At 39.3% G+C, this 141,979-nt stretch overlaps 1 protein-coding gene and 1 long non-coding RNA gene across 4 annotated transcripts; both read right to left on the bottom strand.

Annotated features, from left to right (window-relative positions):
• Positions 1-51,550: 51,550 nt before the first annotated feature.
• On the bottom strand, positions 51,551-103,790 carry PLPPR5 (phospholipid phosphatase related 5). Of its 3 annotated transcripts, XM_067538246.1 has the most exons (7): positions 103,627-103,790; positions 102,414-102,602; positions 78,934-79,066; positions 73,962-74,212; positions 62,816-62,992; positions 60,586-60,705; positions 51,551-52,229 (listed from the first exon to the last, which is right to left on the bottom strand). In XM_067538246.1, the coding sequence occupies exons 2-7, from the start codon at positions 102,600-102,602 to the stop codon at positions 52,197-52,199; spliced, it is 903 nt and encodes a 300-aa protein (XP_067394347.1). In that variant the 5' UTR covers positions 103,627-103,790; the 3' UTR covers positions 51,551-52,196. The 3 variants fall into 3 exon arrangements, with proteins under 3 accessions (XP_067394347.1, XP_067394349.1, XP_067394348.1); XM_067538248.1 differs by lacking the exon at positions 103,627-103,790 and having other exon boundaries at positions 102,414-102,901; XM_067538247.1 differs by lacking the exons at positions 102,414-102,602; positions 103,627-103,790 and adding an exon at positions 102,151-102,248.
• Positions 103,791-106,307: 2,517 nt separating this feature from the next.
• LOC137146756 (uncharacterized) lies at positions 106,308-136,844 on the bottom strand. Its single transcript, XR_010918035.1, has 3 exons — positions 136,755-136,844; positions 124,492-124,566; positions 106,308-106,556 (listed from the first exon to the last, which is right to left on the bottom strand). It is a non-coding gene; the product is annotated as an uncharacterized lncRNA (long non-coding RNA).
• Positions 136,845-141,979: the final 5,135 nt, after the last annotated feature.

Here is a 141,979-nt window from a genome sequence, read left to right as displayed (position 1 = left end):
GGTAATATCTTTCATTGATCCAGCTTCTGTTGGTAAGTCTCTGTCTCTCTCACCAGCAGAAGCTGGTCCAATAAAAGATTTTACCTTACCCACTTTTTCCATCTAGTATCCTAAGACCGACCTGGCTACAATTACACCGCATGAACAGAATATAGACAGATGCACTGTGGTATGCCCGAGTCAGTGGAGAACCTTAAATGACAGCTCCAGGGGAGTAAAGTTCTCATCTCAATGGGTTTTCAACTTTGAAACTTAGCAATTAAATAATTAATATTGATATAAAAATTCTCTGCTACCTCTTATCTCTTCCTGGTATCAATGCCCCAGCTGTCCTCTGCCTGGCTGCCACAATTATGAGCTTCCCCTGACATATGAGTATAGCCCCCATGACATTTCTGAGAACTATGTTAAAAACCTCCTATTTCGTAATTTCTCATCGTTGTGTCTTCTGTCATCTACCTAAACTGATAGTTTCGGAATAGATAAAAACTAATTGTTCCTATTCACTTTTGTCAGGATCATTTTGGCTTTTGTGATTTTTTTTTCCTCTGCTGGCAAATGGAACAGAGTGTAGTATGTGAAATGCAGGTCATCCATCCAAAATGTTCCTCTCAGCAGAGGAGTTGCTTTCATCAGAGCAGTACCTTTTCTGCCAACCTAAGAATGGTGTTACCTTTTGAGTGCCAGCCCACCCATTCGCTAATAAAAAGAGCCTATTAAGCCACTCTAAGTATATGCACAAACACTTCTTAAAAACATAAGTCCATATGACAGCAAAAGCCTCTGTTTCCCAGACTTCAGCTTTGGAAATCTGATCCATATTCAATCCCCTCAGACAATATTCTGATTGAATAGACGCACATTATATAATGCTTGGGAGTTCAACAGACTTGGTCTTTATTAGACCAACGGGAATACCAAAGCCAAGGATCCTTTGTCAAGAACGCCCTGCCTCCATTTCTTCATGGTTCATATCTAGGACCTATAAACAAAAGCATTTTCTGCTGCTCTCAGCTGTTCTGAAAGTACATAAGGAAACAAATTGGTTCTCAGGTAGCTAACACCGCCTCCCTTCCCCTTCCCCCCCCCCCAAAAAAAAATCATAGCCATGGCAGATTTTAGGGAACAGTTATCCTCTTGAAGGCAGATGTCAGAGCTCAATATCCAGGTTCCATAATCAGAGGACAGTCTCGGAATTAAGGGAGTCTAGGCATTTTAACAGCCCTACAGATGTTGAGTTGAGCACTCTACCACCACCTGCATTATTGTCTACAATGCTGCCCACAGTCACAGTGGGGAGAGGAAACAAGCCCAAGCAGGTGCATAGTTGCGTCACCACTGGACAAGCCAGCGAGTAGCCTGTTGAGCCTGGTCCAGGATGTGTGATCACGTGAACAAATGCAGGGGCTGCAATGGACTCCTGAATTTACTTAGTGTGTTAGACTCTCTTTCCTACCAATGCTGCCACTCTATGAGAACGTAGTTTTCAGGAAACAGATATAACATGCTCCCTATCTCAGGCACAACTAAGTATGTCGGTAGTATCTAGAGTTACCAATTGGTCTTTAACACTAGCTCAGGGCAGAATGTGTTGCAACAGTCCAACGTTAAAGGTGCCAAAGATATGGATGCTATGGTGAGATCCATGTCCATTGAAAAAGAAATAAAATGTTTATCAGATTTCTGACCAGTGCTGCTATCTGAGAATCCAGATGCAAATCTACATTAATAATCAGCACATCCATCTTGCCTTGGTTCGAAATGGGTTCTGACTCAGCAAGATAGTGGGATAAAATGTAGTCTAGAACTGGTGAAAGAAAATATGAAAGTCAGGTTCCCCCCCTTTTTATTTTTTAACTACCCGGAGCTTTATTGGAGAAGACAATTTATTATAAATTTTATTACCTGATCTCAGTGACAGAATTTCAGAAAGAATAGCACTAAGCATAAAAGTAACATTTAATCTTGCATGTTCTGGCCAGTGTATTACTAATTTTTATTGTTAATACCTCTCGCTTGTATTTAAAAATTACATATCACGAGTGGTAGGGAACAAGTAAGCTTGCTGAATTAAAAGTTAGAAAAAATAGCATTTTCAAACAGTTTAAGTGTAAAATATGTTTGAGTCCTAAGGTCAATTTTAATATTTGTAAAGCAATGCACGTTACTTTTGTAATTGGAAATAAATGACTTGATTACATCTCAATTTTTTTAGTCCTTGGAAGCATGTTTATTTAAATTGTACATTAAGATTTTTTTCAATAGTGAAATTAAAAACCTATAGCTGAGCAGGAGCTCCATATGCATAGTGTTACCATAGAGTTTGTTGCCCTTGCAAGGAAAATTGTATGTTCAGTTACTGTTCAACATTATTTGGAAGCTGGGTCAGAAGATTGAAACCCCACCAAATCCTGACAGGTGCTGAGCATCTGAATCTTTCACAAAAGCCCACAGAAGTTGTATGTGCCCAGCACAGCTCTAACTATGGCCCTTACAAAGGACATTTGTGAGAAACATGCCCAGAATTTTCCATTTTGAAAGCAAATTACATTCTTGACATTCACAGATACACATTTGTTTCAGCTCCTTTTATTTCTTGATTTTTCCAGTAATACAGTGTGCTTCAAACTCAGTCAGCTAAAAGGAGCCATTGCAGTAGAAATTATGTCTCTAAGGTTCAGTAAGTCTATTTTTCAAAGTCTTAAGAAAAGTGAAGGAGGAAATTTATAAATCAGACCTGAACAGATAATCCACTTAGAATAGTGGTCTCTTTCTTTGTGAGAAAAAGTATGCACCCAGACTCTCTAGATTGTGTCTCAGCTTCTCTGGAGGCAGCTCTGACATAAATTGTTCTGTTAAAGAAACGAATGAGAACAAATCTTAAATCAACATCAGAAATAACTGAACGCTTTATCTGATGTAAACAGGGAGCATATCCCTTTATCACAGTCTCTTTCTCTGGAAGTCCCTATAAAAAATGACAAGGGCAGACAATTTTTAGGAAGCCAAAGTAAAAGCAAATTGGAAACAGCTTGTTTAGAAGACTGCTCATTGCCTCTGAAAATCAGGCCCTTACTAGGTGTCTAAGGTTGGGCACCTAAAATTGGAGACTACTTTTGATTAATTTGGGCCGAAATCCTCCAATTCAGTTTTTCCATTTGCAAAATGAAACAATACAAATATCAGGGGTGAGCTGAAGCTTAATTAGTTCCTCTTTGAAGATGAAACGTTTTATATAAAACTTGCTGTGTTTAGCCACCTAGCCCTCTCCTAGTTTTGTCCACTGGTCATACTTTTTGCATGGGTGATAGCATTCTCATTTGCATAAAAGGAAAACCATTGTCCATATATTTAAAATAGATATTCTATTTGTGAGCAAAAGAGCAAAAACTGGGGCTGAAAGGAAATAGTTAATTGAGAATAGTGCTTATCAGACTATGGGTTAGGTTAGGCTCACTGACAGCCCAGTGGGAGAAAACTGAACTTTATAAGTCAAATTAATTGTGGCAGCTTGTCCTATTGAAGTAAGCTATTCAATATGTATTGGTGACTCCCTGAATGCTGGTTTATTGCCTTGAGCTGCAGATGTTTTGTTAACATCTCATGGAATAGAAGAATAAAAAAATCTTCAGACAACAAATATAACAGAGTAGCTACAGAAAGGCTCATGTTTACTAGATTAACATTGAAGCTTGAGGTTTTTTTTGGTTCACGTTCTGTTTACTGTTTCATTGTAGATTTTTCTTTGCTGCTGCTGTTGTCTACTGCCCTTTTGTGATGTTTTAAATTCACAGTATTCACCTTTGTCCCGTTTCTGCAGAGAATGAGATCTCCGCAGTTCTTGTAGGTGTGTGTTTTTCATGATTGTCAAAGGACCAAAAGGCTTTAACTGGAGGGATTTTACTTTACCACCTCCACTGCACAGGGACTTTTTTCAAACCCATATGTTCTGAATAGATTTGTTTAATATCATAATGCAGTACCTTTTCTAGACTATAGTGTGGTTTACTATAATTAAATTGTCAGTAAAATATCTCAATGGTTTTTATGTGAATTCCTATATATCTTTACTGCTGCCTTGGCCCTCCTGAAGCAGACTCATGATCTATGAGGAAGATGCATGGATCTCATTTCTGGAGCCATACTTTGTGCTAGGGAGATTTGTCTTGTAAAGATTATTTTTCTTTTTCCTTTCATCTTTCTATTTCACCTTCTCTTTTTCTCCTATCCTCCTCCTTGCCATGCTTTCTCTTCCTATTCTTCTCCTCCAACAATATTTGTTAGTATATTTGCTGATTTTCTAGGAAGAGGTCCTATTAATCTGGTCACCAAGAAAGCTCTTGTTCCTGCTCCCAAAGATATCTGAAATTGCTATACCATTGTACTCTATCTGGATGTTTTGCCATTGACTTCAATGAGAACAGGATAAAATCTTTAATGAGCATGTGGGCTGGTGATTTTTCAGCCCCGCAATAACCAGTCAGATAGCTGTTAATCAGTTGTGGTCCCTTTATTCCAGGGATACCTTTATAGGAACTTGTAAAGAATCCAAACAGAACAAAAACGGTAGTAGTAAACAAAGACAGCAACTGTAGTCAGTAACCACCATGATACAGATCTGTGGGCAGGTTGCCAGTTTACACCCAGCTGTTTCCCCTCCCACTGCCACTCAAACAGCCTTTTATGTTTCCCCTGCTGTCCCAGTAGATGAAGATAATTGGCCACTGCATTAACCCTTTAGGGTCTGGGCTAGGGAATGCTCTTTTTCCCTGTCAAAGGGCACTTCTTTGGTTCCCAAGAAGGGAGTTGTCATGGCTGTAGGCAGAGTGGTAGTCCCTGAGATGGTCTGGTTCCATCTGCCCAAGGGATTTTTGAACCAGTTAGAACTTCTTTGTGGCTTCTGGGATTATTTCTAGATACAGTGTGATGCAGTAGTTGAGCCTGGAGGTCAGTTTTTGTAGTATGTGCTAAATACGTGCTCCAGAGGATTCACCATTGTCATCTGGCCAGCCATAGAAGAAAAAAGCTTTTCTAAGAGTTGTTACTATTTGGGCTTCTGTTAGCTGCGAAGAGTCCAGCCTGCTCATGAGGATGTTTTTCTCTGCAGTCTGAGGGCAAATGCCATCAATTGATGCAATGGTGTTTACCGTTGCTTCCAGTGCATGTGGACTTTAGAGAGTACAGGTACATGGCTGATTCCTTCTTGAATGTGGAAGCTGTTATTGCGGAATGTGTATATGTGATGCTGTTGACATACTTTTAATTGCTTATTTCCTTTGCAGAAAGCATTCCTTGGTTAACAGTTCGCATATTAACATTGAATGAGAAGAGAACAAAGAAGCTTCTGAGGCACTTCTTGAGAAGAAAGGCAGAGTGCAGAAGGAAGTCAGAAAGATTAAATGAATAAAAATCGACAGGAATGTCTAAGATGTCTCTCATGCAGGTTGTAGTGAGCCACTTGGCGGGGTCCTCCTGGCCCTTGGTGTTCCCCTCTTGTGCAGAGGACTCACAGCCATCTGCCTTGCAGTCACCTGTGCTTATTTATTTATAGTGCACACAGTCAGTTCCCCAGTCCCTACTCTAGGGGCTCAGGGTCGGTTGGTCGGTCGGTCGGTCGGTCGGTCGGTCGGTCGGTCGGTCCGTCCGTCCGTCCGTCCCGTCCCGTCCCACCCCACCTACCCACGCCTCCCCCCCTTTTCCTGGTTTCCTGAGCTGGCCTATATATGCTCTCTGGCAAAGTAGCCAGCTGTTCCCTCTTTGCCTCATTAGTCAGGGCTCTGGCTTAGCCTAATCAGTGCAATCAGCTGTTGCCAGCTCCATTTTTAGTTCTTGGCTCTGTTGACCTGCATTGCCTCAGCCCAGCCCACTGGGATAGGGGCAACAGAGGCAGCTGAGGGGTTTACCCCCCTCCACTCTGTCACAAGGTATATAGAAAATTTTGTATTACCATAGTGTTTAATTTAAGGCTATTCATTGGCAATATGCTGGCTTGCCTATTTTTGTGTCTGTCTCCTTACAGTATATTTTTCTGATCTCCCTTCTCTTCTTCCCTTATAGAAAAAGTGGGCTTCCCTCTCCCGCACTCAAAAAAGTCACTGTAGGATCCAACCAGGGTATCAGTAACAATCAGAGAGTGGCATTATAAATTTGGTGTGGTTATGATGTTCCTTTTCAGCATTCTAGATTTTTAATAAGAATAGATAAAGCAACCAATGTACAATCTTATGTGTAGGTGGATACCGCAGTTGTTAGAAGATTTAAAAAATACAATACACAAACCTATTGCATCAGTAACTATGTGTTTTGGTACACAAGAGCACAATAAGATACTTATACCGAAGGACACCACTAAGGCCTTCTCTTCACTAGCGTTTTTCTCCACTATTGCACTACCATTGGGGCAGTAGCTGGTGTTTTAAACACCATGTTGTCTAACCCTGCCTCGACTAGCCGACTATGGATGACAAAAGAATGTGTTGGGTAGGCCTTAGATTACTACAAAAGGCACCCAACTTTAGTAATGACTTTAGGCCAGCAAGTTCTGGAGAGGTAGACACATGGCACTTTATTAGCAGAAGTTCCTAGCAGCTTTAGGAGAGTGCTCCACAGAAGTGCAGCTGCAGTCTGAGATGGGAGTTATGATCAAAAGTGTTACCACATTGTAAAAAGTGGTGGGTATAATCCGGAGATTAAATTGTTCAGCCATCCTACTGAATCTCTCCATTGTGGCAGTGCATATATCTTTGTGTGGGCTAAGGGGGTAAGGGATGTCTATAGTTCGATGCCGAGATGGAAATAGTATATTACCACACGAAAATCTATGAATATGGACAAAATATATCAGCATACATGGCTATAGGTATTATTAGATATCGGGGGGTATATGTAGCTCTCAAATCTACTTCTGAGAAGCGCAGTGAAGAATTAGTGAAATTGGGCTGGGTGAGAGGCACTGTCTAAATACAGCTGATATTTTGTGCTATTCTCTACCTTCACTAGTCAGTTAGGTCATTCCTAATTTCAGCAGCCCTTCAAGTGTTAATAGTCTAAGAATCAGGTCTGGAATAATTTTAGTTTTAGTGTTCTAAAACTGCATCATCCAGAATATGTCTGCTCACAGATCAGTACAAATTCAGATGGTGACCTCTGAAGAATTTTTTCTGGTATATAAGTTAATATTTAATGTTTTTATTTTTTTTGGATTTTTAAGACAATTTAAGTTTGAAAAAAACAACAGCTTTTAATCTCGTAGTTGTATTTATAATGTTTTAATTGTAATCGACTTTTTAAATTATTTTAAAGAAACAATTCCAATCTAGCTGATAAACAAGAGAACACACAATGTTATGAACATCATGGACTTGTTTTAGAAGTTGCACCACTCAGCAAAAGGCATGCCATAGTTTTTTGGCATTAACGGCATGTATATCATACAATTCAAAATGGAGAAACTGAACATTAACAGTGATTGGCGAATTGAATAACTTGACTAAATGGCATGAATAGAATCAATATTTGGGTAAAGAAATACTGCTGAATATGGATCCTCCAATCCTCAGCTACCAAATACTTGACTCCCACACTCATCATATTTTGGGGAGTATTCACATAAGTGACGATTTGCAGGGTTGGGTCTTATGTTAAGGTACAATTTGAGAAGAGATAAAATGCTGGGCAGGAGCAGAGAAGGACTAGGATTACAACAATAAGATCACACAGTTGCTTTGGTTAATAATACTTGCATTTCAAAGGCCTCAGTTCGGCAAAGCACTCAGTTTGTATCTGCTTAAGTTCCATTGAAGTCATGTGCTTAATGTTACGTATGCACTTAAAATGACTCAGGAACAAAGGCTCTGATTTTCTAGATACAGTTTCTTTGAATGGAAGGCTGAGGGTCAAAATGTAACCTTAGATGTATGTGTTCCCAATTAATCATTTAAAAATTAGGAATAGAACCAAACTAAATTCTTTAAAGTTCGAGCCTCTAAGGTAGTTACAGATCATATAATTTAGTGGAGGACTGTGAAAGACACAATAAGTGATAAAATTCAAGTCTTTGCTTAACTAACTATTTTATATTAAATAAACAGGCATTACAATATAACCATATACTGCACGGATACTCCACTCCTAAATGCATTATTTCATCTTAGAAGTTATCAATCCCTAAATGAGAAGAATGGGTATAATCTCTCGCTAATGGTACTTTGATGGTGGATGGGTGCACCTAATCTAAAATTAGCATGCTACCTTTTTTATAATCAATTATCATAACATCCCTTCATTAATTAACATTAAATCCACCTTTTACGATATCTATATTTCCACTACCATCATTAAACATTTTCTACTTTCTCATTGGCTATCTAACATTAAACATCATCTTAATTAGCATCTGCATAAATACCATACTAATAATCATCAATATAGATTGCATTTTCCAAAATATTAACATTTTATCTAAAACAACTGTAAAAAACAGTTTGGACCATTGTGACTGGGGGTTATCTCCAACTTGTGTCTGAGTTGTCTCACTTCCCTTTACTCATATTTTTCCAGGCCTCTTGATTATTGTCAAGCTTATTTTTAGGAAACAGATGTTAGGCTACTTACATTGCAACATATTTCAATGTAAACATAATCAAGCATCACCTCTATAGGCTATAAAAGGCCTTATAAAAGGAAGTATAGTAAATAGGGACTTTGTAGGCTTGTGGGCAAACTCACCAGCTGGAGAAAGTGGAATAAAGCTCCTAACAACAGTTTAATCCAAGACCCTTTCCTCATAAGCTAGCTTTATTTTCAAACAAGAGTAAATAAACTCAAATACCAGGTATTAACCACCCAAAGCTCTCCCACTCCTACCAGGAGGGATGGGAGAGGACACCCTCTGCCTGACTGTTGTGGAGAGACCCACATTAGAGCTTCTCTGACCCTGGATCTCTCCTGTCTGTTTTTCTTGTCTAAAAGAAAGGAAGTCTTATATCTGGCCTCTTGTAGATCACCCAAGGATTCCTAATTATATGTCCTGCGACCACAGTTTCAAGTTTTAAGGGTCATAACAGACACAGTGGAATACATTCATGCTTCCTGTACTACAGCCCTTTAGGAGGAGAAGATGAAGATGTGGTGCACAGAGAGTGGAGGGTTCCAGGCATAGGTTGGGTTACCAGAGCTAAGAGTGAGAAGGGAGAAGGAAACTCAGTGATAAGAGGTGCTGATCAAATGCTGTGAATGAGATAGTGCAGAGACCTATACAAGAGCAAAAGAAGCTGCCACTTTGTCACATTTTTGTCTAAATATTCAAAAGAGAACCCAAATAGCCACAGAGAAAGTACCTGCATCTTCAGGTGCTTCATTGCTTTTAAAATATTTTTTTCCTGAATATAGTAGCTCATTAAATAATATGAAACAAAAACATTCAGGGGAAAATGTTTTATATTTTTAATTAGAAAATTATTTGTTTCTAAGATTTAAATTACTTTCGCATAGCTATTAACCTTTAACTATGAGACTTCTTATTTCTAATATGTATGAATTTCTCCATGTGTTTGTATCTCAGAAGTTGCATTTGAGTCATATGATGTAAGGGTTGCTATGGGAATTCTTCTTTCCATTACTCAGAAAGCCATATTTTGCAAGTTGGCAAAGATGATCAAAATGATTGCTGTATACATTCATTTGCCCTTAGTAACCTTTATCTAGTACGCTGACTTTTTTGGAAAACAAGGGCATAGAAATCAGAAGAAATGTTTCCCTTCTTTTATATGTCAAGCCCTTGAAATACATATTTGCATTTTGATTTAGCAATAATATTTATTTGGAATGTGTACATTGCAAGATTGTGCATATTTTCCTTGGAAATGTCTCTGCAGCAATATAGACCCAAATAATATAAATACTTAGCACTGCACAGTTGTACTGTTTCAGTAAAAACTAGTGATAGCAAGCAGCTCCACTAGGAGAAGTATCAGGGACTCCCTCTCGCTAAACTATGAAGAGCTATGCTAGCTTGTTTTAGTGGGAAATCTTAGCCAGTGTATTTCATTTGCATTATCTCTATGTATAAACTCTGCCTATATTTCAAGGAGCAGTAAGTGTTTAATATTTGTACAGGCGTAAATACCTGCCCTTTCCTGGTTACTATGTGGCCAGTCCGCCGTCCAATCTAGTATTCAGTAGCTAAGATAATCTAAAATCAAAATCTAACCTATAAGTAATATTTATTATTCAATTAATTTTAAAATTAAATTAAATTACATGAAAGGACAGTTAAACATAGTCAACAGGTCAATAGTATGAAAACTAAAGCCCATTGATAAATTTAAAATATGGAGAATAAATATATCTATATCTAAAATCCACAGGATACACAAAATGAATGTTCGGGTTCACTGTTTATCGCTAAAAAGAGCCAACATATCCGTCGTAGCATACATAGCAAGTGTGCACACACTTTCTTTAAAACTTTTAAATTTATCAATACCTAAAATTTTAAAAATTTCATCATTTCTTTCACTCCATTTACCTCTCACCCCAACCACAAATCCAAAAAAGTGGATGATCTTCCCACCAGTGAGCTGCAGCACCTCCTCCTCCAACTCAGAGTAGTATGCCTCCTTCTCAATGTGGGCTGCCTCCACACTGTCAGCGTTGTCTTCCCATCTAACTGTGACATCCACAACGGCTACCACTCCTTCCTTTTCAATAATGAGGTCGGGTTTTCTCAACTTCCCTTCTTTATTATGAAGGTAAGGTTCAATCCAAATTTTACATCCTTTATTTCCTACTTTATCAATTAGTGCTTTAACTATTCTATTATGTCTTTTAATTCTTGCTTCTTTCATTTTTATGCACTGACCAGAGATATGAGGAATTGTCTCTTTGACCTTACCACACCATCTACATAACCCTTCCTCCATCTTCCGTCCTCTTGCTAGAGCTTCCCTGGTGGGAAAAACATTCGCTCTCGTTTGCAATGCCGCAATCAGAGAGGAGGACCTGGCCAAGCAAGGATATTTTAAAAACGAATTACTAATACAATCATTTTTAAAATATTTAATACCAATTCCCTGACATCTTAAATTACTCCATTTTAAAAACTCTTCATCTCTCCACGTTTTAGGATTAGCCGTTTTAGCACTATATATTAAAATTTTCTCCACTAAATTTTCCCCAGCATATAAAAATGAGAAATCTATCCAATCATCTTTGAAGACAATATGTCTCCTCCATTTACGAATTAACATGTTTGGAATTTGGGTACTAAATTTTGTAACTGCTAAACCCCCATCTCTAGTTCTAGCATAGAATAGCCCATCAGTTGTACACTGGGGAAGATGTAAAATCTTTTTAAGAGTGTTCCTAACTAAAACATCTAATTCATTTAACATATAAAGTGGCGGCTCGATTAAAAGTAATTCATAAAAAACTCTCGTTAAAATGTAAACTTTTAATATTATCAATTTCTGCGCAGGTTTTAACGGAGCCTTACATAAACTTTCACACCAATCAATTAATTTTTCCTTAGGGGAATTATTAGCCACTCCCACCCATGGATCTATTCTTGCACCTAGATATCTTTCAGACTCACCAGGTTGAATATAATCAATTAATTCATCGCCTAATCCCCATTTATCTTTTGGGTTGATAACATATGTTCCCATGCTTGGGAAAATATGAAAGCCCTTTGTCTTTTTAACATTTACTTTTAAACTTGAATTTTTACAAAACTGATTAAGAATTTTTAAATTCTTAACCATCCCCTTATAGGACCTACTTAATATAGCGATATCGTCGGCAAAGGCCAATGAAGTTATCTTTCTACCCTGCACTATAAAACCATCTCCTTCATCTTCCAATTTATATAAAAGAGGGTCCATGGCTATATTAAATAAAATAGGGGAGAGCAGGTCACCTTGCTTAACTCCACTCTTAATTAAAATAGGTTCTGTCTTATCCTCACCAACACTAATTTCAGTGTAGCAATCTGTATACAAATCCTTTACAATATCAATAAAACTCTCTGATATCCCAAATCTCTTTAACCCCTTTAAAATGTGACCATGGCCAACCGAATCAAATGCCTTAGCAAGATCAATAAAAACAACAGCTATTTCGTCTTTATTTTTCTTGGCCCCTTTAATTAACTTTTCTAAAATCGATATATTTTCCTCACAGCCAGAGGCTGCGATAAAACCTTTTTGTCTGGGGCATAATTTAACAGCACTTGATAATCTTTTAGCTAAAATTTTTGTATACAACCTAATCCAAATCGAACCAATAGTCAATGGCCTCCAAGATGATATTTTCTTCAACTCTTGTGGATCCTTGACTTTAGGAATTAGGATTGTACGATTGCCTTTAAAACACTCTGGAATCTGTCTATTTAAAAACCAAATATTAAAAATCCTTACTAAAATCCTACTGTCTAAATTATAAATATCCCATAAATCCTTAACCTTAATTCCATCTGGTCCAGGAGCACTACTATTATCAATCTCTCTTAAGGCTTCTCTAATTTCATCAATTGATAAAGGCCAATTTAAAATTTCATTATCTACCACTTCTTTTACTTTTGGCCATCCTCTGGTATTCCCATGTCCTTCTCTACCCAAAATTTCTTTATAATAGGTTTCAATCTCCTTAACTGCTATCTTACATGTCGCTTTATCAGGTTCTCCCATAATGATCCTAGCCAACCTTTTCTTATCTTTTTCAAAGAGGGTTTGATAGAATCTAAATTTAGCTTTTCTCCCAGCATATTTTCTATTTCTATTATATTTATCAGGAGGCTTACCCACTTTTCCTCCTTGTTTCCCATTATCATTCTGTATATTATTTTCTTTATTATTTTCCAAATTCTCTACATCTTCATGAGGAGAGTTCATCAACAATTTACATAATTCTTCAAATAATCCCCAACCTTCTGCTACAGTGGCAGAAGCATTTAATTGCTGTTCAATAAAATCCAATTTCTCTAAAATACGAGCCCCATTACACCTAACTCCTGTTAAAAACCTATCAATTAAAATTTTACCTTTTAAAGGTTTAATTTTCTCACGTGGAGGAATATCTTCTAAAATATCTCCCATCCCGCCCTCTTCCCATAAAACCATAGAATCTTCATCCTTTTTAACCTTATTCTTGGCCAGGTCCCTCCTCTTATCTGATATTTGCTTATTTGTTTTTGTTTTTAATTCACTTTCTATACACTTATTAATATTTCTAGTCCCTGCATATTTTATTTCAAGCTGAATCAATAATTCAATTTCCTCTTCTGTCCATACCCGAGAGCGACTTGTTTTCCCAACCACTCTAGTTTCCTTTCTTTCCTCATTCCTCACCGCAGGATGCCTATGTCTGATGTGTTGACTCCGCCCCGAGCGAGTGTAGAAGGCAGACCCACAGACCGTGCAGGCATACTTCTTCTCTGAGTTATCCACCTCCTTGGGCCTGCACTTGGGGTAGTGGCAAGCTATGTTATGGAACTGCGAATATTTACCACATTTTTTGCAAATAACTCTTATTGAAGTGCTTTTATGTACATTATTTATATGCTTCGCCCATTTACCGAAACTAGCTAAAATTTGTGAACATATAGGGCAATTAAAACAATCTACGGGATATTCTAAATAAAATATTCCCTCTTTAAATGAACTACTCTCTTTAAAACTAGCTGTATTCATAAAATTTGTATTAAAATTATCTCCTAAAATATTTCTTCTATTTTCCATAGAATCATGTTGTAAATTATTAAAATTGGTATTATTATTATTAAGATTATTAAATTCTATTAAATATGGATCATCAAAATAATCTAAATATTTGTCATAAAAGCTAGATTTAGAATCGATATTTCAAGGAGCAGTAAGTGTTTAATATTTAAATTAAGTTCTAGCTACCTCAGAGATTGACACTCTCCCTATGTGCTACTGTAGTAGTAGTTGAGATCAGCCAGAACATTTGTTCTAACCATCGCCTGGTTTAATGGGGAGATAAGATGTTTTCAAAGAAGGGTACTCAACTCTGGATCTTATTTTACCCTGTAGTTTGCCAGAGCCTGACTGCTGGTCATGTTACAAAGCTAGCTTTTCTCTCAAGTTATTTTTGAGAACGAGAGCTCAGCTGACTCCATGGGGTGATGGGAAAGTTCTAAAATAGGCTTGTTTGGGAGGCTATCATATTTTGTATGTTGGTATCAGTGTGTATATTGTATCATTTAATTGGTAGTACATGTTCCCAGGGCTTCAGATGAGTGCTTTTTTAAATAAATAATATAGTTTTGAGATGGGTGTGGAAAAGTTACCAAAAAAAGTACTCTCTCTCCTCTTGTGTTGTTAATGAAAAAATACAATGTGGTATAGAATAAAGGCTTTATAGATACTTCTCTGAGATGACTCATTCATGATTTTACCACTCATGACTAAGGCAGTTTTTCAGGTCACCACAAATGAGCATCAAAAAGTGTTTTAAAATCACTTTAATGTATTCTGAATATGGTATATATAGTACATAAACAATTTCAAAGCATTTTAAAAAATGTTTGAAACTAGGACTTCGATCCTTCCACCTGTAAGCAAGTGTACCTTCTCTATCAGAAGACCAAATTAGAGAATTTAGAAGTAGAGGGAAAATTATAACTAAACCACAGAAAAAACACTAACATTTATAGAGGGCTAGAAACAAATGTTGTGAGACCCACTGGAAAACTGGGATTTTCCTCTTTTCATTGGTCCCATTTCTACCAGCATGTATCTTGACAACAACTAGACTGATGGAGTGTTGAGACCACTGTCTATCAATAGTGTCTCATTGTTTCTTTCTATTACTCCCCCATCTGTCTGTATTCATCTATTGTCTCTTGTCTTATACTTAGATTGTAAACTCCTTGGGACAGGGACCATCTTTTTGTTCATATTTGTGCAGCACCTAGCACAATGCGTCCTGCTCCATGACTAGGGCTTGTAGGTCCCACATTAATACTAATACTAATAATAATAATTAATAATAGATAATTGAGATATCCACTCCTAAGCCTATTATTGGGCCAAGAGTCAATTGTGCCCCTCTGGGCAATTTTTTTCCAGGGAAATACCACATTTGTTGGGGGGAAAAGGAAACATTTATGGTTCACATTTATCTTAGATTTTTAAATTGTTATTTGAAACTGCTTAGGGGTTTGAAATGTTAGAATAAGTCCTGTGGAGATGAACTAGTGGTCAGAGTACAGTGAGATGGTCAAAGGTGTTTTATAAGTGCAGCTCACCACATGACTGCTATTTATCACATGGATTTCCAATATGTGTATGTGTAAAACTGGCACCAGAATATTTCATTTCTGTGTTCCCATTTATCTAACTCTTGACATTTGATACCCTCATCCATTATGAGCTGCTCAAAGCAAGAAACATTCCAGATGTGAACTTTGACCTTTCTATCGATGGTCACCTAAAAGTCAGTTTCTTATGGGATTTCAAGTTTTGAAATTTCTTTTTAATCTGGAATCTTGATATCCATTTTGACACCCATTCAGTTTGGGATACATGAAAATCCCTAAACTGAATTTTTAGCTTTCCATCAAAGGCCATCAACAGGTGGTTATAAAATATGTATTTCTTTGGATCTGGCTCTAAAAGTCCGTTGAAATCAACGGAAAGATCCATTGATTTCAGTTGGCTTTGTGTCATATCTACTAATAAGTGGTGTTTTAAGCAGGTCTTGCATTCTAATTAATAAGTTTTGGTAGGGAAAAGGGTGCATTAAAAGACTCAAGATTCAGGACAATTCAGTATTCGTCAGAATATTTCTGGGGTTAATTTCTAAAAGTTTGGGTAAGTGATTTCTGTGTAACATTTTCCATTGTTTTATCTAAAGTATCTCAGCTGTTTTCTCTCAGTAGCAACATGTGTTGAATAGGGAAGTAATGAAGTTTTAATTATAGGGCAGTTCAACAGCTACAAATGCTGCTCTGCTGCTAGATGTTCTCCAGAAGGATGTAATCAATTCACCCTGTTTTTGAATGATGTTTCAGATTGTGACCTTGTAAACAGATCTTTAAATATCTAGTTTATAAAGAAAGCTAAATTCCTATAATTAGGAGGGTTTTCTTTTTTTCCAAATTAACCCTAAAAAGGAAAAGGGGGAGGGTGAAGGTACAGCAGCTTTGATTCTGAACCCATAGTGAAAGAAGAGAATGTGAATAATTTGATTTTTTTTAAAGAAAAGAAGAATACAGTTATTAAAGAACAGCAACAACTAAATGCAATGTGTCAACAATGAAATGAAAATGATGTTTCTTTAATACTGAATCCCCCTGTAATTAGTTTGGATAGTGAGCACTGGCACTTATTGTTTGGGAATTCAATGAGGAAACAGGAAAATAAAGCCCATGAAGTTCATATTCAGCATTTGCAAAATTCGCTTTGGACAGCATGCTTCTGAAAAGTGTTGAATACCTATTCTATGGCCAGGGTACTGCTGCTGAGTCTACACTCTGTTAGACTTCTGTTAATATGCTGGTACATGGTTGCAGATGTCTGACATCTGCCATCTCTTCGAACGAACTCAGTCACTGGCTTTTGTTTTGCACTTGCCTGGGCTGAACATTTGACTGCATAGCAGCAGAACTGCAGAACACATAAGAAGAGGTGTAGCCCACGTCCTACAACTTGTTCAATAGCCACAGGGATCCATGTGGAATAGGCTGCAAAACTGGGGACTCGGATTGTTCTTTTCTTAGGTCTTTTAATGTTTTTTACAGCGGTTGTGTATTATGCTGCTATGACAGAGACTCTATAGTGGAGGTTGTGAAAGAATTCCCCTAGTAAATCTAGTTTTAGCTGCCCCTTCTTCACTTGCTAGTTTTCTTCTGGCTTTCCCTTTCAAAGTTGTTCCAAATTCCTGCCCCTTGCCTGTTAGTGGATAACACACAACCTTTGGGGAGAGGAATTCATCCAGGAATCACTCCAATGCACAGACGTATTCCAACACCTTTCACACAGAACTACGTCACCGACAGGAACAGTTAATGTGATCATAATGAAAATAAATCCCAGGGACTTAATGGGACTCTAACTCTATGGGGAATCCAATCTTACTCCTTTAGTCCAAGATTCTCTTCCCAGAGTACTTCCCTGTTGACAGTGATGGATTCTTATGTGCAGTGCGCTGCAGGATTATGATGTTCTTGCTCCCAGGCCACTACCTGGGCTTGTCTCCCAGCCTTTCTTTGCTGTATCCCCGCAGCAGCAGTAAATGCCCCATATTTGCAGCCCAATCAGTGCAGTCTTTTCTAAAGTGGCATTCCCGTCCTGCACTGGGAGGAGAGGTGGCGACAGGAAATTAGGGGTGAGATTTCCTTCCTGCTTTCTAGTGCTGGATGGGTTGAGATCCGAGATGATGATGTCTACACCTCTCTACTCAAGCCCTAATGGAGCAGGACTGGCCTTTGCAGCTCTGCTCCTGGCATGTGAAGTGGCAGCGCCACCACTTGAAATTTCTCAAGTTTATTCTTAGGTCAGAAGAGAAAGTATTGGACAGATGGAGGGAAATTGGGCCAGCCACTCTGAGTTGTAGGATTTTGAAATCCAGACTTCTTTCTCCTTTTGTAAAATAATAACTTTTAAATGACTGGGTCTAAATACTTAGAGTCAGTTCTTTTGTTCTGATAATACTTTTTTTGCATCACTTTAGCAACCTTAAAAGCCAGCTTAACTGAGCATACGTCTGGTGTAGGGAAATATCCAGGTAGTGTGTAATCAGAATAGCTAGCTACATGCCAGCCCCTTCCTGGTCCTGGTATATGGGCCTGGCCAGCAGGATGGATGCACACCAATGATAGCAGGCTGTAGAACAGCTCTTTGGGGGCCAGCAAACCAAGATGTAATTTAGAGCAGACCTGAGTCTGCTGTATGTTACATTAGGGGATAAACCAGCCTTCAGCAGCCCCAGATATTAGGCATTTACCCCATTCCCCTCCACACACATACACACAAGCTGTACTGCACACATTTCTAATACAGCTGATAAACTAACTCAGTACTTCTCGATGTTTTCTGCTCCTGAGCCCCTTTTTCTACATCAGGAGAATCCCCCTTCCTTTTAACCATTTTAGAAAGACAAGATGGTGGTACTTTCTGCCAAGTGCTCACAATCTTTCAGGGGGCTCACATCCCTTAGGATGAGGATCCATGCCCATACATCTCATACATAATTCCTCAGTGAAAATGAGTGTATTGAAGTGTTGTTGTGGTTTGGTGGAAAATGGTATAGTTATTATATACCAAAATCCACACTTCTGAAGATCCTAAGAAGGTCTCTGCACATGTTCTTAGCTCTCTGAGAGATCTTAAAGAAACTATAAGTTACAAAAGACTACATGCAGATTTTATGAGACAAATACCTTGATTTTTTTAAAAACCTGATTATTACTCAAATATTCTCCAAAAAATTCCTTTCGGCTTTAAACTGGCTATATTTGCTTCCTTGGCAGAGGAGAATTTTAGGAAAATGTCACGTTATCCAGACCAAAATGTATTTCTATTTTTTGTTTGTTTGACAGACTGAGTTGGCATAGGAATTGGAGGTGGGGGCAGGTGGGAGGGAGCGAGAGAGAGAGAGAGAGAATATTCAGCATGAGAAAGCAGGTTTGTGTGTTTGGGAAATGTTAAAAGTTCAATTCTTTAAGAGTTCAAGGAAATGTCTCTCAGTGTGTTGTACAGTGCAAAGCACATTTGTGCTTAATAAAAACTAACTAATAATAATTTTCTTTCACAAAAGCCCCTTTTCTAAATTACTGGAAAAGTATGTAATGAGGTCTCCAGATCTGGGGCAGATGGGAAGGCACACACTCCCACTGTTGTGTGACTCCTACAAAATAGGCAAGAGGGAAAAGGGACAAATTTCTTGGGCCTGCTGGTCTCTTCTGGTTCCTAAGATGTAGCATGTGCTTCCGTGACATATGGGTATAACTAATTGCTTTTCTGAGGGGAAGTGCAAAAGAATAATTTAACTGCCAACACTGGGAACCGTCCAATGAAGAGGAGATGGGCGAGCCTATGACAGTTTTTGTAAATGAGACATTTATTGAGCTAACAAATATAAAAAACTTATTTAACTGTGTTTAATCTATCCTTCTTCAGGTTAGAGGAACTATTTGAAAACATTATTAAATAGCCCGTTTAATAAATATTCCATTGCACCAAATTCAGAGGTAGTAGTTAGGGAAGTGGATGTTACAGTTTCTTCTGACTGGCCCTTTTGTCAATGACACTGACTTAGACTCATTCGTATGTAGAGCAAGTTGACAATGGGAAGAAATTTTGCAAAAGGAAGTTGAAGTAATTCTGTACTTAATCTTGCCTCAGTGTAGGCAGGATGGACTAGATAACTTCTTGAGGTCCCTTGCAGCTCTATATTTCTATGACTGCACAGTTTTGAAAAATATGTTGTTTGGTTTTTTGTTTTTCCATTTTTTTCTTGAAACTCTTTATAAAACACTTCCATTTTTTCATGTGTCCTCCCTTCCCTTTTTTCCTTCTATTTTGTTACTAAAAAAATTGTGGGGGGCGGGAAGAAAGAGAAACTGGAGCAGAGGGGCAGGAAGGAAAAAAGAGTTGAAGTTGACCAAATTTCTCTTTCTGCAGTTGTGAAGAGAGAAAGAAAGAAAATATTTTTTTTCACAAAAACTTCCAATTTTTTCAATTAAATTATTTTGTTTGTATTCAACCAACTACAATACCACCTTTGAATATGGACCATTGTCTATACGTTGCCCACCAGTAAGGACTAAATACAAAAATATATGCGAGTGCACTGGCATTTGGGCAACAGGGTTACCATATAGCTGAGCATAGATTTCAAATTGTGTGCACAGGCTTTCCCTGCCCCTTTAATGTTTTACCATATCAGTCAATTGATCGTTTTAACGAGAATCTGTATACATTATTGCTCAACAAGTAGCAGCATTCAAACTTTTATGGACAGTAGTACTTGGTTTATTGCATTATGTCAGAAGTGCTTAGATTGATCGTTCAAAAGATCTTAATGTTGCATCTGCTACTACTCTTAAAGTCACTGACTGAACACTTCTACACACAACAAAATATTGTTGACTGGATCTTTATAGGTTATTTAAAATATATATACACACACACACACCCATACTATATATCTACTTATGGCATGTCAGGCTGTTATTGCTCATCGGAAGTCATTTTTTCCAAGATTCCCTATAAAATAAAAACTCCACATTTTTATTATACTGTTTTAAAATGTCATTTTGATCTGTCTTGTGATGCAGCTTCAGTACTTTAGATCATGTGGGTATCTGTAGTAGGGTGAGGAAAGGTTTCAGTTTTGCGGAGCACATACCTAAGAGGAAGTTTTTGAGTCTATCCCATAGCATGGAGTCTACTGAGAACAGAGGGGAATAGTAGAAGTATTTGGTCTATCCTATCTTAATGATCTCCCAGGTTCTTGTTATCTTTTGCTAGTACTAACTATTTTTTAAAAATTAGGAGTCACTCCATTATCAATCACATATTTTAAAACACTTTTATTCACCTGCTCCAATTTGGAGGTTCTTTCCCTTCATTTCCCTTTTGACAATATGTAATATTTCTAACATCAGCACTAGAGCTGGGTGACTAATTCATATTGGGTAATATTTTGCCTCTTTTTCTACTCATGTATGGTCCATAATGATTTTCCTTAAATATTTATTATTTGAAACCAATTTCTGAATGTTTTTTGCAAATAATTCTTGGCCTATACATTGTTTGCAGCTAGAATTAAAAATCCAACCTCTGTTGATTTGACATTTATGTCATCTGGTATGTTTCTGTTCCATGACTGGATGTAGTAACTCTTGTAATCAAGTTTCCTGTGCTAATACTAACAATTACCATTTAGAAATTCACTTCCTGCAAATATTCTGCAAGAGTCACTTAAAATACACAATCTTGGAAAATCTTCCACCAAGTAAGATCATTTTGCTAGAGTATTTGTGGAAAGTGACCACATGAAATGCAGCAGTCAAAGCAAACCCATTTAATAACTAAAAAGAATAGACAGAAAAAATGTTGTTGTATTTATCCAGCTATAGTTGGCTGACTGACCAGAAGTCTGATGCCTTTATTCACTTTCTTTCACACCTTACTACTAAGTGGCAGATTAGCATGTATTATTGGTTATCCCAGGAACACGAAACCAAACTTAAAAATAAAATACTGTCTTTCTGTCATGACTAAGCATTCATCAAACTGTCAATAAGAGATTAGGATGTATTATAAGCAACTACTACAGTACTTCATGTTTATAATATATAATATAATGTTTGCAGCAATGATTTTTCATTTTTAAGGCTAAATGTTTCTTCCTCTTTGTAGCTATGTTTGTGCCCAAAAATAAACTGTATTCACAAATCTTAGTAGCAATATGTCTAACTGATTTGCCCGTACATTCAGGTAGACAGGCATGTAACAACTCAGATTACTTAGACTGGAAGCTTTTTGGGATAGGGAACTGTCTTTTTGATCTGTGTTTGTACAACCCCTAGCACTGTGAGTCCTGGTGCAAGCCTGGGGATCCTAGGTGCAAGTGCAATAAAAATAACGACAGGATTTGTCTCTGCAATGAATTGTACTTGCACAACAGAAATGCAAGTTCATTGTATCCAGGTGCACACTGTATTCACAAATGCTGGGCCACTGAAATTTTGGTCTATTAAATCTATATTGTTTTAAAACTGTTTGCAAAACACTGTCTGATTTAGACTGAGTTCTCAGTAACATTTCTCCCATACATCTGATGGTTGCTTTTAATTTAGTTGCCTATTTAAATCTCAATCATATAGTGCTTAGTGTACCTAGTTTAGTTATTATTGAATGTTAATTGGCATGAGAGCTGTTGAAACCCTTGACGGGTGGAAAAGGGTTGGGGGAGCCAATTTTCTAAATGAAAGTACAGGGTTGGCAGCATCCCGCAGTGATACCTTGCTTGTGCTGAGGCCAACTTTTCACCTTCTCTTTTTGTTACAGATGGTAAATTGAGCTTATTAGCCTTTAGATTTAGCTTTTCCTTAATAAAAATGAAAGTTAAATACAGTGCAGTTATATGTGAAGGCATCTGCATATTGACGACCATACCAATCCTGGTGAAAGCAATTGTGCAGCTGTTCCATAGATATCTCAGGCATTCTCTGATGGAGCAAAGCATTGAGAAGGAGGGACAGCATATAAACAGTGGTAAATACAAATTGTATTTTGAAGAGGAACACTATCACTCAAAGACTGAAAACAGACAAGCTAGAGGTAGTGGGACAATAGAGAAATCTCCCTTTTTCTTGTATTTTCATATGAATTTCTGTTATGTCAAATTAAATACAAGAAAAACTATGAGCTAGAAGATAAATACTGAGGGGTCTTGGTGGCAGCAAATAAACAGTAATTAAAAACTGTGATCTTTTGTTGTACCATTTTATTTTTTTTCCTAGTGGTTGGGGTAGCCTTTGAGACCTTTTCCACTCAGAAGTATGTTGGGATGGCTTCGGCGATCTTATCTACTCAGTTTCCAAAAATTCAGCTCGACTCCAAACTTGTTCCTGAAGTTTCTTTATTGGCATACAATCAAACTATGCTTGAGTTAATCAGAGTCAAGCATTAGGGGGTGGGTACAGAGCACACCACATATCCAAAGTTACACAGTAACCTCCCTTCATATACATTTACATATCACATTACATTTTTTATACATTGCATTGTGTTTTGGGATTGATTTGGTTACTTTGCAGGAACCAGTTTCTGTACTGCATGCTCTGTCCACATGCTGTCCATGTATGACTTTACTCTTTACCTCATCTTTATACTCCTGACTTCTCTTATCCCTTGTTATCTTGTGCTTAATAAATGTTCCTTAGGTGTTCGCTCTTATCTTAGCTACCTCAGACATTCTGTCTTTTAGCTTACTGACCCATTTACTTATCTTCGCACAAACATTCTGTTTTCAGGCTGCTGGACCACTTCCCTCCCTAATCCAGTCTTCCAAGAAATGAAGCCTCCCCCCATGTTTAATGACATGTCAAGCCAGGCCTACATTAGTAAACTCTGCTGTTGCCAGGCCTATTGATGACATTAGTATATATGTCTATAATTAACAGTTACCTGTTCTTTTTCTGTTTGACCTCTGGAAAAATATCAGATTTGTATTAACTGCAACTGTCAGAATCTGATTCTCCTTCAGCACTAATGACTATGGGAATGATCATTAGAATTCACTTAACAAATATAGATGATAAAATTAAATGTCATGTTTTATTACATACTTTTGTTCCATCTGCCTGCGCGATTTCAAATGCCAGGTTTAAAAGAGAAAGTGCCAGCAGGCCATGTCTTTCAGTGGAGCCTGCATACACCATATATTACTCTGGTCTTTTTTACTGGTTGCAGGTAATTCATTTGCTCTTTATAAAACAACGATGCTGCTGCCTGGGAACAACTTCAGGGAATCCTGGGAGAATGCTTTTTAGTGTTCCCACCCACTCAGACAGGCATGTGGTCTATTATGTGGTCTTGTGGGACCACTGATGACGTTAGTTTGAAAAAGTTGGGTTAGCTTCACAATGTCGGAGGATCAGTCTGGAACTTCAGTCCGTTCTACCGGGCTGCTGCTGTTACTGAAACTAGAGGTGCTTGAGATTGCTACATAGCACCACCTTTGTCTTCTGCTTAACTCTTCTCCTCCAATCAAACCATATACATATATATGTATATGTTATATATATATATATATATATATATATATATATACACCCTGTGATGAGGCTGGACCAGGTAAGCCTAGACTATCCCTGGTAAGTGTTTGTCCAACCTATTTTTTAAAACTTGCAATGATGGGGATTCCACAATGTCCCTTGGAAGCCTATTCTAGAGCTCAACTACCCTTATGATTAGAAATCTTTTCCTAATATCTAACCTAAATCTCCCTTGTTGACTTACTCCTGGTCCTATCTTCAGTGAACAATTGATCACTGTCCTCTTTATATGTCCTCTTTATGTGTGCCCTCAACACATTTGCAGACTCTTATCCGGTCTCCCTTTAGTCTTCTTTTTCTCAAGACTAAACATGGGCAATTGTTTTAATCTTTCTTCATAGATAAGGTGTTTTTAAACCTTTTACCATTTTTGTTGCTCTCTTCTAAAAACTACCATACTGGGTCAGGCCAATGGAACATATAGCTCAGTATGCCATCTCCAGCAGTGGACAATATCAGAGATTCTGGGGGAGTGAACAGAACAGGGCAATTTTGGAGAGATCCACCCCATCTTCCCCTCCCATCTTCTGGAAATCAGAGGTTTAGGGTTGCCCGTCACATGGAGTTACTTCCCTGACCATCTTGGCCAACAGGCATTGATGGATCTATCCTCCATGAACTTATTTAGTTATTTTTTTAACCCAGTTATATTTTGGCCATCACAACATCCCATGGCAATGATTTCCTCAGGTTAATTGTGCATTGTGTGAAAAAGTATTTTCTTTTTATGTATTCAACTTGCTGCCTATAAATTTCATTGGGTGACCCCCTGCTTTTGTATTGTGGGAAGAGTGAATAATGCTCCTCTAGTCATTTTTTCAACACCATTCATGTTTTTAGAGACTCATTTGTATCCTCCCTTCATCATCTCTTTTCCTAAGATGAACATCCCTAATCACTCCTTCTATGGAAGCCATTCCACACCCTTGATCATCTTTGTCACCCTTCTCTGAACCTTTTCCAGTTCCCTTACTTTTAGAGATGAGGCAACCAGAAAAGGTCCCAGTATTAAAGGTAAGGCTGCACCATGAATCTATATGGTGGCATTATGATGTTTTCTATCTTATTTTCTATCCCTTGTCTAATAGTTCCTAACGTTCTGTTGGCTTTTCTGACTGCTGCTGTTCATTGAGCTGAAGTTCTTAGAGAATTATCTAGAATCTCTTGAAAATAACTAATTAAAAACCCATAATTAGATATGTGTATTTGGGATTTTTTTTTTCAAATGTGCATTACTTTGCACTTATCAATGTTGAATTTCATCTGACATTTTGTCTCCCAGTCACCCAGTTTGTGTAACTCTCTACAGTTAGCTTTGGACTTACCTCTGTCGAATCCAGGTCATTAATGAATATGTTGAACATCACAGTCCCAGTACAAATCCTAGGGGGACCCCACTGTTTACATCTCTCCATTGTGAAAACTGACCATTTATTCCTACCCTTTGTTTCCTATCTTTTAATGACCTACTGATCCACGAGACGACCTTCCTTCTTATCCCATAAATACTTAGTGTCCTTAAGAGCCTTTGGGGAGGAACTTTGTCAAGATTGTCTGAAAATCCAAGTACACTTTGTCGACTGGGTCACCCTCATCCACAAGCTTCTTGACACCCTCAGTGAATTCTAATAGTGATGAGGCATGATTTCCCTTTACAAAGGCCATGTTGACTCTTCCCCAACAAATCATGTTCAGCTATGCATCTAATAATTCTGTTCTTTACTATAGTTTCTACCAATTTACCCAGTGTTGAAGCTAGACTCACTGATCTGTAATTGCCAGGACTGCCTCTGGAGCCCTTTTTAAAAATCAGTGTTACATTATTACCTTCCAGTCACCTTGTAAAGAGCCTGATTAAGTGATATAGGTTACATACTATAGTTAGTAGTCCTGAAATTTCATATTTGAGTTCTTTCAGAACTGCTGGGTAAATACCATCTGGTCTTGATGACTTATTACTGTTTAATGTATTAATTTGTTCTAAAACCAATTCTACTGACTCCAGACTCTTTCAAGTTTCTCTACTTCTTTCCCAGAACTGGACATAGCACTCCTGCTGTGGCCTCACCTGAACCCAGTAGAGCTGAACAATTACCTCTCGTGTCTTATGTATTACACTTCTGTTAAAACACCCCTGAATGATCTTAAAGACTTAACCTCTTTTGCATGTATCACATTGATGACTCATTTTCTATTTGTGTTCCACTATAATCTCCAGATCCTTTTCAGCAATACTACCACCCAGCCAGTTCTTCCCCTTTTTGTAGGTGGGTATTTGTATTTTCCTTCCTAATTCAGTACTTTGCACTTGTCTTTATTGAATATCATCTGGTTGATTTCAGACCAATTTCCCAATCAGTCAAGTTCATTTTGAATTCTAATCCTGTCCTCCAAAGTTCTTGTAATCCCCCACCCTCCAGTTTAGTGTCATCTGCATACTCTTCACACCAATATCCAAGTAATTAATGAAAATATTGAATAGTACCAGACTCAGGACTGACTCCTGCATGCCTCCACTATATATGCCTTTCCAGTTTCACGGTTGAACCATTGATTACTATAAATTGAATGCACAAATGGTTGAAAGACCATACCCAAAGAATGCTTATGTCATCTAGACTACATTCCTCCAGTTTGCTTATGAGACTGTCGAGTGGGACTGTGTCAAAAACCTGTGCACTGTGTAAAAAAAAAATTATTTAGTTTGTTTTAAACCTGCCTATTAATTTCATTGGGTGACCCCTGGTTCTTGTGTTATGTGAAGGGGTAAATAACACTTCCTTATTCACTTTCTCCACACCATTCATGATTTTGTATACCCCTGTTAGATTCCCCCTGTAGTTATCTCTTTTGTAAGGTGAACACTTCCAGTCTTTTTAATTTCTTCTCATATGGGAGCTGTTCCATACCCTTAATCACTTTTGTTGCCCTTCTCTGTACCTTTTCCAATTCTAATGTATCTTCTTTGAGATGGGGTGACCAGAACTTTGAAGGAAAATAATTGTCTGCTTGACTATAGTTACTCCATTTTTGCAGCTTCTTTGTTTATAAGGCAAGGCCGTTTCACTCTGTGCACAGATCATGGAAAGTTCTTAGGAATGCAGAAGGAGATAAGCCTCGGCTGAATTCAGCAAGCTCTGCAACCTTGATAGATAAGTTGTAGTTAGCTGCAAAACATCTGTAAAAGTATCTTATGAATAATAATATAGACCAATAGTTATGGAGAAAATAGGTTTGTGCCCTTGTAAGGGAGATATGTATGGTCTTGTCATGAATGTTTAAGTAGCAATAAGGTATAAAACTGTCTGTAATCCTTTGTTCAGGGTCTTTTTCCACTGTCCACTTGTGCGCTTGGGAATTGACCTTCTGCAGAATAGACTCTTTTGGAGACTGTCCATCCTGAAATCCTGTGTGGGTCTCTTATCGGTGCAAGGTAACGAACCACACTTGGAATCTTTTTCCAACAACTTCATGCAATAGTAGGGGTGTGGTCTTACCATGGATTTATATAGTGGCATTGAAAAAGGTAGCAGGAGTACTGTGAGATGACCAATTAGGTACAAACTGAAAGGGAAGTTATATGCTGTGAGTTTTTGTCCCTGGCTTCTCTATGGTTTGGAAACAGTGAGTCTTATAGAGATGGAAGAAAAAAAGATTTAGGTAGTAGAAAATTATATACTGAGGAGAATGGCAAGCAAGCAAAGGGTACACAGAGTGTGCATGGAAGAAATTAGGAGGAAGATGTACTTGGGACTCAGTGACAGATGGGCTGAGAGCACACCTTTGAGGTGGCTGGACATGTGATAAGAATGGGAGAAAGATGACGAGCAAAGAAATCATGGCAGAAGGAGGACAACAAGAAAGGACATGGAAGACCAAGGATACAATGGCAAGACATTATCAAGAGAAGTTTGAAGAGAAAAGGGCTAGAACTCCAAGACCTACAAACCCATATCATGGACCAGAAGGAGATGCAGAGAATTGTGGACACCTCCGACCCCAAGTCAATGGGAAAAGAGGTCAAGAAGTTAAATGGAATCAAGAAAAGACAAACATTGCAGTGGTTGGGAAATGCCTCCTTTTAAAAAAATGTCATGCCTTTACTACCTCTGTGAACTAGAAAGCAAGAAACTGAATCTCATAGACAGAAAAAAATCTACAGCACTTACTTGGTTAGTCCCAATATGCAGCCATTATACATGTTGTCCTATTGAGTCCAATGGGATTTAGCATGCTAGCAAGAGCTGCAAAAATCAGGCCCAAAATGCTTATTTGAACTACTACTGTAAATGATAGTTGTCATAGGACAAAACTGCAAGGTTAGGTTAGTGTCTGGCAGAATTTCACCAGTTAAACTAATCCTAAAGGCACAACAGGAAATATGCATGCCGTGGTCAAGTATGAAACATGTTTAAAGGCCTTGCAAACATAGTTTGATTGTGGTATAAGAAGCTGAAAATAATATATATTTGGATTAATGTTTTATTGAGAGCACCACAGGGTATTAAATATAAATATAAATATTTACTGTTCTTGACGGGATTGATGGACTTAATTCTCAGAATACCATACTGATAAATATATCCTTTTCTTGAAAGATTAGCTTGTACTTCTATTCCATTCCAGAGTCATTGACTGTAAGATTTATTGCCATATAAGCAAACCCAATAAAAGGACTTTTGTTATGCATTCCTGAATGCTGTCCACTATACATAGCCATTGTACATCACGTGTTCAAGAATATGCAGAATCTCTGAGCCTTATTATAATATTTCTTCCATTGACTTCAATCGAGTTACACTTGGTTTACACCAGTGAAAATGAGACCAGACTCAGACCCTTTATTCTTGAAATAAAACAGGATACAGGAGGAGGTTAATTGCATTTTCGTACTATACTAGTAGACATTTAAAGATGAAAACTTCTACTTATAGCCGGAGTGCAAAACTAATAGTAGCCTGGAGTTTCCAAAATATGGATTAGACTAACAGAACTACCCCCAACTGTGCTCTTGCTTCAGGGAGGATTTAGATCAGCCGTTAAGCTCACAATCTGGTGAGCAGTCACACTAGTAATTTGCATCCTTATAAAAGAATTAACGGAGCTTCTGCTTTGAAGTTCAATTATCCATGTGCATGTTTAAAACAGAATATCTTAAATGTATTGTTCTGTTCACACACAGCTGCTAAGGACTTTTGCTGTTTGTAGGTTTGCTATGGTACGTTGTGCACTCAGCTCATAAGAATACAGAGTTACCGTGCAGGTCACAGAAGGTCTGACATGAGCAGGCACTGAGGCACAAGGTTTGAAGATCTAAAGAAAGTTTATGGCTCCACCGTCATGTGTGGAGAGTGAGGATAAATACAGTAGCACATGTAAGAATTTATGTATTGTGGCAGTTCTGGCTGCAGCTACACAGTTAAGTTTGAGCTGAGCTTTGAACTTAAAGCAGGGAGTCACCTTTATTATTGATGAAGAATGCATTGTATTCACCCCAACTTTCAGTACTTGCTCTTGGATACATGATACATTTTCTGACAATTTACATGCAAAACAGTGAGAGTTAACATTTAATTTTAAAATCGGTCCTTTAAAAAATGCAGACATTTTTGTGCTGAAAGATCTTAACATAATACTACAGATTCGTCAAACTTTCCATTATAGTTCAAACTCATTGAAATCTCATGCCAAGGCTGTGTTTCAGGAAATTAGGTTATAATTAAGATAAAATAATTAATAATTGTTATGATTAATATCTCATTTATTCTTAAATGGGGCTATTATAACATCAGAGATACCTCAACCAATCCTCACCCATCTTCTACAGCTCATTTCCATGCTACAATTCTATTGGTTGTAGTGAGTCAGTGGTATGAAGGAAAATAGACATGTGCAGAATCGGAACCAGGGAATGGTCCTGGGTTTGGTTCTCTTCAATAACATCATCATTGATTTAGATAATGGCATAGAGAATACACTTATAAAGTTTGCAGATGCTACCAAACTGGGAGGGGTTGCAGGTGCTTTGGAGGATAGGATTAAAATTCAAAATGAGTTAGACAAACTGGAGAAAAGACCTGAAGTAATAGGATGAAATTCAGTAGGGATGAATGCAAAGTACTTCACTTAGGAAGAAAGAATCAACTGCACACACATATGACTGCCTAGGAAGGAGTACTGCAGAAAGGAATCTGGAGATCATAGGGGATAACAAGCTAAATATGAGTAAACAGTGTAAGTCTGTTGCAAAAAAAGCAAACATCATTCTGGAATGCATTAATAGGAATGTTTAAGCAAGACATGAGAAGTAATTCTTCCGCACTACTCTGTGCTGATAAGGTCTCAACTGGAGTATTGGGTCCAGTTCTGGGCACCACATTTCAGGAAAGATGTAGACAAACTGGAGAAAGTCCAGAGGAGAGCAACAAAAATTATTAACGGTCTAGAAAATATAACCTGTGAGGAAAGGGAAAAATGGGTTTGTTTAGTCTGGAGAAAAGACTGTGGGGGGACATAACATTTTCAGGTGTGTAAAAGGTTGTTACAAGGAGGAGAGAGAAAAAAAAATTATTGTTAACTTCTGAGGAGAGGACAAGAAGCAATGAGCTTAAGGGAGGTTTAGGTTGGACATTAGGAAAAAGCTTCCTAACTGTCAGGGTAGTGAAGCACTAGAATAAATTGTCTAGGGGGATTGTAGAATCTCCATCAGTGGAGGTTTTTAAGAGCAGGTTAGATAAACACCTGTGTGAGATGGCCTAGATAATACTTAGTCCTGCCTTGAGTGCAGGGGACTGGATTAGAAGACCTCTCAATGTCCCTTTCGGTCCTATACAGCTGTGATTCTAAGTGCCAACAGTTCTCCTGGTAACTTGCTTGTCCCCAGATGTTGATGTTCCTTAGGGGCTTGATAGTCTCATGCTAGCTTGTGCATTGGTGCTTGAAAGACTCCATCGCTGCCTCAGTTCCACAGTGTCCAGGGCAGCTGAGAAAGGAGCACAGAAGTCTTAAAGCACAGGAACATCTTTCACTTTTCACCAATTTTCCTAACACAACCACTGTCACCACACATAGCCCACATGCACGTCTGCTTTCCTCTCTCTACCCATAAGCCTCTGCACTGCCCACTTATTTCTCCCCACTAACATAAAGCAGTACATCATAGGGCAAATGGAGTAAGTGGGGGGTGGTCATCTCTGAGGAAAGCATGGGATGAGTGGTGTGTGAGGGTCCCAGGTGGAGATATAGTGGGAAGTAGAAGAAAGGATGGATCTACGTGGGTGTGGGGGAGAGAAAGGGCTGTGTTTGAGGAAGGGGGCTATGTTAGAGAGACCAACACTATGCAAAAGGGGGTGAGGCTGGTGCAATGAGGGGAGGCAAGAACCCTAGTCCCAATGTTTCTACATTAAATGCATCTACATTAAAAATAGTGCAGGCTGTTTGAAATGAGATAAATTAAACAGGTAGCCATAGGTGTGCAATGGGTAATGTTATAGATTCAGTGCACTGGAGTTTAAAAAAAAATTTCATTCTTACATAATTTGCATACTGGTTCATGGAAAACTGTTTCCTGCTTTCTGCCACTGGACCATATTTTGACTGCTGGTCATTGTTACACAGAACAGCAGGGATCAGAGCAAAAGAGCAAGGCAGGAAATATAATATTTATCTATAAGTGTGTGGGTGCATTTTTATGTGATATTTATCATTATTGCTACTGATTAATCAAAGTTTCAGCTCAACATCTAAGGCTCAGCATTTCTAATTTGCTGGCTGCCTAACTTTTAATCATGGCAACGTTGTAACAGCAATGATTTTGTAGCCCATGGCATTTGTTACACGGTACTTGGTAAAACATAAGAAAAATTGACAGATAAAATCTTAAGAAAACAAAAACTTTTCTAATTATATTAATGTGAACTAGCAGCCTTTGAAAACGTTGCATGGTTCATCTAGCAAAGACAGTTGAACAGTGGGATATAGGCAAAGAGCTGTGTTGTATGATAATGAAGTGTGCTTTTTACAGTTTCAGGCAGTGACGAATCTTGCCAAAGGGAAAACACTTTCTAACACTCACCACTGTACATAATGTAATTAACTGAGTAGAAAGTGTAACCTCTTGGTACTCAATAGCTTGGCTCCCCCATTTTATTTTATGGAAAACTAGTCTGGGATAATAAATTTAAGAAATTAGTGAGCAACCAGATCTGTCTAATTCATACCCAATTTACTCAAATTTCCAGGATTCCCCAAATAATCTCAAAAGACAAACTCTTGAAGATTAAATTGTTTTTAGTGAAGTAGTTTTAATCCCAGTAAAACAAATATTTGGGTTAACCAGACTGAATACACTTTTCTATTTTGTTCTGTTCTGATGTATTGCAAAAGCACCATCTTTACATGTGATCATAACACCAAAACAGACTGTACTTCACTAAAATGATTGCTCCAGTCCAGGAATCCTTCCTCAGAAAACACATATTTACTTGACTGGAAGTGAGTGTATTATACACATGGAGTCACACAATTACAAACAAAATCAGCGTTATCTGAATTCACTGGACAAACTATTCATTTCAAATTGTACACTCAACTTTATGATGTTATGATGCATTTACCATGCCAGTGAATATAAAATGCTGATACACACCTTTATATAATCTTTTCAATATGAAATGTTTATTGGTACTATTACGAAGCGGCATTGCTGTAGGGATTTCTGTGTTAGTACAATGTCACTGTTTATTTTTCTCAGTCATTTTTCCTTTTCTTTACAAAGATGTGTTTGATTTTCAGGAAGAAATACTCAGTTTCCTTTTACTCAAAGCAAAATGGAAATATCTTAATGAAAGTGATATTTTCCTATCATCTCACTTGGTGAGCAAGGCACATTCATTGAAAGACAAGGCAATATCACACTCATACAACAGTCATGAAACAGACCACAGCCTTGTTAAGTGTCTTTACCACTGAGGCTGACAAAGAACACTGAACGAAAAGGTGACTGAGGTAATACCTTTTATTGGACCAACTTCCGTTGAGTAAGAAGAGCTTCTCTGAAGAAGCGCTCTGTGTAAACTCAAAAGCTTGACTCTCTCACCAACAGAAGTTGGGCCAATAAAAAATATTACCTCACCCACTTGTCTTTTTAATATTCTGGGAACAACACCACCACCACCACACATCACATACAAAGAATTCTGTGGGTCTTGCCCATATGCTCAGGATCTAACTGATTGCCGTATTTGGGGTCAGGAAGGAATTTCCACCTGGTCCAGATTGGCAGAGACCCTGGGGGTTTTCGCCTTCCTCTGCAGCATGGGGCACGGACCACTTGCAGGTTTAAAGTAGTGTAAATGGTGGATTCTCTGTAACTTGAAGTCTTTAAATCATGATTTGAGGACTTTGATAACTCAGCCAGAGGTTATGAGTCTGTTACAGGAGTGAATGGGTGAAGTTCTGTGGGCTGCCATGTGCAGGAGATCAGACCAGATAATCGTGATGGTCCCTTCTGACTTTAAAATCTATGAGTCTAAGAGAGCTAAGAACACTACTCTAGCAAAGTACTGTACTTTCACATTTCCATATCGGCAAAGTTCCAAAGTCAATCTGCATAGTGCTGAGAGAGTCAAAAGACTAAAATGTCTGACACATAACTGCTCATCTTTCAGAAATCAGGAACTCAGAAGATGTGCTGCTCATGAGGAAAAATCTGTCCAAAGGAAATGCTGTTATTGTAAAATACACAGTAGTGCCAAGCCCCTGGTTGTATGCTAAGCATCAAAATATAATTCTGGTGGTAAAAGCCAGAGAAAGAAAAGGTACTTGCCCTGGAATGTGCAGTATGGTAAAGGACCTAGTTCTGAATTCAGAGATAAAAAATTTAAAACAGACTTTGCAGTTACATCAAGAAACTGAAACGTCCTCTTCTTGACAGAATTCAGTTTAGATCTTCCCAACAAAAAGTTTAATGAGCCCTGTGGAGGCCACAAAGCTGCCAAGAAAATATTTCATCCAAAAGCACCAGTGACAAGACTCCTCCAAGTTCAGAAAAGTTGCCAGTTGGCTGTCATTCTCAGCACTATCTACAGCTCTTCCTTGAAGTTCCAAGAAAGCATCTAAAGGTTGAAAATTTGAGTCATATCTCAGAATTGCTGCCAAATTTAGGACAGAAAATTAGCTATCAGTTGTCAAAAATGGCCTTACTGGAACATTGGACAAAGGCTGCTGAAATACCTTTGAGCAATGAAAATTCACCACAGCCACAGCTATAAATAGTTATGAATGACATATTGCAACTAGTTGTTTTCTCAATAATCTTTCAAATAAATACTAAGAAAGCTGTTGCAAAGAATGGTGACTCTCATGTAGGAAGACGAAGTGAGGATAATTTCCCCCATTTCCTCCGCCTGCATATAAAGCTTCTTCCACCCCACTCAGAGGGGGAGTGAATTTTGTTTTCTAATGCCTCTAAAATGATGAATTCTTCAATTGGCAGCAGTTCGGTACAAGAGGGAATTTGACACTGAATCAATAAAAACAAAAAGTTCCACATGCTCTAATTGACTCACCACCCACCCTGCTGTTTCAAGGATGACGTGTGTGGAACAAAACTATATAGTTTGAGTAGTATCATCTATAAACTACTAGGCAGGCCCAGAGGTGATCCAAAATAACCTCTAAAGGGAAAAGCAATGGCAGTAAAGCGCATGATGAACATCGTTCTTTGCTTATTTACTGCTTAGGAGTATTTGAAATCTGCTTTTTATTTCCAAGTGATATCTCAGCTTGTAAACACACAATGCACCATTAGAAATGCTGCAGACCATAGATTATCCTACTAAGAGAAATGAAACACACAAGTACACTTTGGAATACTTCCCCAAATTATCTATAGTGTTAGGACATTGCATTAAAATATTGCAAAAACACATATTTTCCCAATACAATAAGAATACACTACTAGTATCAATATTAAACTTCTATACAGCACGTATGTTTGATGGAGCAGGAGTGCATGCTGTGGAAAAAATGCTATAAACATTAATCAAAGTTAATTTGTTACTTGAAAATGATCTAGGGGATACATCATTTCAGGGCTCATTCCTGATTTCAACAAGAGCTGGGAATGTTAATTGCATCCAAGAAGGATGTTCTGTACCTTCCAGAATCGGGTCCTTTATAGGTCACTTTAATTATAAAGTAAAAGCTGGTGTAGTTTAAAATAAGATTAAATATAAAACTCAGATGTACTGAACAATGAGGCATAATATATGGTAAGTAGGTTAAATAAGTAGACATTAATAAGACATGTTGATAGGATTTACAAATGAATGGTTGTGGACCATAAAATATAGTCTTAAAAATTAATTTAGGCCCTGATCCTGAATACAATTAGTTTGCTTAAAGTTAAGTACCTGTGCCAGTCTTTGCAGGATTGTAGCCTTATACTAGGGTGCTGTTGTTATAATATGTCAAAATAACATTAAGAAATTTCATCGATGAGGAGAATGCCTATAGGCACACAGATACAATTGGTACAGCAAAACCATTTGTACAACTATAGTTAATTGATAGCATTTCCATTTAAAATCCAGTTTTCATTGGTTTAAAACCATCACCCTGGCACATCCCAAGAGCTATAGCTTGTTTCCCCCCTACCTCTAGGCTGGCAACTTTTATAACATTCTGTCTGGTGCATATTCAGCAGGGGTGTTATGTTATGCTGACGCATAACTCCAAAATAAAAACACCAAATTAATAAAAAAGCCCAGCCGCTCAACTTTGTGGTATCGCTCCCCAGAAGTTGGCACCTGTGGTGACTGCCCTACTCACCCATCCCTAGAACAGGCCCTAATTATAGTAATCAAAGATAGTTCTATACAGTCAATATAAAAAATATCAAAATTATACAAATGTAGAAGCATAAGAACTTAATAAGCCCCTCGAGGAACTATCATCACTACAAAATAAAGCACCACTCCATAACAAAACAGGATTTAAAGTACATTTCTACTATGGAGACTGACTTTTTGGAAATGTGTGTTCCATACTTTTCATCTCCCAGTGATTTCCAGATCAAATGTGCTCAGTTTACACATTAAAAAGTTTACACTTTTGTAGCTGCCAGGCTGTCAAACTCAACTTGGGTTCTGAGAATCAGACTGGGTTCTTTCTTCTTGTACATCATCACCAGTAATAATGTTCAGATCAAATTATCAGGTCAGGTACCAGTGTGATCCCCATCAACTTCAGTAGATTTGCACAGGTGTAACTCATTGGACCTTGGTACGCAGTTATGCTGATGATGCACAAGACAGAATAAATGCAGGTTCGTTGTCCCATAGCTGTGTTGGTGCTGTCTGCTGTACAGGAGTAAAGAGTAGCACAAACTGAGCGGTCGCTGAATACACACAGGGAGTTGTTTTGTGAAGTAAGACAGTGCCATTTTTACTTAGTCACTTTTCATTTCTCCTTCTCTGTCTATTCTTTCTTCCTGCCTTTATTCCCTTTGTGCTGCAGATGTTCTGTGCTAAGGGAATGCTTTGAAAAAAATTCACAGCCCTTGCTGTTTCATGTTTCAAATGAAGGCATGCACCACTTGCATAACAATGAGGGCACCCATGGTGAATGCTGCAGAGTTCTGCTGGCAGAGGTTGAACTAAACAGCTACTGTGCTGACTGAAGAGGAAGCCCCCTAAGGCTATGTCTACACTGCAAAAGAGACCAAACAAACCCCAAAACCTGTGCAGTGAGTCTCAGAGTCTGAGTCAACTGAATAGGACTTGTGGGGCTCACACTATGAGACTAAAAATGGCAGTGTGGATGTTCCGGCTCTGGCTGGAGTTCAGACTCTGAGACCTGGCCCGGGGCGGGGTCTCAGAGCCCAAGTTCCAGGTCAAGTCGGAACACCTACACTGCTATTTTTAGTTATGTAGTGCAAGCACGAGTCAGTTGATCTGGGCTCTGAGACTTGCTAACCCATTTTGGTTTTGGTTTTTTTGCAGGGTACCCTTAAGAAGCATCTCTGCTATCTGGTTAATGCCAGTTTTTCAGCTCACTGGTCTGTGGTGTCTCATTGTGACAAGTAGACTTTAACATTGAGATTTTTTGACTATCCGTCAATTCATCATATTTTTCACCTATTTAAATTGAAATCTGGGTCTGGGAAATCTTAAATGTTATTGATTTAACCTCTACTGAGGATTTTCATAGAATCCTGAAAGGTACAATTAAGTAGACTCCAGGATTTGCAAGAATCATGTTAAATTATTTGTAAGAATTGACTTGTTAAAATGTACTTGGGACCCCCTTGTTGTGTTTTGTAAAGCTGTATTTTATAGGCTATTCCCTCCGTCAGACTGAACGCTGTTATAAACTAGTTCTTTGTGTTAGTTTCTGAGACATATTTACTGCCTAAATGAATGGGCTGATATTTCCAGACTTTTCTTTGCTCACACTTTTCTAAGTTCCAATTTGTTCTGCGGATTTTGCTTTTTATAATAATTCTATAATCACTGTGAACGAGATGAGCCAGTTTAGCCATTGTATGTTTATAAATCTAATTCATTCCAGCCCCAAGGGTCCCAAAGCACTTCACAAACTGTCTGCCAAATTCTATGCAGTGGGCTGCATAGAATTTGAGGGGAGTTCTCAGGCTATCAATCTGTCCCCGACAACCAAATATAGTAGCTTCAGCCCTGGGGAGATAACAGCAGAGGAGGGAGCGTCCCAGAGGAGGGGCATCCTCCTTGGCTGAGTGACAGCAGGCAAGAAATTGAATGGGACCACGTTGCCTTAAAGACTTCAGTGACATTTCAGAAAAGGACCCCCCTCTGCTTCCTTTCTGCCTGGCCACCAGTCTGTATTCTGTGGAACTAACATATGTAAAAGTAAGGAGCTAGTGCACTTCCGACCCCTGTGTACCTGGGCCCAGTACATACAGGTATCAGTTCATCCATCACTCAAGTGCAGCTACAACATATTGTTTGTTTAACAGTGCACAGCAATACTGTTCTGCAGCTCAGGCCAGGAAGTAAAGAAGAACACTAAGTTGCCTTTAAGCTTTTTAGAGACAAGGGACTAGTTCTTTTGATTTTTTCAATAGACTTGTGAATATTTTCCTAGGGCATTCATAAGAACAACTATTTGAAAGGATTATTTTGTTTTAAAGAAGAACATTTGTTTAGTTTCTCACATCTCCTTCCTTGCAAGTTCTTTCCTTGCAGGCGTGTTTTTTGATTGGGTCAATCCAATGGCTTTCAGCCTACATCCATATTAACCAACAGGTCTGCTAGCCTTTGGCTCAGAATTCACTGATTATTGGGGCCACTATTCAAGGAGAGACTGCTAGGAATTCCTGAGAATGGGACTGTAGCAGTGAGGGGAACCAACTGGGCACAAGATGTAACAGTGAGGGGAACCAACAGTGAGACTGTAACAGTGAGGGGAACCAACTGGGCACAAGATGGCCAGCCAGGATATGTTTAACAATTGCAAATACACTGGTCGGCCTATGGGAGAGCTGTACCTAGCAACACTTTGTACAGGGGAAGAGTGTCATGCCGGCGAGAGTGGAGAGGACGGGAGCTGCAGAGATGGTCAAGGAGAACTAATTCTGTGCCGTTATGTGGTTTCCGCACAGTGAGCAATCTGGCCGCTGCATGGTTTCCACTAACCACTTTAATGATGTGACTGAACTGATGGATGTAAGATACTGAGGGTGAGGACATATTTTTAAAGAGCTGTTGGCACTCTGTAGATAGGTCTGCTCTGCTCATCAGTGTCTTCAGGAAGCCGGCCTTTGCCTTCCATCTTACATTTATGGGAGGCTGACACACCTCGGAGTGCCACACATGCTTCTAAGGAATCTCTGGCTGACAAAACAAAGAACAGGTTGAGACCCTCTCAGCCCCCCATCTAACCTCTTCCTTTACAGGAGTCTCACTAACTCTAGATCTTTAGAAATGTCAACGGGCCATGTGGGTTCTGCAGCAAGAAAAGGGCTGCTTCTCCAGGGTAAAAAGCAAGTCACTATGTTTTCCCTTTTACATGCAGGACTAACGTGGTTTTTGAATAGGTAGACTCCTTGTGAGCACCCAGACAGAGTCTTCTGGTACTGAAGAGTCCCAGAGGATAGTGTATCATGCATGCTCAATAAAGCCATGTGAAGTTTATGAAATGTAGTGTAAGCTGCAGTTACTGTCCGTCTCAAGCCTCTTTCCTTTGCACCTGTTTTTCTAAAAGTAACTTAGCAATTATGATACTTTCTAGTATGAAGCCTAAAATACGATGACATATAATTCTCCATTTGTTTTATCCAGAAGATCATCAGCTACTATAATTAGAAAACTTAAATTCCATCGCAGGAGAACAAAAAAGATTGAAGTCAGTAGCATTTTGCTATTGCCAAGGTAATAAATCAATCTGCCTGTTGTAATCTGTATCTACTGTAGTGTGTTGGTTTCCATCACGTGCTATCCCCTCCTCCAAATCTCTTTTTTTAAAATAAAACCAGGACTTCCTGCTTTTGGTCCTTATCAAATGAAAATTCCATTTTGTTGTGCTTCGCATTCATTAAGGATTCAGTCCCGAAAAGAACTGTTGCGAAAACAAGCGATGTTATGTAAATATATTCTGACAATTTATTAATTTGTTCAGTTTACATAAACTGGACATTTCTAAAAAGAGTGGCATGGAAAGCTGAGTCGCAGGAAAATAAGAGAAATCTGTTTGCCCTTCTTAAAACTAACATGGTGTCTTTAATAAAAAGAGTCAGATAGTTACATTTGGTTGGAATAAATATGAATTTGTGTTATCCTTAATGCAGTTTTGGTTTAAGAACTTTAAAAAGCAACTGTTCTTAAAATAAATTAATATCAGTGGTTCACTGTTTCCCTAACTTTTCTTGCTCTTTTTCTTATTGCTTCCCCCACTTAGACTAAACTCCAAAGCCATAAACCATATGGTTGATTAGCTTTTAAAAGATGTTTATTCATTCTATCTTATTGCTTTCATATTTATAGACTGTGCTCTGTATCTCAATGATTGCTACTGTCAGCTCCTGAATTGTAGACAAATATATTGAATAGAGGTGGGATACCAAATTTTGCTTAGCTAAAGGTACATTTATTATTAATTATTATTATTTTATTGTTGTATCAAAAGGTCTCAAGTAGGATGAGAGCTCCACTGTGCTAGACATTGTACTAACATAAATATATACAGTCCCTGCCCCACAGAGCTTACAATTTAAAATATTCAAACAGAAGAAGAGTTGCCTGCAAGGATATGGTTATGAATTGACACAGTTTTGTTACTTACTTTTTTCTTTTTTAACTAGGACAGGAGGAGGGTGAGGGAATGGCATATCAGGTGTGGGGGGATTAGTAAGAATAAGGGAATAGGAACAGGAAAAGGAAAGAAGAGGAAGAAAGACTATCATATCTTATCACCTGTCTTGCCAGGCTGGGTTTTAACAGTTTTAAGGAAGAATTTGAAGGAAAATAAGGTGATGGCTATATGGATTTTGCATAAGGGGATGTTTAACAGAAAGTGTAAAGAAAAGTGTTGGAAAGTTTAGGTATTTTCAGTATTTTCCTATAGGGAATACATAGAAATGTGCTGAGAAAGTCAGGTAGTTGTTTATAATATATTCTAAGACAAATGACAAGCTGCTCAGGAAAAGGGGAGAAGACAATACATTTAAGTAATGCTAACTGAAGTAGAATGTAAAGTGTAAACTGAGTGGAATGAAGCAGTGGAGAGGAATGGCACTGAAAGAAAATGGAAATTTTTTAAAGCTAGATTAATGTATGCTCCAAGGCTCTTTGTGCCATCTGGCAATAAAAGGCCAATATGGAAAAACGAGTAAGTTTGAAAAGTAATCAAGAATAAAGAATAGACATATGAAAGAAAAAAGCATCTGTTACAGAGAGTGAATGGAAACATCCATCTACTACTCCGAGTCACAAAATGACAGACACAAAACGCATACCCTCACTGATCATGTGATGTACTGGAGATGGACTACGCCAGGATGTCTTGAAGTTTCTAGAAAACATCATATCTACGTTTGCATGATAATTCTACTGTCCACTTGCTAAGTGAAAGACTATTCCTATGCTGTAGCAGAAACCACTGATGGCACTGACATATTGCATCAGCTCTAGCCTCTTATCACACCATGGTCTATCAGAAGAGACAATGCTATCATAGCAGCATGAATATGCAAATCATCTTTGAGGCCTAATAGCATAAAAATGTTCTGCAACACCCTGGACGGGCATATTTAAAATGTTGAGCATTGTTTTGATTTAACTAAAAGGGAAAGTTGCGGGACAGTTGCCACGTCATCCAGCACTGGATCACATAACTGTCTGGTGGCAGTGCATACTCGACAGTTTATAACTTCCCAACTGGGCTACAGCTAATGCATCTGTGAAGCAGTGCTAACAGTCGCTGCTAATGCAGGCATGTGCGTGTGTAAGGAGAGGCCTGTACTTGACATGACTCTCAACCATCTTGTGTATGAACTTAGCATAACCTGCAGCCGTCTTGTGTAGACAGCCACGACAAGTTGGAAACAAAAACTGTAGATGCAAGAGAATTCGGCCTTGGCTTAGACCAATAGAGACGTATCAGCTGCAGCATTACTAACAGGGATAGAGACAATGAAATCGCAGTTTCATGGGAATGGAAGGGAGTATGGACAAGCTAACCTTTAGTTTCTGCAATTTTCTTATTCAGTGCCTGTGTGAGTTTTTGTTAAAAGTTGCTTTTGCTGATAAGTAGAAACTATAAGGTTTTGCTGTTGCTAGAGAAATTGTTTCACCCATTAGGTTAAAAAAAAATTAGGGGTTATAATTGGTTATGTTTATTGTATAGTCGTGTTTTAAGTAAAATAATTGGTTAAGGCAGAGATGAGGCATTATATAGTTAAAATGAGGATCAGAAAGGACGTTTGTTGGAACCCAACTCTGGGAGGCAGCCCAAGATCCGGTTGTTGGATCTAATATCCTGCACAACCAGACTGTGCAGAAGCCGGAGCCCCAGACCGACATGACCCTGACTGGCCATCAGGAGATGTCCATCTGCTTTATTGAGAGTGGTGAGCATTGGATGCTTGGCATGTGTATGCTTTTGATTCATTGCTAACTGCCAATAAATACATGTGCATGTTTACGGAGATTCACTGTGTGAAGACTCTTGCACTGGGGAAAGGTCCTGCAGACCATATAGCCTTGAGTCCACAAGGAAAGAGTATTAGCCCAGAGCCTACAGAGGGGTAAAGTTGGGTCCATTGTCCCTGAGTATCCATGAGGATGGGTAGGGAGTGGGGCATCCTAAATTGTCCCTGAGTACCCACAAGGGAGGTAGGGCTGGGAGCCAGACATGCGCAGGTAACATTTGTATAAAACAGATTCTGTTTAGAGTTGGGGTATAACTAAGGAATTGTATTCTTATTTAGTGGTCTGTATTTGAGGCTTAGCTAAAATTCCCAGGTTTGATCATCTTCTTCTTTCTTGACACTTCTCTATTCTGGGTTGGTGACTTTTAAAGCCACTGTGTGCATGGCTGTCATGCTAATTGATCTCCATGTACTGAGTCTTTGGCCTCCCCCTTGGTCATCTTCTATCCATGATCATTGCACCACCCTACCAATATGACTGTTAGCTGTTTGATATGGTATGAGCTGCAAATATCTTATGCAGGTGAAGAGGTCTGTAACATGGGGCCTTAATCACTAAAGAAACCTCCCATGTAAATCAGGAATGACTCCATTGAAGTGCATGGAGTTACACCAGCGTAAAACCTGAGTGAAATCAAAATCTAGCCCATAAAATCCAACTCTGAACTATTGTCTTGACCAGTTTTCTATTTTTTTTTGCCATACTCCAGAAAGGTAAAGCCCACCGCCTTGCACAAATTCTTTTTCGTCTCTGTCTTTTGCACAAACCCAGTCCATATTTGTGCCTATAACACAAATGTCAGATCCAAAAATATATGATCGACTTAGGACACTTTGATGATATTTTAACCTTCTCAGTTGTACAGAAAATTCTCCCCTATTGACTGGTGTATACAGTATTCTCTAAAACTTCTCTTATATTAGTCTTTCATCTCAATTATCCAATTGGAATTTATTATAAAAATTTGTTTTACTTGTTATTGCTTCTGTCGAGTGACACCATCTTCTTTTCTTCTACCCTCTTAAAAAATTAAATTTCTCCATAAGTTTCTGCTTCCATATTTGTTTAAAGAATGATGGAAATGTGGGCAAAGATCTGAGCCCCAAGTACATATGCTGGTTGTTACATTATGTGACACAGCACTACGTAATATCTGATGATATAGTCATGCAGCTATCCGAAGCAAAGGGTGGGGGAGGGAAACCATGAAGCCAGAGCATAAATCTTATAATGAAGGTGCAGATATATTAAAAGGGGAGTGAGGAAGAGGCAAGTTCTTAGTGATTTCTTTTGCATTGGGATGTATAGTCATCTAAAATGTTCCTTATATTGAAACTACAGCACTGGTAGGATGAACATATTAGGTGAAATTCACCCCAGAGGGCCAGCACACAGCCTTATGGACCATTGAAACCTTTTCTTATGTAGAATGGCCATATTAGGTCAGACCAATGATCCATCTAGCCCAGTATCCTGTCTTCCAACACCTGCCAGTGCCAGATGCTTCAGAGGGAATGAACACAACAGGGTAATTTATCAAGCGATCCATCCCCAGTCATCCAGTCCCAGAGTCTGGCAGTTACTAGTTAAGGGACACCCAGAGCCTGGGATTGCCTCCCTGACCATCTTGGCTAATAGCCATTGATGGACCTATTCTCCATGAACTTAGCTAATTCTTTTTTGAAACTAGTTATACTTTTCGTCTTCACAACATCCCCTGACAACAAGTTTGTGATGGTTCTTCACTGCAGCCCCTTTGTGTCGGCCACCCTCTTGGTCACGAATGATTCCAAGACCCTGCAGTTTAGCAGTCATCAGTGTAGTTTATTTACAGTGTGCAGTCCCACCACTTTTTTGTAACATACAGCTTGGGCTAGCAGCCTCAGGGACTTCAATGTCTGCAGACAGAGCACTGCTCACCTTTCACTCCCGGCTTTTCCCTCTTTACTTCCTTCACCTGGGCTTGTATATAGCCCCTGGCTAGATGTGCAGACAGCTACTTCCCTGTCACAAATCAGAAACAGGTGTCCCTAGCCAGCTCCAATTTACCTCACTTAATTGGGGCTGGCCTGACAGAGGGCTGGCTAAGGGGTTGCTGCCTGGCACTTTGTGACAGAGTTCCACAGGTTGACTCTGTGTTGTGTGAAGAAGTATATCACTGTGTTTATTTTAAACCTGCTGTCTATTAATTTCTTTGGGGGGACCCCTGATTCCTGTGTTATGTGAAGGGGTAAATAACACTTCCCATGTTTTGTTTCCTTGTGGTGCTTCTCCAGAGGGTTGTGAGTCTCGAAGCTCATGGAGATAGTGCTTTTAGCTTAAGCACCTGAGCATGACTTTTTTCTCCTGTGGTCCAGGGTTCAATCCTCGCAGACAATGTGGCCAGCTGCATTATTACAAGTGCATAACAGTTCATATCCCCACACAGAGCACCCCTTGTAATAAAGACAATGGTTGCGCCTGAACTTTGGCTCTAAAAAACATGAGCCTTTGCTGCTTGGAGACAGTAGCAGGTTCTTAAACTTCTATCCATGAGCCTGGTCACTGGAAGGGCACAAAGAACCACACTGGGTTAGAATGGGTACACTCTGTATTAAAGCTTTATGTGTAGCTTTGAGGCCTTGTTCAGGTGCCGTGCACTGGGCTCAATTTCACCCATTGACCATAACAAGTAAATGACTTCAATGGCTTGAGTGCCACTGGTGATCATGCTGCTTTCCTCTCTAGCGGGTCACACAGAGAGAACATTGGACTAGGTCTTGATCTGTGTTTGACTATGGCAGCACACGTGGAATCTTCATCCTGCCAAGGCCCAAACGAGTGACACAGACCTAAAATGAGGTACGTGCAAAAAAGTTGCCCATTGAGGAGACTTAAAATGCTGTGGGATTCCTTCTGCTAGTGTAAATAACTATTACTCTAACCTTTTTTTATTAACAGTGTACAGTGAAGAAAGAGATTCCCAATTTTTGTGGGAACATAGGTAACTCAGAGTAAAATGAGTGACATCCCTCAAAATGAGGTTTACTTAAGAGAATGCTCTTCATGAACAGACTGAAGTAATAAAAAATAATAAGAAGAATTATAAAATAATGCAGGTTTTAGCTTTCAGCACTGCTTCAAAAGTTATAAAATGAATGTGTTGGGTGTTTACCTGTTATTTCAATATGCATATCAGGCGGCACACTTACTAATGCCAGATTCCTGTGTGGAAAAGTCACCTCCAGTTTTGGAGTACATAAGTAATGCTAGCAGACTACAGGGTCCAATCCCAATGGTGTACATCTCTGACAAGCTGACAAGGAATTTTAGAGTAAACATATTGTTATAGTCTTTTTTTCCCCAAGGATAATGTGAAATGCCTGAAATTGTATCCCCAGGTTTGCTGTGGCAGTGTTTTCAGAAAGACACTTACTTAACCATCTAATACAAAGTACTTGCACCAATTGCCAATACAGGACCTTCAACCCTTGCCCTTTTCCCTAAAATAGCTCAAAAGGACATAATTCTCTTCCCTAATGGAGTACAAGCAGTCTAGGGTCTTAAAATTCTCTCTGTCCTGCATGAGATCTCTGTGTGAATTAAACTGTATATCTGTTTAAAAAGAAATCCAAAAGGACATACTCTCCCTGCAAGAGAAGAGGAATGGCACACCTCCAAGCCTGTATGCTTATATTTTTGCTAATTGCCAGAAAACCATCGGATAGTCACCAACAAGATCCATAAAGATCCATCACATCCTACTTACAGCAGTACAGCATGCTGACAAATTGCAAAATCTTGTTTTATATGTAGTGTTTCCCAGCAGGATTATATTCAAGCCTTCTGTCTCAAACAGGAACCAAAGGCATTTGTGGTTTTGTTTTTACTAAAATGAGCATGTTGTTCTCATCGCACCAGGCCTATTTTTAGAATGTTTGAGCCTGAAATCTTTAAGTTGTCAACTGGCACTGTGCAGATAGATGGTGCTAAGAAAGCAACAGTCACTGCTTCTTTAAGCAACAATAGCTGCATAGGAAGTAACAGCAGATAATTTAACAGTAGAACAGCTAGCTAATAGAAGCAATTCTCTTCTTCTGATTCAATTTTGAGACTAAAGAAATGTTTTCTACCAAAATACTGGCTTTCTATGCTGTATTAGATGAAGTACAGCAAGTCTTTCTAAAGGTAGTGCATTTTCTTCTGGCAGTTTCATTGTCCTTTGTGAATTTCTACCCATCTCTCTCTTATTTTGATAATGTCTCTTCACAGCTTCAGTTTTTCTTTTATAATAAATCACAGAAATGCTTGCTCTCATTTTCAGGATATCTGTTTACCTGTGTTACTTGTAAGATGCCTGTCACCTGGGTATCTCAGTGGGAAACACAGTTACGTTAAAAGTAGCCAACAATACATATGGTGTTCTTCTTCCTTTTCCCTCTCTGTGGCTGCAGAGGATTTCTCTCTCTCTCTCTCTCTCTCTCTCTGTAATTGTGATTTGTAGAGGCTTTATCAAAGAACACGACTGTATATTTAGACCTGAACACTGTCAAGTTAGGGCTCAGTCCGAATCTCCTCTTATGAAGAGTTCCAAATACCACTCAGAACTCTCTGACCCTGTGCTCAAACGTTTTAACTTGGATCTCCTTTGCTGCCTTTATCTCAGTAGCTCATAGATGGTGAACGCAGTTGGAGGTAACCAGCTCCCTACCATTTGAGAGCAGTATAGATTAAGAATAGTTCTTTGAATCCAGTCCAGTTGCAGTCATTAGAGTTTGCAGAACTTGGGTGTGATTATTTTGTTGGCTTGGTTCCTTAGGAGGCAGGCTGCTAGGTGCTGCACAGGTGTAGCTAGTAAAAGATGATTGTGTACAACAAGTAGAGTCTTTTGCAGTAGTCCAGCTCCATTCAGGTGCTATGAAATCATGGATTGATTCATAGGTTCCCATTTGGAAGTAGAGGGCTTAGTTTGTGACCAGCCAAAGACAGAAGGAAGCATTCCTTGCCACTGATGTAATCTGTGTGTCTATGAGTAATGAGGCATGGATGCCATGGTGAGACTTTGCTCCGCTTTCACTATCCACTATCCATTGAAGGTGTTGACCTTCAATCAATGGAGGTGATATATTTTAAGGACATTGCCAATAATCTTTTTCCTCTTCCCATAAGCATCACTTCTGTTTTTCCTGGAGTGAGTTTCAACTGGCTGCTATTCGGCATCTACTTATTTATTCCAGGCTGTGGAGCATTTCAGTGACAGTGGATGTTTCACTGGAAGAGTAAGACAAACTTGAGCATCATCCACATACTGATGGCAATGGAGTCTCAAGCTTCTCGCCATTTGTCTCAGGAGGTCTCTGATAAACAATTGAAGTGGAGGATTGACAGTAATAATCTCAAGACTCCGCATGTTTGGGGCCTGTGTAAGGATGTGCAGGTGCCCATTATCAACCTCTGGTGACCTGTCTGACAGAAAGAGTGGATCCAGTGTAGCACTGCCCCTTTTACTGCTGGTATGTCTCTTGGGTGTCATCAACACCACATAGCCCCCAGTGTCAAAGGGTGCTGAGACGTCTAGCCATATGACTTTGGCAGTTATCTCTGTGCCATGTCCTGTTCTGAAAACTGAATGGTAGCAATCCAGGGTACTGGAATATGATGGCTGTTAATGAAGTTTAGATATCACCACTATCTCAGTGACATGGCTGAGAAAAAAAGAAGTTGGAAAGTGGGGACTAGTTGACAATTTTGTTAGCAGCTAGTGCGGCCTCCTTCAAATTTGACTGGACTATTGCATTCTTTAAAGTGCCAGGGAGTTCTCTTTCTTTGATTAAGGCATTGATGATTTCAGCTACCATTCGGACCAGGTAGTCTGAGCCAGTCGACATCAGCTAAGAGAGGCTGGTTTCAAAAGTGGTATGCTGGACATACTGGATTCCTTCTAGTGCTTCCATGCAAGTGCTTGGCTGAAGCTCTGATAAGACAGTAGTGTGGAGGGAGGTCTGTATGTGCTGAAACCACTGAACTGGAACCTGGATGCTACCATGAATGAGAGCCTGCTGATGAGGGGCTCATGGGGAATTTGGTGTCAAATGCAAAAGAAAAGGAGTTACTGAGCTGAAAACAAATGATGAAAATCATGAAAAATTGTTTTATTCACACAGCAGAGCATCTCTTCCCTCCCTCCCCCCACTACTGGACTGAAGAAAGCCAGGAAATGAAACACACTGCAGCTGTAATGGTGGGCCAACTTGGGCTCCTCCCACCAGGTTGGGGTGCTGGTGAAAGTGTTTATCACATGCCTAAACTAATCCATCATCTGCATCTTTAAGAAGTAGAGCTGATTTTCCATCTCCTGCATCTTCACTTTTGCCTCCCATTTCAGATGTCAGCATTCTCTCATTTCTTTTTATTACACTCATGGAGGTGGGCACTTTCTGTCCATAAAATGTATTGCCTCTGCTTTCTGCATGACAAGCCACAGGATTACCAAAATTAAATACTTGCTAGAGGGCGGAAAGCTCCCTGCTAGCAGAATGTGAAAATAGACTGACAAGCATGCTGCTGCACTTGCAGTGATCCCAGAAAGCAGTAGAATTAGGAAGAAGCAACAAAGAGCAAAGCAAATCGCAGCTGAAAAAATAGTAACATTATTCCCTTTTAATATATATTGTTAAAATGAACATTTTTTACAAGCGGACTAGATGTGAGTCCAGATGCTGTCTCTGTATGCCTTGTGCATTTCATGATTACAAACAAACTGCAAAATACATATCTAAAATAGTATGGATATGAGCCCAGCTGGTGTCCTCATATGCCTTATGAATTTCACCATTTAGGGACACAGCACAGCATAAAATGGCTTGGCAGAATTCAGTTTTTATTTTTTTATCGTGTTGATGGATGTTTATTTTTGAGCTTATTTTTTTTTACATTACTTGTTTTAAATTTTCACAGTTAGAAAAAATTATGGGGGGGGGGGGGGAAACCAAACATTTATTTAATGACAGATGTTGAGATTCAAAAAGTTAAGGTTTATAACTGTTAAAGCACAAATTGTCAACATCTCATGTAGAAACATACAAATAAAGATCCTTAAATCAAATGGTAAGTTCTCAAGAAGTGTTTTTCTTACTTTGCCTAGATGTAAATTTCGATTATGGATGGAGAGCTGTTTCCATTGGTTTGTGTGTATATAGTGAAATCAATGTTTATCACCTTTTACTGATAAAAATCTAATCTATAGTATAGTGTCAGAGCTGGGTTTCTGCATTTTAGGCTTCCCATCTTTAAAACATACAAGTGGGGTTTGCTACACTGAAATGTTCTGCACCATGATTAAAACAGGCCCATCAAGAGTTCATGAAAATGGATGCATTTGAAAATAATTGAATTTTTACAGTCATCCAACATATTTTACTGGGAACCACGCTCGTCTAGCTAATATATTTTCCAGCAGTGTCATGACTGCTTCTCAATATGGAATCCTCAGACCTGCATGGTATCATGTACTTCTAAAATTATTTAAACAAAACAAACAAAAAAACACCGTCAGGGTAGAGAAACAGGTAAATGACATTGTTGGTGGGCAAATTTACAGACTGCTACCTACAGTGCAATAAGACCAGCCTCTCCACTGTACATTGTAGATGAGGAATAGTTAAATACTGTGGCGGTACAGCATGGAATTCTATTGCATGCTATAATAATACAGCCAATCAGTCAAATTCAACTTTTAAATTACTCAACACATCTTATTTACTTGTAGACTATCAACAGATTATTTTCCCAGATCACTTTGTCCAAAATATATTGTACTTACAAATGAATTTTTTTTTTTATTTATTTAAAAAAACAGTACACAGCAGAGTCTCTCTCTTTGTTTTAGCACTGCCAATTCACAAAAGAAAACATATGATAAATTTAACCCAAATACTTGAGTGGCATAGATTCTGAGAGGGGGAGAAGAGAGACCCAGTTACAAGCTGAATGTATATAGTATGCTGAAAAAAATTTAAACATTAAAGAGCCTCTTGGTAATCTTATAAATCAGATATGAAATCTGCAGGATCACTAGTCTGCCAAAAAAAAAAATTCACTTAACACTGCACGTAGAGCAATTTTTAAGTGAGCTGGGTCCTAAATCGCTAGAGTAAGAAGTGTAAATGTACTTAGCAGGGTGGTGTACATTTGAAATATACTACCATTTTTTAAACAATTGATATTTTAATGAACATTGTTGTCAATAGTGTAAGTAGCATTCTTGTGGCTGCGGGCTCTAGTCTGGCTTTTTTTCACTCCCATGTGTCTCTGTTCCAGAGTCTCAGGTTAACGCTGTTCTACTCAGCGCAGTGATCACATACTGTGAAAACTGTTTGTCCTCCAGGCACTGCTGAAGTTATGATGATTTATTTAAAGTAGAGATTAAATGGGCATTCCCTTTATTGATCAAATGAAGGGAAAACATAGGTTTGAACATATAATGTACACTTGACATCACAGGGTTGGTTTTTTGTTTTTTTTATAAATTAGGCAGCCTCCACCACTGGTTAGTGCACAGGCATTACATGGAATCATGGAAAATGTAAGGTTTGGCACATTCTGCTTGTCTCAACAGATCTACCAACACTGCTATTCTTGATGTGTAAATAGCTGTGGCATTATATCTACAGTTGCCAAAACTACATCTTCAGAGATAGGTCAAGTGTATATCCTATCAATCAGTTGCAAATCCATTTGGGCTTTCCACCTCTATAAAATTACTTTATATAGGCCAACTTCAGAGCTGGATTATCTTTAGAATGGGTAGATTTGATATGATTGTGAACCATAAGTGAAAAAGAAGAAGATATGAGTGCCTGCAGTTAAAGACAAGCCAGGTTCTCGCTTACACACCACAGAAATGGTTGGAAAATTCATTCATCTGAAATATGTCTCCTGTATGCTACCAAGGTCAGTTAGACCCATCATGATTGATTATATAAATTCTAGTCATGTAAGCATATTTTTACAGGTATTAGTTGCTCTAATCAGAGTTGTAACACTTAACTGATTTAGGAGCCTAAATCTCATTTTCAAAAAGGATTTAGGCACTTAGGAGCCAAAAGTCCATTGACAGCCTATTGACCATCCAGCAATGCCTAAATACCTTTCAAAATCTGGGTCAAGACATTGGATACATCTTAAATGTCTGCAGCCTCTTTTCCCACAAGTTTCTTAAAGCAAAAACATAGGGTAGAGAAATGTGTAAATTGCGTGCTAAACTAGTGCCCCGTCTCCATCTTTATCCCACATTCTCCTTGACACATATTTTTCCTGCATACCAGCTGGATGCCCTGAGATATACAAATATTCAGAGGGAGGATATAGACTCCATGTAGTTTCAGTGATCTGCCATAGCTGTAATTCTCGTGATAGTTACAGAAAGAATTAAGATATGCTGGGAGTAAGAATGGAGCCCTTAACCAGTGTGAGAAATCATTACTAAAAAAAGAATATATACCAATGGCCAACATTTCCTATCATCCAAGACATTCAAGAGCTACAAATCATCCACTGGACTACACTTAAGTCAGGAAAATATCCAAATAAACTTTTAATTATGATACAATACTTATTACAGTAAAAATTGGCATTTTTCTCTTTAAAAGCAGAAGCACCCAGTCTTTCATGTAACATATGGTATGAATGATATCTTAAGTGAAATACAGCATAGTACAATGTGCAAACAGCATTTTAATACAGAACATAATAATTTTTTTAAAAATTTTCTTACACTGAAATCTGCTCAAATGGAAACAATGTCATGCTGAATTAAAAACTCAGATTTTAAAAATTCAAATAAATCAGTATATGATGTACTTTAGAATAGATATATGAATAATTAAAACGATAAATAGCCAAAAAAAGGCTATGGAGGGAATTGTCATACAAACGTGACTAGAGTTTAGATTCCTTCCCACCCCCACCTCCATAAATAAATAAATAAATAGATAGATAGATAAATAAATAATGGTGCAATGCTTTTGTTGGAAAGTAAAGTGAACTTTTAATATTTGAGAAGCCTTCTTCAAATGTTGTTGTAGTTTTAATGCTGTAAAAATCAAGTTATAAACCAGACAAATTTTACTGTCTTATTTTCAACACACTTCAATTATTATGAGTGGACTGTGAAAAGAGATGATGTCCAGTGTACTGAATACACATCAGCTTCATCATCATGTGACTTCTGCAAAGGCCGTGATGTGGTTCTATATAAGTTTAAAAAAAAAAAAAAAAAAAACCAAACGAAAGCAGACAGTTAGGTATGTATAAACAGCGTAACAAAGATTATTCCTATTTTTGGCTTTTGAGACGTTCTTATGCTTAGAGAGTTTTGTAGTATCATGTAAATAAAAATGTTTCTAATTGCAGTACTGTCCATCCATTCCCAGAGCAAATCTTTTTTTAAATATTGCAAAAATTGTATACATAAGTACAGTGAACAAAGTAACTCAGTGTTATAGTTCTACAACATTTTAGCTTTTAATGTATTTTTCATTAAATAAAAATTTGAATAATTAAATTAGTTGTAGTTTTATTACTGCTTATTTATAATTAAAAGCTAACTTTCTGGGACTGAGAACTGCTGCCTGACAGCTGATAGTATTCTGTTTTAGTGTTAATACAATTTTAATGTTGCATTTCTTTTCAAGTTTAATTGCTCCCCGTGAGCCAGATGGCATGGAATGAAGTAGTGAAATGCTAGAATTCACTAGCTGACAGAACATACTAAAAACTACTTCTTCAGAACCACTGCAGCACCATTTGCAATGCTCTTCTGCTGGTTCTTTCAACAAGTGTATTCTTTAAGCATGTGTGTGTATATATGTAACAGGTTTTATTTCATTTTTTTTTACTTAACAAACAGTGTCCAAAATAATTACATTCTCTGTTGTCGTGATTCAGTCTGAGACTGCTCTTACTGACCTGAGACACTTACAAAGGTGGGTGACATGACTCACGTGAGTCTCATTCCTCCCCCATGTTAAAGTGTTTACACTGGATCCCTCGTGGTAGGATTCTGCAGGGCGTCAAAAGCCACCTCTGTGGTACCAAATGGCCTCAACAAACAATCTCTTTTCTAAGGAATTGTTTAAGCCACCACTGTGAAACATGTTTTAAACCGACAAAATGGAATATAGGCCAACTGATATAGGACCCTACTCAGCTCCTCCCATGTCAAAATGCATGGAGGGAAATTTAAACAGGAAGCACTGCAGATTTTGGTGTATGGCTATAGGGTCACATCTTTTCTCTTACCACCTTCTCACATACCCCCACTTTAGGGCCACAAGCAATGCAGAGACAGGGCAAGGCCAGGAAAATGGGTAAAGGATATGAAAGAAACTCTATACAGCACTGACCCTACTGCCACTTAGTCAGACTTCCCTCAGTGCTCCATCCAGCACTTCCCCCTTCGCCAGTAACACTCTAACTGTGTTTTCAATTGCTCTCAGGCTCTGGGCTGGGTTTTGTGACTCAGGTGACAGGGTTCAGAGCTCACATAAGGGTAATTTATACTGCACTATCCTTACTTTTTACAAGGAATTTAATCTGTGCAGGAGAGGAAAGGTGTGACTTACGGTGCATATTTCTTAGCTCTTCCTTTAGAGACCATTCTCCTATGGGACAGGGGCATTTTATGGAAAGGAATATAGTAGCTACCCATGGGAGGTAGAGAGATGGAACATTCTACCCATAACACCTCACATCGTTCTATCTCTAACTCGTCATTCTGGTGACTTGGTTTCTTTTCTCCCACCAAAGCAAAGGGACATAATCCTGTTTTATTCAGGGGGAGCCACCCCTATGTCTTCTATTATGGATTTAAAAAAAATACTCTTTGAAATAATAAAAAAGAAAAGCTTCTTTTATTAGCGGAACTTTGGATTTTTGTAAAGTCTGTTTTAATTTTACTCCAAAACATAACAAAAATGCTTTAAACAAATGACAATTGATTAAATGCCTGCTAACAAATTACTTTCTCTAAGGATCATTTTGATTGCTACAGAACTTGATGTGAAGAAATTTTCAGAGTAACAGTGTTAATACTTGGCACAGATTTCTAGACTATTCAAGGAAAGAGAAATAAAATTTGATTTCTTAATCAGAAAACAAAGAAGCTCAGGGAATCATTTACTTATTGGGCCAAATTCTGCTCTCAGTTATGCTTGTGCCATCCCACTGAACCCAAAACAGTTGCAGGAGATTATGAAATTTGGCCCACTGGATTTATATTTGTCTCCTATTTAGACTTGAAAAACAGTACTGTCAACTTAAATCTGATTGCTGTCTGAAAGTTGTTTATCAATTGTTATAATGAACACCTAATTGAAAGAAAGTAGAGAAAAAATATTTACTGTTTTTACTTTAAGTAACATTTTTAGAAGTGCCTAAGTAAATTAGGAGCCTAAGTTCCTTTTGAAAATGGGAATTAGGCACTTTTGAACATCTTACCCTTTGTGCACTTGATGACACTTTACATTAATATTCAGTTTCTCCTGTTGTTTTTCACTTAGCAACAGAGAAAAGGAAACATTCTCAAGAACATGGAATCTGGGTTGTAAAACCACATACGTTGGCAGGGAAGGTGTAGAATCTGAAATTGGTTAGCTCATTGTTTTGAAATTGGCTAGATTTTCATTCTGAGATGCAGTGCTCTTCCACAGAACTATCCAATGGTGGGGTTAGTGAACCAGAGCAGTGATCAACATGGAGTTTCCTGGACATCTTTTTCCTCGGGGGCTTGGAGGAAACTGGAGTTATGGTCTTCAACAACTACAGATTTTTGGGATTTCAAGAAAAGGGAACACACAGTCCTGCAGATAATTGATCCACCTGCACTTCTTCTCTGGTAGCCCAGGTACTGTGCATGTGAATGCATAGAGTCCAAGTTTAACACTGTTTCAAGTGGCATTAATTTAAGAGTGGATCCCTACTGCCTAAGGAAAAGAGAATGCCACTGACGTGGCTTCATCCTCCGACCTCCAAAACCCTAGATCACACTCAGAGGAGCATCTCTGTGGTTTCAAGGCAAAGGGATCCTACTGCAGAGGAATTCCTGCACCATTCCTCAGCAAGATATGCTAACATAGGTTCCCCCCTCCAGTTATGGAGAGATTAATTTTGTGAGCATCATTAAAATTTGCATAGTCATTTTCAAGGGATTTTGCAAGATGCCATTTTACATGGATCAAAATTCTGACTTGCTAGTGACACGACTGATTGGTATTGATGCATGCAAGTATGGCACTGTTCATGCTTCCATATGTAGTCTTCTCAGACATAGATTCTGAGGAAGGATTGTATTTAAAAAAAATAAACTCCCTCTAAAATAAATGACTCTTCAGCTGCTTTACCATGCCCTTGAACTTCAGTTTAGCTTTATTATGACAGAGAATTCAGTGTACGAAATTTGCCTCGATACCAATAGACAAAAGCACACACACATGCAAAAGACAAGCAAAAATCCATGCATCCTCAAACTCCATGGGAAATAGTTATACCTCTTAGTGCTCAAAAGAATTAGGATACAGTTGGGGTCTGTTAAACTTTAGCAGTTTTACACATTGGTACATTGTTGTGTGTTATTTTAAATTGACAGTGTGAAGTTTGTGGAAGCAGCAAGAGAAGATTTTAAACATGTCATGTTTTGTAATTATTCCTTCAAATCAATAACAATTAGAAAATTGAAATGCTAAAGGCTAAACCTTGAGTGCAGGTTTCTGGGAAAAAATTACCATGTTTTGCAGCAAGTGTTTATGTATTTAATTTTAATTTATAACCTGCTACCGACTGATAAAGTGCATGTTGTACATGAAAAATTCCACATCCTCTTACTTATATTTTGTACTTTCCTTTATACAGATTTCACATTTTAGAGTATGATATACTCTTTTCTGTTCTATAAAAACGGTCATTACTATAGCTGTGAACACTTAAAAATAGCCATCTATGCAACAAAATTTCTCTTTTCAAGGCACTTAAAGTTTCTACACTGCCTAGTATGATGGAGTTTAAATAAAAGTTAATAGAAAAATTAAAAAGGAGCAATTCAGATTCTGTAGTTACAGAAAATTAGCTCTCCCAGATTAAAATCCCAACATAAAAGAATATTTCCTAGTTCTACCAGAAAGAGACATTTTTAGAGAATCCAGCAAGAAATCCTTCACTGAAATGCTACTTCTTGCAAAGTTCTAAACGTGCACAGAAGGCTGATATATATTATATCTGCCTTTGCTTTAAAGCCACACTCCAACACACTAGTGCGCTTTTGCGCACATACGTTTATTGCCTTATGTGAAGATGTTCAAAACGGTTCATTCGTGTTATCCAGGAGAAGAACCTAATGAGGTGTGCTTTGAAGGAATTTTGTTGTAAAGGGTCTTCTTCATTGTTATCAATAGCTTGGTTCTGTAATACCGACAATACTTATTTTTACAGCAATCATGTTAAACATATTTTCACATTTCTCTTGTTCAACTGCTATTTCACTGTACTAATTACAAAAACTCAGATGCTGTGATCATGTAATTTGCATTTGAAATAAAACTATTTCACATACAATACAATTGCCTGGAAGTAGATGTTTAATAGGGAGAAAGGTCTGATGGGAACATATATTCAGATGCTTGATTTCAGTAAAATTTTGAGCTAAACTGTTTTCTGACCTTTTTGAGTGCACTCTTTCATGTGTTTACTATATATATAGTTGACATACTGAGTAATCAAGATATAGCCATATGGCCATAAAAGGTCAGCAAAATTGCTCATAAGAAATAAAAACACATGCATTCTGGCATGCAAGTGAGAATAGATCTGTCCAGATGTTCAAATACGAATTGCATGTATGGCTGCCTAGATACTTACATGGATCTCATCTCCACAGCATTTGAGCATCTCCCAATTCAATAATAATAAAAACACTTCATCTCAGCATTCCAAGGATAAATGTACTCAGCCTGAAGGTTAAAACGGCAGTTTTGCATTGCTGAGCCACCACTGGCAATGATCCTTCAAGGGGAGATGCAGCACCCACAGCTTTTGAACATCACAAAGGCCGACCAGCTCTCTTCCAGCATTGCTTGATCACCTCCATGCATCCCAATTAAACAGCTTTGCCAGCAAATTAATAACCAGTACTTGCTATTAAGTGGCATTAATTCAGCTTGCTAAGAAAAATTCCAATTAAGTGTATTCCCATTTAAGTGCATCCTGTGTCCTCTAGCAACTGGCCTCCATTGGGAGACGAGGGAATGCAACCCAGCCCCATGAGAATCACATGGAGGCATAATATAAGCTCCTCTGTGCAGCTCGTCATCTCAGCCAGCTGGCATGGATCCTACTGGGGCGTGGCCCTCCTTTCTCCCAGTCCCTCTTTTGTTCCCATGATGATGCCAAGAGGGAGCATTCCCTGTGTTCATGAGGGTCCTCATGGACTGCAGCTGTACTGGTCCTAGCACAAGTGGTTGCCGTGGGGAAGGACATGTGTACCCATCTCCTTTGGCCAACCAGGAATGTGCTGGGTGCCATCTAGTCTTATATGAAGAGTATGTGAAGAGTATTGGGACCTAGTAGCAGACATAGGTATAGGGCCTAGTAACAGAAGAATGGGGAGTTTCCGGGTATAGAAAGTGACAGTATATTTTCTTTCTTTATGGGACGAGATTAAGATACAATTCTAGGATGAATGAGCAAGCATTCATTCTGCTGAGGCTACAAATGAAGTCAGTTTTCAGCAAGATAGTGGCTCCATTTTAGTTTTAGTTTTTGGTTTTTTTATTAAAGAGAAACAGAATCACTGAAATGTTTCTCCCCAGCACTGCCTTAGTTCATGGCAACATCATCCTATCAGAGTTCTAGTCACGCATAGTAGTGATTTGCTGTCATTAAGTTATCCTTGAATACTGCTACAGCAGCATGCAAACTGATAATAAGGAAAAGAGATTTAAATAAACCATATTCCAATACATGCAAACTCAGGATTCAGATTTAGGGTAGTTAAATTTGGTATATGCCTCTCAATAGGTGAGAGAGAAAAAAAGAAAGAAAGATGATTTTCCTGCTGACTAAATCATCCTTCAGTCATTAGATTCTTTACCTCGGGACCGCTCACATGCCTAAATGTTTAAAAGACAAGATGGGCTTTGCAGTATACCCTGGGCTTGGACTGAGCCAGGAGGAAAGTGAATTCAAGTGCTGAGGACCCTCATAGAAAACAGCTGCTGGTAGCTACCTTGATTAAATCGGTGAGAGTACGCCACTGATCTCAGATGAGGGAATAGTGTCAGAGAGAGAGAGGCAGTCTGTCATGTAACTGGGTCCCAAACCACTCACAAATGGTGGATGGATTCTCTCAGGCAGCATGAAGATATTACCCTGGCAAACTCATCTAGTGGTTTCACACTGCCTACCATCATCATGACAGTGTTGCCTGAATTAAGCCTTAAACAGATAATTATTGTCCTTCATGAGATGGAAGAAGAACAGTGTGGAGGAAAACATTAGCTTACATGAAGTCTTCACCCCAAAACAGGCATGAGAGAAAGGTTTCAGTGGCCTGGCTGGATTTCTAATGAATAGGTCAGCTCTGTGCAGAGTCAAAATGTGTGACCTAATGCTCCTGCCCTGCCTCACTGGCTTTTAGTCCAGGAGAGCACAGCACATAACACAGTGTATTCTAGGCCAGTTAATATCTTGTTTTGACATCTTACAGAGTTTATGAAAGGGATTATTTTGAAGGTACATATTCATCGACTAAAGGCTTTTTCAAGCAAACGAGACTGCGACCTCTTTATAACAAAAACTCTGCACAACTGACTTAGACATGTGGTTATATAAGGCATGTTAGATAATTCTGAAATGAACAAGAAACTAAGGTCTCATGCACAGTCCTTTGTGGGGGAAATAATCCTGTTGATCTTAAATGACGAGCATGGGATGTGAATTGGTTAAAAATGCACTCTTTTTTTCATGCGTAATACAAAGAAGTACATTAATACTAATTCGTACTAACGTGGACTCCAATAAAATCTTTGTTTTGGTGTCCTGCAGAATAGGAAGTTGTTTACCATCTTCAAATGAGAAGAGAAGGGATTTTAACAAGTAATGACAGATAAGCTCATTACAAAAATTAGATTTACTTTAAAATTTGCATTATTAGTTCAATCGTTCCTTTAGGTAAAAATGTCTGAAGTATTATCTTTCCTTAGTTATGTTTTCTTTCAATGCCTGCTCTTTAACACAATTTTTCTGACATAGTCATATCTAACATTTATATAACAGAACAGCATTGTTGCAAAAGTAAAACTTTTAGCCAGCAAGATAAAATGAATTTTAAAGACAAGGCAATAGTTATTCATGCCAAACATTCCAATTTACCCAAGGATCCTGTCATTAGTACGTGCTAATCTAAAATCTTATTTGTTTTGGCAAAAGACCATGGCTTTTCTCTAGTTACTGTGGCACTGGTGTAGGAACCATTCTATCCTACATTATTCTCCCTTCTCACTATTCAGGAGTTAGGCCTAATCCTGCAGTCCTTGCTTAAGCAAAGCAATTATTGGACCTGGTCCTGCAAAGGTAACATACCCAGAACTTTCACTTGAAGGGAAGTATTGTACAGGGGTGAAAGTTGTCTAAGTATACAAGACTGTCGCTACATCCCCTGCACCACTTCAGCCCTACACAGGGATTCACTCTGTGCCCTGCTACATGTCATGGAAAAGGTCACTGCACTGACCGCACATAGACTGGTGCATTTATGTATATAAGTAATCCCAGTACTCTAATGCAACTGTCTTGGAGCAGCTGCATAGCACCTGTACGTGTGACCTGGAGATTGGGTGACAGATTTCATCACTCCAACTGCTTCATGTTCTACCCACTCTCAGCCTGAGTGCTCAGTGCCAGTGTTGATTAAAGGATTCAATTCAACATCGTTAAGGAAGTTCAGTGAAATCTTCACCCCAAAAGACAGCCTCAATTCTCCTCATTGCAAAGTCCTTTATTGTCAGCATCCTAACACCAGCACCTAGCCCTAATCTGCAGGATGTTAATTCAACACCCAGTTGACCTGAGCTGATGAGATGGAACATGAGAATTAGATTGATTTCCAATATAGCCAAACCATAAAGGGCATAAATGGTAGATGCAAGTAGCATGTGCTGCCCCTTCGCCCATTTACTGCAGGGTGTTTCACAGTCACATTGAACATGACCTCAGGTGTCTGTGGCATCACTAAATGTGACTGCGAGGAGGACACATTGCTGTAATCCACTGCAAACCCATTGCTAGGGTTTGGCTGACTTTGCATCATTCCCAAAACATGCTTGTTAGAAGGGTCTCACAGGGCAAGACTCATGTGTCTCATAATATGTTCTTTTCACTGCTTCCGGAACATAAACACTCCTTAATAGTAGCATTTCCTGCCGTGCAATCCTTGCACCCAATAGAGGCCATTCGGGGTGCAGGATACAAGCTTCACTGTTCAGTCAATCCAGAAAAGTTAGCAAAGTCACCATCACATTTCGATATTTAAAATGAAACCACCTGGACAGACATTACCTTTTCTAAAGGACTTTCTACTCGTGGGATGCTGATCATTGGCATCGGGGCCAGATTATCCACATGAGAATTTTCATGTTCTGGTTGTCTTCCTCTAAAATTATTTACCACACATACAACCTAAAAAGGTCAGAAGGTCGTTAGAATAATGAACAAGCATTTTACTTATTTGGGCCTGATCCTGAACTCCTTACTTAGGCAAAACTCCTGACTTTAAGAAGAGATTACAGGAGGAGCACAGAAATATCAATTAAATAAAATAAAGGTACCCTGTTCGTCCTACTGTACCTGACCCTGTAACACTAATTATTTTTAAACTATCCTGAGTTCAATGGACATTTTAACAAAGTAGAAAGTTCAGGAGTGGGCCCATTATCACCAGAAGCAATGGCACAGTAATTCGAGCGAAGATAACATTATAAATTTGACTAATTTAACTAGATTGACTGAAAAAATCATGTGAGTGTGTCAGTCAAATTCATGTTGACAAAAAGTCCTTCATATTTCAAGAGGATATAATTTTAAACAATATATTATTACATGCATTATTACAGCACAAGTGATTTTCCCAAAAGAAAATCTCTTGCTGATGTGGAATAATAAATGACCATTGATAGTAGTTTAAATCTCAAACTAAGTATACGTTCAAATCAAGTTTTATCAAGTAAATGCACAAATGCACAGCAACAACACTGAACTCCTTTGAAAATTAGCAAATATTGAAGGCCATCATAGTGTTTCTAACATAGCGTAATTTGAAAAATGCTTATTATCTGGTCCTACACTGACACCAACATGAGCATTCAGAAACACTTTCTCTGGCAATGTTTATAAAAAATAAGTTCAGTTTTATTTTATTAATTGCTTGTATAGCATGTTCTCAACTCATTAACTCACTTGGCTTTTCAAACTGGTCTGCTAGACTTGTACAGAAATCTGAGTAGCTTGTACAAAGTGGAAACTGATCTTAGTGCAACTGACTAGTTTGAAATACATTTCTCAAAAGATTAAACAAAGGTTCCTGAAATTAGCTGGATATAAATTGTTTCGATACATTTCTTTATAATTCTCTTTCTAATAGCTAATTAATACATAATGCACTGCACTTTTTAACTTTTTTTTATTGTAGAGTGTAATTTATTTTTTCAAATAAATACTTAGTCAAATGAACAGATTTTTACAATTAATATCTGAATATAATGATGATATTCACACATAAATTTGCACAGCTTGTTTTCCCCTCCCCAGAAACATTTAAACCCCAATTTTTATTGTTTCTACTAATAAGTCATTGTACAGGTGAAGATTTTACCATTGTACCTTCTCCAAAATCTAATTAAATCTGATGTTCTACCAGTTTTATAAGAACTCATGCTGCATAGCAACACCATAAAAGAATGAGCAACAAATACTCGTTCCCTTGTGAAGCTCCAGTGCTGCTAGCAGGATAAAAAGCTAGCTTAAACAGCAGGAGAGGGATTCTCCTAGAGTAGAGTATTTCCCATTGATAACACAAAGCCACCTGTTCCTGGCTCTCTGGGGTAGGAGGAGTATGTGGCTAAGTGTCTTGCACTCCCCCTCCCTTGATTCTGAGCCAGCAGGACCATCCCTGGAAGACTTGGGGAAGGATGGTGGGGGTGGGAACATTACCAGGTGGAATAATTTAGAGAAGACCCAAGGCTGCTCTCAAAAGTGTCTCCAGGATCAGGAGGGTTAAAGGTGGAGTGGTGACCAGCGTAGCTTGGTCATACCCAAGGATCCAATCCAAAGTGTTTCTTAGAGGGAAAATATACATAAACTTTTGGGAGGGTAAATTTAGTATTAGAGAAAAGTGCCAGAGAGACAGACCTGTAGGGAGTGAGAATGTATAAGCATCTGTGCCCTTTCACAAACTTCAACCCTTTGTTGAGATTGTCAATAAAAGTGTTAAAAAGAGTGGTGGAGGTTTTGTGATACGGACACTTGTCCACATGAACTGAGACCGCAGATTTTGGTACCACAATATAGTTGCATACAATTCTGAAATTCTCTCCAAAAGAAAAGAGGCATCTTTTTATATGCAATATACAAATCAGACACCTAAACTACAGCATCACTAAGGTAAGAAATCCTGGACCCAATGAAGCAGAGAAGTGTTTTGCCATTTACTTCAATGGGGCAAAGATTTTACCTTTTGTCTCTCTCTCACCCACATCCAAACACACACGCACACACATATATATGCACTTACCAAAAATACTGCTATTGATAATCCAATTATAAATCCTGCTATCACATCTGACCAGTGATTTCGATACTCAGCTACTCTGTTGATACCAGTAAGAAATGCCAAACACATTAAGCCTAAGCACAGAACAGGTTTTGCAAGCCTTGTTCCTCTGGCTTTTATTGTGTTGGTAATATACATCTGAAAATTAGAAAAAATGAAGCATAAGACTATAACCTCTCAGGGAAATCTCTGTAATTTGGTTTGGAAAAGACAACTACTCATACTTTGTTTTTTATATAGAAAAAAAAAAGTAGGGCTCACAATGCAGTACATAGCAGTTTCATTCTCTTCTTACCCAGGAATTAGAAGGGGGCATTCTTTACATGGAATTAAGCATTACAGACATAAAAAATATGAGTGACATACAATATGGCTATTAAAAATCTTACATAGTGGCCAAATGTACATTTTCCTTGTTGGTTTGTCTATGTATTTTGCTTTACATTCTCTCTCTCATTTTATTTTTTGCTATCTCTAAAAAAGACAGTTAGATGGAAACCTATTAAGCTCAACTTATTTTTAAACAAAAAACAAAAAAAACTGGTCTTCCAATGTTGTAACAAAATCTTCAGATTTCATATTGTGAAATAGGGTGTCAGCATTTTAAAAATAAGCAAGGTCCCCTCCCATGTATATTAGATCTACAATATATAGCAAAACCCTGGGATTATGATTCAAGGCCCAGTACAAGTACAAAAGCCTACGCACAAGTCACCTGCTCTTCACAGATTGGCCAAGCATAGAAAAAGAAATCCTCTTCCAACAGCTAGCATGCTATATGAGAAGGACCAGATTGTCCCCCCTCCCTCCCCAACCCAAGAGCCAGCCATAGCCTCACTCTTGCAAAGCTTCAAAAGCATGCAGAAGACAGCCATTCTCTTGTGAGTTTTAGGAATCAGCGTAGCCAAGTCATGTGATTTTATTGCAAGTCTACTTGGTGTTCATGGAGTCATGGGATTATGCCAGAATCTCAACCCCAATTAAATAAACATAAAGTTTTTATCCCTCATGAATGTGGAAATAAGCTCGAAAACATGAATCTTTAAAGGCTCGAAAACCAGAAGGCAAATTAAAAAAGAACCCAAAATACATCATTTTTAAAACTCATGATTTTTATGCCAATCTCATGCTTTTTCTCGAGTGGCTGACTCATGATTTTTGAATGCTTGGTGTTGGCAGTACTGGAGAAGATGCTCATCCTGCGAAGCTCCTGCTCTTTCTAGGCAATTGCCTGTCCCTGGCACACCGGCATGTGAGCAGCTTTAAAGAGACAGACTTTTCCATTTGCCTGTTGCATAATCTCATGATACAGAGGGATTTACCAACAACATTGAGAATCATAGACCAGTGTTTCTCAACCTTTTTGATACCAGGGACTGGCTTCCTATACTGTGTCAGGGAGATCTCAGGGACTGGTGCCGGTCCCTGGACTGGTCGCTGAGAAACACTGTTATAGACCACCACCGCCACCATGACAAAATTTTGAAAAAAGAAAGCATGGCAACTTCCGTAATTCTGGATGGATAGTATATCTGCTATTTCTCAGATGCAAACTAAAGACAATTAGCAACAATAAATCTCATTGTGTGAATAGACCTACAAGCTGAAGCTTTTATATTCCACAGCAGCTTTGTGTGCCAAATTCTCCTAAACTATTTCCACCTCTGATCACATAGTTATCTCTGTGTAACACTGTAAACCCCTAGTGCAGACACATTGCTATGGTGTGACGGTGATTTGTGAGGGTGCAGCATGTCTGCACAAACTAGTGGTTTGTGATGATGCAGCTACATCTGTGTAGCTATGCAGCTTACAGTCCTGATGTATACAAGGTTTCTGGCTCCAATAGACCCACAGAAGTAAATTCCAGAACTAAAAGCTCTCCACTGAGAAGGCCCGTTTCCAGTCCTTCCCCAGCTGTTAAATCTAGGTTCTGTGTCTGGTTGAAAAATTGCCATTCATACTATTTCTTGTTGGAAAATTGAGTTTTTGACTAAACAAAATTTTTCAGTAAAAGTATCTGCTTTCTGCAGAAAATTTTGACTTTTTGTCTAAAACCTGAAAACCTCCAAACCACAAAACTTTTCCATTTTTGACAAAAAGTTTTTTTTTCTTCTGTGTAGAACTTCAAACTTAAACAAACATTTCCTGACCAGTTCTTCTAGAGACTTAACCCATATTGAGCTTCATGGATCAAAGTCAAAACCTTGAATTACATAAGGAAACAGGCAGGCTCAATTGGAGAACTGATGCTTTACATTTCCTATGAATGACAAATGCACTATCCGAAGATTCCGATTGGTTTTAAAGTGTAGCCTATCAGAGCACTGCTATAATCCATTCCAAAGATAGCTCCATGAAACACTGTCTTTCCCTTATAGGAGCAATGGTGAGCCATGACTTCTAAACATAGGAGATAACAGTCAGACTATGCCAAAGGCACCACCCCACTCCCATTATCTTTAATTCCTGCCCCAAACCAAGAGCTAGATTGTGCTCAACATATATGTGCAGAGACAGAAATCGCCAGTCACAAAGGACATGTGTGTTTGCCACCATAGATCGATAGACAGAACATGATACATACCAAGCACTTTGCTTAGGACATGAGAGGTAGAAACATAATATAGAGAAAAAAATCAACAGCTGAATTAAGAAACATAAAATCATGGGAAAATATTGTGGCACTGGCAGGACACACATAACATACTTTGCATGCTGCTTAAACTTGCTCATCACTGACCTCCAGCATAAATTGTAGGGTGTACTGCAAGATACATCAGATATCCAGTTATTGCAAGGATAGACTAGACCATGGGAAGAAGCATTTCAGGCCATATCTCTAACCCACATTCCTCCTCCCTTTCTCCCTAGCTCATTTAGGAAACTGTTTTTCCCTTCACTAATTCGCCTTTTATCTTCACTTCTCATATTTCTTAAAAAAAACCCAACAACTTGAGTTCTGTAGCACTTTAAAGACTAACAATTTTAATTTCAGTAGGCATAAGTTTTAGTCTTTAAAGTGCTACAGAACTCAAGTTGTTTTTGCTGTATACAGACTAACACGGCTACCCCTCTGGAACTCTCATGTTTCTGTGTGCTACAGTACTGAAGTGGAATATTGATGAGACAGTAATGATTTAAACTTCCAGCAGTCTTTGTTGGCTATTTTCTTCAGGTATTGAACATCCAAACCACTTCAAGTACAATGTGATCTGGGTTACCCAGTGACCCTCTATTTCAGTTCCCCAGACTATTGGTTATTTTAGCACTCTGCAATCACTGTGATCCACACCACATAACACAGGTCTCCATTCATCCTGGGATCAGGAAAAAGATTGCACAACAGGATCACCAGAGTTCAAACATAGCTTACATAGATTTGACAAGGGGGTTGGCAGCATGTTGCCCTTGTTTAACTCTGCACCATGGGGCATTAAGTCAAAATGACTACGTCTAAGCAAAAGTCAACTAAATACATTATTTTTTCAAAGGCAAGTGACGGTGATGTATATCAACTGTCTATGGTGTATGCTCATCACTCCAGAGGATCATCTTAACTCTAACTCAGGAGTAAAAAATATTACAATCTAAGGGCCCAATCCCCTTAAATCCCTTCTAGATTCACCACTTTGTAGCAGGTGCTCAGCAGCCCTTTGCACTCCTGAACTCCTTAGTCAGGCAAAACACCTGACTTGAACAAACAAGGAATGCTGCCTCTGTGAGAAAGCATTGCAGGATGAGGCTCTATATGCATCCTTCTCCTCCTTGGATAATTAATGATAAGTTCCAACTACTGTACCCATTGATAACTACAGTCAAAACGGTAATGCCCCTGGCATTCTTCATAATGGTAACTTGAGAGTTCTGCCATTTTTACCTTGTCTTTATATCACAGCCACAACTGATTTGACAGATAAAGAATCAGGGGATATAAGGCCCTGTCTTTAGACACTCCTCCTTCTGCCATGGGGCATTTCAAATTTGCAGTGTTCTTCGTAGACATTACAAACCAGGAATTACAGCCAGCCATTTCTAACATTGATTTCCTGCAGTTTTGGAGGAATATATTCTGATATTTAACTCAGTCAAAGATTAACCTTGCAGTAAATGCAATATAATTAAATACTCTTTCTATGATTTGTCCTGCACAAAGTGGCATTAAACAGTGTAAACAAATAAGTTAAACAATAAATATGCTGAAAAGACTACAGGTTTTTTTGCTACTGTTTATAAAAATCTTAAATTTCATAAGTATTAAATTAATCTTAATAAAGGGGAAAAAAGCTCAGTGAATTAAACCTGTACTCTCATTAGTGAGACTTAATGATGTTGGATGAATAAAGTTATTTACTGAAAAAGTATTTCAATTTATTTCAAGGACAAAAAAGTTGTGGAAATTAAAAACAAAACCTTGTAAAGTAATCATCTTAGCAAATCAGATTATGCATGTAATATCAAAGATAAACATCCTGAGATGATCCGCGAGAGAACTATCACACACAGCACTCTGCTCTCTTTTGCTCCATCAATTCCTTTTGTTAAATCCTTATCAGCAGTACTCTTGCTATTGCTAATCTTGTGTTTCCTGAACATGAGTCTAGGTGTGCAGGGGTAAAAAGAGCTATGCACACGTGGGCACTGGGGCAGTAAGGAGGTGACTTGTCATGCGGAGATTTCGTAGACAAACATTTACTAGACATTCAGTAAAACACTCCTTTCGCTTTCTGTCTTCAAGGGTTTGGAATTCAGTTCCAAAGCTGCTTCATAAACTGAAATAAATATCTAGAGCCAAGTGTTTCCAAAAATAAATATCTGCTAGTTCATTTTCTTTTGAGTACATCGAAACAAAACGATGACATCATAAGCTATATTGGTGATCGTACTTTTGATACCTATATTTTCAGAACCTACCAATAGGATATTATATTGCTAACCTCTCTCCAGAAAAGAAAACAAACCCACTTCCTTTCTATGAACCAGATTTTTAAAGGCATATAGGCACCTAAATAAAGATTTAGGCCTCAGGTACCTAGGTGTTTCTGAAAATCCCACTGATCTTCTTGTTTTTAATCAAGATTCTACCAAGAAAACTATTTTGCCTTGCATGCTTATATTTTTCAATGGTTAAGTCAAAACTCATCAAGCTTTTCATGATAATCTAAATATAGTATATTCATTACTTTTCCCTTTGTCTCATGGGACTGTAATGGTTTTGAGACACTCTGACAAGTTATAAAAGGAAGATTTGCCTCTTAAAAATCCAAAATGCTTTTCTATAATCAAATTTGTTCTTAATGTATATCTTTTTTTAAAAGAACTTTGAATATGTTCATTTTTCTTTTTCAAACATAACATATTACACACATTATTTTAAAAATGTATGTAACAATGCATTGCTATTGCCAGTAGAGGTCAGAATTATCACCATCTTCATTGTCATTCCATACACAAAAGGAAACATGCAAGTGTGATCATCTGTTAGAATTGTGTCTTCAAAGATCTAATCAGAAGAATGATTATTTATATCATACATATTAAGATTTAACAGGAAAGCTTCCAGCCAAGTGTGACATTGCAACCCTGGCCAATATGAAACAAAATACAGGTTTAATATATCTAGTACACACACATTATGGAGTAAATGAAACAATCTAGAAACATGAATGAAGAATAAAGAAATAAACCATGTATCAAATACAAGACAGATGACCTGCAGGATCATAGTAAGAACTCTCTCTAGGCTTTTTCCTCCAATGACACTTCATCCTATTTTTCTTTACCCTTTACACACACACTGGATCAAGACATCCCATATTTTGGAGTCTCTTCACAATTACGATGGTTTTAGACTGTAAGTCAGGCTGCGTATCCTCACAGGGCATAAGGGGGAGAAGTACACACACCCTTACAGATCCTACGTCCATCTGGGCCTGGGGAAGAATGCAGTATGTGCCCCATAGATTTAGTACCATTGAAATAATTCAGCCTGAAGGTGACAGAAGCATCTAATATCTAAGGCAAGATCAGTATCAGAGAGATACAGTTTTAATCTTCATTCCCATTGTTGGAAATAAATCCTATGCAAGGCTACTGCTGCTACTTGTCTATCTAAAAGCAACCAAAGATTCAAAAGGACCCTTGTGTTGTACACCTTTCTAACAAAACGTGAACAGCCCCATTTCACTCTCTCTCTTTCAATGCTGTGAATACCACCACCACATCTAGATGTTTCCCATAGCCTATCACCATTGCTCCTTGTCTGGACTGAGCTTCAGCCAGCTACCTATTATCCAGACCCCATTAAGCAGGCTTAGGGAAAGTGAGAGACTGCACCCTCTGAATCTGATACTCACCTCAGTGTATCATCATATTGATGGCAATGGAAACCTAAACTGCCTTGCTGTCTCCTCCCACAGCCTTATACATGCAATAAACAGGATGGATGACAAATATCAAGTGCCCAGTGTTAGGACTTCAGAGAAAAGAATAGAGTCACTTGATTACACCAAATTCTATCCCTGCCTAGATCACAACCATGTCAACACTTCACAGTCCATGGTATCAAAAGCAATCAATGGATCAAAAAGTTTTGTCCAGGGTCAAGAAGTCAAATAAAATGTCCAGAGATGGTTCCTTACCATATGCAGTCTAGATCCAGTTCGAAAGGGATCTCAGAGGACATCTTAGCACTCTAGATATTGCCAGAGTCACTGCACTGTAATCTCAAACTGCATTTACCTACTGGCCTTCACCAATGCAATAAAAACAAACAGAACCAAATCGAAGATGGTCTGAATATTTTTCAGATGTGCAAATCCAAAACCTTTAAATCTCACCAGTGGAATGAAAATCTCTCCCAAGGTGCAACTTGCAAATATCAACTCTTAGGTTTCCAAAGCAGAGTGACAGTTGTTAGCCACAAGACTCATTAAAGTCTAGGGGAGATGCGAATATACTGCCTTGAAATGTTACCCAAAAGACTCATGACTTCTTATTCATGTGTTCAGTTATGTATTTATTTATGGTTTTTCATAAGTGACATACTTTAATATACTCCCAACTTAATGAGACCAAGTAAAGTTTTAGCTTATTCAACTAGGTTTTGCTATTTGTTTGCATGTCAGAATTCTGGTGATATTACGTTATTCTGTTTAACAGGCTAGCAATGATCACCTGACACACCCCACTGTGTTAGCAGGTGTTGATCCTATTACAGAGTGATGCTCTGGTGAAAGAGGATCTAGGCTGTGGGCTGAGCAGTCTTTAAAGAGAACCTCTGGTAGTAGCCAAGCCTAGGTAGAAGGTATAGACTGGATTTTGTGTTGTTTCATTTTGAGATATGTTTTGGAGTTCTATGGTGGGGGGAAAAATCCCTAGGAAAAGGGTAAGTTTTGAATCACTGCAATCATCTGTGTTTGGAGCAGAGTGGGGAAGCCACCAGACCACATTTCTATAATCCAACATTTCAATTGCTAAGGCCTTCTTGAGAAGTCCCTAGTAAAGGAAAATATCCATGGAGAGGTTCAAATATTAGAAATAAAATTGTTTGAGAAGGCTGCGCTTTCAGCGGGAGGGAAATTCAGAGTTGCCATAGTAGCCACCCACGTGCAAAAACAAAACAAAACAAAAAAATACACACTGCAAAGGAGTTAGCCAAAAGAAGAAGCTATTGTTAACAAGTCAATATGCTCAGATGCTACAGTGACAGGGGCCATAGAGGTTTGTTGATAAACCAAGATAGAATATAGCACAAATAGGTCTCCTTAGTTTAGGTTTAAACACACTGATTGGTAAAATCACAAAGATCCTGCTTTGTTTACCCTAGCCACTCTTAGGGTGAAATCACTGCAATAATCCCCTGCCTGTTTATATCCTAAAGTGTATTGGTGCATAGCTGGCTGAATGCACAGGGAGGGACACCTGGGATTCTGCCACAATTCCTAAACAACACTTCTGGTAACAACCAGAAAACATGTTTTCTCCCCAAGAGGGAAGAATTCAGTTCAGTATTGCAGCTACGCTGATACTCACGTCAGCCTGGCTGAGTAACGTACATAGCTGATTCTGTGCATCCTCTGACTAGCCCCTGCTTGCAAGATTCTCATAGAGCCCGAGACACAAATGGTAACTTCTTCCAGGGTGAATAACTCTAAGGGAGGTCAGTTGACAAGGAGTGGGTACACATAAACATCAGGAACAGCCATCCCAAATCCCAGGACACTGCATACTTCTTACCTTTACATATACTAAACTGGGCTTTCTAGCTTTAACAATGCACCCCACCAAGTTTTTAGAAAATGAATAATGAAAGCAGGAAATATGAATTTAACATTTTAAAGGACAACTTTCTCCTTATGTTGTACCATGTACTTATAGTTGTGTTATAATTTAAGGGGTGAATTGCATCAGGATCATTCAACGGATACACAGGATCCACCACAAGATAATTCAGAATTCAATTCATGTTACCGTTTTATAGTATTTTAGTATAATTAACTACATTGGTATGTACTTTGCAAAGACATATGTAGTCATGAACACCCATGGAATACATTCATTTCTGCAGATATAGAGAGAACTGAAAAACATGAAATAATCTCTGTTTAGTTCTCTGACCTTGTCACTTGTGCACAAACTGCACCAGAAATATTTCAAGCATTCCAATCTTGTTAATCAGTTTTCCCCCACAGCCACCAGTTTTTCTTCTTAATAAGCCCTACAACAAATATGTTTTCTTGATCTCACATCAAGTAAGGGTAGGAATTGAAAATGACAGAGGTCTGAGGACCAGGACTTGCATTATTCAGGTTTGGAACAATGAGAGTTTGCAAACTGTCAAGGCTACAACAAAATGACTTATACAATTAGAAAGCTGGAAACATTAGCGATAAGTGGAATTTGTACTTTGCTCTGATGATTCACTAGATATTGGACCTTAGAATTCCAACATTTTTTAAAATCAAATGTAGTCTAGAATTGTTTGGCTTTTAAGAAATGCATTAGTACTATTTTTTCCTTTTGCTCTGCAGTGTCTGTAGCAACTGGTTTTCTTTAGTTATTGTGACTCATGGTTACAGTGGAAATCCAGTTTTGCAGATGGATAAAAAATAGGAGCAATTAAAATATAAAGTTTCAAATATTTTGTAAAATAGCTTGAAGCAAATTTAGATGCAAGTTTAAACAAGTGAAAGAATGCCTCAGGTACACCCCCAAAGCAAGAGGGATTGCTGAACATATAGTTAGGATGGATGTTTTACTGTTTGCCTCCCTATTCATTTGCAGATAACACTCCCAATTCATTTGCAGATAATCCCTTGCTGGGATGTTGATCAATGCTTCTAGAGTACACTCTGCTCACAAGCAACTTTTTGGAAATGCTATATTTAGTTCTGGAAACACTAATTCATTGGCACTAACACTGTTTCCAGAAGCACAAGAAGGTACTCTAGGAACGATGTCTCAAAGTGCACTGGAGGTCAGCAGACATAAAGGGATGCCTGCCAGTAGGAATCTGATTGACAGATATCAATTGTCAGCTCACTAAAGGTTTTCTAAATATAAATAAGCTTGCAAAATAAACATATACAAAGCAAAAACTACCCCATTTGAAGGCAATTGTTTATCTAATGACAAAATTATCTGATCATGATTAAATTATCTGTTCGAGTCCGCGAGAACCACAGAGCTATATATTTGCCTTGGTGCTCAGATGTCACGTTTCTGAACAGTGTAAAAACTTAGATTAGACCAGGCGGCTCTAACTTGTGGCCCTGGAGGTGACTATATTAAGAAGAAAAATGTGGAGTTGACCATGAATTGAAAACGTGCTCTGTGAGCCACCTCCTATGATTTTTAAACTGAAGTGTTTGAATCAGCCCCATTGCTACCTCCTCCCCTATTGCCTCTCACCATTTCTTGTGCAGACCCTGGAGCAGCTCTGCTGTGAGCCAGGACTACTTAGAGCAGTTGCTGTACCTGCCCTGCAACAGGTCCTCAGCAGTTGCCCTGCTGGCCATCAGCTGCCTAACAGGAGAGGGAGGAAAGAAGGGTTCTGATTGTTTCATTGTCTGCTTCCCTGGCCAAGAGATCAGGGTAAGGGCTCACCTGACTTCCCCTGAACCTAGCGGAACTCTTGGCAAAGGATAGCTGGCCCCCCTCCCCCACCCCTTACAGCCAACCAGAGAGGCCCAGGAGAGGGGTAAAGAGGAAAAGATGAGAAACAACAAAGTTACAGCTCCCTGATACACTGCTCCAGCTTCTGTACAGGTTAGAAGAGCCACAGGCTGCTCTAATTTGCACTAGCTAACCTGTGTCTCTAATGGGCTGCTAGCCAGACAGGGACAGCCAGAGCACAGTGGGCTCCCACCACGGCACCCACACTTCACAATGCACGCCTGCCTCAGGGGGATGTGGGGAGGAGGCACAGAAGATGACGATGGTGATTCTATGCTTTCTCCTCCACACCAAGGGAATCCCCAGCCGGGGATTTATGGATCCCTTCCCTTTGCACCACCACTTGAGTGGTACAAAAGGAGCAGAACAGGACAGGAAATATGCTCCAAAGTATTGACTGTTGCTGCTTTGTATTTCTGAATTATGTCTGGTCCTCGGGCTGAACAACACTAGATTACATGCACACAAATCTGTAGTAACTCCTCTGAGTTCAATGGATCTCAGGCTTTACACCAATGTGAGTGCAGAATTTGGCCCAATGAGACTCTCTCTTTGATCACTGTTCTATTCCAGTAGTTAAGGGTGAAGAGAAATGCCTTTTTAAAACAAACAAGCAAACCTGAAATATATTTTCCTTTTCATAAAGCCAATTCCTCCTCAATTTTTCCCTTGTAATCACCTATTTTTAGAGGCCTGTGAGAGTTGTATCCACGTACCTGACAGCAGAGTTGGCCTAATGATTCAAATTCTCAGTGAAGCCTCAATACTTTCACACAATATCTCACATCGAAGTTCTAGTGGATGGAAAATCTCAGACCTGTGACCTATTATTGATGATTATATTAAATTCAAAAAGTAATCAAAAATATCTCAGATTGTTAATATACAGTCTATTCTCAAAGTACGACATGAAATGGTACAATGTACTTACGGCCAGATACGTAGCTGCATATACACTGAGAGCTGCTTCTTTGGACGGAAATGTTTTTCTGGCTTTCATAATAAGATCTGGGTTTCCACTACAGGCATGTGCACCACTGAGGAATTGAGTGAGCTGTTGACATCCAAGTGCTGTATAGTTGGGTTTACAAAGTGCAAGAAAATGTGGTGCAAGATTCCCTGTTACTACTTGTCCAGCATTTACAAAGATATCAGTAGCAAAGAGTCCAAATGCATAGATGCCTAAAGAGGAAAACAAAGTTAATTTCCTGCTCCAGTACAATATATTGTAGCTGTATTATTTATTATTATATTAATAATACATAAGAATATAAGAATGGCTACATTGGGTCAGACCAATGGTCCATCTAGCCCGGTATTCTGTCAGATGTTTCGGAGGGAATGAACAGAACAGGGCAATTATTGAGTGATCCATCCCATCAACTGTCACAGCATCTGGAAGTCAGGAACTTAGGGACACCCACAGCATGGGGTTGTAACCTTGACCATCTTGGCTAATAGCCATGGATGGACCTATCCTCCCTGAACTTATGTAATTCTTTTTCAAAACCAGTCATACTTTTGGCCTTCACAACATCCCCTGGCAGTGAGTTCCAGAGGCTGACTGCATTGTGTGAAGAATAACTTCCTTTTATTTGTTTTAAACCTGCTGCCTATTAATTTCATTGTGTGACCTGTGGTTCTTGTGTTATGCGAAGGGAAAAATAACACTTCCTTATTCACTTTCTCCACATCATTCATGATTGTATAGACCTCTATCATGTTCTCCCCTCATTCGTCTCTTTTCCAAGCTGAACAGTTCATCTTTTTAATAATCTTTCTTCTCATGAAAGCTGTTCCATATCCTTAATAGCTCCTTCCATTCAAGAACCTCAAAGCTTGGGTGACCATACATCCCAGTTTGGCCGGACAGTACCCTGTTTCAGCTCTGCCCCAGCCTTCCCTACTTTTTTTTTTGGTGCCCAAAACCAGGCATTTGTTATTGTCCCTGACTTGTGCAGGCAGCGCTGCCTACCAGCAGCAGCGGAGAAGTAATCTTCTCCACTGCTGTCACCTGTGGCACCAGCTCCCACTCTCCAGCTCTGCTAGGACAGGCCAGGCTCTGCTCACAACTGCTGAGCTGGGCACTCCGAGTAATCGAGAGAGAGATCCAGGAAAATGCTGGGGATGGGCAGGAAAGTGACTCTGTACAAATGACCTCTCCTCAGTCCATCTCTGCTCCCCTTGCGTCTGTGACTTCCAGAGCAGATCCCTCCAGTGCTGCGAGCATGGATTTCCAGTGCTGAGCACATCACAGATCCCCCTCTCTGCCAAGGGGGCTTGCACAGGGGTTTCCTTTATGCCAGCCACCTGCCTGACTGAATAATTGCACAAATTCATCGGTGCCCCTCTCCCCTACTTCTTTCAGAGGGACACTTCTGTGATTATTTTCTCTTCTCTCGGGGGCAGAGAGTGCATCATTTATCTGCATGGGGAGGGGTGAACCTCACACTCTCATGTGCATTGTTAAAATAATAACTATTGATGCTATGATTATTATATTATCCTCCTGATGCCACTGTTGCCCCGCTGCTGAGCGAGAGATGGCCTGAGTCTTGTAGGTTAGCTTCCCGGTGAAGGAGAAATCAGTGAACAGAGTTAAATCTAGATGTGATTTGGTTTATTTACACAAATACATCCCCCTGTAACAGAGGCAAATAGCACACGGGCAACCCTGTCCTCCAGAAATCACAGCACACACAAATGCCTGGTTCCCAGGAAGCTACTCTGTGCCAAGAATTGCCTCCTTATACAGGGAATAAAGCAGTCTGCTGTCTGCCACAGCTTTTCTCCCAGGACAATGGCATCAGTGAACTCAAAGTGACACGCTTGTCTTCCAAAGACTGAACATTTGCTCACAAGAAAAAGAACCTGTGTAGCAAACAGGGCCACCTGGTGCTTCCCCTCGTAATAATAATAATCCCTGGTGGAAAGGAGCCAGGAGCTCTTGGGGAACAGGGGAGTTCAGCCTTCAGTGCCTCTTCAGCCTGGGGCTGCCCTGCTGAAGCTGTGGAGCATATTGTTAGTGAGGGGCAAGGAGACTGGGTGGGGGATGAGTCTTGTGATTTCTTAGAGCTCTGTACAGTCCCCAACACCCCAGTGCCTCAGTAATTGAGGATTCGGATTTGGGGTCTCAGTTTCCTGCCCCTCCCTGGCAACCAAAAGTGACAGGGATTGTGAAATAAAGTGAATTAGGGAAAGGATTCCTCCTCTTTTGAGGCCCTGACTTGAGGCAAAAACCCTAAGTGATGGAGCGGATGGAGAAGCTAATACCCCCACTGTCTCTCTGCCACCAGGCTGGCGGTGTCAGGGATTCTAGTGTTCCTGCCAGGGGAACCTGGGTTGTGCTGGCAATAGTCCAATAGCCTCATCTCCTGGCTCCAAGATCAAAAGTTCTCACACCCTGCTTTGCTGCCCGGATCCTAGCCCATACCCATCCCTCTTCTCCCTCTCTGCTACAGGGGTGCGAAGAAACATTTGGGCTGGGTGAAGCTCGGGCCAGCGCTGCGTTTTCAGTTTAGGGAAATATAGTCACCCTCCTCAAAGCACCTCATGCATATTAAAGGTTAGATGGTGGCATTAAGCCCTTGGCTTGTGCTGGAGGTGGTCCATACCTGCACAGCCTAGCAGGGGCACCAGAAGGAAGCCGTAGCTCCCAACGCCTAGGAGAAGTTCAGCCTTTTGCCACCCTCCAGACAGGCGCAGTATGCTCTTTCCTTCTGCAGGCTGCCCACTTCACTGGCTCTTGTGGTTGGGAAGAGAATCCTAGCCCTACCTCCTTCTAACCCTATGGGATGACTAGTGGTACTTGCACTTAGAGCATGGGGACTGCAACTTGGCTGGCCCTTGGGTAGCCGTGCAAGGGGCAGTGGACAGGCTTTTCCAGCTTCCCGCCCAAAACACCAGCTCAAGAACCAGGAAAGTCTGGCCTGGATCAGTAACATTAAGACATACAGGAACCACACATATTTTGGACAAGCATCTCTTTTTTCCCCTCAACTGCATAAGCTAGCAGAAATGATGAATAATTTAATATAGCTGTTCATAGGCTGTCATCAACTGTCTACCACTGGGTACATTTCTGTGCATGGCATGTTTATCAAAAGACCAGCATAGCAAGGTAAAGATCTATAAAGGAGAAATTATTTATGCTGAAGGCTTTATTATGAAACACACATCAGTAAAGCATTAGCCTTCTTTATTGATTATTTTTATCAGTGTGGAAAAACATTTATCTGATCATCTAAATAAAAAGCAGATTTGCTACTATTTGATGTACACACCTGAGATCTCATGTTTCTTACCACTGCTGCTGGGAACAGAAACTAGAGGGAATGACAGTCTAGTGATTAGAAAACTAGCCTGAGAGTTGGCAGATGTGGGTTCACTTCCTGGCCCAGCCACAGATTTCCTGGGCAAGTCATCTAAGCCTCTCTGTGCTTTAGTTCCCCATGTACAAATGGAGATAATAGTACTTCCTTATCTGGCAGAGTATTGTGGTAATAAATGTGTTAATGACTGTGAGTCTATGGAGGAGATGGCTGCGGAAGTGCCTACACAGCTAATGACCACTTTTCTTTTAGATATCTCAGAAAAGCTTGGAAGAACCAGAATGATTTCTGAGGTGGCTTCCCCACCCCTTACTTCAGAGACAGTAATTCCAGCTGGGTAACCCTTTCATACCAAGGATCATTCATTATGGATTGCTAGAAATCAGTGAAAGATGGATTGTGCCTGGGTGGGACTCTCTCAGTCCCAATCAGGCACATTGCCCCAAATAGCACATGCCTGGCTATGTCCCCACCCGGCACTGGCCCTAAAGAACATAAAATTTACTCTTTCCTGCTCTCCCTGATTGCTCTTTGCTGCTGTGCACTCAAGGATTCATTGAATGAGCAGGAATGCAGGCACAGATTACACATGTCCTTACATAAAGTAACCAAGATGGAGGTAGTGACTTTGCACCATCTGTTCCCATCCCCACAGATACATGCAAAGCCCAGGCAGAGTCTGGTCCTTAATGATTTCTACAAGCCCAATACTATTGCTAGCACGAACTCGCTAACCAGCTGGAATCTCTGGCACTCAAAAGCAGAGATGCCACGAAAACTTTTAGGCTGTAAAGAATGGCACAGCTGTGCACTCCCCTTACACACTGGGACACTAAAGGAGGAATTGTATGTCCTGATGTTTTGCTTCACCGCCTGCTCAGGGTTACATCTAACAGACCCAGTTGAACCCTACTACGGCATCACACTATTTCTTCAAAGATTCCAAGAAGTGACATTCGGGAACTATTTTCTGGATGTTTTAAGTGGTATTTTTTCCCCAGTGAAAGATTACACTGCACTGAACAGCAGGGATGAGACCCTGGCCCTGCTGAAGTCAATGGGAGTTTTGGTATTGGCTTCAGTGGAGCCAGAATTTCAACCCTGGTGTGTAGAATTGTAACACAGGCTTTGACTCAGCAAAGAACCTAAAGCATGTGCTTAGCTTCAAGCACATGATTAAGTCCCACTGACTTCAAGTTGGGCATGTGTACATGCTTTGCTGGGCAGCCAAGCCAAAGGTTCTAGAGGGTGAGATAGCTCTGTGATCCCAGGGCACCCAGGGATCCACCCTGCTGCAGGTCTGCTGACCATGCCTCCACTCCTCATGTGGCCTGCACCCAATTCTTGCTATCTGTGCTGTTGCTAATAACTGCTTACTCAAAACTCCCATTGGCTGCCCAAAAGGCAGTGCTGGGGCTACAGAGGAGTCCATACATATGGAAGAGACCCATTACATATGTTAGGATTATATGTAAAGCATTTAATGTTACATAAAGCTTTTCATCATTTGAAATCTTATGATATTGACCATTTGCATTCATCAAAACATGAAAGCATTAACTTTGTTCATACCAAGGAATCGGATGGTTCTGCGCACCAGTGGATTTATATAACAACAGTCTCCAGTTAATATGGTTTTTTCTTGGTTTTCAAAATCCCTTGTAGCTAGCTGTAGACAAAACACTGCAGTTTCTCCAATGATTATCTAAGGGGGGAAACAAAACGGGGAAGACATGGTACATCTGAGTTCAGCAAGCATAAAATACTAATGATGTAGAGATGATTGTTATGAAAGTTTATTTCCTTTTTTATGCAAATAAATTTTAACAAAGCTATCTGGCATATTTCCTTCACAAGTAGATTAACTGTGCAGGACATGACTCACTTATATGGTGTTCTGTTTGTTTGTCTTGTCCTGTCTTAATGCCCCCACCTCCCCCCCCCCCCCAAAAACAAAGACTTGGCACCTATGCCCACAACTCAGTTTTCAGTGGGGAAAATTGTTAAGTCAAGAGCCATCAACTATATAACATCTGAAACATGTGTAAAAACATCAGGGGTGAAGGGCTGATGCTGTGAGGTGCTGAACACACAATTCCTATTGACTCCAATGGGCACTCAGCACTCATGAGCCTGGGCCCTAAATCATTTGATCACAGAGGAAATACTCATTCTAGAGATTCTGTTCATATCAGGGATTGTTTGGCCCCCAGTGGGAATTTAAGGGAATTTGATTGCCTATTTTGCTAAGCAAGTTTGTCAAGTTCGATATTAGCTTTGTTCATCACACTTCAACAAAACATCATTGCTGATATTTGAACACTCATCAGACTCTGTTTCACATTTTATATTCTTTACACCAAAATGAATTTCTATTGTAAATGCTTTTAGAACACACACTTTTCAGCTGTGTCAGTGAGAGCTGAAACATTCAGAAACACTAAACAAATGCCAAGTTGAAATTTAAAATAATCTTCATAAAGTGTACATCATTTTACTGTATGGCTATACACTGCCCTTGATTTGCATATGCCAATAAAAATACTATATAATGCTTAGCTTGAACAAATGCATATACACAATTCAAGTTTTGTGTATAGAATCCTAAAATTTTACAGAAGGTACAGTACTGTGGGGCAAAGGATAGTCTAGTGAATGAAGTGTAGAGTTGGGATACCGTAGACCAGTCTGCCAGGGTTCATTTCACTATGTGACCTTTTACCTGTTTGCCCCAGGTTAGCCCATCCATATGAAGGGAATAACAACACTTACACCCATTTACACAGCACTTCAAGAACTCTGGATGAAAACTCTGGATGAAAACCAGAGTGCATTGCTATTAAATTCTGAAAAGACAGCAACCCTTATGCAAATAAACAATGCTGTATTATTGACCACATTTTTAAAAATCTTCACAGAAAAATATTTTTTAAAACCATAAAATATGTTTGAACAGCTTTATGAACTATATTATTCACAAAAGCATCACACCAGGCTATAAAGAAAACTGCAGGCTAAGGCAAGGACCAACCTGCAGCCAACAGACTAAATGCCATGTTATCTGACTCAGTTATTATTTAGATTCTGACAGAAAACTTTTGGCTAGATTGTGACATGGACCACTCACCCACACAGGGGAGGATATTAGTTATATCCTGTTAGTAATACTACAGTCCAAACAATAACAACTCAGTGAGGCTACATGGTTGAAATGGAGGACAAAATTTGGTCAAATACACTGAACTTTGATTTTCTCTAATTGTAGAATCAGAAGCCAGTCTAACTTTTTAGATTAAACACAGCAAATCCTGCAGACTTTTTAGATTAAATACAGCAAATCCAGTACACAAGCTACCAAACTTCCTACCTCTCCATTTTAATCTGACCCAAATTTTCCTCAGTACAATTCCTCTTTTCAGAATTCTTTTATCAAGCTATGATTCAGAAACAGTGAAGTACATGTGTAAAGTTTAACTCAACCTTGAATCTAAGTTCATCAAAACAATGGCAATGATAATAAGAGCTCATCTTAACAATTCCTACAGCTTTCATGAAAAGAGCTTTAAATGGATGATGTGACGGCTGAAACCTCTTCAGATCTGTTGTGTGCTTCAGAGATTTCTCCCCACCCCACATGGAGAACAGAAAAATCTAGGATTTAATATTAGAAGTTTGAACATATTGGACCAGATTCTTCCCTTAGTTGCACCTGTGCCAATCCCAAGAGCCTCAGTGGAATTATTCCAGATATCCACATTGTAATTAAGGGCAGAATCTGACCCTTAGTATGAATTCTTTACTGATCCATGCACATGTCACGAGACGGAATGCAGAACACTCTGTTAGTGCTTGCAAACTCAAAGCTGCCTATGGGAAGCATAAATATGGGTTCCCCTTCTTGGTTTGGAGGAAACTTGGGGCTTCTCAGTGGGACAGCCAGTAATTCCATGTATCACACATTTCTATGTGGGACAGGATCCCTTGTCCATCGCATGCCAGCTTGTCTCTGTTGGTTGTATCTGAGCCCTGATAGGCAGCAGTGATGGTTCTTCTCTTGCACCTCCTACCTCTGTTGGCAGGTCAGGCAAATACAAGTGCTACCCATGGCATATTATGCAATAGTATTCTGCATCTGAGGTGAAATAAATTATTCTGGTACTTGATGTGCAGTTTTGGGCATCAGGATGCTGAAGAACTCTGCTGTAAGCAGTTGATATGCAAGGCCCTGCTCTGTGCCCTCAGATACAACGTACGAGTGACATAAGCCATTGTGCACAATAGGCAATCATTTGTACTCCTGCATGGCCTGAACACTGATGGATTTCTCCCAAAGTTTGGTGCTAGACCTGTGCTGGCAGCTCAGATAAGATGTTCTTCCCTCCCTGTAGGTCTTCAACGTGGGCACAACTCTGTCCAGAATTCAGCCTCAAGTTGCTGCTAGAAAGTAATTCTCCTCTCAGATTCTCACAGCAGATCCTGGGCCAGATTCTGTTCTCCATTCCATCTTAGTGCTGCACACATCCCTCACCCCTACCACCTCCATGTGGCTAACTAGCTCTCCAAGGAGAGGGGCAAAGTGATTTGTGTGCTCAGTGTGGACTAAGAAGGCGCAATCCCCCTAGCACAGAGGCTGCTATAGTACCCAGTTTTGCATGAGGAATATGTGTAAGGGGAAGCGACAGCAAATGCGATCACCTGTGTACTTTTTTTTTTCCAATAAGTCCCAAAACAAACTTGTTTGCACTGATATTGTTCAAAGCTCAAAATGAAAAATTCTGTTAAATAAATTAGTAAATAATTATTCTGCTGTCCACAAGCCATGGTAGCACTGATACACTTATAGGGATACAAACATACTGAGAGTGATGAAAAAATGACAGAGAAGATAGTAGCAGTATTCATTGGTTTGTTTTGTCTGGGATATACTCATTAGCTTAGCCCACTAACGGGAAGAGCACATATAAGATTTCAAAGATCAAGGATGGATTCTGTAATCACTATAGTTATTGAAGAATGAATCCCAGATTTAGAAGAGACTGTTGAGATGGAATGCGTAAGGTATCAGAAAAACAAGATGTTAATTTTCCAAACAGAAGAAATTTTACACTGTATGAGTTGCAGTAACTTTCATATTTGAAGAAAATGAAATACTGTTTTTCTAGCATTTCTCACATTAAATAAAATATTGACCATATATAGGGCTTTAAAAATCTTTAGGTCAAAATGCTGTTTACCTGGCTGTCTTAGCAGGGTTAGCAGGAGAAGGATGGTGCAAGTGGTTAAGGGAACTATCCTAGAACTTGGGAGACATGTGTTCAAGTCACTATTCTACCTCAGCCTTCCTGTGTGATCTAAGGCAGGTCACCTAGACTCCATGCCTCCATTTCCTATCTGTAAAACTGGGATCGTGATAATTTCCTACCTCACAGGAGTATTCTAATTAAAGGATTGTGTGGTGCTCACATACTACCTTAATGAGAGCCATATTAATTATTAAAATAGATTGCAGGGGATATTTACATTACATGTTATGTTGCAAATTTAATTCTGAACACTAAGATTGCAACGAAGAGAGAAGCAGATATATATACAAACACACACACACACACTCAGGAAAAGAAGAATCACACCAAAAAAGGGCACCAAATGCTAAACCATAGGCAAAGCTGTCTACCCTACACTTAACCATCTCCACAGCAAATATCCTTCCTCAGGTATGACCATAATACACCCAGTTCTTCAAATTGAAAGGAGGGAAGTTCTAACAACAGTACTTTTTTTTAATATAACTTAATACCTTGTTTGTTCTCCATCGCTGTTCTGCACTGGTCCTACAGATTCAACAGTATTTTACAATGTAAGTCCTTTTTCTGTTCATTTTTCAGGATGATTGTAGCATTTAGCACATATGTCCTAGACTGGCTCCCACCTCCAAAATTATTTCTTTTTTTTTCTGCATTAGTCATCTTTTGCCACCATCTCCTAAAAATCCAAATCTTTTCAAATCTGGTTGCATTGGTGCTCATCTGCCTTCACAGTTTTAATTTCATGTGTACATTTAGAAATCTATTTTCTGCATTAGCTAAACCATTTATACAGTGCATTCTGAACAACAGAGGTCCTAAATTCTGAACCCTTTCCAACTTGAAATATCACAATACACCTGGCTCACTCCAAGTATTAGATCTAGAATAGCTGTGACCTCGCTGGTTCTTCAACATACTGGATAAAGAAGTAAACTTCTGCTAACTCCACGAAACATGCACCCTTCTTTAGTTTCCTCCACTATTTACAACAAACATATCCATGTAGATGACTTATTCTAGCACAGGGCTTCTAACATCCTAACAGACAGATTGTTTTGTGGACCACTTCCTCTCTCATTCACAGTCATTTGGGCCACCTCCTTTCTCATTCACGACTCCATAACATCCCTGGTTATACTTAGCAGGATTAAGAAAAGATTAGATAGTCATGCAGAGAAGAATGTCTAATTATAATAGTATATTACAAAACAAACAAGATTTAGGAAGAGACATCAATCCCTAAGCTTCAGCTCAGAAACAAACTCTTGGAGATTAGGAGGAAATTGTACAGGGAACAGATTCTCCTGTTTCTGTCTACTTTAGGATTTACTGAAACTTCCAATAAAGCATCAAGTAATGGCCACTGTATGTGACGGGACATTAAACTACATGGATCACTGTTCTGATCCATTATGTCCATTCTTATGTTTATGTTCCAACTATAGCAATTGCTTGCTGAAAAAGTAATTCTGGGAAAATGTTTATGTATGTGATGCTTTCTCTAATGTAGTGTTTTGTCCTTGAAAATATTAATGATACTGTTTACTTCCTCGTTTCATTCCTCTCTCCTACCTGTTCTGTTTGTCTCAGCTGGAAACAATGAAGCTAATTCAACATCCACTGAAGTCACTGGAAGCCTTTCTATTGACTTCAGCAGGACCACACCTAATGACAGGCAGCACCATCTGGTCTATGAAGAGCTGGCTGACTACCTGAAAGAGTTCCCCATATTACCCTGGTCCACAGGTCACAGCACAAGAACCTCATGTCTGAGTCTACAAGTCCTGGTTTTCATCCAGAAAAAATTAATTTGTGAGAGGAAAAAGCCCAGGCTAAAAATATTAGTGAAGATGGATGACAGCAATGTTTCTCTCTAGCAGGTTTGTGTGGGAGAAATAACTTCAGCAAAACGTAGGTCTTATCTTGCAGACCCTCCCATTTGTTTCAATAAGAGTTTTCCTCAGAAAGGGCTGCAGAACTGAGGGTTTTGTTTTGTTGTTCCTAATCTTCCTTTAGCTTTGTTTCCTTAAAATAAAACAAGCTAGTGTTGCATTTCTGGCCAGCATTCACCTTCAAGTGACATCAACATTCACTTTTGAGTGATATCAACATCCTCCACAGAATGCAAAATCTAGCAGCATAAACTATGGTGCTTAATGATTTTGTAGACTAGTTCTACAATCTCCTTTAAACTAAAATTGGCTTATGAGGTGACAGGCCTGCCAGGAAAAGCAACGGTAGTATTACCAACAGTAGCAATTTCAAGTTCATTATGCAGATCTTTCCCCCCGAGGCCATTTTCTTTGTGGTTTCCTCATTCTCATTGCTTGCTGCTTGTTTAAACTGACTGAGAAAGCCCTGGTTAGTCCCCTCGTAAGCACATTTTCTATTGTAAATGACCAAAAGTTTTGAGGAAAACAAAACAAAAAAATCCTTCTGAAGGAAATGTATCTGTTGTTGATTACATAGAGAATAATCCACCTGGTATTCAGCACATAGAAATACAATCATATTGAGTAACCATTCAGTGTATGCTGTGAGAGTATACAAAAAAGAATTCAACCATTTATTAGTAAATGAGCAGCAAGAAAATATTGTTAATTCTCAATATGGTTCCTTATCCATATTCAGAAAGGGGGTGCATGAGTTCAATGCATTCAAAGTTACCAGTGAAAAAAAAATTAGTATATAAAATTAGATTTGTAAACATGAGCAGCTTTAACACAGTTTTTATAATGTAGAAAAATGTAGGTTGCATGTCAGTCAGTATATTAGCTAATTATTTCTGATAGTATTAAATGCTCTTTATCTCACTTTCTTATATATGGTATGGTTAGTCATTATGTAAAAACAGTGAAACTTGTTCACTTTTTTGACAAATTTTCCTCCTGCTTATAGGTGAAAAGTGCATATTAATCAGACATTTTATAACTAGAGGTCTTCAAGGGAATGCTATGGAAAAGCACTGTATATAATATAAAGTGACCAGCTTTGTCATTCAGCCCCCAGCCTTTGAATTGCAATCATTTATTATACTGTTGTATTTCAGCAGCACGAAACAGAATCTTTTGAAGTACATTGTGGCTAAAAGCTTTCTTGTTCTGATCTTTTGTACTTATCCATGAGTATTCTCCCATTCTCTGTGGAACGTTTACATGGCCCCAGAGCTGAGTTCTCGGCACAGCAGACTATGCTGCCAACGTGGAAAATGCATCATGTGGGGGCAGGGTCCCCACATGAGGGAGAAAAAAGGGTACACTTTACCTGGGCCCGGAGGCCCTGGGGGGCTCGGCCCAGGCTGCAACCCCCATTACCATGAGGAAAAAAATTGTCATGGCTCATGAGATTGTATGTATGGGATGAGGGATTGTGGTGTGTGTGTGTGGGAGGGGGCCCGTGTTACAAGTTTATACTGGGCCTGAAAAAATTACGCTTGGGCCCTCTGTGTGGCAGAATTCAGACACATAAAAGACCGGTTTTTAATATGGTTACGGAGATTTAGATTTAGGCTATTTCCAATGCAATTATGAGAATCTTCTTTACGTGACCATTGCATAAGGGAAGAGTGTAAGTTTTGACCTGCAATGTACACATCATGGGCTAGATGGTGAGATGCTAATGTTTGATTATGCAGAGGTGGAGCAGTGAATAATGAGCCCCTGTGTGCAAGGAGCCACTTGAGAGTGATTCTGTCTGAGGAATAATCCCTCTGCTGCTTCTGCTCCAACAGTGTAGCTCTGCACTACTGCCTCTACTCAAGGCTATGGGTTAAAAGGCACAGGCTAGCCCTCTGGATTGTTGTGTCTCAAAAAGGCAGAATCCAGCCATCTGTTTGGCATGGAAAATCCTTCGAGCAATAGGAAATGGATAAAACACTATGGAGATGCTCCTAGCATTGCTATTGTGGGGGGCCTGACAGGCTGCTACCTTAAAATTATGTCACTGGTACAGTTGCATGTTACTGGGACAAAGAGCGTATTCCGGAATGTCGCATTCCAAGAGGCAGTAGATAATCAACCTCAATTCCTTCTACAGATAGAACTGGTGAAAAAAGTGAGCAGTGGTATGATGATCAGTGGTCATTGTCACTTACTTGATGCAACTGGACTTTTTAAGAGGATTCAGAGAAAGGCATGAATGCTGCAATTCATTGCTACACCAAGTTAACGTATTAGGGACATTGGGAAACATGGTGGTTGAAGGTGAAATTGTTGGGAAGCAAAGATTTGTTTGTGCCTACTAAAGTGCATTGGTGACATTGGTTTAGACATGCTTAACTATGCAAACCTATAAGCCATGTAACACTAGGAAGCTGCAGGCTAAAACACTGGTCAGCAATTAGAAAACTGAAGGGATAACAGACTCACAGTCTTATGAAGTTGTCCACATTCAATCAGGTGGACACACCTCATCCTCAGTGTAAAATATCAGTAACGGCATTAGATTAATAGCCTTTTAAAAAAGGTTCCTAATATTTCTAAAGAGATGTCAGTCTGTTTAGTCCTCACAATTTATCTTCCCTGTGAGAAGGTAAATGCCATATAACATTGCTGGAATGTGCCTTTGGGTCTGATCCTCGGTCCACAGAAGTCAATGGCAGAGCTCTCATTAACAGGCCTGTTACAGGATCTCCCCCTTTACCTGTTGGGCCACATCTTGGCCTGTGATACAGCCCCTTTGTGCTGATTTGGCTGTGCAGAGAAGCCACATAAGCTTTTGTATCACATGTGGCAGTAGTTTGTCTCCTTACATCTCTTGCACATGGCGTAAAAGACTTATTCATCATTAAGCACAATTCCTATGTTTAGGATATTTCCCCCCCCCCCCCCCCATGGCTATTGCCAACAGCTATGTTCCTTTATATTTCCTTAAACCTTACTTGAATTGCACATCTGTAATCCCTATTTATGATAAAATTTAAATGGCAAAATTCAACATATCCTCTCTTCCACTCATGTCTGAGCTATGTGAACAGGTGGGGCATACAAACAGTATATATTTGAACCTTCTGGTCACAAATTAACTGGGGAGTTTGCAGCTTGCATGCTGTTGCCCTGTTCTGTTTGCTGTCAGGGCTTGGTGGGGGATAGAACATCTGAGTCACCTGCTTCTCATCCTGTCCTTATTCGCACCAGCTTCCCCCTCAGCCCAACTGATATTGAACAGAAATCGTGGAGTGGCAACTTTCTCTCTCCTCCCCAAAAGTACCTCCCCTCCCCATGAGTCCTGTCTGTCGTGTGATGGTTTGGTGATGGCACTTACTGCTTCAGCAGTGCCATTGATTTGCAGCATTCCAGAAACTAATTTCAGTAGCTCTGCAGGATTTTAAACAATGCCTATCCTCCGCTGTTTCTAAGGCTCTGATTTTTCTCAAGAAGGGAGGAAAAACAAAGCACTTCTGGGATTCCTGAATATCCCTGCCCCCTCCATACTTTAGAATACGTCATAAGAAATCAAGACATGATCCCCCCCCCCATTTAATTTACCCCTCGTCTTCTACCTCCGACCCCCACCTCTACCCTCAAACATCTCGCAATATCTGGAGATGTTACTTTTATTCTGACCACCAATCTAGCGTGCGTGTGTGTCTCTGACCAGGGTGTTTAAGAGGGTGGGACTAGTGAGATCGGTGAGTATCTGATGTGACCTTCCCTGGATGGAACTGCTGCCTGAACATACATACATTGGGCTAGATCATATAGTCCTTACTCAAGCCATTGAGATTGAAGGATCAGACCTTATACCCTGCGTCGTTATCACATTGTGCTCTAATATTGGAATTAAACAAACACTGCTGCCCATGTGACTGATGTTTGTCACTAATGTTGCTTTGGCTTTTCATGCCAGACAAATGCATCTGCAAAGCCTATATTTATACTTCCGCTTGGCTTCTGTTTGTCACTGTAAATTATTATTTGAGCCATGATGGCAAAGAAGTTTAAAGAGGGGTCAAATTAAAAAAAAAATCACCATTTTGCAAAACTTGTTCTTTCTCTTTTGAACAAGATAATTGCTTCCTTTGAAAGCACACATCTAGCACCACTCTAATTATAAGAGCCTCTGTATAAGACTTCTCTCCCTTCACATGTATCTTAAGGCTACTGTCCAATTACCAACCAAATAGATTAAGGCCTCTATCTTTTTCCTGTTGAAGTCAATGATAAACTTCTCAATGAGTTCAATGGGAGGAGGATTGGCCCTAAATCTTTTGCAATTAGGGATGAGAGAAACAGTTCAAATAAAATGTGAAGTTGAATCATGAACTCCAGAAATGAATGCTGTCCCAAGAACTAGCTGAAGTAATGCCAGTAAAGCACTAATAAAGGGCTAAGTATCAATGTATAGGGATGGAGTCTAACGGGTCACAGAAATCAAACAGAAGAGATCCAACAAAGATTTGAGGATTGCCCATGATCATTTGTAATTATCTTAAAGCATTTCCTTATGGCTCTCAAAATTCTAAGCAATTACTTCATAAGGGCAAAAGTATAACTAGCGATGATACACTAACATCTCTACACTAACATCTCTACTAACAGATAAACTAAGATACACTAACATCTCTACTGGGGAAATACTTGATGGTATAGAATTATTAGTCTAATCACAACTGTGATGTAATTTAACTTCTTCTATGTCTTCTATATCTTGAGCACATGCTCAAAGATACTATTGGAGCACAAAAGTAACAGTGAAATTATGAATAAGTCAACACTGAAATATAGATTATGTCTATTATTTCTAATGCATGCAGAAGACAGAAGAGAGAACCCTAATGAAGGAATGGGATTGGAGTCTTTATTGGATGTTTGAGACATTTAGAAGGAGCCCGGATGCACTGAAATCAAGAGCAGCTCTCCCATCGACTTAAAGTGGGCTAGGATTTTACTCCAGAAATCATCAGTCATCAAATCTGAGGCCCAGAAGAGATATTATAAGTATGTACCAATCATCAGGGAGAGGACTAGAAAACAACAAACTAGCAGCCCCCTTATCTAGGCAATCCCCAAATAACAGGTTCAGTGGTAGTGATTAATAAGCACAGATACAACAGTGTAAGACCATACTCCTTCAGTCCTTTTCCCTCCATACTTGAAGGGCTATAATTTCACTGTGTCCAATTATTTCTCCTTGAGAATGTTGTTATAATAAATGAATATACTGAACTGATGTTTATTAGAGCTAAAAATTTAATGAAGGCACAGAAATGGGAGCAAAGAGTTATTTATAATATGAGCATTAAAGGTTTTAATGGTTACTTATCACTTCTTGTAACAATATAACAGTAGTTAGCTAATCCATACAATAAGTCTTTTCATAGTACAGAACATACCAGTAGCATAAATACCTTTGGTATTTAATTGTATGTAGGAGTACATGAGATGGCTCAATATCCATTTTTTTCATAGAACAAAGGAACCTAAAACATGTATCTACACTAGGCTTTTATATCAAAAACTTCCATGTTGCTACCACTGCTTCAGTGGTGGTGGGTGAAAGGAACGATGACAAAGCTAGATTACAGAGGGCTCTAGATGGCTGCAGGTATTGTGAGCAACCTGTAAATTTAGAGGTCTGCATAATACAATGCTTAAAGTGCTAAAGGTCCCAAGAGCTTTCATTAGGGCTACCCACTGGTGGAGCAGAACCAGTAGTAGCTATAATGGGAAATTTTAGCAAACATTTCTAGTGTAGACAAGGCCTTGGAAAAAGAAGATCATACACTTTACTGCCAAGACAGCAGACAATGCTAGGTAGGTGGACTTACACTAAAAAATATTGTAAAGGCTATATACTGAGGTGAGCTGAGTAAGCCTCATTACTTCAGTGTTTGTGTACATCGATCTACTTCATAAAACAATGCAAGTGGTATTTACCTTTCAAGGAACACACATTCCATATTTAGCTGTAAAACAACAGTAACTAGATGTGGTTGGATATAACAGTTGAAGAGAGACAAGCATTTGAATGAAGACCTGACTATATCTGTATTAGAATACTAGGGCTTGAAAAGTTGTGAAATTAATGGGCTTCAATGCAGACTTTAGGGTGACTTGTGTCATTCTTTTCTGTGAAGATAATAAACTGGTATTTAATTAAAATATGTAATTGTTATGTGTGTGTACACACATAAAATTTAAAACCCGAATTTGGCCCAATCTCTTATACTTTGGACTGCCAAAGCTCTCACTGGAAAAAGGAGTTCCAGGTGTGGTAGGAATGCAGAGTTGTGCTGTTGTGTGTTTATACATGTTTAATGATATTATGACTTTTTCAGGTGTTTAGGTATTCAGGAGTAGTGTTACCACTACTTTGAATGGTATCAATCACAGAAGAGTTACTTCTTTGTTGATATTTCAGCCTTATCATTCTTTTCCATCTGGGTGACTATATGGCTCTTTCATTGCCCTTGGCGTTTGCTATTTCCAGAGGACAGATTCCATCAGACACTATACCTGTTTGTCAAGCTTTCTGCAGTATTTTCTCATGTCCATTTTGAATCTTCTCCTCCTCTTAAGTCATCGTGTGCATCACATTCTAATATTACAAACTCATGTCTTACATGCAAGAGATGAGACAACTTCCCTCGCCCCCTCAAAGAACTACAAACATGTTTAGCTAGAATTATAAACATATTTCACAAACTGTGACCTAACTATACTACTGCACAGGGAATTGAGGAAGAGGGGTTGTGTAAGGAAAAGCCTCCATCAGTTCACTTCTCTCCCTTCTGCATATGTGAGTGAGATGTAGGAAGGCAGGAAAGTGGACAGAGCCTTGGCTCTCCCCTTCCCTTCCTACACATTGTGTAACCAGAACAGCAAAGCCAATGCATCAGAGGAAGTAATATCCAGATGATGCAGAGTACTTTCCCCACTGCAGGGACCCAGGAACCAAATTGTGACTCTCAGTTTGGTTCCTTGTTAGCTCCTGAAGTAGCAAAGCTACTATCTGCCCCTTATCCAGAGTGCAAGGAAAAGCCACGGTTACTCTTTTTTTCCCTAGTCTAGGGTTCAAACTCTGATGGACAAACAACACCGCATTTAACTTTTTAGGACAGTTGGTGAAAAATTATTCCAATTACAAACTGGCCAGATTCATCTCTGCTGCATCTCTTCTGACTTCAGTGAAGCTACAGCAGGGATAAATGGGCCAAATGCTTCCATGATATGGCCATATGAGGGCACTGTTTTCTGTCAGGTAAACGACACTTTACCTACACAATGTTATTTTGAAATTAGTTAGGATAGTTATTAGGAACTAGGTAAAAATGAGTATATATTCTATGAATTTAGCAATCCAATTATTGGATCAACTTCTGCTGGTGAAAGAGACAAACTTTTGCGCTTACACAGATTTCTTCTTCAAGTCTTTGAGCTCTGAATAAGCTCAAAAGCTTGTCTCTTTTTCACCAACAGAAGTTGGTCCAGTGAAAGATATCACATCACCCACCTTGTCTCTCTAATATTCTGGGACCAACACAGCTACAACAACACTGCATACAATCCATCAATGGCATTTTATTCCATTCTGTTTAATTGTAATAGTTTCACTTAAATATATTACTATTTTTCTCTCACCTCCCAGAAGATGATTTGAGGAGTTGGTTCCACCAGAGAAAACACTGTCTTATTTAGAATGTGCAAGACTTCAATATCATCTATTTGCATTTGTAAACTACTGCACTAAAGATAAAAAAATCTTTGATGGTTTTATTTTTAATTATGCATACAAACAAATTGTACATAATTAAGTAATAAGGACAGAGTAATGAGCACATACTCAAGTGTGTTTTCCTGAACTGGGATCTTAGTTGCTATAACTGTTTAATACAAATCCTTATTACAATCAAAGACAACTACATATGGAAACTACGTTCCACTTATTGATTACAATGTAATTCATGATTAAAAAGAGACAGGCTACTAGCTGATTAAAGAAAATGTGCAGAATATTATTCAGAGTTTGAGTGACAATGAAATCATGAGTCAGATCCCTTTGACTGCATGCCACCTAGATGCCTAACACAACCAAAATGGAGTTTCAAAATGTTAAATAGAGAAGGAAAAATAATCAGCAAACCACATTAATGGGCTAATTTCAATTCTTGAAAAGCTGTGTATTATAATTTCTATCAAAGCTCCCAAATAGCTTGTGAGAGAAGTTTTGCATTCATTCTCCCTAACCCCAAACCATTAAACAAAAAGAAATAGCCTAAGAAACTAATAAAGATCAACTACTGTAATTTTTAATGGAGGAAGGCACTCAAAATAGAAGCAATTTAAAATTATACCATCTATTGCTTAGCACTACAAGTGAAAAAAATGCAGCTATTTCTTAGCATAAATTGAATCTACAATCAGTGGAAAGTTTGCCTGAATAAAGACCACAGAAGTGGGCTCAATATGATCACAGAACTATAGGTTTATGTTGCATACAACATGAAATCATATGAAACAGCATGTACATGTGGGATCAGGACCTATATTTTTAAATGTACTCAATCTCTTATCAGGCAAGTAGACTAAATTAAATTAAAATGATCAAATCTCGAATATTTTACATAGTGATTTTCTATGTAGATTTCAAAGTCCTTTACAAAGAAAAATGAATATTATCCCCATTTTACAGATGTGGAAATTGAGCCACAGAAAAATGAAGTGACTTTCTTAAAGTCCCACAGCAGGTGAGTGATAGCCAAGAATAGAACTCTAATCTCCTGACTCCCAATCTGCTGCTTTATCTACTAGCTAAACCATGCCACCTCCATATAACTGTATACTAAAAGATGGATTACAAAAAATGTTCACAGAGGTCATTCATTTTTAATATAGGATGTCACACAGAATTGTTGGATTATGGAGAAGTGGCCTCAGCTAAACTTTTATCTACATCCCTAAAAGATATTACTCATTATTTGTATTAGTGTTTATGATGATATATTTTTCAGTGTAAAAAAAAAAAACCATAGCAAAAGCTACTTACAATTCTATTTTGACTGTCATTTATTACATATCATATGGCCACATAAATCCTCAATCCTGTATTATGTACAATGAATAACAGTTACTTGGCATGGTAAGTAGTTTTCTCTTTCCATTTTAGATTAAAAACAATGCCTGCGATTTGGGAATTTATACACAGGATTAATCAAACTCACAACAGCTCCCTTAACTGTAAATACATCAATTAAGGACAAACAGGCATTCAGCTGTTGAAAACAGATTCCTGACCCCTTCCATGGAATGAAACATATGTCCCAGAGTTGGTTGGCATTCATAAGCACTGCATGCAGGCAGCACTGCGGGCATTATGAATTCCATTTTTGGTATAAATAAAATATCTTCTATGGTGGTTTGGATTCCCAGAAAATGGCAGCAGGAAGAGAAATATGCCACTGAATGACTCCCAGAAAAGAAAGATTAAGGTCCTGATTTGTATCCTCGATTTACAGCTTTCAACTCCACTGGCCTCATTGTTTTATACAGGGATAAGAAAGAGCAGAATGAGACTCTAAAACAATGTTTTTGTCCTGACATCTGTGCCAACAACAGTCCAAAAGGTATAAACCTGGCCTGTCAGTAAATAAGTACTAAATAACATTAGATCTGGTCGAATAAAGTTTAAAATTTCTTCAGAGTGGTAAACTAAAAAAAAAAAAATTAGCAATGCAACTAACTCCTTCACACAGACACTGATGCAATATAGGTTTCCTCTTTGTTTTAGCCATCAGGTGCCAAAAAGAAACTCAGAGACTTTCTAAAACACCTTGTTCTCACAGGTAAAAACTGATAACATGTTATACATACAGTTTGTGGAAATTAGCTTCTTGCGAAGCATGAGGATGATGGAAAAAACTGACACAAAAGAAACTAAAGCTGAGATGGCTGGCTCAGATGGAATCCTGAAAGCACTTGGAGGAAAACCTCTGTGTGAAAATGGAAAAATATTTTGCCCTTATACAAGACTATAAATGTGGAAGTACTGTAGAGACATAACGGCTTTGAGTCGACTAACTAGTCTTGATGAGACAATTGTTAATAGAAAAGACAATTTCAGCAAATGAAATGTACCAGGCATTCACTTATTTGTTTAAATATTAAATTCAGCATATGGAAATTAAATTAATACCCAAGGTTGCATTTTGGCTTTAAGCAGGGTATAAAGATGGAGGGACCCGTCAGGAACGATTTGATTAACTGAGGTGAAAAAAGACCTTTATTGGCCCCCTTTTCATGGCAAGTGTTAATAGCTATCAAAAGTACCATCAAAGAAATCACTTGTAAATCAGCTAATCAAAGAGGTTTCAGAACTACTAAATAGCAAAATCTTCCTTCCTGCTATGTGACCTCATTATACAAGTGAAAAAAAACATTTCTATTTGATTTGGAAGTGGAGGTTTCAAATGTAGGATTTGTTAGGAGTGGGGTATCCAACTCTAATGTGAGGTTGTATGACTATTTGTGGAAGAGCATTCAGAGATGTTCAGATATTACAGCAATGTGTCAAGTATAAAATCCACCCTGACAGAACATTTGGACTGAACCAAAGGTTCTTGGATGACACCTTTAAATGACTATCTGGAGGACTAAGTAATTAACATTGTGCCCCACAAAAGATGATCATTCCAAGACATCAGAAATTGGTGACTTACTGCTCTGATAGAAGAACTATGGGTGTGTATGCCTTCCTGCATAGTGAATGGTGAATATGAATCCTAACTGAAGGCCTGTGTGTGTGCACCAAGAGAGGACATCAAATGTGACTTCTGTATTTTTCAAGGAATGAAAAAGATCTGCCTGTCTCAGTTCTGACCAGCTATTCAATACTAAGGCAGATAACTGGATAAGCTTTGGGAAAAGCTAGGAGTTCAGTGTACATGTGCTTTGAAACCCAATGCTATGGCCACACTCAAATATTAAGGGCTTTAGTGGCTCACTTAAAGGCATTGAAGTATCTTAAAATATCTCTGACATCAAGCATTCCTTTTCTTTTGCTTTGATTTTTCACATGGTGCCAAAGCACCCTGAGAAACAGAAACAAATCCACTTGGTGCCATGGATGAGCGTGGAAAGAATGACCATGTCAAAGGGGATGGAGGACTCAATGTGAGGGTGCTCTGCTGTCTGATTGGGTTTGAGGAGTGAGTAATTAATGGAATGCTTGGAGATAAACGTTCCTGTATGTGGCACAGTGAATTCACTGAGGGACATTGCCAGGAAATACTGTGGCAGAGCTTGAATCCTTTAACAAGCACCAAGGAGCGGGGAGACAGACCCATCTGTCCCCTAGAAATGTAACAAAATCCAGCCACTCTTCTTTTCAAAATGCGCTACACTAAATTACACAGGACAAAAATTATAATAAAATGACTAGTGAACTAAACACCATACTTAAACAAGAACATTTTAAACACTCTTATGCTACTGACACAAGAACAGTGCCCAGAACAAAAGCATGACAAATCAATCATTGGTTTAAGTAGGAAAATGTATGAGACCTCCAGCAGTTTTGAAAGGAGCATCAACAGAATGAAAACAATGTGGACAGGATGCACCCCCTCACAGCAGTTGTGCCTCTGCCCAAAAATTAGGAATGGAGCACACATATGGCTTTATACAGAAGCAGTTTTGGCATTGTGCAGCACATATGAAAAGGCCTACAACTTTCAACCAGTCTTAATTAAATTTAGTAGTCCCAAGTCTGATCCACTCAGCTGAGGAAAGAGCAGAGATCTATGAAAGCTGTGGTAACACTTACAAGAGCCCCTCTTTCTTATTGTTCACAATGTGTTCTCAGTTCAGATCTTGCTAAACCATTAACGTGAATTAAGTTCCACATGTGGGCAAGAATACATATATAATTTGATACACAAAGAAAAATGAAAAATGAAGCTTTACAGTGATTTTTCCAGATCATAAGAACATAAGAACGGCCATACTGGATCAGACCAAAGGTTCATATCAGCCCAGTATCCTGTCTTCCAGCAGTGGCCAATGCCAGTGCTTCAGAGCTAATGAACAAAACAGGTAAACATTGAGTGATCCATCTCCTGTCCTCCATTCCCAGCTTCTGGCAGTCAGAGGCTAGGCACACCCAGAGCGTGGTGTTGCATCCCTGGCCATCTTGGCTAATAGCCATTGATGGACCTATTCTCCATGAACTTATCTAATTCTTTTTCAAACCCAATTATACTTTTGGCCTTCACAACATCCCCTGGCAACAATTTCCACAGGTTGACTGTGCATTGTGTGAAGAAATACTTGCTTTTCTTTGTTTTAAACCTGCTGCCTATTAATTTCATTAGATGACCCAGGGTTCTTGTATTATGCAAAAGAATAAATAACACTTGCTTATTCACTTTCTCCATACCATTCATGTTTTTCAGACCTCTATCATATCCCCCCTTTGCCATCTCTTTTCCAAGCTGAACAGTCCCAGTCTTTTTAATCTCTCCTCAGATGGAAGCTACTCCATATCCTCAATCACTTTTATTGCCCTTCTCTGTAACATTTCCAATTCTAATATATCTTTTTTTATATGGAGTGTCCAGAACTGCACACAGTATTCAAAGTGTGGGAGTACCATGGATTTATATAGTGGTGTGATGATATTTTCAGTCTTATTATCTATCCCTTTTCCTAATGGTTCCTAACTTTAACTTTTTTGACTGCTGCTGCATATTGAGCAGATGTTTTCAGAGAACAATCCACAATGACACTACTCAAGAAAGAGATCTTGGAAACAGCTAATTTAGATCTCATCATTTTGTATATATGCTTGGGATTATGTTTTCCAATGTGCATAACGTATGATGTAAGAGTCCTTGCTCCAAAAGAGCAGTGAGAAGGGAGTTTTTGCATCTAGGTTAGCTTTTACAGTATCTGACTGACATCAATTACTTGTTTAGGCTGCACCAATGAAAAAGTTTAGGCGGGCTACCGAAAAAAACAATACATTGTCTCTAAATGGAACTCAGTTTTTCAATGAGATTAAGAGGATTATGCTAAAATACAAATTACTGACTAATTTGATTTACAGAGAAAATATGAATATACTAGGAATCTGCCTAGACAAACAGAACTCTGAATGTTTTATGAATAAGTACTGTAATCAGCTGCTTATTACTTGGATATAAAAAGAAATAACATTAGCATGCTGTAACTTTTAGTGTTTATACAATGTATTAATGAAAATGTGTCATCTCCTCCCGGTTTATATAAAGCAGTCAGTATACATTTATAGCTCCTATCATTATCATCCATTGTTTTACACTGATTATTTGCTTAAATAATTTCAAATTGAATCATATACACTAGTATGTGGATTCACTAATATCATTCTTTCATTCAGTTAATCATTTTGATCTTTGCAAAATACTATTAAGGTCTACCAGAAAGAAATGGAGCAGAACAGATCCTTTTATAGTTTTTGAAAACACATGAGCAACTAGCCTGAGAATTCTACAAATCATTTCCACTGGAAGCTAAAGGATTAGACTGACGTATATTTCTCAAACTACATTTGTCATAACAAGACTAAAAAAGCAACCAGCCAGCTGAGCAAAAACTGGCACTTTGGGAAAAGGTTTAAAATAGCACTGAACACAAAACTTATTTCTATACTTCTTTTTTCATATTTTTAAATAGAATCAATCAAAAGCATATTTCTTTTCACCTATAAATTTGACTTCAAGTTATAAAGGTTTTAATAATTCCTCAGGATACAAGTGTCATTCTGGACATTATTATCTTCAACCAGCAAAAGCAAAGAGAGTCTCAGCTGAAGCTGCCACTTCATCTCAACTCACATTAAAGGTCAGGAGGAAAAGCCAAGCCTATGGATTCTATGACAATCTATTGGATCCTCATACTGTTTTGATCACCAAAGCCATTTAAATTCTTCTACTGAGATCTCAATTTCAACCTCTTCCACATTTTGCACTGCACTGTATTCTTAGTGTGTTCTAAAAATGTATACCTTAATATCCCCAGTGTAAACCGTATGCCTATTTGCTCTAGGTCTCGTCCTGTAGATGCCATGATTTTATCTCTAAAGGGATAACCAAAAGTGGGAAATGTTCACAAATATTTCAGTTTGCAGGGAACCGCAGGGAGCCTGATCTCAATGTAATACCTCACATACTTTGCTTTCTTAGACTACCGTAAATACTGATAAGATGAAATTCATGCCTCCCTGCATGAAGCCCACATAAAACAGGTAAAGTACGTGGGTGTCATTGGTGATGGAATTTTCCCTAACATGCAGGCAGGCTGGTAGACTTTACCCCAGGCCTTCCACAGCTGCTACTCCATTCAATGGGAAGCAATAGCAGCTGCAGCTCGCCCTTTGTATATAGGGCTTTCTAGTTGCTGGATGTATATAAGCATGGATGATGAATTGCTTATTATTGAATTGAATAGGTCTTCCATGGAACTTCTCATTAGTGGCAACATGTTCTGTATAATATTAAAATATTATGCAAATCACAGTAGATACTATGATAGTTTGTGTCACAACTCAGCCAATTCAAAAACAAACATACACATTACATGCTTCACCGCCAACTGTCTCTTTCCACTTATGCAGAGTCTGCAGGAACTAGGGAAGAGAAAAGTCACTGGGAAACTCGCTCCTTTCCTCCATTTAGTGCAGTTGCCTCCAAATTTCAGTAAGAAATGTTCTCTCATAAAAGAAAGAACCTTCCCAACAGTAACACCTTAAACTTCCCTCTGCTGGCTCTTGCTCATCTGGTACCAAAGCGGGTCAGAGAGCTCTTCCTGCTGTCCTTCCATTCAGTCCAGGCCATTTTCCTTGATCAGTTTGAGTAGAAATAATGTGAATTTAAGGAGAAAAAAATGTGCTTATCAGAGCTGGTTGGAAAACGGGCACAAAAACATTGCAAGAATTTGTGGATTTTTTCCCCAAGTTTTCATCAAAATATTGTTTTTGTCAGAATTTTCAAACCAGCTCCAGTATGTAGCATGAATAAGTGTATCATTTGAATTTTGTTTCCTATTTATAGCTTTGCAGGTAGGGGGATTTTTTTAAACACTTCCAAATATGATAATATTTATGAAACTGTTTTTCCATAACAAACATTTTTAAAAGGTTAATATCTTTACTTGTGGAAATACATCCTCCCATTCAGCCTACATTTTCAGCTATGCATTTGGCCATGTGACATGCTTTTTATATCTTTCCTGCATTTCTTTTTTAAAGACAGACTAATTCTTTTGCATACGGGGGACCAGTAGGTGGAAGAACTAGAAAGGAAGAAAGGAGTGCTTAGTACAATAGCAAAGAACCAAATTCATCCCTAGGAAAACTCTGTCAGTCGAGTTCCACCATGGTTGACTTGTCCACAGTTTATAAATAGCTTTAGCTTTGGAAAGAACAAACAGCTTTAGGTCTCCTCAAAAAAGAAACAACCTGAATCAACAAAGTAAAATAAAAGAACCTCATCCGTAATAAGCATGATGGGGCTGGAAGTGTGCACTAAAATACATCCCATGAAAATCCAGTGAGTTCAACAGGATTACCCAGAATAAATCAGAGTAGAATTTAGCTATGGCCTTCCCAATACGTTTTCCTTATTAATTTCATTTAGTGTTTGTTACAGATGCCAGCTCGACATCCCCAAAGGCTGAAGTCCTTTGTTTATACAAGGGAGAGGTACAACACAGGCAACTGCTGTGCAAGCTTCCATGCCCTGACCTGCCAATGTGTCTCAACCCATTTCTAGAGGGCCTCTGTTGGGGGGGAAAGGAGGAGAGAAGAGCAGCGGTGTAGTGGTAAACTGACCTAAATTCAACTCCATATTCCCCAAACAAGAAGTGGGTAAACTCCATGTATCTGTGTTTACCCTCCACTATGCTATCAATTCAATCAGTAGCTTATTGTGCTGAGACTGTCAACAAGGGTGCCAACTGATACCAACGGCGGTAGTATGTAGATATATAACAATTAGAAAATGGATGGATACCACCAACTTATTGCACCTAGGACACCAAATGGTTGTCAAACATTAATCATTTTTGGTCACTACCATCTTGGACTATAGCCAATCCTACTACAACCCTCTGAGCCATCAAACTGCTGTGAAAGTTAGAGTTTAAAAACACAACATAAACCCCCCTCCCAAACATTTGGGCAACAAAAACAGCAAAAAATGGTCCAGACATGCTAACCTCCCCTCACCCTCTTGCCCCCGCCTAAACAATTACAGAATGGGTTGTTTTAGTAACACTTGTTAAAATCAAAATGAATCCTGAACTAAAAACCTACATAAATACATTTTACTAAAGGGAGCGTTTCAATCAGCAGAAAAAGAGGTCCACATCTATCATAGTTACATCCACCCAACCCCAATGAGTTCAATATGAGGTCAGAATTTGGCCCTAGGGTTTTGTGTTGGAGGATCTGACACAATCAGAAGCCTCCTGGTGATACAGTGGCATGATGAAATTAGATTGTAGGGATTACTGACAGAACCTGCTTGATGAGAAAGCAATTTATTCTCAAATATGCCTTTAAAGATAACTTGCTGAAGGGGAATACGGTTGTAAAATAAATCATTTCAATCTGGAGAGCTCTTTTTCTTGTCTGTCAAGCTCCTGCTCTTTAGTGCTGAGGAAACAACAGCAGCGTGTGAGTCTGTGCGCACTCCATCCCAAATGGTTAAATACTCCCCTCGCTGATCCTCTGACTTTTTCCTCCACAATATGATCAGGGATTACTAAATGATGCCAACGTCCCTGTCATCTGACATTACAACCTGTGCCTTCAGCAACTTAAAGGCAGATGTTTTATTGTGCTTCCATTTGCATGTTTCTAAACAAAGAAAACCCCTGACGTTAATCTTACATAATCCTTATTTACAGAAGACCCCACCAAAGTAACAGGTGCACAGGTTTCTTTTGCCCTACCCAGGGCATTAAAAAGAAGCACTGTCTATTCCAGATGGACTTATTTTCAGAAAATAAATACATACAAATATAGCTTTTCATTCCTAGTAGCTGAAATACGAGCATGTGGACGTTAGCAGCACTGGCTCTCCGGAATGTAGCCCACTGATCGGTGACTAACCCACATGCTTTGAAAAAAAAAAGCCCAAAACCCAATAGGCACGTCACACTATTTTGCAAAGGAATCTATTTGTGCTTTCAGAGTAAAGGGAGCAGTTTAATACATGCTGATAAAAATGAACTTCGGGGGACTCCCCTGAAGACATTAGGAAATGGCCCCGGGCGTTGGGGGGAGGGGGTTAGTGGCTTTGTTACCCCTGATTTAGAGGGCCTGTTCCAGTGCCACTGATGGCAGCCCAAACACACCGGTATGGGGGAAAGCAGCAGGCTCCTTCCCAGAAGGGACAGAAAGGGAAAGCCCTCCTCTCCCCCACAGGCCCCCAAAGGAATCGGCTCCCTCCGGCTCCCAATCACTGCAAATGGTGGCTGCAGATCTCTGCTCATCAAGAAAATACCTCGTTACGCTGACGGATGCCTGATCGTCGGCAGATCGCTGGCCCTACACCAAAGCCCGGGGCCATGGCTGCGGAGGGCAGCCCGGCTCTCAGCAGCGCCCTCGGAGGAGAGGAGGGGAGGGGGGGGCTGCCTTGCCAACAAGTTCATTCACTTGTGGACACCGGCTGCTGGGCAGCGCAGCCCGGAGCCGGGAGAGGGGACTGGAGCCGGAGCGCCGCCGCGAGGCAGAGGGGCAGGGAGGGGAGAAGCGGCTCTTGCTTACCACCAGCACCGGGACCCCTGCGGCCAGCGCGTAGAGGAGCGCCGGGGGCACGGCGCTGCTCTCCTCCGGGCCCGGGTAGGGCTTGCGGTAGGAGCCCTCGTAGCAGAAGAAGCCCTGCACGTTGACCGTGAAGGTGTCGGTGTACTCGAAGTAATACGCCAGCATCACGGTCCCGGCCATGATCACCATCTGGAAGTAAAGCATGCTGGTGAGCGCAGAGGGCACTGGCAGGCGCTCCGGCTCCGGCGGCCGCGGCAGCCCCCCCTCCCCGGCTGCGCGCTCCGCCCGCTCCCCGGCGGCATCCACCGGGGGGAGGAGGCGGCTAGTCCCAGCCAGCAGCAACGGCGGCGCCCGGGAGCAGGCTGGAGCACATGGGCAGCGCAGGAGGCTGGTTAGTTCCCGTGCCCATGGGCAGGGCGGGAGGCGGCTAGAGCCGGGCAGCTGCACCAGCGCGGCCCAGGCACAAGCCCATGCCCATGGGCTCCTGTCAGGCGGCTCCGTCCGGGCACAGGCTCATGCACTGGGGGAGCGGGCGGCGGCTAGACGCGGGCAGCAGCACCAGCTCGGTCCGGGCAGGTGCAGGGGGCGGCGGGTCCCTCCCGGGAGCAGCCCCTGGCTGCAGGCGCCCGGACCGGCGGGGGGCCCGGCTGAGAAGCGGATCCGAGCGTTCCCCTCCAGCGCCAGCCTCGAGCCGAGCCCGCCCCCGGGCGGGTGCCTGACGCCTCTGCCCAGCGCCAGCCTCCCCCGCGAGGGTCGGGAATCCCCCAGTCAGTCCGAGCCCGAGCTCGCCAGCTCAGTCCGCGCGAGCCCGGCTCCGGGCAGGCAACGCAGCCCCCCGCTCGCAGGCTGCCAAATCGGCCAGCGTTTCTCCCCGTGGGATCGTCTGTCTTTGTCCAAACAGCTGGAACGATCACTCCCCGTGCTCAGCCCCCGGAGCAGCCTGTGCACAGCCCCTGCCGCCGCCGCCGCCGCCGCCGCCTCCTCCTCCTCCACTCTAGCTGCTTGCTAGACTTGGCAGTGCGGCGCGATGCCAGCCCCTGAGAAACACACAGACGCGGCCAGACTCCTCTTGCTCCTCATCTGCTTTAAACTCGCTTTCCAAAATGCGGCGCGGGGATTCCAAGGAGTTTAACGACCTCTCCTCCCCTCCCCCCCAATAATGCCCTGCTGCGGTTTGTTTGGCAAGCCAAGCAAACTGATGCTGTCTCCTTACTGCCAACGCTCCGGGTGCCTCTCGTGCTCAGCAGGCAGCGGGCACCTCCCTAGAACGCTCGAGACAGTCCCACCTGGAGCACTCCAGTGGGCAACGAGAGACAGGGAGAACAGGAGAATGGCGGGAAGGCTTCCCAAAGCCTCTCTCACCACCAGGTGTAGCCAGTTTTAATTTCATTAACAAGGTTGGACCATAAGACACGATCCAAATCCATTGAAGTCTTCTTTTTCCATTGACTTTTGTGAGCCTCCCATCAGATTTTAAGCACACACTTTTATATGCTCTGATTCTGATGTGAAAACAACTTCATTCCTAGACAAATATTTAAAGAGATCATAGAATCATAGAATATTAGAGTTGGAAGGGACCTCAGGAGGTCATCTAGTCCAACCCCCTGCTCAAAGCAGGACTAACTTCAGCTATCTCATCCCAGCCAGGGCTTTGTCAAGCCTCAGCTTAAAAACCTCTAAAGATGGAGATTCCACCACCTCTCTAGGTAACCCAGTCCAGTGCTTCACCACCCTCCTAGTGAAAACCTTTTTCCCTAATGTCCAACCTAGACCTCCCGCCCTGCAACTTGAGACCGTTGCTCCTTGTTCTGTCATCTGCCACCACTGAGAACAGCTTAGCCCCATCCTCCCCGGAACCCCCTTTCAGGTAGTTAAAGGCCGCTATCAAATCCCCCTTCATTCTTCTCTTTTGCAGTCTAAACAAGCCCAGTTCCCTCAGCCTCTCCTCATAAGTCCTGTGCTCCAGCCCCCTAATCATTTTTGTTGCCCTCCGCTGGACTCTCTCCAGCTTGTCTACATCCTTTTTGTAGTGAGGGCCCACAACTGGACACAATACTCCAAATGCAGCCTCACCAATGCCGAATAGAGGGGAATAATCACTTGGGAATTAAGAATTTTTAAGTTTCTAATAAAATCTTTCAGACAGCTACAATATACTTACTTGTCAATAGTACTATAACAATATTATCTTACAGCAGTTAAATGTGTTCTTTGAATGCTTTATGTGTATATTCTACTTCATCTAAGCTGCTCCAGCACACAAATAGGATCTTACCTGAAAGAGGACAATGTATTTTTAATTTTGGTAAAATAAAAACAAATATTCTATCTTTTGGAGAAATCACACTTCCAATCTAAATGGAAAAAGGATTTTTAAAGATTAAACAAAAATGGTAAATTCTTGTACAGATGTACCAGTATATTCTTCAAGAAGTTACGCTCTGAGATCAGAACTCCAAAAAAGAAATACAGATAAAAACTAACTTTAAGGTTGTGCCCCAGGAAGACAAAAGCCAGGAACTTTGCTCAAAAAGCTCAACCAGTCTTTTACAAGGCCACACTGTTAACCTTAAATTCATTTTAAACTTTACTTGGCTTTGTTAATAAAATCAGTCTGATCTCAGTTGTAACCAGATTTGCTTTCTCTGTTCATGTGATATATGCGTGTTTTCCTACTGGCTATGCTTGAGCCTTGAAAAATTGGTTTACTTTCTGGTTCAGGAGCATTAACTTGGTATCATCATGGTATTGCAAAATGATGTTAGTCTACATGCATTTGTTTCTAGCCACTGCTTGAAATAAAATTTTCTTTACAGCAGTGGACCAACCAAGACTATTTTTGTGCATTTTGAACTTATTCTCCAAAAGAGGCCTTAAAAGAGTTCATGTGTAGTTATCAGACTTCATTAGTTTGTTAGATAAACTGTTAATATGTAGTGAGACATCTAGTGGCGAACTCTGCTCTGCCCAATAATTTTACAGAGTTTTCCTTCCTGCAGCTGCCTGCAGTCACTGAAAGTGACTTACCTGTGTCAAAATCTCTCACTATTAAGTACATTGTTAGTTAGCTAAAAAAAAATTTTATAACTATCATTACAGGGCCTGATGCAGTCCCCTTTGAAGTCAACGGAAAGACTCCCACTGTTTGATAGGCATTGGCTCAGACCCATAATTTCCACTGTATTTCACTGGAGGCGCCATAGGAAAAGTGGCAATATTTGACATTTAATGTATCAGCATATGGTGTAGTGCTGTGTAACAAGGAGTTTGGGTTTTTACTAATGTAAAATGTTCCTTGTTGGGGGTAATACTGAATATTTATTTCAGGGAATGTGTATTGGAGCAGGCCAAAAATCATCAAGAAAATGTTCTTTTTAATTTCTAATTAATACAACATGTGTGAGCATTCTACATTCTGGCATACCTGCTGGGTGCCAAATTCTCCCATACTTAATAAAGGGCAGGAAATGGCCTTTTGTTTGTGCTGGTAAATTGAACTTGTTTGAAGTTCATCTTAAAAACTGATGACATCTCTGCAGTACAGAGGGTCATCAGTAGCAGACTACAGAAATGCATGTTTGCGAAAAATAAGGTTACAGCTGCTGTGTCTTCATTGTTGATATGAGTGACAAATGTATTATCTGCTGCTGTTTTTAAGTTCAACATGAGGCTGTTAAAGGAATTATTAAAAGCTTATAATTAAGAGACTTTACTCTTGTTTTTCTTTTGCTCTATAATGCTGTAAAATCCTAGCTGGGCACTGTATAATATGTGGTTTCCAGATACATTTAACTACATTGTGCAGCAAACTGGTATAGATCTCATACAGCATATTGAATCTTATATATTTTTTATTAGATTTTGGTTGTCTCAATCTAGTCCCCAGTAAATCAGAAAAAACACCACTACACAATTAGTGCCTTGTTGGTTATCTCAGCAGAAAAGCCACAGTCCAAATGGAAATGGAGAATTAGCTATCCTCCCCGACAAAGCATACCTGGAATTTAATGGAAATCTTATCAAGCGAATTAGTAATTTAATAGGTTTACAGAGCTAGGGTCTGATCCTGTACCACAAAAGTCAAATTGGAGTTTAACGTCATCTTCATCAACATCTTCATCTTCCACAGGGGCTGTGAATCTAAGAAGTGGAGAAGTTATATAGAAAAATCTAGACATTTTGTTTTTCATTGAAAATAATTGTGCATGATCAGGGCAAACATTATTAATTAATTGAATCAATACTCTAACGGAAAATTGTAAATGTTTAAATGAAACATTCATAGGTACAATTTCCTGTGGTTCTTAGCATCCAGGAACTTCAAAACAAACAAAAACAACTTTAGTCCTTAGTGAGGACCAGCCTGCTACCTTCAGCCCCAGCTTCTAAATGTAAAGGACATTGGGGGGGAAGGGGGAAGGGTTCAGGTCATCTAACTGAACATTCTGTTGAGCTTAGCAATTGTCTAGATGAACCAGATTCTAATAAGCATCTGTTAAGTTCATCTCTTAAGTAGATGGTGTGCTGAAATGTTAATACAATTTTTATTGAAAACTGTTTCTGTGTAGGTGTGGTGACCATTTCTGAATATATAAGGCTGTCCTTGTTCTATTTATTTATTCTTCTAGTGAAAGACTTTTCACAAGGACTTTGCTCCTATGCTTTTTTAAATCTGGGGGTTTGTCAGCACAAGAAAAACCCTACTCACTTTAATAAAACTCTAGTCTACTCCACATCCTGGACAAAAATACACCAATAGGTAAATGGTGGTGGGTATCTAGCTAAGTGAGATGTTCGAGAGGTCTGTAGAAGGGCTTTTCAGGCATGTGGGAAAGGAGGCTTGAAGTAAAAGAGTTAGCTCACGGGCATGAGTTTTTGTATTGAGGGCACATTGTATTTGGAATAAATTAGCTGTTGAATTTTAGAATTTATTTTCTAGTCAGATCTAATGTTATTTTCTGTCCATTTCCAATCTTTCTATTTCATCTTGAATCCTCTTCCGGTCTTCATTAATATTTACAACCCTTCCAAGTTAAGATCAACTGCAAAATTCATACACATGTGGCTCACTCCTTCTTCCACCATGGATTATGTAGAAGCTCCACATCTGCATATGCTAATCTGGTCTGGGACATATACAATATTTGTATACCATTACTATAAATAGTGGGTTTTATTGGGCCTTTAAGGCACAGTTCTACATGGAGGCATAGCAGGGAGGGGACATAGCGCCTCTGGCTCAGGGATTGTTCAGGAAGGAATTTTTCCTCAGAATGGTGCAGTGGTGAATACCACCACCATCTCCTGTCTCTTTCTACATCCTTTGGGGCAATAGGCATCTCTGGCAGGTGCACAGACAGCATAGTCATCATTACACTCCTTGAATGCAATTATCCATAGCCTTTGTGTGGACGTATAAGGGGACAGAAATGGTTCCTTACTCCCTTCACCTCATTGTGCATCCATGCTAAGGCAGTTACAATCTGACCCAGCGGTATATTCCCCGATTTTGCATTTCTGTTGATTTGGACTTGATACAAATCTTCCACCCTAACATACCCCTTTTCTTACTTGACAGGATGTAGCAGATATGGGTGAACAAGTCTTGTCAAAATCAATGCAGCATGTGGAGTAAGCCCTGCTATTCTAGGTAGCCTGCTTGTATATTGGAAGTGGTACACAAGCAGGCACAGTGACAGTAAGAGATATAAAAAAATATAGCCCATTGTATCCTGATGCAAGATCAAACCCAATACTGAATAATGTTTTGCAAAACCTGTAACCAGGCTTGTGCCACTGCTGCCCTTGCTATATCTATTCTGGGGATCCGCAGAGAATTTCATTCTGTAGGGCTATCAATCTAGCATCTTTGACAAGCCCAAAATCAATTTTAAATAGATGAATTTTTTATATTACAAGAAGATAAGCAAGAATCCAGAACCCATGGGCAATTCCCCCATACCTTTTTTATTCATAATTTTAAAATAGGCATTCCTTGAAATATTTTGTACAAAAATATTTATGCAAAAAAGTGCAAAACATAAAATAACTTTTAGGCTGAGATTCTGAAAGCAAAGTTTCAGACTTGAGTAAATATTTATGGCTGTTTTAAAATTCTAAAAACATGATTTATAATATAAATGGTGATAAACAACCTTAACTATGACAGTACAAACATAATCAAACACCTCACAGCAAGATTACAGAATTATAGATATTCATGCCTGTTGGGTGTGCTCTCTTGTTAAATCAGAAGCAGCTTAAAATGAATGAAATATAAAATTTCTGATTAAAATCACGCATAGTCCAAATATCTTTTACTGCGTTTGACTAACAAAACCCAGTGTTAACAGACACAAATAAATAATAACTAATTTTTTCAAAATGTAATTTAAAGAAAATGTTCTAGAATCTAAGAGCAATAAGATCTTCCATTAATCTCTGCTTCTTCCTCTCCTTAGGCCGTTGAGGGGATGAGCCAGAAACATACCAGTTGTATGCTCGGTTCAGTTGTCTTAAACCAAGATACAGGGACCCCAGTGGTGGAAAGTCACATAGAAGAGGTTGTAGTGTTGTCAGTGAGGTTATCTGCATGAGCAAGGATTGCTTGCATGAGAAAAAGTGGCAGGTTAAGGCCCAGTGATTTAAGCTAATATCTGAAATATAACCAAAACCTCTAGAAGAGAGTTTGCTACTGTTTACTTCTAGAACTATGCATGTTTCAGTGTAGTAGGTAACTGTTTGGTATTGCAATAAAGCTTACAAATTGGTATTGCAAATAAAGCTTACAAATTCTTTTTGGAATGCAGGATCAGGCTCTGCATGATATGTGAGGGATTAAGAACTGCAATATTCCAATCATGCCAAAGGTTTGGGCTTTCATATTCATAAACATACATACTGTACAAACACAAATATGTCTCGTACACCAATAGCCTTGTTCTGTGAATACACAGTTGGCTGATAAAGTAAAACCACAGCTACACATATTATGGATGTAGTATTTATTGGCTAAGCAATTAAATATTCAAACATTTATTAAATCAAATGCAAGAGTGAGGACACAATCCCAAATGATTAATACAATCCGCTAAGTATATTCCCTACTTACAGCATTCATTTGATTTATAACTAGTAATATGCAGTGGCAGTTTGGCAGAGAAAGGCCAGGGACCAACAGTTTCACCACTTGCTGCAAATGGCATAAAAATAAATTGGTCAAATTGCCCATCTAATCATAGATCAAATGTGGATGGCAAAAGCTATATCAAATAATTAGACTATTCCTGAATAATGTACTAAGTACAGTTAAATAGTTCCATTGAAGGGCCTTATGGATTCTTGCGGTTTTTTCCCCCATAAACAGAGCTGAAGCTTAACCGTCTTGTACTATTTTGAAATAGTGACCTTCAGACTGGGGACATTCATTTACCTTCAGGTGCCTCACATCATTTCTGACAATATTTCCTAACTTCATAACATATTATTGCTGCAAAAGGTGGCAAAGAGACAAAGCCAATAACTTATTTAAATGAAATCTGGTGAGTCAGAAAGGATGAACCAACTACTGCAACTACATCCAGCTCATTGTCCTTGACAAGGCATCGGGTGGGGACCTTTCTCACATATTTACTTCTATGTTGTTAAACCTATTGGTCCAAATTCTTTCCTCAACTACGTCGGTGTACATTTGAACTCAAATACATTGAGATCAGGGCCAAAAACATTCAGGGCAGGGTTTAGGAACCTCCTCAGGACAGGAGGGTAGTGTGAGTATTGATGTCAAAATATCTTGCTGAAAGAGACCATCTCTTGTCCCATTCCTGTATATGAGACGGTCTCCTTCAGCAAGTTATTTTGGCACATCAAATCCCCTGTCAATCCCCTATCAGTAACAGGCCCCATTCCAGTTAAAAACAAAGAAATAACGGCCTAATTCCACCTATGAATATACTCACACAAGGTGACTTTCACCCTTGTACAGAGGACTCGTATAAAGTCAACACACCACTTAAGCCTTGAGTTGCAATAGGCCTTGCAGGACCCATGCAGAGGGGCTAATTTTGCCCACAGTTCCCCTTGACTGCAATTAGAGCTATGTATGGTTGTATGAAGGAATAATTTACCCCGTTTTCAAAATATATTCTCCTGTTTAGCACTTTCTTTACCAGAGTGACAGAATCTGCCAACCCTATTGGCATTCCAGTGCCACATTTCCATGCTACACTAAGCCAGTTTTTCTGTAGAGAGTATTTCTTGTTAGTACAGCACATGAAAAAAGGCAAAGCACACAGAATCTTCAGAGGCTCCTTTGCTCTGGAAAGAGAGGGAAAAATAACTGGTAAGAGCCCCTAGTTTATCAGGTGAGATCTAGTCAGGTATTCCTGAAAATAGGAGGGTGAATTTTTTTTAAGACAAATATTGATGGGCCATGGATCACAAAATGATCCATGGGAATTACATTAGAAATTAAGGAGGAACGGTACTGACAGTCATCTGAAAATGAAGACTGTGTTCTTTACGAATTGTGATATCTGATTACTTCAGCTGTAGGGGAAGACAAAGAAAATAATGATTGTGGGTTCTTTTATTTTCTTTTAAACATGTTGCGGTTGAATTTGATGTAAATGAAACTGAGGAAATAATAGCTTTGACAGCAGCCAGGCAGAGTGCAGTTAGACACAGTGCAAGCTCCCTCCACACAGCTCTGTCAATGCACCTATACGAGACCAGCAGCCTCCTTGTAATTCCAATTTTGTCTCTCTACTCAACACAAATTGTGTTAATTTCTTGGGATGTGACCTCCACATTTTTTTTTTACTTGTAACAAAAAGCCAGTCAAATAGCATGACTTCATTCACTATTTCAGGATTTATTCAGCTGAGCTCTTCAGAACTGTTCACTTGATTTCTCTCTCTCATGTTCGATAACTCAGACACCACCAAGAGTTAACAAAAAGGGTATTTTGAATTGTTCACTAGGGGAAGTTGGCAGATCTGATCCAGGTCTGATTTAAGGCCTCATTAGGTAAACACTTACACAAATGAATAACTATACTCACATGAGTAGTTCCATTGACCTACAGGTCAAACCAACTCCCATTTATGTCCATGAAAAAACTACTGATATTTTCATTGGAAGCTGGATTGGGCTCTTTAGTTACTAACACGAGGAATCACATCCTTAATGAGGAAGTTGTAAGGAAGAATATTTCATAAGGGATGGAGCATATGACAGAGAATCGGCAGTTTGTGGTTCTGTTCCCAGCTCAATGACACTAAAGACATTAAATTTCTCACCCTCCCTTAGTTCATTTGAGAAATGGGAATAACAGTACTTTTGAATTACATAGTATTATGAGACTGATAATAATTAGTATTATTTGTGTTGCAACAGCTCTTAGCTCTGACACAGCACATGTGAAATAAAGAGACACACACTGCCCCCAAAAGCTTAGGGGCTTATACAATTTAAGCCTATGAAGAGAGACAGCAGCTGGAAGTAAAACAAATGGGAGAGAGAAAAGGGTAACCGAGAAGTGATTGAGTTTGATATAAGGAGTAGCAGTCGCAGCACATCAAGTGCTTAGTCATCGTGCACATGGCAAAAGTGATTAATTTTTGCTATCTTCAGATGAAAGTGGAAGAGAAAAGTATTGTTGTGTGCAAGTTCTCAGCAGGATAGAACAATATATTTGGGAACGGAGAGGGGACATTATATATAGAGGCTGTATATCATCCAAAAAAATTGCAGCCTGTACTTGCGTATCTACAGTTAAACTCTTACTATGAGAAAAAGACCAAGATTTTTAGTGATGTATAAGTCAGTGGGTTATGTCTAGTAGTTTAAACTATTTCCCAGAAATCAGCATACTCATGTAATTTAGATATTTGAGTCATAATGATAATGTTATCTGATGTAAGAACTATAAATTAGAAAATTAGTTAGAAAATTATTGCCACTGCTATAAAGTTATTGTCATTGCTGGTAGATGGTATTCCATTACAATCACATAAAATGTAACTGAGTTTAAGACTGTAAATTACACTACATTTGGCAAACTTTAGCTCACTCTTTGGCACTACTGATTAGATAAAAATTGCATGTGCAACCTCAGTAATTAAGAATAAGCTTCCAAGTCTCATCAGCTTAGAATATATATAGTCATTTCCCTTGAAGTGCATTTCCTTAGGGAAAGAAACAATGGCCAGGGAACATTAGTATTAGCATGGAATGTGGAGACAGCATTCTGCTGAATCAATAGTTAATATAAGCAAAATTCTGTCTTATTAATAGTGCAGCAAGTGACTGAAAAATTACTCTGACCTACACTATATACACACAACACAAATCTAAATGCCTAGGTTTTATATACATTCTAAAATTAGTTCAGACATTTGCACAATGCATAAAGGTCTTATGTTCAAATTCATGAAACTTCCTTAATATATTTAATTCATTTAACCAATTTGGATCTGATAATGTTGCTATTTATCCAACTTCTCTTCTCCTAAAGATTTTTATTTGCAGATCATTCATAATAAATAGTGAGACTAATTAATACAATGATTATTTTTAAACATCTTGTATAGCTATTATAAAGATGATCATAAATGCACCATATCTGTCGTCACATCAAGGTTACAAATGTAGCCTTTTATCAACTTGAAAAATCTATGTTGATGTTAACTACGAAAGTGCTCAGGCCATCTAGTCACCTCTGTGTGGCAATTGTTTTCTTACTCAGCGTTTAGTCATCCATAGGAACCCATCAACTCAATTCCCAGCACTTCTGTACATATGATGAGCACTCATCCCTAACATCTTTACATAGCTTATCCAATTACAAGAGAGATGAAGATAAACCTTTTGGCCCAGTTTACTGTAACTAAGGAGAGAGTTCATTATTTCAGGGAAAGCAGTGCTAAAAACGATCAGTTCATAGATGTTGGGTTTCTCAGCCTGGTCTTTTCTTGGATGATTCAATTTTCCCCAGGTTTTGACTTCTACATAAAACACAGAGGTGATACTTCAGTTTTCAGGTCTGTCTTACTGCCACCAATATCTTACATGGATTCCCTTTTCACTCAGTGAAACCTTCTCTGAGATATTGAGCAGGGGTGAGGGAGATGGAGCCAGGAATGAGCGAAAACGCTGGGCTGCCATGTCGTGCCAAAGGAATCTGTGGAGCAGATTGGAGGTTCCAGCCTCTGCAGATCTTGAGACATCCACAGGCTTAGGGCACTGAACTACTGCCAGTTCTACAGAAGAACAAACCCCACTGCAACGGAATGTACCAGGGGAAACTATAAATCCAAACTTGTATGGTTTCCTACCTCCAACTGGGTTTTCCCACATAATGGAGAATTTGGCCCTTAGCACCCATATGAATCTGGAACAGTTATGTCTTGCAAATTCCTGAGATTTTCTGAATATAAGCCTATGTGTAAAATTAAACTAACCTATGCATTAACTTCCTCTCAAAAGGGAAGAACAATAGGTCAATTTCATAAAATATGCACCATAATCACCAGCAGTACCTGCACATATCTAGTGCTGATTATCACTAGATGTTTTCAGCCTTCTCATACTGGCAGGAGCCCAGTACCTTCTCTACTATTTTCTCTTGGATAAGTTCAAATACAGGTCTGTGGGCGATCTACATATGTGCTAACAAATTATACTGAACATTTCTCATTTATGTTGCACCTCAAACCCTAGCCCCTAATATTTTGATATGCATTATGATTTACTTTACAGAACAACCAGAGAAGTATATGAAGTGTATGTTCAGCATACTTTGTTTTAGCCAGAGTTCCTGAAAGGACAAAAGTGTTTGCTGTTCTCGTACAGAGTTCCAAGCCAAGTTTCATTTGCTGCATAATTTTCCCTGGCACTGTAAATAAAGCCAGTGATTCTCTTTACTAAAATTTCAGGAATACTCTACAGTATGAAAATCCCTGAACTCTGATTTGTAACCTTAACCAATCATAGTGTAGCTATTTGCATAGCTTATTTTTCAGTAACTTTACACACACACAAACACACACACACACACACACAAAGTCTGAAAAAGGCTATCCCTTTTATTGTCCTAATAATAAATAATAACTTTTTTGTCTGTGACAACCTGCAACAGGAAAATCAGGAAAGAAAATGTGTGTAAACTTGGCAAAACAGTCTGGTGCAGAGAGAGAGAGAGAGAAAGAATTTCTACAAGCCCATGCTGCTGTGAAGGAGGATGTCAGAGCCAGCAAAGTCATGCTCCATAGAACTTTTCTAGGTTGGAAATTGCTCCATAAACCCAACCTGTTTCCACCAATCCCAGGGCACAGGACCTCTGACTGTGAGAAGTCATCTTATTTCAGAGAAGATCACCCACTTCCAAGATGATCTCATAGGCTACAAAGAATAAGTCAAGGTCAAGACCAGAAACAACATTCTTTTTCTGAGAATTAGGCTAACACAAGAGGAGCACTGACAACAATTGGAGCATCCACCTTTGACTCAGACAACTGCTCTTCCTGGATGGTAAAGACAGTACAGAATGCTTAGCTAACAAATTCCAATGCCCCCTCTGAGGGGAAACTACTGCTCTCCTTAAAAAATGCAACAGACTGACCAGAACTTGCGAAACTGACCCTTGACACTAGAAACCTAGCAAACTACCATGCTTTGTTAGCTTTTCAGCTAGTTTACTTAGGAAAAAATGGTTTGTAGTGCAACCTACCAGCTGTCAATCTCCTGGATCCTTCATAGCTAGTCTTAGGCTATTGTATGCTATAGAGAGAACACTTGTTGTTCTGGTGGATTACTTTCCCTATTCTTAGATAAGGGAGGTACACCACGTTTATCCTGCTGAATCTTTCCATGGGATTTGATACCACGGATCACCAGTCACGTCTGTCCCATTTCCAAGAGGCTGCAGGGATGGATCGAAAAGCCCTGAAATGGCTCAGATCCTTCCTTCAAGGCCAAACCCAGACAGTCATTAAGGACAGCTGTTCCTCTATCTTCAAAATGTTTACATGCAGTGTCCCATAAGTCTTGATTGTCTTCCTCTTGACATTCAACATCTACACAAAGCCATTGGGATAAATGATGACAAAACACATTGAAGTTCTAGCAATATGTGAACACTTTCCTCTTACATCCCCCTTACATCACTATTCCCAGCTTTGCTAAAGCTGAATCTAGGCAAGACTGAGGCAATGCTGGTAAGAAGAGATAAGAACTCCAAAGAATGTGCCTTCTCTATAACTTCTCCCACTAGTAAAGGCATCTTCCCTGTGAATATTAAGTTGGTCCCCAGCCTCTGGGTTCTTTTATACCCTTCAAAGCTATTGGATTCCTAAAAAGCCCTGGTTGCCATGAACACATCATCCTGATGCTCCACACTCTTCACGGGTTCCCCAGAGTCCAGTCCAAAGTCAATACTCCACACTCTTCACTGGTTCCCCACTAAATGCAGAGTCAAGTCAAAGCCCTTTATAGAATTAGCCTGAACTACCGGTGAGCTTTCCCCTTCTTCAGTAACCATCACCTGCCCACAAGAGCTACATTATATCAGAAAAGGACACAGTCAACCAACAGGAAGGGGCTCATTAGTGCTGGGGAGAAAGCTTTCCCAGGCACTGGGAGTTAGAATGACCACCTTTCAGAACCAAATTCTCAACTCTTGTCAAGACAAGCATAAGGAGAATCTGGGAAGTTAAAACCAGCAAAGGATGGGGAAAAAAGAAAGTGAGAGACAGATGATAGTATAATAAAATGAAAAAAATATTAATAAAACTTGAGAATACTTCATGGCAACTCACTATTACTAGTATCTTGATTTATTAAACGCCACAACCTCCAACGCCTTAGTTGATAAGCTTATATTAGAGAGTTTCTCATTTAACCATATTCTGTGCTAAATAAACTCTGACGCTAAAGTGCAAGGAGTTTATTAGGTTAGGATATGCCTATAACTGAATTAATAGTGCACAGTGTCAAATTATACACAGAAATGTGCCTTTGCTGGGTTATTTTAAATCTTCCAGATCTGAATGGCTACTGCCCTTGGAACATCTCATCCATATGTCCAACAAACAAATTAATAGGCAACAGGTTTAAAACAAAAACAAACAAAAAAAGGAAGTATTACTTCACACAATGCAGAGTCAACCTGTGGAACTTGTTGCTGCGGATGTTGTGAAGTCCAAAACTATAACAGGGTTAAATAAAGAACTAAATAAGTTAATGGAAGATAGGTCCATCTTAGCTAGGATGGGCAAGGATGCAACACCCTGCTCTGAGTGTCCCTAGCCTCTCTTTGCCAGAAGTTGGGAGTGAATGACAGGGGATGGATCACTTGATGATTGCCTCCTCTGTTCATTCCCTCTGAAGCACCTAGCATTGGCCACTACTGGAAGACAGAAGACTGAGCTAGATGGACCATTGGTCTGACCCCATATGGCTATTCTTATGTTCTTTTCTTATGTTCTTATCTGAATTTATTGACCTATGAATGGTTATTATTCCTTCCTAAACATCAATATATCATGGAGATATTGCACTTTGATGATAAAAGGAACTATGGTTATTTATTTTTGACAGTCACAGCCAAAACTTCTTTGGTAGGGTGTCCTTAAGAAGGCACTAGAGCTTGCCTGTATGGTCTCCTATTGACTTTGGAAGGAGCAGAAGCATTGTGCAATTTTTGCCTACATAAACCCATCAAAGAATATCATCTTTTTACTCCACTATCAAATAATTGTTTATTTCAAAATGAATGCTGTGTGGGAAATTTGTAAATATGAAATATAACCCTCTCCCACGTAGAAGCATTTTAAAATATGATATTTTATTGTTTGGTCTTTGTCCCATAAGACCTCTGTTCTCTTAACTACTTACATATTAAAATAAATAGGAGATCTAAATATCATGCATAAAGACTGCAGAACCATGTCCTCCTTATTAAGTCTTCATGAAATAACCTTTGGGAAATGTAATGGGCATTTTGCTAAAAAAATGTGTGTCTTGGGAGGCCATATATTTTCATGGTGTTAACCTTGTTCCATGAGGTCATTGTTGGTTTCCAGCATGCTGAGGAATGTCTTTATAGTAAGTAGGACAGGAACAAAATTGGATTTAACCAAATTATTTAGCTTGTTCGACATTCTAATGTCCAGATATTTAATTATATCGGGAACACATTTGTGGGGAGTGAAAGCACATTCATGCCTGACAGAGCATGCTCTGATCTAATGGTCTAACAGCTTAGCATAAACAGAATAGTGCATGTGCAGAATAATCATGTTTGTGAGGAAAACAGAAGATAAAGTAACCACAAGGCTAGAAAAGACTGGTTTGAGTCAGCACAAAACTTGTACTTACAGGGGAGGAGAGTTAATAGGGAAATTTAAGGTTAATACATATGTATAAGAAAAGATAACAAAAAGTTATATTTAGCCAGTGTAACAAAAAATTGGGGAAGCTCTGAACTGAGTGGGATGACACTACAAGATTCTTCTCCAATGTGCTTCCCACTTGTTTATGGGTGGTTTGCCTTACTAATAAAGATTTGTTAATCCGATCTGCTGAGTGGTGAATTTCTATCCAACAACATTTAAAATTCCTGTTAGCAAAGAGCTACAACCAGGAGAAATGGACATGATCTCAGATTTGTTCCAACTGACCTCACAGTTAGATATACAGTATTGCTAAACTCATTAATAAGCTTAAGAAGATCAGGTATAGTGTATTACCTGTGGGTCTGTAATAAATGCATAGATCTGTGCCTAAGATTGTGTTCATGCATCCTATACTTAATAACTTTGCTCTCTTGACTTTGCAGTTAGCAACTCCAGGTAAAAACAGTAATGATAATGGGGACACTGGGAACTCTTGCCATATGCCCTTTCCTTAAAGGTAGAGAGAGAGAGAGAGAGTGCAGCTTAGACTGAGAAATGTTCATCACTGTTTCTACATAGCAATTTAATCCACTGTCAGTAGTTTCTACTTAATGTCAAATTTATATAATGTCTTGAATAGGTGCTTTCAGCTAAACCTGTCAAGTGGTTTCTTTGTGTCCAGGAGAAATATTGGCAACATGGGTGTTTTAAAGAAATACGAAGTAATCAGGTTTATAAGCCACTAGTATAGTTACAAACATAGAAGGATAAAAACCTTCCATTTTTACTTTACTGGAAACATCAAGACGTTACATCAGGAGTTCATTGCTCACAGAAAAGAAGAAAGTTAGAGTTCTTTTTCATATCAGTGTGTAAGGGGCTCATATTCCCCTTCCCTGGGAGAACTATCAGGTGAGGTAAACTACTTCTTAGGTACACCTCATCATGAAGTTTCTTGACTAAGCTCTGCTCAATGCATAATATTTGGAGATTCATAGTGGCAGGAGGGATGGGGAGGGGCAAAACCTGGAAAACTGGCTCCTCACTAAAACTCAAGGGCTTTAAGGATGAGTTGACTCCTAGAGTTCTGCTTCTCCTGGCAGTATGGCTCCTGAGGGAGTCATGCTGTCATTGGCTCCCTCTTTCTGTTGTGCCCAATTCCCTTGGAAAAGGCATTTGGACGGGAATGCTGGTTCCACTGATATTAACTACTCCAATTGCTTTCCTCTCATAGTTCAGGAGAAACACTGAATGGTAGTTAGTGCACTGCTGACCATCTTTGAGAAATGACTGCCCCTTTCATAAGTCTCACGTGCATCAGTTATTCACAGCTGTTTCTCCACTGTTCAGCAAATCCTTACATTTTAAAAACAATTATTGCTTACTAGGGTCCAATGTTACCTGGCAACTCTGTGTTCTTGGGGAACCAGGGTGCAAAACCCCAACTCTCTCTGGCTCACCTGAAACCCCCTGTCCCCCCACAGCCCCTGCTTGAACCAGAAACCAAAGGCTGCTTGAAACAGAAACCAAAGGCATCTCAATATGAAAAGGAAGTGGAAGACACAACTAAAACTCTCCCATCAAGGGTGATGCAACTCCCCATACCTCATCTACATCAAAGATGTAAAAAGGAGGCATCTCAATTAGCACATCGAATGGAGAACAGAAGCCTCATCTACATGGAAGATGGAACACGCACTGAATTCTGGGATGGGTAAAGCAGGGACCGCACCGAACTCTGGGACTGCAAAGCAGGGACGCACTGTATGTTGGGAGATCTCTGCTCTTGATGTAAATGAACTCACACCTGTGCACATCCTGCTCTGCAGTTATCAGACCATTCTAGTTATTAATATGTAAAACACTGAATCCTGATTGCATTGTGAGCTCTTTCAAGGAAAACTGCCTATACCCAGGAATGATCAGCTCCTTTTGCCTAGACATTGTTTATCCATAAACAAACCTGATGTCTACAAAAACCCCCTACCAAAGTTCAAACTTCTGTTCTGATGCTTGATTCCAAAATGCTGCATCAGTCCCACTGGAACTTCCCCTCTCCCTGACTGATTGTGTTGGGGGCTCTGCCTGTCTCAAAGCGCTCCAGACCCTAAACTGACCAGACTGTCTCCTGGGAACCTCTGAGCTACACAGAGTGGTGAGACCCCCTCTCCCCCCATTTCCCCTTCCCCCAACACACACACACTCTCTCTCAGTCCAGGTATAAAATTCTACATTTGTAATCAAGCCTGGAATAGCTTTCTCCAATACCCCAATTGTAATTGTGTAGTATTGTAAGCATTTGATTGTTTTTCTCTCCTTGTATGATATTACTATTAGTATCATAAGTTTTATATACCTAGCAATAAAATAACTGTTATAATCAAGCTGGTTGCCACTCTCGCTCTCTCTCTCCAAACTTTATTTTACTCCTTTGTGTTCTTGGCATCCCTATATTTCTCTGCAGCCACGCTTCTTTACCTAAGCCAAAGATCCCTGGAGTGCCCAAAAATCCTATGGGATTTGCTCATCAAGGGGGTTACTGCTAGAACAATTGTGGTGTAAAGGGGCATATGAAAGGGACAGTTGAGAAGTGCTGCTCTGCCTAGCCTACAGAGTCCAGGGGAAAATAAGGGGGGCAGCCAAAAAGTGCTGTTTGGACCCAGCCTGCTCAAGAAGTGTGCTCTATTCTGGTGCGTGGCAAAGGGGCATATAAGGGTGGCCACTGAAAGTGCTGTGTCACCCAGCCTGCTGAGTTCAGGGACACATAAGGGATCAGCTGAGAGTGCTGACAGCCCAGTCCGCTCAGACACACTTGGTTAATCTGAAATGTGTGTGTGTGGGGGGGGAGGTTTATTTGAATCTGGTGCTGGAGGAACCCAGCCCTGAAAACCTTAGGTCCTGCAGGATAGCTGCATTGGGAGGGGACTTGTAGCCATATGAACACACAAGTAACACAAGCAGTACATTAATAGAATCACACCCCTAGAATCACACCCCTTCTGGGAAGGTAACCCTAATCACACCCCTATAATCACACCCCTTACAGGAAGGTAACCCTAATAAATGAGCATACCCCATGGGGACGGGCAAAACTGGTAACACCAACTAGCTTACAAAAGCCAAATTGGAGAATTGCATACGACAATTGCTCTAAAAATAAAGAGCATTCACTGAATGATCCTACTTTATTGGTATTTTCTGTTTTCAAAGAAGTGGCAGTTTTCCAGTGCTTGTCTTGTCAGGAGAAGACAAAAAAATGTGATTAGCATTTTTTATCAGCATCAGTTCTTTTCCTTTTATAGTTGCATTGCTCTCAGTGAATGATTAGTGCTGAAATCTTCATGGATATTTATCTCCACATTAGATGTGCTTGGACGCTTAATTTTTCAGTTCATTGCCAAAAATAATTTGTTGCTATTTCTAAAAATGGAAATCCCAAACACCATTGGCTTTGTTTTCTAATAATGTATTGTTCCTATCCAATAATGACTAATAGAAGACTGATTGCCTTATATAACTTTTTAAATACAAAAACTGTACCAAAATAAATTATTGAAATGAGTAGTGAATCATTCTACTTTTTTCCTCCTTTTTAACAAAGTAGTCTATCCAGCAATAAGTTTAAATAATGCAGTCTGCTAAGCAATCTAGGTGATTACTGCAGCATATATATCAGCATATAGTAATGTGGTACAAAAGACTTGGGTTAAAAAACAAAAAACAACAGGCTATAGGCTATTGCTTTCATATATATATATATAGGAGAAAAATAAGTCTAGCAACTTTTAAAGGTATATGTCTGAGGTGAAAAAAATAGTTTCCCCATTGATTCCAATCAGATACTTTGCACTAATATTACTCAAACAGATAAAAGCTAGAAACTTCACATTTGGCCTGTCCAGCAGTACTGGTTCAATATTTTTCATGGTATGAACATTTAAGCCCCAAGCCTGTGAAAGTGAGCATTGGACTTTAAACTAAGCCATTTTATGCATGTGCTTTGGAATAGTTAGAAGAATGTTTCCAGAAGGCACTTTGGACAGCTGTGCTACAGACACCTATTTAAGGACATCTCAATTAAGGATGGATATTTTAAGGATCTCAGATAGGGACAGTTAATTTAAGGATGTGTGTTTTAATGATGTATACTTCATTAAATGACAACTTAGTTAAAACAGTCTCTATTAATGATGGTAGTGATAAGCAGGCTTCAGTTAAGGATGGCTGAATTAAAGGTGCATTTAATTATCTCCAAAAGTCAAATAGGTCCAGAGCTCCCTGAACTCCACAGGACTGTAGGAGTAATTCTGTTAATCATCTAATCCATCACAAATACTGCAAGTGCAATGCCATTCAGGGAACATTTGAGCTCTATTTGTAAATCAGGTGGAACTTGTCTATTTTACTAGCCCAAAAGTTCCAGTCCAAAGTATTTTTGAACTTTATCAGCAAAGCCAGAAGAGCCTGTAAGCTCCAGAAGACATGCACTTCTGGATTTTTCCCTATTAAAAAAGCCAAAAGGCCCCAGGAAAGTTACACTGCATAATCTATTAGTATAACCTTCACGCTGAGAAAAATCAAGCACTTTAAGTCATAAACCTGATTCTCTTCTGAATTGCACTGGTTTGTTAGCTGTGTAACCCCACTAAGTTCCTGATTTGCACCTGTTTGACTGGAGAATAATCATGCACAGAAAGGTCCTTAAGTTACATTTTGTCACAACTGCTGCAGAGCATTAATACACATATTTAGAATTTCCTTTTCATGTTTTTCTTGTGAAGTATAAACTTTAATATATTATTGCCTAGCTTATTAAGATGTCTTAATATCCCTCTGATGTATAAAATGATTGAGTCAGCATTGCAAGAGAAACTATAACTTCTGGAATTGTATGACAGAATTTGGCTTCTCAACTTTACAGTTGCATTAACATCTTTTGTGCTAAAAGATTGCTAAAAGTATAGCGTAGAGCCCAGATTGTCTTTCAGATCAAAGGAAGTTTGCAGGCTAGCATTTTTTTTAAGTCAATTTTTTTTTTCTGGTAAACCGAACAAGTTCAGTCTAAACATGATTAGGTCTCAGAAAACATAGAACCTCACTGAAAAGCGAGATAAAAAAGCCCTTAGAGTACTTTAAGGCTACTTTTGGTTCCCTGCCCCCAGTTTTTAAATAACCAGGTATACAAAAATACTGCCAAGACAGAGTGGAGTATTACAGTAGCAGAAAGTTTGGCCTAAGCATGGGAGCAGAATCTCAGGAAAGGAGAGATCTTATTCCACTTTATAGTACCAACAACAATTCCCTTCAGTATGCCCTAAATTTAAACCAGTATAAGCAGTATAATTCTTTTCCTCCTGATCCTAGCTACTACCTATGAAAAAGTCATGGGTTAGTGAAATGGTAACAAGAATGCTAGTTCCCTTCCTTCCATACATCTTTATCTGGAGTAAACTCAACAATAGAAACTAACTAGAGGAGGGATTATCTATCTGCAGAACTCCCTACTTTAACTACTAACCAACACCACATCATTTCTTCTCTGGCTTTAGAAAGTAGAGCCTTATATAAGCTCAGCTGGACTTAAACAGGCTCAGCTGCACCTGTTAAAAACCAGCTGGGAGTGACTCTCTGAGCTGCCTATGTACCCTGGCTGGGAATTAACCCCACAAATCCCAGCCACTGCCTGAGTAACTAGGAATTGGTCCTAGGAAATGCCCAGGGTGGAGTGTGGCAGGGCATAAAGTTCCCTCTGCCCCCAAGGGGCACAAAAAGACATGTAACCCTTCACATAAGATTATGTGTATTTGTCTCCAGTCAGACATATTCTAGCAGTCAAGAAATTATTGATTTATCACCTTCTGGAGAAGGAGACTTTTCTGACAGATTTACACACTAAATCATTATTATTGCAGAATAAACTTAAAATAACACTGGCTGAAGCTGTTGGCAAGTCATTCAGTTATTTATTTGTGCGCTCTTGGGGACAAAACTGTCCCCCAATACACAACCCAGGCAAATGAACTTTGCACAGCGTTAGGACTCCAGAGATTGGCCACAACAGAAGCCGTGGTGCTGCAGCAGCCCCCATGATGGCTGGGCCCTCCCCCTTCACATAGGGATGTGGCTGGTTGATCCGCATCCCTTAGCCCTTTCCTAAATCCCTCTGCAGTAAAAGCAAATATATCATTTATGCCCTATCATGTCTTTGATGATACTGTGATTGAACAAATTTCTGCTCCTGGAAAAATGAGAGAAGTGAAATGGGGTTTTCAGAAAGAATGTTGAAGCAGCTAGCAAACCTTTTCATCAGCCTGCTCAGCTCTACACTGGGAGCTCAAATATTACATATTTCTCCCCTCTCTTGCTTAAAATAAAAGTTACAGCTGTTCAACACATGCACTGCCCTTTGATGATGAAGAATAGTAATAATAATACTTAGTATTTATATAGTAGAGTATAATTATTGTATAATAGTGCTTTTGATCATGCGTCTCAAAGCCCTTTGCAAAATAATCCACATTAGCCACATTTTATATATGAGGAGACACAGGCACGGAAAGGTCAGGTGATTTCCCCCAAGTTTCCATACAGAGATTCTGGAATAAGACCTTGGTCTCCTAAACCTTTGTCTACAGCCTTAGCTACTGGTACTTTTCAATGTATCTCAAGTGTTTTCTTACCTCAACTACTATGAAGCATGGTAAAATTGTGTCATTTCTCTGAGTCTGATGCCTGCTGTTTGAAATCATGTTCACCTGTGAAGAAAATAAAGCACATTGTGTATGACTTTTCTGACAGATTTACACACTAAATCATTATTATTACAGAATAAACTTAAAATAACACTGGCTGAAGCTGTTGGCAAGTCATTCAGTTTATTTATTTGTGCACTCTTGGGGACAAAACTGTCCCCCAATACACAACCCAGGCAAATTAACTTTGCACAGGGTTAGGACTCCAGAGATTGGCCACAACAGAAGCCGTGGTGCTGCAGCAGCCCCCATGATAGCTGGGCCCTCCCCCTTCACATTGTGCACATCCATAAAGAACTATAAAATCATAGAAATGTAAGGCTGGAAGGGACCTGGAGAAGTCATCAAGCCAGCCCCTTGTGCTGTGGCAGGACCAAATAAACCTAGACCATCCCTAACAGGTGTTTGTCCAACCTGTTTTTAAAAGCTTCCAGTGAACTACCCTAATAATTAGAAAGTTTCCTGTAATATCTAACCTAAATGTCCCTGGATGAAGATTAATCCCATTACCTCTTGTTCAACCTTCAGTGGTCATGGAGAACAGTTGATCACTGTCCTCTTTATAACGTCCCTTAACAAACTGGAAGATTGTTATCAGGTCTCCCTTCCCCCACGTTAGTCTTCTTCTCAAAACTAAACATGCCCAGTTTTTTTAACCTTTCCTCACAGGTCAGGTTTTCTAAACCTTTTATCATTTTTGTTGCTCTGGTCTGGACTCCTTCCAATTTGTCCCCATCTTTTCTAAATTGTGGTGCCCAGAATTGGACACAGTACTCCAGCTGGGGCCTCACCAGTGCTGAGTACAGTGGGACAATTACCTCCTGTGTTTTACATACAACACTCCTGTTAATACACTACAGAATCATATTAGCCTTTTTTTGCAGCTGCATCAGATTGACAACTCATATTCAGTTTGTGGTCCACTATAATCCCCAGATCCTTTTCATCAGTACAACCACCTAAACAGTTATTCCCCCTTTTGTAGTTATGTGTTTGATTTTTCCTTCCTAAGTGAAGTACTTTGCACTTGCCTTTACTGAATTTCATCTTGCTGATTTCAGATCAAATCTCCAGTCTATCAAGGTCTTTCTAAATTTATATCTGTCCTACAAAGAGCTTGCAACCCCTCCCCACTTGGTGTCACCTGCAAATTTTCCAAGCATACTACTCCATTATCCAATTCATTAATGAAAATATTGCATAGTATTGGACCCAGGAGTGATTGCAGGACCCAATGGATACACCCTCCCAATGTGGCAGCAAACCATTGATAACTATTCTTTGAATACATTCTTTCAACTAGTTGTGTACCTCCCCAGTAATTTCATCTAGACCATATTTCCCTAGTTTGCTTATGAGAATGGCAGGTGAAACTGTGTCAAAAGCGAAACTAAAAGCAAGGCACATCACATCTACTGCTTCCCCCACAACCACTAGGTCAATAACCTTATCAAAGAAGAAAATTAAGTTGGTTCGACATGATTTGTTCTTGACAAATCTATGATGGCTATTCCTTATAACCCTATTGTCTTCCAAGTACCTGCAAATTGATTTTTTAATAATTTGCTCCAGTATCTTTCAGTACTGAAGTTACGCTGATTGGTCTATAATCATCTGGGTCCTCCTGGTTCTCTTTTATATATAGGTACTATATTTGCCCTTCTCCAGTCTTCTCGGACCATTCCCGTCTCAAGGAGTTCTCAAAGATAATTGCAAATCGCTCTAAGATTGCTTCTGCTAGTTCCTTAAGTACCCTAGGATGAATTTCATCAAAACCTGCCAATTTGAATACCTCTAACATATCTAAATAGTATTTAATCTGTTCTTTCCCTATTTTGGCTTGAGTTTCTTCCCCAGTTGATAATATTAATTGTGTGGAGTATCTGGTCACCATTCACTTTTTTAGTGAAGACTGAAGCAGAATAGGCATTAAGCACCTCAGCTTCCATGATGTCATCAGTTATTAGCTCACCTTCCCCACTAAGTAGAAACCTACACTTTCCATCATCTTTCTCTTACTCCTAATGTATTTAAAGAACCTCTTCTTATTGCCTGTTATGTCCCTTGACAGTTAACTTATTTTGTGCTTTAGCATTTCTGATTTTGTCCCTATATATTTGTGCTGTTCTTTTGTATTCCTCCTTATCAAATTGACCATGTTTCCACTTTTTATAGAATTCCTTTTTGATTTTCAGGTCATTAAAGAGTTCCTGATGGAGCCATATTGGCCTCTTACTATCCTTTTTATCTTTCCTTTGCATCCAAATAGTTTGCAGTTGTGTCTCCTTGAGGAACTGCCAGCTCTCTTGAACTCCTTTTTCCTTTACATTTTCTTCCCATGGGCCGTTATCTAGCAGTTTTCTCAATTGTTAAAGTGTGCTATTTTAAAATCCATTATCTTTATTCTGCTGCTCTCATGCCTTCCTTTCCTACGAATCATGAAATCTATCATTTCATGATCACTGTCACCTAAATTGCCTTTCACCTTCAGATTTGCTACCAATTCCTCCCAGTTGGTCAGAATCAAGTCTAAAAAGGCTGTCCCACTGGTTACTTCCTCCTTGATACATTCCAAGAACTTACTGGAAATTTTGACGTTGCTGAGAACAGTTTGCCTACAGCAGACCGAATAAGAATTGGTTTATATACACAAACTTGCAGCAGAATAATAAGTATGAATTACAACTGATTTAGTTATATCAGTGCCAGTCTGTATGTAGACACTAATTCTGGAATAAAAGTGATTCAAATTCAGTTAAGTAAAATTGGCTTGTTACTGGCCTGTGCTAAGTTGACTGTAGCCATGTTTGTTCCAAAATAAGAGCATCCACATTCAGATTTACACCTAAAAGGAATTTAGTTAAATTTTTGCAAGTGTTTTGTGTTTTGACTAGCCCTAATAATCCATCTCCGTTCAGCAATTCACTTAGCCCTGTGTTATGGTCCCACTGATTGTAATGGGACATAAGCATGTGCTTAAAGTTAAGTACTTGCTTAAGTGCTTTGCTGAAAAGGATGGACTTCAATTTCATGCTTAAACACTTTGCTGAAATGGAGTCTTAGGCTGCAAAGACAGAATCTGAGCCTGTAAGGTGCTGCATGTCTCCCATTGGCAGTTGAGGGTGCTCAGCATCTAAAAGGTTCGAGCATAATTTTTGCTGCATATGAACAGGGCTCATATTCCAACTTTTCTGAGCATTACCTGGCATGGTGCATAGCAGCTGCCTGGAGTGTGGAAGGTCAGGTGTAAAGCAGCCACTGAGAAGTGCCAGAAAAAAATATAATCCTTCTTTGTCTTGAAGTGAGATCCAAGGATATGACCAAATAATGGCCAAAGGTTTGTGCCAGGAAGGATAGGAATTTAAAATCAGCATTGACTTGTATTAAAAGGGGTTCAGGGAATCTGCCTTGAAAATATATTTTAATAGTGAAAAATGATACATTGTGGTATTAAATTTAACAAATTTGAACAAGGCAAAAAGAATTCACCACCACTTGATGAAATTCTTCATAATATGTTGTAAAACTTAAGCAAAAAGTACTATATTGACAGCATATACGTAAAAGGTCAGATCTAGGAGATATGCTGGGTTATACCAGCTGGAGAGCTGGCCCAAGAATATTTTGAGTTAAGAGCCAGAGACTCCAAACTTGAGGGATAAGGATGTGATCCATAGCGCAAAGCCTGAGATGAGAATGAACATGAAGATCAAATTAGTTCTATGCTGCTATGGGGTAGTTCCCATAAGTTGTGTTGAAATTTGTCATGAACCTATGAATATGTAAAATCCGAATAGCCACTACAATAACAGAGAAAAAAATGTCTATCATCCAAGATACTCTGATGGCTCCCATTACAGAAGTATTTAAGCATCTTGAAATTTTAGAGAGATGGAGGCCCACATTTTTAAAAGGTATTAAGGCACCTAACTCCCTTTGATTTCATGCCTACTCCATGCTTCTGCCATTTACATGGTCACATAGTTATCCTCTATGGATTTCTTTTGAAAAGCAAAACAAAACAAAAATGGAAGCACTGACAAAGTAGACAGCCTCGGGTAAGTTCTCCATTACGGTATAGGTTCTCCTTGTACTGTCCATTACACCAATGCAAAGTGGATGTAAAATCATACCAAATAATCAAAAATAAGTCTTTGCATCCTGCTATAGTTTTCCTTAAATCTGAGACTCAGGATAGAGACACAACTGGTGTGTTCCATTCCACATATTCCCTATAACAAGTCTCTTAATTTCTGAGTGAGGCAAATTAGTTATGCGTACTTCACAAGATGTAAAGAGTAACGTTCTGAACTAATTAAATGTACTTAAATATAAACAAAACTCATTAGGGTTATCTGTAGCTTTTATACTCCCAAGAATAATGAGAATGTAATTCCTTTCCTGAAGGTAGACATAAACCGTAACTGGAGAATAGTAAATGTATCAGGAAAATAGAAGAGCAACATCACTGTGCTATGAAGGAAAACAAAAATCCTTATAAGAGGAAAATATCTTTCAGTGCCAAACCTGGCACGTTGTATCAGATGCCTTGTGAGGATGAGGAAGCACATGGGCTTTTAATGAAGAAAAAGAGAAAAAGGATGAGCATATGTTTCCCCAAGATACAAAAATCATGTATTCATGAAGGGGGAAATCCATACCACAGTCTTAATGCATGAGTGATCAAATGCTTTATGGGCCTGACCCAAAGACTCTGTTGATGTCAGGTACTGTGCAGAGTGGCTGGGGAGCTGAAACACACTCTCCCAACCCAGGGCAAGTGAGTCCACACCAATTGCACAGGGGATGTTCGGCCACCAGGCTCTGAGTTAACCTGACTGCCCCCTATTGTGGCCTTCTGCACCAGTCTCTGCTTGGCCAGCATAGAGACTTTTTCTGCAGTGGGCAGAGGTTATACAATCATCTCTGTGTGGCAGCGGTCCTTCTGCACAGTCACTTTGCATTATTTAAATGGTGCAGAGAGCCTTGAGCTGGTCTTCTGTACCATGGGTGAATTTCACCCCAGAAGATCTTTGATTGTCTTACTTCACACCAATGCATCAGCCAGAAGTAAGAGCTTCCCTTTATACAGGGAGACAGAAATCTAAATGAAACAAAATTGCACTGAGTGAAAAGCTACAGGGGTATAGGAAAGCACAAGGACACCTCTAGAGACAGCGAGCAGAACTCTAAGCAGCTGTGAAGCCACATGTCTTATCTGACAGACCAGATTATACAAAGATAAATCTACTTCCATTTTCATCCTTATGAGAATTCACAGAGTTTAAGGTTTGCTCTAGTATTGTATGAAACAAAATGTACTAAAGCTTTTTCCTATTTTTCTGCAATCTGCATAATCAGAGGCACCTCCTGGCATGATATAAATAAACCGTTGTTCAACTTCCATTGTCAATAACTTTTTCCTAAAGCAGGGAAATTATTCTATGTACCTTTTAATGTAGGGCCAGAGCCTCAGCTGGTGTAAACCTCTGTAACACCACTGATTTACACCCACTGAGGGTATGGCCTATTGTGTAATGTCCAACACAAACAAAATGAATTTAAAGATGATTATTAAAGAACTCCAGAGAGTTTCAAAAGTTAAAGTTATTTGTTGCTATTGTGGATTTTTCTTTATTTGTTGTTTTGCACATTACTAAGTACAATGGAACAAGCAGACCCGGAAAAATACATGTTTAGTTACTGTAAAATTTAATGGACAGCAACTTCTTCCAATATCTTATATTGTTCATATAATGTCATCTCTATCTATTACATCTCCTTCTCTATCTTTTAGGGGCTTGTCTTCTCTGCAGTGTTAGCTTGAGGTACAACTCCAATGTTGCCCTTAACCTGACTCTTGTCCACACACAAAAATCTCTAGCTCCAGTTGATTGTTGCTTTAGACTCAAGCTAGCTGGCCCTTTAGGGCATGTCTACTCTGCAGCTGGGAATGTGCTCACCAGGTTGGACTGACAGACCCACACTAGCTCTGCTTGAGATAGTGCACTAAAAATAGTAGTTTGGCTGTTGCAGCCTGGATGGTGTCTCAGGCTAGCTGCCTAAACCCAAGTCCACCCATCCCCCCAGGTGCAAACTTGATTGGCCAGTCCAAGCTGCATGTCCATGCCACATTGCTGTTTTTAACATGCTGCCTCGAGAAGAATTAGTGTGAATCTATCTATCAGAGCTAGGATGCATGCGCCCAGCTGCAGTGTAAACATAACCTGGGGGGGGGGGATGGGTTAAAGCATCAGTGCTGCTGACACTCAAGCACTAATGCAGAGGGGACTCAGCTGCTAATCCAAACACTCTGGGTAGCTCAAGTGTTGTTTTATAGTGTGAGCACTCTTCCGAGAGGAGTTAACTCAAGGGTTGATAATTCAAACTAACGCTGCCGTGAAGACAACTTTAGCATGTGATTATTCCCATTGACTTCAATGGGACTGCTCACATGCTTGCAGTTACACATGAGCTTAAGTGTTTTCCCAAACTTGGGTCAGCGTTTGCTGCCTGCAGTTCCTTATTGATTTTTTCCCCTACAATTTCTTTTATATTGCAAAGTTTAATTTTATTTTCATGATTTTGCAACTGATTGTTTCACAAAGTCAATTCCTCAACGTTCAGCTGTGTCAGAATAATGCAAGTAAATGTTGTTCTTCCAAATGAGGGGTCATAAACTGGGAGCCAGTCCTGAAATCCTTATGTCTGACGGTTCTGAGTGAGGAAAGGGTTCAAAAAGAGGCATTGGCTCCATAACAACTATCCCAGAACTCTTGATGCAATAGCATTTAAAATCAAAGACAAGGGTCGGATTACTCCTTGAAACACCATCTGAAAAGAAAATGCCGCAAAATGTCAGTTTTTTGTTTGATTTTATGTTATTTTATCCAGTTGTCATCTTAATAAATTGCTCTGGCAGTATAAATCTGTTGTCTTCAGTTCCTTTTGATAAAAGGCAATTTGTATACACTCTATAAATGTTTTATGAGTGGAAATCGCATCACATTTTGACATACAGTAAAACAAGGATATGAATGTGCTAAAGGACATTTCATCCTGATGTTGCTGTAGTCTGCAGGGCTTTTATCCAAGTAACCAATATTTGAGTTGATTCTTAAACAATTCCTCTACATATATCATGTATTTAATTATTAAGCAAAACTCCCTATTATTTTCAAAGTGGAGTTCTGTTTATAAATCAGCAGCAGAATGAGTAAAATACATTTTAAACTAATTTCTAATTAAAAGTAATTCCTTATTCACATCAGGCAGTACCTTAATCCATGAAGCACTGTCTGCCTGTGCTGAGAGGCCTGAGTAAAAATACCGGAATCTGGCTCTTAATCTTCGGAGAATATATTCTTCCTTTATGATGGTGAATTTGAAAAATATTTAATTGTAATGTTTTAGCATGTATGTAGCTGAAAGTGTCCTCCCAATCTGATTTGTCTGAGGTGCTTCAATTGTGCCATTTTTTTGCGTGTATGCACACCAGCACAAGCACTACAGAAACTCAATGACTATACTACTGAACACAATTCAGAGCTTTCCAAAACTATACCGTGTCATGAAAGAATTAAAACTCTAATGGATATACCAATAGCCAGGGAAAGCAAGTTTTTTCACTGAGAAATTTCTATTGATGGTATCACTCGCTATTTGCCTCCCTTCCCATCCAGTAAATATTGCACGGTGCACACATGGTCGGTAGCCTACAAACACGTTTTTGCAAAGTGCAGGCAGGCCTGCAATGTCTCCTGGGTTTGCTGCCTGAAACAATCATTGCAGTGTTTACAATGTAAACTAGCTTTAAGGCAACATTGCCTGACAGTGAAATCTTTTAGATGGTGGCATTATTTTGTCAGGAAACTCCATGTGAATGACATGCAGGCTGATCTCTAATAATGACTGAATATTGGGTTATTGGAATGTTTACTGAATGCACGTTGGCTTAGTTTAATAGCAGGGCTATTAGGAAACTAGCAGGAATGTAACATGGCAGGGGCATTAAGAAACAGTACCTGAGCTATTAGCAGGGAAGATATTATTTATAGGCATCAGCAAATTATAAGACTTGTTTTGCTAAGGCTGGGAGCCAAATGATTAGATGGGCACTAAACAGTTAAAAAGCCACTCTCCAGAGAGAAGAGAGGCAGCTGTCAGGGGCTGTTCAGAAGAACAAGTTTACACAAAGCAAACCTGAAGCAAACCCTGCCTAGCCTGTTACTATAGGGTGGTAGGGCTTAGGGTAAAATAGACATGTACATAGACTGTTTATTATTTTAAAAATCATTTTCTCTTATGGTTTGCCTTGTTCCTGCTATTAATATTAAACAATGCTTTGGTTTGAGAAAGCAGCCGTTTCACCTTTATTATCCACTGGTCACAAGCTCCTGAAGGATAGATTTTGCGGTGCCATAATCAGTCAGGTGTGCTGAGAAATCATAAATGATACATAGGAACCCTGTCTAAGAGTCGGAGAATCACAGAATTCCACTTGAAAGAGGCAGAGGCATAGAGCCTAGCACCTGAGGGGATGCACTCGAGGGGAGACCAACGAGGGTTCAAAGGTGCACTAGACCAGTAACCGTGACACTCCATCTCTTGATGTATTTAAAATTAGACTGGACAAAAGACTACCTAGAAAATTGGAAGGAACAATCTTGCACAGGCAAGTGGATGGAGCAAATTAGGTCTTTTCCATCTCTAATTTCTATGGTTACAGTTAGGCTGAACATACAGAGTCACATGACAAACACTGATTTTGTTCTGATTTCCAAAGGCAACTGATGTGCTGCAGAAGGGGATAGTAAATTGGTCCACTCCAATCTTTCTCAGCTGCTTCTCTTAGACAGTGATATCACAGATGCTAAAAAAAGGGATGTACTTAGACAATCATGATGCCTAACAGGAACTAACAAAGAAGATTTTTTTTAAACTGATTTTTATTTAAGTCGACACTTTCCTCATGGAAAAAATACTGAAAATGAAGATTTCCCTTTTCTTTCCATCCCCCTTCCTTTCAGGACAAAGTTTTTACAAAAACAGCCCATCTTCTTTCTCTCACACCCACAGACAAACCCCACAATTTTTTTTCCGAACTGTAATTGACCCCTCACATACAAAGAGAAGGGAATATTTACTCAGTAAGTACTTAGTTCAGTGGCTCTCAAGCTTTCCAGACTATTTGTACCCGTTTCAGGAGTCTGATTTGTCTTGCATACCCCCAAGTTTCACCTCACTTAAAAATTATTTGATTACAAAATCAGATATAAAAATACAAAAGTGTCACAGCACACTATTACTGAAAAATTGCTTACTTTCTCATTTTTACTGTCCAGTATATAGAACAGTTTGAACAAATCATTGTCTATATGAAATTTTAGTTCGTACTGACTTTACTAGTGCTTTTTATGTAGCCTGCTGTAAAACTAGGCAAATATCTAGATGAGTTGATGGACCCCTTGGAAGACCTCTGCATACCCCTTGAGGGTACATGTACCCCTGATTGAGAAACACTGCCTTAGCTGACTAGGTCTTTATTCTGAATCGCAATACCATTTTAGCTTTGATCAGTTGTACATTATATAAAAGATCAGGAAAAATCTCATAATACAGGATACAGTACTTCTAAGTCTTCCTTTCTGGTGGAGTCACTTATGCTGTGAATATTGAAGAATGCAGCTGACTGATCAGCAGCGGAAAAGAACTCTAGACATCAAGAATGAATCTGCCTTTAGACTTCCCACTATTCTGTGCTGGGTTTTTTCCTCTTCTTCCTAAAAAGTTTCCATCACATCTTACATTTTGCTGGTACAGCCATTAAATCAGTCTTTTCTCTGATGTTGATGCCAGCACTGATCTTTGGAGGAAGAGATGCTAAAGCAAAGAGACAGCTAATACCATCCCTCAGATGATAATATTACATCCACAACCTACAGAGCACATTCAAACAGCTAAAGAAATGGAGATGAAGTCTGTTCTCTAACACAGATCTTCCATATCATAGCTGCATGTGTTGCAAAGCTGATATCAGACCAAAATTTAGAGCATCAAAGATCAGAGTTTCACATATATTTTTCCCCATTAGATGAGGAAAAGAAGAAGTTTGTGGGTTAAAACTTTTACTCTCTGTCACTGGTGAAATGGTTGGCTTCTTTGCACTGGAGCAAATGTGTGACATATCCCCATATCTCTATTTGTGCTATAAAAAGTTGCAAAGCAAAAATGGAAAAGATTGTGTTTTCACTATGCCTTGAAGGACTCTGTAATTCTAAGTTCAGGATTTGCCAGAACAACAGAATTGAATGTCCACCAGTAAGAATGTTCTGCATCCAATCCCCTATAAACTCCCCATATATATAGCGATGGTCAGCAGAAGTGACTTTGTTCATATAGATAGTCAAGATGATACAGAGGGAGAGAAGTAATCCCTTAGGACAGCCAGAGCCCAAATCATATAAGGCTTTGTAAAAGAAAATTCATACCTTGAACTGCATCCAGAAGTAAACCGAGAAGCCAGTGACATCTAGTATATTACCAGGTGGGATACACTACCCATGAGTTGCACCATCAAGTAGCGTGGATGACTTTATTCTGCCTGGAACTTCTGGACAACCTTCAAATGTAACTTCATGTGAAGTGCATTCACAGAATCATAGAATATTAGGATTGGAAGGGACCTCAGGAGCTCATCTAGTCCAACCCCCTGCTCAAAGCAGGACCAACCCCAACTAAATCATCCCAGACAGGGCTTTGTCAAGCCAAGCCTTAAAAATCCCTAAGGATGGAGATTCCACCACCTCCCTAGGTAACCCATTCCAGTGCTTCACCACCCTCCTAGTGAAAAACTTTTTCCCAATATTCAATCTAGACCTGCACCACTGAAACTTAAGATCATTCCTCCTTTTGTCATCTGCCACCACTGAGAACAGCCTAGCTCCATCCTCCGTGGAACCCCCCTTCATGTAGTTGAAGGCTGTTATCAAATCTCCCCTCACTCTTCTATTCTGTAAACTAAATAAGCCCAGTTCCCTCAGCCTCTCCTCATAAGTCATGTGACTCAGCCCCCTAATTTTTATTGCCCTCCGCTGGACAGTCTCCAATTTGTCCACATCCTTTCTGTAGGGGGGCCCAAAACTGGACATAATACTGCAGATGTGGCCTCACCAGTGCCAAATAGAGATGAATAATCACTTCCCTTGATTTGCTGGCAATGCTCCTACTAATGCACCCAATATGCTGTTAGCCTTCTTGGCAACAAGGGCACAGTGTTAACTCATATCCAGCTTCTTGTCCACTGTAACCCCAGATCCTTTTCTGCAGAACTGCTGCTTAGCCAGTCGGTCCCCAGTCAGTAGCAGTGCATGGGATTCTTCCGTCCTAAGTTCAGGTCTCTGCACTTGTCCTTGTTGAATCTCATCAGATTTCTTTTGGCCCAATCCTCCAATTTGCCTAGGTCACTCTGTATCTTATCCCTACCCTCCAGTATATCTACCACTTCCCCCAGCTTAGTGTCATCTGCGAAGTTGCTGCAAGTGCAATCCACCCCATCATTCAGATCATTAATGAAGATGTTGAACAAAACCAGCCCCAGAACCAACCCCTGGGACACTCCGCTTGATACCAGCTGCCAACTAGACATCGAGCCATTGATCACTATCCATTGAGTCCGACAATTCAGCCAGCTTTCTATCCACCTTATAGTCCATTCATCCAACCTATACTACTTTAACTTGCTGACAAGAATACTGTGGGATACCGTATCAAAAGCTGTGCTAAAGTCAAGATATATCACATCTACCACTTTCCTCACATCCACAGAACCATCATAGAAGGCAATCAGGTTGGTCAGGCATGACTTGCCCTTGGTGAATCCATGCTGACTGTTCCTGATCACCTTCTTCTCTTGCAGGGACTTCAGAATGGATTCTTTGAGGACCTGCTCATGAATTTTCCAGGGACTGAAGTGATTGCAATAATGTGGTGGGAGGAAGGAAATCTAACATATGTAATTGCCAGATGCAGATGGAAGAAGACTCTCTTGATCTCTATTGCAACCTGAGAATCTAGGAGCATCCATTAATTGTAAATATCATTGACAAATTCTGGATACTCCTCCCCTTCAATATCGAGGGTAGTTGGTCTTGTATTTCCTCTAGATACTTGTATCTTTCCACCAGACTCACCTCTTGTCTGGACTGAGCTTTAGCCAACTTAATCTTCTCAAAGCCCCACTCTCAGCCATGCACTGAGAAAGCCAAGTGCCTGCATCATCTAGGTCAAAAGAAATTGGAAAGTAAAGCTGAATGTTACCAGCACATTGATGATGCTGCAGCCCTAACTATTGGCATCCCATACACTCTGAACAAAAGGGGCTGTATAAAAGAAAGGTGATTATGTTCACACTAATGTATCACCACAGTTGAACAATTGCACCAAGTCTTGTACAAAGTATGCTATGTAATGTATCTTTGAAAAAGCTATAATTTGCTGAGTATGATTATCATGTTCATATGCATGTATTATCACTGTATCTGAAGTTATGAATATTTGCTATTTGTTTGTATCTCAAATATGTTGTATTCTTGGGTGATATCCACAAGGCAGATTTACATCAGGACTAGCCAGCCATGTATTGATGATCCATTAAGAACTGCTTCTAGGGATCCCACAAAGACTCTTCAGACAGCATGTAGGTAATGAATACCTCATGACTCAGCAATGCACATGTGAGCCAGGACTCCATGTTTGTGCCTGTAACCTTCCATGCACATATGCTATGGGTATAAATTGCAGACTGTAACATCACTTTTCGTCTTCAATCCTGTTCCATTTCTCTGGACTGTCATTTCTAAGAACAAGGAAGTTTTGAACAAAGGACTGATGACGCCCAATCTAATGGGTGAACCAGAGAGACTTATTCCAAGCTAGCAGATTTAACATTACTGATACTATCTTGATCTACAAACTCTGAAATCAACTGTAATATATATGATTCATTTTAACCATTTAATAAGTCTCTTCTTCTTTTCTAAATATCTTAATATACCTTTAGTTTTTAGTTACTGAAGGATTGGCTACCAGCATGGTTTTTGGGTAAGATCTGAAGTATATTTTGACCTATGATGTGTGTCTGGTTCTTTGGAACTGGAAGAACCTAATATATGTAATTTCTGGTTTTAATAATCATTTATCACAGAAGTCCAGTTATCTGGGTGGGGAGCCAGGGGGGGTGGAATGCCGAAGGGGACTGTGTTTCGGCTTCTTGTTAACCAGTGTGGTGATATAGAAGCTCATTTTTGTAATGGGCTTGGTGAAATCTAATTATAGAATATACCACCAGTTGTGGGATGTGTCTGTTGTGTTTCTTAGTTGGTTCTGAATTTGGTATTCTCAGTGGTGACCCACATCAGGCAGCGTGACAGTGGTCAGAGAACAAAAACTTGTCTCCCCATCCTGTGCTAGAATCTAACAATTGTGCATTTTTAATGACATGAAGTGCTAAATGGTGTTTTCCTTCCTTGGAGTTAAATAAAAGGAGTTTTTAAAAGACTGTAAAACATACAGAGGGTGAACAGCATTGAAAGAATCTTTTTACCATGCAAGATGAAAGAAGATAGCTCAGGAACAACTACAGCTTCTTTTTTTCTTACATTTTTCATTATCTAGACATTAGTACTGGGAGGTTTTGAAAGCCTGTCAAACACCGAATCAACATCTCTCACAAGAGTTCAATATTATAAAATATAAAGTGCCAACATCAAGAAGGGGAGTCGCTGGATTATGTTTGTAGCACACAGGATTAGGTCCCGCCCAATAACTGCATTATCGAGACTAACAAGGATATTTTTATGTTAAGAAAATGAAGGCGAATGCACACAATTTGCAAGCAGGCAAATTAATATGGGATTAACCTGTAAAAGAATTCTCTAGAACAACTTCATTTATGAAATCAAGGCAAATCTTAATCCTATAGCTTTTTACTTAAAAAATATTGCACTGAAGCTGGGGAATGAAACCCTGATATTGCAGTGAAATCACATCAGACACTGAAGTGACAAAGATCTTGTACAATGATAACTGTCAACACTGGCCACTTTAGATGTATTTTTAAAAAGGCATTAAAAAGTCAGTAAAATAACAGACTGGGCTTGTCTACATGGGGAAATTGACTGGAATAGCTATTGCAGAATAAGGGTGTCCACATAGGGAGCTGTTTCACAATAGCTCTTCAGGTCAGTTTCTCCTTGTAGACAAAACCTAGGTTTTAACAGCAAGCTCAACAGCCCTAAACAAATAATTCACAACTACTCATTCATTCTGGGCATTTAGCTTGTTTTTCTGATTCTAGAATAATTGAGGCCAGATCAGAATATCCTCAAATGTATTCATTATTCACATTTTTCTTTCTGATTTATTTTTCTAGTGATAAATAGTGAATATTCAAATTTTGCTTAGTTGTAACTAGAGAGAAAAATCATGCTTTATTGTTTCTGTTACATGATTTCATGAGCCTCAAGCACTTCCATCATGAATGATTTTCTGCATTTACTCCTATATGAGATTTGAAATTTGCTACACGTGAATATTTTGCTGGAAAAGCTCAATTGTTCTAATGTTCACAAAAAGAGCAGTGAAAATGATCAAAGCATATTCTTGTAATAATTCAAACAAATATCCTACCAATAGTTTAGTATTGTTAACCCAGCTCTATAGTTCAACCATCTTGGTCAGTCATACATGCATCAGTATACACCTGAATTTGTTAATAATTTTAACTAATATAAAGGTTTACAAGAGTTCTCATGTTGTCTTGGACTGTTGGTCTGCAGAATACTTCGTGGTGTTTTATGGGGAGTTGAGTGATAACATGGTACTGGTTCCTCTGCCTATCTTTCAGCTGCTACATTTCTGTAATCTGTAGCTAAAAATAAATTAAATATTTTCCTACTACTACCACGTAAGTAACTGTTGTAGTTGCCACGGGGATGTGATGCAATTACAAATAGGAGCAGAGATGATATGTACATTTGTGACTCAGAGAAGAGGTGATCTTCATAGTCTCCAACGAAAGTGGGGGTGGTCTGTGAGCAATTTTGAATGGGAGATGGTGTCCACAAGGCAATCTTTTTATCAAGATGTATTCTATACTATGAAAAAGTTTCAGAATCCCTACCATATGCCTATACTCTATCCCCTTACGATATAGTTATACACTGTACTTTGAGCAGGCCAGATAAACTACGTATTCAATTTAATTCCTATCTCTCATTGTAATTATATAATCTAGGCATATTAAAAAGAGTATATTTGTTGAGATTCCCTAGCTTCTATGTAATAATACGTGTAAATGAACACAATTAAATACCAAAGGTAGTATAATCAGGATAAATATCATTAAACTCATAAAAAACTGAAATACTATAGTATCAACTGAACCTGGAAATTAGATAGCAGAATTGCTCCAAGTTTCTTTTGTTCTGTTGGTGTATAGGGTTTCTTCTCCTCTGAGAAAATTCCCCATCAAATATTTCCCAAACAATTTTTAAAAAGAGAAATAAGATCCTTTTTCACACAGCAAGTCTAAGGGTGAGCCAGGAAGAGAAAGCACTTCAGCAGACCCTCAGTCCTGTGTCTTAACCATCAGAACCTTATTTGACTACCACAGAGTGTAGATTTTTGTGTGGCCTCCTGGGTGCCGATGCTAACCCTCTATAGACTCCACAAGACCAAATGAAAGCAAAATACGAATTCCTTTTTGTGTTTTCATCTTCTAACAACCTAGGAATAAATTCTGCATCTCTCCCTGCAATGCTCCCTGCAATACCTCACTAAGGACTGAGTATCTCATACTGGACTTGCTGGTAAGTAACAGTACCAGCATATAATTATACATAATTACAAAGCGACGTCTAAGTAAACAGGAAATATTACCACAGTATGCATATGTGAGCATCATCTGCAACATTATTGTACTGTGGATCCACCCACCAAAGATCCATTTTTTAAATATATCATCTCAGCCTGTGATTCAGAAATTGGTCCTGCTTTGAGCAGGGGGGTTGGATTAGTGACCTCCTGAGGTCCCATGCAACTCTAATCTTCTTTGATTCTATGTTCTAAGTAGATCACTTCCATCTGGCAATGGATGGCCAAGCTCTACATTATTTGCTGGAGCTTCTTCTGCTAAAAGGAGTTATTCTTCTCCATGATGTAGATATCAGATAAGCAACTCCCTTCTATTGCTGCTAAAGTGGTAAACTATACCCCATCCCACAAGATTCATCATACACTGTACATTTGCCTGCTTTAAATGTAAGCATCCCTGAAAATAGCATAGCACATTCTGCAGCCTTCCATATTTATCTCATTAAATAATCTGTATGCTACATACCAAACATCTGTGCTGTTTGACTAACATGCTAGTTAGTGCCCTTACAGTATTTTGCATGCAATTATAAGACAGTAACTAGCTCCACAGCAGTTGTGGAGTTGAGCTCTCACTGCTCTGACAAGAATTAGGATGGAGTTTAGAGACTGGTCCTAGTTTCTCAACTCGGATGAAGGGACTAGTGCTTACTCACTGAGTAGAGTAGCTTGTGTATCTCCCATCAACTTACTTACACTTACCATGGCATCCCCACTGCACTGCGCCAACAAGAAATGCCCTCAGGTTGACTCAGTGTTACTCTTCTTGCAGGGTTGGATTAACGGCGTCAACTTCCGGGATAGATTGAGCGGGTCTGCACTGCCACTCAATCGATCCCGCGGAACTGATCCTGCACTGCCGACAAAGCCGCCAGCAGTGTAGACATACCCTCAGTCTGGGTGGAAGTGGAAGTCCTTTATATAGGCGAGGTAAGCTGGATAGAGAACCAACTGGATGTCATGTGAGTTGGGTGACCAATCACAAAGCTGGAATATCAAATCATGAATATGGTATACTCATAGATTTATGGATCACAAGCAATCCAGAGGCTGAAATCTGTTCACATAAAACACTAGGTGAACAATTTCTCACAATGAGTGAATTGGTAGAAACTGCAATCTGTTTGCAGATAACTGACAAAAAGAAAAAGGGCTAAAGTCATCAAATCAATTGTTCCTTCTGAATTGTTCAGCCAGCTCTAAGGAAAATAATAGAATATCATTTTAATATGGTGCTTTGAGTCATCAGAATGAAAACTTAAGCTTTCACTTTTCCATTTAATTTAGTAAATAGGAAAAATAATACAGAAGTCAGTGCTTGTTTTGGTCACAGTGTTTGAAGTGACTATTGCCATGGATACATTGAAGCATGTTAGTTAGAGGTGGAAATTTGGTCCAGCTCCTTTTCAGTAAGGTATAGTCTTGAGTGTTTTGTCAAGCAACACAGTTTGAATCATTGCAGACTTGAAAAGAAATCACAGTA

Source organism: Emydura macquarii, unplaced genomic scaffold, assembly GCF_026122565.2.
Source record: "Emydura macquarii macquarii isolate MOO-44397 ecotype Brisbane River unplaced genomic scaffold, CSIRO-AGI_Emac_v2 contig_480, whole genome shotgun sequence".
In the NCBI taxonomy this organism is placed as follows: Eukaryota; Metazoa; Chordata; order Testudines; family Chelidae; genus Emydura; species Emydura macquarii.
Note: the sequence above shows the minus strand (reverse complement) of the source record. Positions and strands in the feature narration are given on the sequence as shown.

Bases quoted from the DNA above. Each gene is read 5' to 3' on its own strand.
- PLPPR5 (XM_067538248.1), bottom strand. From the start codon at position 102,617: ATGCTTTACTTCCAGATGGTGATCATGGCCGGGACCGTGATGCTGGCG. The intron at 60,706-62,815 runs GTAAGTGCATAT...TGACCTTTTTAG, and splicing joins TATCAATAGCAGTATTTTTG to GTTGTATGTGTGGTAAATAA. The intron at 52,230-60,585 runs GTAATGTCTGTC...AAACTTATATAG, and splicing joins TAGAAAGTCCTTTAGAAAAG to AACCACATCACGGCCTTTGC.